The following is a 144,179-nucleotide window of genomic DNA, read 5'->3' on the forward strand; positions in this document are numbered from 1 at the left end:
AATCTAGGCATCGGATAAAAAAGTTTATTTGAAGAAAGTGTATTTTTTTGTTCTTCTTAATGGCGGTACAGGCTCGTTTTTTTAATATTGTATTTAATTACAGAGTAATTTCCACATATTAATATAGTTTTCAAATTGGGCTCTGTACCGCCATTCTTTATTATATTACGAATACGTGTGCCAAATATCTCGAAAAAATATTCAAAATTACAGCCGCAATCTTGGAACGCGTTTTGGCTACCTGTTGATCGCTACTGTATCACCTTAATACTCCACAAAAAAAAAATAGAGAAAGTTGTATGCATGCATTGTACGCATGCATATTGTATACATACATTGGCTGGTTATTATTTTACCTTGGTTAGGTGTATTAAACATATTTTTATTCTTCTTCATGTGCCTTGTCCGTTGTGGACGTTGGTTATCATCATGGCAATTTTAATTTCATTTGAGGCGTTTCTGAATAACTCGATCGATTTTTGTCCAAATCATTGGCGTAAGTTTTTAAGTCATGAGTGTCTTTTCTTCCGGGTCCGCGTTTGCTCTCTATTTTACCTTGCGTTATCAGTTGGAGTATACGATATTTATCATGCCTCATGATATGACCGAAATATTTAAGATTTCGTTTCTTAATTGTAAAAGAGAGAAGTCTTTTTGTTTTCCCATTCGACGCAATACCTGTACGTTGGTGTGGGTCGCCCAGGATATTTTGAGGATACGTGGGTACACCCACATCTCGAATGCCTCTAGCTTTTTCATTAATGTTTCCATTATTGTCCAGGCCTCTGCGCCATATAGCAAGACCGGAAAAATAACATTTTAGCAGCCGCATTTTTAGTGGGAGAGATATTATGTCGCAATGGGTGAAAATATTTCTCATGCATGTTGTTAAATGTTGCTATGTCCTTTTCAACTCTAGATCTTATTTCGGTTGTTTCGTATTTCGAGTTGACAACTGTTCCAAGGTAAAAAATATTTTTGAACTTGGGTATTATACTCAACCAATCTTTTCACTAAATTATTAATGATTTTAATATAATATAAAGTCATACCTACATCCACATGTAGTTATTACAAGGTTTACTTTTACTGTATGTATTATTAGAATCCCGTTTTTAGGAATATCCCAGTTTAAGGAATACAAATTTGAGGTCCCGAAACTTTTTCATTTACTCTTTAAGGGGGTAGGTGCAAAATCTTGGTCCAATGCTATTTAAATTCATTCATTTTTTTCGAATCCTGAGAAAACCAATACGTATTTTTGAAAGGTGTAAATGCAGAAAGAACAATTACATTTTTACCTAGGGCCGAAAGTCTCTGGAAAACTTCTATAATGTTTATTTTATTAAGTTAGTTCTTTAGGTTAGTGATTTTAAGTTCTAGCTGCAACAAACCATTTCTTTTTCTGTTTTAAATTGGCTGGAACGGTAATAAAAATCTTGTCAGAACTGTTTTTTGATGTATTTACACACCCAGGAACAAAACACCACTTATTTGGCTTTATTTTTAATAATTAAATACGTAAAAAACTGCGCACATTCAAATACACTGAGTAAATAAGTATACAAAACTAGTCGTCGATCAAAGACGTTACGACTGCTGACGTCACAGACCGTAGCCTCGCTGCAGGGTACCGTTTTTCTAGCCTCCAAGAAAATCAACATTATGAACTCATTTATCTTAAAAAATATACATTTTCAAACAGTTTTATGATTGTTACGTTTTTATATACCTTGTAATCTATTGAATTTAACTATATTTAAAAATTAGTGAACATCCCTATTATTAGAAGAATTTTTTACTAAGCAACAACATTTTTGTTTTTTGTTTAATTTATTAATATTTTTTGTATTTTGACAACGGCATCCGATTTGGACGTCGAAAGGTTAATAAAACCATTTTTTTTAGTAAAATTGTGGCTTATTTCCCATTAAAAATAGTTAATTATGGAATAATTGTCCTGCATTTAATATCTGAGTTCATTCACGAATCTCTTTTAACCAGGAAACCTGTCTTCTTCCTACACTTCCACGGCCCTCTATTTAGCCTTTAAGGATCAGTTGTATTCTATATCGATTTCACCTCACTATATGCCCCAGATAAGATATTTTCTGGTGTTTAACAGTCTTGAGCAGTTCTCTATCTTTGTTGACCCTCCTGAGTAGTTCCTCATTACTTTTCTTGCTGTCCAAGGTATATTCAGCATCCGTCTATGAATCCACATTTCCAATGCTTCAGTTCTGTTCATGGTCGATACTTTTAGTGCCCACTCTTCTGCACCATACAAAAGTACAGACTAAACATATAGGGGAGTGCATATAGATTTTCACTTCGGAAAAAATCAAACAAGATAGAACTTTTGTAATTTCATTAAGAAATGTTTAATAAACAACATATCAAACAGTTCTACTCGAGAAGTGGGTGCTTCCTTTTTTATTAAACAAATGAACTACGAAATTAGATGTTTTTTTAAATAACTCCGAAAATATAAATTTTAGAAAAAAACTGACTTGACCATTGAAAAATTCAGAAAATTTTACAAAAAAAACCTTACATAAAGAATTTTCTAAAATTAAATCTGTATCTTCTATAATTTTTTAATTATAACGCTAAAGTCACCCTTCTCACAACATTGGCGCATTGTAAACTAACGTACGGCGAAGTGCATGGTTGAGTTATTTTAATGTAATTCTTTAACTAATGAAATTAGTATGAAATAAAATGTATGGGCATAACTACGGCGTGTGCGGAAAGTGAGGCTTACATGAATTTTGTTTAAAAATGATTTAAAAATTTGTAAGTAATACAGTTTTTCTTATAAAACTCTCAGTTTTGCACAACTTACCTTTCAAGACTCTTACTAAATGATGTTTCATTCAAAAAAAGTCTCAAAAATTTAATTCAAATGATATGACGTCTCAAAAAATGTAATTTTTGAAATCTTTGTAGTTTTATAGAATTAACACCACTCCAAGACGGTATTACTCAAGTTTGAACAGATCTATTACAGTTTTATAAGTGCTTTTTTAAAGCGTAGGATGTAATCTCTAAAATGCACTAAATTATTTTACTTTAGAAATGAAATCAACTATTTCTTTTTAAGAAAATTAAGAAAGATAACACAAATGTAATACAAAAACCGAAAATTACCAGTTAAAAAAATGTTTGTACAAAGTGATCAAAACCTTTTTCTGTAAAACTTACCTAAAATACATTTAATAATAAGCTTCAAAAATAATAAATGTTTAGCAAAAAAAATTTTTTTTAGCTCTTATACAGTATGTCTGCGGAACTTGGAACCTATTGATAACTTTTTTATTATCTGTTTTACGAAAAAAAGTTATTCTTTATAAAATACTCTGCATCATATATTATCTAAGATGCAATCATCAAATATCAAATTTAATTAATGTTATACGAGGTATGTCACAAAATATGAATTTCACTCAAGAGTAAAGTACCATTACATTTCACAATATCGAAAATTGTTATTAAGAAAAGTTGTTTGGAATTAAAAAATTTGTTTTAGTGTTCAATCACATCCTTCTAATTAAAATATTGTGAATAATAAAGGCACTTAACTCTTAAGAAAAATTCATATTTTTTACATACCTCGTATAAAATTTAAAAAATTTTATGTCTGATGGTTGTATCTTAGATTTTAGACCAGGGAGAGCATTTTATGAACAATAACTTTTTTTCGTAAAAGTGATAATAAAATAGTTATATTAATTGTAATAAAATGATGAGTATCCGTAATTTGAGAAAAAAAATTTTTTTTTCGATTGGAATGATGTAATTGTATATTTAGACATAGTTTCTAATTTCAAACAACTTTTCATAATAACATTTTTTGATATGCTGGAATATAAAGGTACTTGACTCTTTAACGAAATTCATATTTTTGACATCTCGTATAAAATTGATAATAAAAAAGTTTTCCATGTGGTTCCTAGCCACGCAGACACACTGTATAAGAGCTTCTGTATAAGAATTTTCAAATTGCAATGCCATATTCGGATTCAGCATAATTAAAAACAAAATTTGATCAGAGTAAAATGATGAATTTAACGATATTTTTAAAATTATTTATAAAAAACAATTGTTATTTTTTAAACAATTAATAAACAATTAGTGGCCACATCTGCGAGTAGAACTTTTTACTTTAACATGTATATAAACCAACAAAAAAAGTTTTAGAAAAATATAAGCTTGTTTGAATTTTTCCGAAACAATGCATGTTTTCGTTCTAATTGCACTCCCCTAATAGCACTTAATCATTCTTATGATAACCTACTAGATAAGAATATTACTAAGATGTAATAACACTAGCAGCTTGTGATAAAAGCGAAATAAAAATCTCCTCTTTCGTACATTTATATTATCGAACTCTTTCTACATACAAGGTAAACATTAAAAATAAAAAAGAGTGGAGACAATTTTGAAAATATTTTTATTTCTCCGGGATCGTATTAGTCTTTGGAATTTCAGATACATTGATTATGAAGATTATTCTCAGCACGCGTGCTTTCCAAAAAGTAATACGACCGAAAGAATCCGTTTTGTATACGAAGTATTTAAAGTTATGGTGTCCAGTCACAAAAGGAAGATATTTTAAGTACAAATGATTTGAGCTTTCAAATGAGATGTTCACGTACCAGATTTCCAAAACAAGGAATGCGCATATCAAAATCTGTCTAGCGATTGTGTTTGAACTTCTTGGGAAATGTTAATAAGCTAACATCGAAGTAAAAAACTTCTGTTAAAATTGGTATAAATATTTAATTAAAAATTAAATTTAAAAATCCAAATGGATTACAATTATTATGTAATAGCCTGCAAATACTTTAAAGTTCACTGAAGATGAACTGATAAGTCCGAAAACGTTCATTCTCAAGACTATATTTTTAAATTTAATTTCCAATTAAATTACAACATAAGTTTTTTACAATGTTAATACTTTAAAATTTTCAAACTAGTTGTCAGTGCTGTTTCTTTTTTAAATTATTACTATTATACTATTTTATTTATAGTTGGAAATCTGATACGTAAATATATTTTAGGTGTTAGGATTAATTTAACTCTATAAATTATGAAAATATATAAACATTCAGCCACCCAGTTACGCAGAAAGTGTTTAATTAGATGATTCAAGGTGCTGTCTCTAAACTTTGTTCCAATAATCTGTGCTTACTTTATAAATAAAGAAAGACAAGTTTAAAAAACATAGAACAATTCGAACGATTGATTACCCACTTCTATCTTCTATCGATTCTTCAGTTTTTTTGCCGTGAATATTAGTTAATATCTTTGATAATTCAATAAGTATTTCAATTCAATAAGAATAATCTTAATAATCAAATTAAAAGACCAATTGAGGCTGTCTACGTGAGAAGGGCACATACGACAAAAATGGGTTTTGAGAAAAACCACTTTGAAATTTTAACTTGTTGCTATAGATACTAGTTTGTTGTTTACAAATTGAGAATGCTCATTATAGATTAAAAATATTGTTCTAGAAAGTAATTTTCTAAAATATGAAATCAATAAAAATGAAGCTTATGTTTAAAAATTAGGAAACAGAAAAAGCTGTTATAAGCCCTTTTTACATAGAACAGGGGAATTTTGATTACAATTAATTTGCATGTGAAGAACAAGAAGCATTATAGAATTAAATACTTTTATAATACATTACATAATACAATTTAAACAATTTTTACAATTATTAAACTATCCATTCAACATTTCATTGAAGTTTACATAATCTTCATTTAAGAATCTGAAGAGGCTTGTAACAGCCTTAACTTTCTTCTGGTTCGCCTTTGGTCTGGGGCATTTAGTTGTAGTAATGAAACTATTGTACTCCTTATTTCCAAAATCTGCATAGTTCAAAGTTTTCTGTATAACTTTGGGAACATGAAACGCCACCGCTACGATCGCACTTTATAATGTACTTTTGTGGCAATTTTCGTCTTGCTAAGACGCGTAGAATAATATATTGCTTGTACAATTTCAGCGACTTTAAATAAAACAGTACTTGCGGTTGCAATTCTACAACCGGAAGTCCGAGGTCAAATTTCTCATCTTTAATACCATCCTTGGGTTATAATATGTCATTGGACCCCTCACTTGTCATTCTATCTCTTTTAATAACGAAGGAGTTATATTCCCAGACAATGTCATGAAACCGGAATTATATATGAATTGCTTATTTATGAAAGGATATAAGTCACAATAATGAAGTTTTGAGATAATTAAAAAAACTGTTTATATTTGAAACAAATAAGAAATTTGTCATTTTTTCTGGAATACGTATTTGTTTATTATAACAATATTGTATGTATATTGATTTTTTTTTAATTAATAGACATTTTATTCAATATTTTATTCGTCTGACACATCTTTTCACGAATTAATTAAAAAAAAAATATCTAAACTATTATTTTTTGACCGCATTTGTCGAAATTATCAAAAAGAAAATGTTTATTGGCCAACTTTATTACCAGTTATTAACACACGAAATATTTTAAACTAAAAAAATAAAAATTAAAAGCAGTTTTTTATAAGATACTCATACGTTCAGTACTTTCCACTTCAGTGGTTGGCCAACCAATTATTTCCTCATAAAATTCTTAATAATATTCTGGAAGACACCTAGTAATCTTTTGAATATCAATGATTTTTATGTTAATTGGAATTTTTTCCATAGGATAAGCTCGTTCCTTTGGAAGTTGAACATTTTGGTTGTTATGACTTTTTAGAACAAAAGAACTGGTTAGTGCTCCATCGATAAACTTCAATGCTTCAACAAGTCCTTTTTTGTATTGTGATTGTAGCGGAACTCCATAAAGCTGGAAACGGCGAATGACTCCCCTTGTGAACGTTGAATACATGTAGCGGAAGTTTCTACAAAATGGCACGTTTTTTGTAATATTTGGACCACCAATTTTTAAAATTCAAAATGTCATTAGTTCTGTAAATTCGTACCGTTCTTACCATTCGTACAGTAAATTTCTGCCTCTTTGCAGAACTACAGATTGCTTCAAAAACTTCCATTGGAGTATTCAGCTTATCCATGCGATTGAGTTTGCGTTTGGCAAATTTATGAAACGATATAAGTCAATGACACTTATATCTTTTCATAAATAAATGGAACGTTCTGTTTACTACTTACCTATCAACAGTACCTACTGAAGACTAGACTTATATTCTTTTATGACTAACCGCTAGATATAAGTATTGAAAACAAATTTTTGTCATAATCTCAATTTACCTAAAATAGTGACTTCTATCCTTTCATAAATAAGCGATTCATATGTTCTCGTCTTGCTAAGGAGCGACAAATAATATATCGCTTGTACTATTTCGGCGTCTTTAAAACAGTACTTCCGGTTACAACCCTAAAACCGGAATTCCGAGGTCAAATTTTTTTAGCTCACTTTTAATATCATCCTTGGGTTATAAGCTTTCATTTGACACCTCATTTGTCATTCTACCTGGTATAGTGACGGAGGAGTTGTGTTTACGTACGGACGGACGTGGATAATTAATTGTTTTCATTTTTTTTTTCAAAATGGGTGAAAACAATAAACCTCGCAAGACAATACAGGTACGTTAACCTCACTGCCCTGCACAGCCTGCACACTAATATTCAAACAGTTCTACCAACCTCATTTTTAAAGATAAACACATGGAAGTTATACCATTGTAAAGGGGGAAAACATGACAGACCTAAATACCCATTCTGCTTACAAAGGGCACGTAAGGCTATGTGCCCTTCTCACGTCGACCGCCTCAATTTAAGAGATTCTGAAAGTAACATACACCCGACCGGAGATGGAATAGACGTGAGCATTCCTTCTCTGTCTCCTTTATAGTCAAATTCTTCAACAAATCTCTTACTAATTTTATGTATAGTGGGCATTTATATTATAACTGAAAACAAGTGCCCACTATACATAAAATTCGTAAGAGAATTGTTGAAGAATTTGACTATAAAGGAGACAAAGAAAGTATGCTCACGTCTATTCATATTCCGATCGGGGTGTACTATGTTACATAAAATTAAACAATCAACGGAAATGGTAATATCTATCTTAAAGTTTTCACAAAAATACATATCGTATGCCGATTGCGTACCTTGCACGGTTTATTGGAATTAAGTATACCTATTTGGAAAATCGCTCACTAGATTTCTTCTGTCCAGTCCTAAACATTTCTGTGTTTACAGTCACTTACTGTAGATTATATAATAAACATTTTCCACTTTTCTCTTAAGGGGACTTTTACTTTCCAAATTAAAAAAAAATCTATTTAGGATTTTTTACGTAAATACATTCCTTAGAATTGAAGAAATACTGTCCTAAAATTTTATTAAAAAATTCGAAATAGAAACGAAGTTAAAGCTCTATTTATAACACTATCTAGCTGAGCTAAAACTCGGTTGTAAAAAACTCGCGTGGCGCCTGACCTGCGCAGCTGCAACTTGGCAGTTGGGTTCTAAAACTTATAAAGCTAGCACGTGTTTTATATTATTTAAATTTATCTAAAATTATTGTTTTGAAAAATCCGAAAAAATGCCTGGATCTGGTGGGCATTTAAAAAGGCACTCGAAGTAGGGGGATGCATCGAAAGAAGTACAATATTAACAGACAAGTTAAAGGTAATCAGTTTACCACAGAAAACAATAATTCAGAATTATCCAACTCCTCGGCAAAAAATTAAAATCTAGTGATGCATTGCATGCACATTACGGGAATAAAAATTGGATAAATATTGCTCGTATTGCTCAAGCCAATAGAAAGAGCAGCGAGACATCAAAGAGGGCAAAATTATGAAAAAAAAATAGCTTTGACCGACCATTTATAACTTTTACCGGACAGTAGGGGCACCCAATATGCATCAGGGGTCGCTGATTAAAGGGAAAAAAATAAATATGATTAATTAGTTCGATAAAAATACAGTTAAAATACTTTAAACGCGTTTTTCTCGAAATCACATTTTTCAAAACTGGGAGCCGTTTCTCTCTAAATCTACTACACCAATCTCAGTAAACCAAAACTTTGGTGATACTTAGCACAAGGGTAAATTCACCCCCAAATGTTTTTTTCGAACTTTTAATAAAATCGCGAAGTCTCACGATTGAATACCGCTGGAATTAAAAAAAGTTGTTACAGAAATGCCGAAAAGAGTCTCCCAAATTAAAATGCATTTTTTGAAAACGTCCTCTACAGTAGTGAAAAAGAACTAAAAGTGCCAACAATTTTTTTTTGTTTGCCTCAAAATCTTAACAATTTATACCTATCTATAAAAAACTTATAACCTAAAATATAGTGTTTTCTTTAAAAATATTTAAAAATTGTCTTTTTTTCCATTTAGAAAGCAAGAGTCCCATAAATAGATTTGTCGGAACGCAATGTACCATCCTCTTCATTAATTTTTGTCCGGCGCCTAATTTTTTTGGATTTTTAATAGTTTCACTATAAAATCTCTCGTTCATCCAGGAAATATGTTCTTTATTTTTTTAGGAAATAATTTGGAATATTGTTTATAACTACAAGATTATTTTTCTTCAATAGACATATATAACATACAATATATTCTACTTTGTTTATACATATTAGATCTTGAATGCGACGACATTATTGCACTGTAATAAGTGACCATAGTCTCTAAATACTACGTCGAAAAGAAATTCTGACAGATTTCATAAAAAAAGAAACGGTTAATATATACAGGATGTTTCAGATAACCATATTACGATTTTATTTACAAAGGAAATAAACAAAACACAGTTAGGACCTACATTTAACATTTAAAAATAATCAACAAAACGAAATAGAATTATATGAAACACACTGTAAGATTAAAAATAGATTAACCTAGCAAATAGTGTCATAACACATATCTTACAGACTATAGGAAAAATAAAAAAAATAAAAATGCTTAAATTGAGGATAGAAAATCATAACTTGATTGATTTTAAATAAGCCACCTCAAAATAATCTACTTCGAATGGTTACATATTGGGCAAAGAAAAAATTTAATGTGATAGTGAATGAACAAACATGACCATCAACTGCTCTCCATTTCCGTTTAATCTCTACTGTTCTGAATCATTTAAATAAAATTACCTTTCTTTTCAAATAGCCAATTCAAACCTTATATTGGACATACAACGAGACAATTTAGGAAACGAATTTTAGCGCATCTTAAGAATAGGTATGTTGCGATATATCAGATTTATTCATCAAACCTGGTCTCACTGGAAGCTTTAAAGCTTTAAGCGTGATCTAGTAAAGCTTGCAGCTTGGTTTTACCTCTTTAAATCCCTGCCACTCTGTACCGATTCAGTTATCTTGAATTGGCACCTCTCTACGATGCCACCCCCACTCAATGTTCTCGTTAGGCATTAAGATAGAACGCATTTTCGGAACCAGTAGGAATTGAAAGAAGTGGTACAGCGATACCTCACAAACCTCCATGACATTAGCATACGAAAAATGCATTAAAACTGTAAGATTAGTAGCAACACACAGGAACCTTTTGTTCCTCATTATATTATATTTCACGTATGATAAAGTTTTTGTTTTTTTATAGGTTTTCGCTCATCATTCCTTTTGTAGTTCATCCATTCATCGAATTTTCTCAACATTCCAATGTTACGTCATTATGTCTTCTGCCATTAAATTTGACAGGTGACAATAGATCAGCATACCTCTAAATTAACACCAATAACAACAAATAAAGTTGACAAATTTTGGATAGGTATTTTTGGTAACGCAAAACGAAGGGCAGTTTTTTTAAAATAATGTCATGTTTTGTTAACCACTTTGCCGAATATACAATAGACAATATGAATGAATAACCTTTAATAAATATTACACCAGTCAATGATTAGTTTTTGCTATTAAGAGTAGCCATTTTTGAATGTGACGAGAGTGATAAATATTTTAGTGCAAGTATGATTCTCAATGTTGCAACAATCAAAGCAAATAGCTAGCCAAATAATTAAGGTATTGTCGGTTTTCGTTACACTACGGTCAAGGCATGTAAAATAAATACGTTGTCATTAAGTAATTTTTTAGACGTGAAAAACCCGAAAAGTTGCGTTATAATTTTTGTCGTTGTATTTGTCAATGTATATGTTACTTTATATTCAATATAGACTCGAACAGGAAGCGGGATACCTGCTTCAGTACACATAAAGCTCTAGCGGTAGGCTACCAAATAAATTAGCTCATGGATTAATATACGTACGGGCTTCTGGTATAGGCTAACCAAAATATGTTCCGAGTGTTGGTCGATTAAAGGTTGGTTCAACTCGCTATCTACCCGCAGAATGTTTAATTACAAATATAAACTTTATAGATATATTTATTGGTCAGTCAAGGAAAACATGTATAGGATAAATGTAAATATATATTAAATGCCTTTATTCAGAATATGAAATCATGTTATAATACTTGATTTAGTTATTATACCTTAGATGAACCAATTAAACTGAAGAACAAAGATCTATTATAGTAGACAATGAAAATGTCGGGTTTGAAACGTCTAAACTGTTTCTCGAAACTCCCTGATGAACAATAAGCTTACCAGCCATTGGAAACATTGAGAACAAACTGTTAAATTATTATTATGCCACCTCCTATTAGTAAAGTGAATAGATACCCTATTTCCAGAAACCTAAACACGAAATCGGTGGAATGTGATAGGGCTCTTGGCTTAAAAAAACGGAAATAAATATTTTTTTCAAATGTCATAGAAAATACTTAGTAACTTAGTAAGTTTAGATGCAACTGATGAGTCAAAAAATATCTATAGGATTCAGATCATGATAATTTTAAATGGCATCATCAATGGAAACGTACATCTAGCGGATGATGGTTACAAGAGTGTAAAAGAGCTTAAATTATATGACGCTGGCAGCATCTAATAAGAGCAGAAATACTGTGATCACTTAACAAGAGAATACTTAGCACTATTACTAAATTGTCTTTTAAGTGATGATAGTAACGTCACAGTTTATTCAGAAGGATATTTTTCCGAAACAAGATACCTATTTAATTCCACCAAAATGTCACTATCAAAAATTTCTACAATACCACATAAAATGATAAAATCTTATGCTGCGACTGGTCTATATACAACAAGAATGGTGTCCGAGTCTTGTGTGGACTCCGTTTCAGAGCGCGAATTTGCCCAATATGATGCCTATGAAGCTCAGAAGTACTGCCAAACCGACATACACCATTGGAATGGTCTGTTCCTGTACGGGTGGGGCGTATCTGTTGACTGGGGCGGCTCGTGATTGGCCTAGCTGTTGTTTCAATTGGAGGATTTCTTCTTTTAGTCGTAAATGTTGCTGCCTCAATTGACTTTCTTCTTCTCTAAGCTGCTGTACCTATGGAAAAAAATATAAAAATTTGATGTAAATAAAATCAAACACAACATATCAAATTATATGTCCTGATGGGGTCCGGACAAATAATCCCGGACAAAAAATCCCCACAAATTATCCCTGGACAAAAAATCCCCAGACAAAAAATCCCCGGACAAAAAATCTCCACAAAAAATCCCGGACAAATAATTCCCACAAATTTGTTTGGACAAAATATCCGCATAAAAAATCCCCAAGAAATATGTGCTGCCAAATAGTTCTCCAAAAGCTTTCCCGAAAATTACCAAATTTCAAATTCTAACTCCAGGCTGAAAACTACAAACTTTACATGACAAAAAATGTGTTTTTTCAAAAATCGTGGAAGATATGGGGAATGAGCTAAGGCTGTGGGAATCATGTAATTATTCGCTTAAATCTTTTGCTCACTCTGCTTTGAATAACTATGTTGAAACATGGATTATTATCTGTGTGCATCCTTGCCCTTGCAAAACTTTTGCCCTATTACGAATGGTTAGCTTTTTTATGAAAACGCCGAACACAGGTTTTTGACATAGCTTTTGAAAACTTTTGAAGCAGGTTTCTGAAATGTTGTTTGCATTGAATTGAAACAGATAAATAACTATTTTTCGGTATTACTAAAAATATTACTACCGTAGGCCGAACAAATAGTTGGTGACTACCAGTGTGATTACAGGCCAGGAAGATCGATTGTTGATCAAATATTTACTATTAGACAAATACTTGAAATGATTGGGAGTATAACTAAGACGTGCATCAGACCTTTATAGATTCCAAACAGGCTTATTATTCAATTAATCGTCCAACACTATACGGAATATAATTTTTACGTACGCGCGGGCGTACCTTAGAAACTAACTGCGGTAACGCAAATGTCCGTCAGTAACTCCTTTGCACAAGTTAGAATAGGGGGAAAATATCAAACGCTTTCTGCGTAAATTCTGGACTGAGACAGGGAGATCCGTTGTCATTATTGTTGTTTAACCTGGCCTTAGAATATGTCATGCGAAAAATTTATCCAAAAATCAAACCAGACATAGCTGCTCGGGGAGAGGCCAGATGAGAGAAGGCAGCATTTTTCGAAAAATTACCAAGAGAGAAAACGTGTTTATTTCGATGAGATGCACAAAAAAAAATTGATTCCGAAGCAATTCGGTGAAATTAATTTTTTTGTTTAAGTTATTCGTTAATAACAATTGCCGGCTCACTTGAAAAAATTTGAAAAAAATACATTTCAACTTGAAAGCATATTCCGGACCAGACGTGGGCTCAGATCACAACCCACTTATCGCAACGATTACACTCACACTTAAAAACATTAAAACACATCAAAGAATTCATTCAACAGACTTAAAGAACAAGCTTAAAGAACCCAACATAAAATTCGCTCCAGCAAGACCTAGACATGACTATTCCACCAGAAATTCAACCTTTGACATCTATTTACCGATCCCGTCCAGTGAGTTAGTAAAGAAATCTATATTATATTCAGCAAAACAAGTATACAACCATCTCCCTCTACAACTTAAATCTGCAACATCTTTCCCCAAGTTCCGTAACATGACAAAAGCCTATTTATCTGAAAGACCATATTATTCAATAGCAGAGTTTCTTAACCAATAACTAAGAATTACAGTATTCTTATGTATAAGTAGAATCTTAATATATATTTGAGTGTCATATGCAGCAGTTTAACTTATTAACTTATTAAATTTCTTAAGGTAGATTAGGCAATTTGCAATTTTTTTTTAAATTTTGCAATAGATTGTTACTGCTTCTTATTTCACTTTATTATGTTTTATTTATATTAACGATTTATATACTCATGGACAAAAATATTGCATATTTTATTTTCAATCGTTATTATTTGTTTATTTTTTATCTTTGAAATGTTAAGTATTTTTTTTATTTATCTATTTATCTGTTTATTTTATTTATTTATTTGATGTATTTTAATTTATTAGAGATAAATAAATGGTTAAACATAGTCTTTATAACTGAATATGCAATAATGTAACAAATTAACAAACATTGCATAGTATGGAAAGTGAGCTTTGGCGACGTGACAATTCTTGACTTGTTGAATTGTCAGTTAGAATATGTCAGCTTGAGAATTTTATTTTTCGATTCTGCAGTTTTCTTGCTGATATGCCACATTTAAGGGAGGTAGTGTGTGCTAGAATTGTTACTTTAAGAAATGAGGGTAGATATTGTGTGGATAGCGAATATCCATCAGTCGACTGTTTCTCGTATTCGCGGTGTGCAAGTACTTGGAAGGGATACGCGAAACGATCGTGCGCGAATAGCGGAGAAATATTGCAACTTTCTTAAATAATTCATATTGTCAACTGAAATTGTCAAATTGACGTACATTTCATACCTATTGTCATTTAAGAAGAAAAATTATATACTGCTTCACAATATTGATATGATATGCAATTATTATATAAAGGTAAATTTAATTAATTGTATTTTGCTTGCAGTACTGCATTTTAATAACTAATTTTATTTACTACATACAATTGTTTACGTTTGAATAACACAACCTAAATCTTATTTTTTCTTATTATTTTTTTGGACTATGGCCTTGACAGTTATCCAGTAACCAGGACCATATGATTGGCCAATATAATTAAAAGTGCGAATAAAAGTTCAGAGCGTAGAAATAGGTGTCGCTTTTCCGAACTTGCACGGTCCCAATAGTAAAGCGATACAATGAGACTGGGGAATACAAAAGGCGACCTGGTCAAGGACGAAAAAGATGTACAACGCCAAGAGATGACCAATATTTAAGACTTAAATCTTTGCGAAATCGTACAATTACAGCTTCTTATCTCAAAAACGAGTTCCTGATCACAAGACAAGTTAATGTAAGTGCCAAAGCTGTGACTCGAAGACTTAAAGAGGTTGGTTTGAATCCAACACGGCCTGCCAGACTTCCACTTCTTCTACCACGGCATAAAACTCAAAGGTTGCACTTTGCAAGAGCCCACGTTAACTGGAACGAACACCAATGGAGAAGAGTTCTTTTCACAGATGAAACGAGGATACAATTATGGAAGCCAGATGGACGTGATCGAGTATACATAAGGTCTGGGGAACGTTTCGCAGAATGTAATCTTGTAGGTACAACATTTTAGTTTTGGTGGAGGTTCCATAATGCCATGGGGTGGCATTAGTTGGGAGAGTCGTACGGAGCTTATTGAGGTGAATATTCGAATGAATGCTGACTGGTTCATACGGAACATCCTTGAAGAGCATGTTTTTCCTTATGCCGGCTTCATTGGGTATGATAACTTTGTGCTAATGCATGATAATGCCTGTGCACATACCGCAGGATCAGTCATACAATATCTTGAGGATGTTGTAGTTGAGGCTCTAGACTGGCCACCAATGAGCCCTGAAAAGACGTATACGAGCAAGAAATCCAGCTCCAAACTCAATTGCAAATTAAGAATTGCTGCACAGGAAGAATGGAATCGACTTCCGCAAGAAACCATCCAAGATATTCTGCAGAGCATGCCTAGAAGGATGCAGGTAATCATTAGAGCTAGAGGAGGAAATACTAGGTATTAAATTGTTACAATGTTGCCGAAAGGAATTGTTCTGTTGTCGTTATTGTTTCTTTTTCTAATTAAATGTTATAAGCAAAATCAGACTATTTCATTAATTTCTCTACAAATTAGTGGTGACTCTGCAATATGCAAGTTACTTGACAATAAATATACGTAGGATAGTTCAGCTAAACTTATTTAGCAATAAAAAGTACAAAATTTTTTAAAAGGAAAAAGATATACTTCAAAAATAAAATATGCAATATTTTTGTCTGTGAGTGTATAATTTTAGTAAATTGTGTTTGTTATTGTTCTTATTTATGTTTCTTGTAAGCTTTGTCCATAAAATTGTTAAATTTTTCATGACAATAAAGCATATTACTAATTCTAATTCTAAAAGAATGCCTCCAACACTAACTGCGTAGGAACTATATCAAGCTGGTCGTAGACACTAATAATATTGACGAGCACTGGGATCGACTAAAACGTTGTCTACTGGAACTGTGTAAAGATATACTAAAGACTTCCGCAAGGAAAAAAGGAGAATTAATGAATGACGAGATACTCAATATGATGGAACAACGGAAACGTAAGACCAAAGATAACAATAAATACATGGAGATCAACCACGAGATCAGAACGATAATAAAACAGGCAAAAGAAAAATACTTTGGAGAAATGCAAAGAGATCGAGGATCAAAAAAGATACGATCTATTTAATCTATCTATCTATATGTCTATCTTCGACCCTTAATCTATCCATCTATGAGCACATTCCTCCCCTTCTCTTTTCCACTGGTGGATCCGGCATGCTTTTTAAGGTCGTCGCTCCATCTCATCTGAGTCCTTCCTCTTCCTCTCTTGTGTTCCGTAGGTCGCCAGTAGACCATCTGCTTGTTCCATCTTTCATCTGATTGTCGGGTGTTGTGACCTGCAAATTTCCATTTGAGTTTTCCCACGTGTTTGTTAACGTCTTTCACTTTGGTTACTCCTCTGATCCAAACGTTTCTTTTGCTATCTATTTAATCTACACAAGAAAATAAACGAAATGGCAAGACTAAGACAACAAAATCTCATTGGTGTGGGATAAAGTACAACGCTGGACAGAATAAATAGACGAACTGTTAGATGAGAAAGTGCGGGCCTGAATACATAGAACTTACTTCAGAAAAAAAGGGCTATTGAGAAATTCACACCGAGAATGCAGTACGCCTAAGCTAGGGTTATTCCGATGGGTGAGTTGCCGGAATTTAATTGAAATGAATGTAATAAAAAGAACGATAAATATTTTATTTATAAATGTGTTTCGCTTTGGTCTCGGAAGAAAAGGTGGATGTTAGCGACGACCAGACCCGATGCGTTTGCCTGTTGAGTTGTGACGTTGTTTCGCTTTTGAGAAATAATATTAAAATTAAAATTAGCGAAAGTAGTAATTAAACCGTATCGCTATACACCCCCTTCCGAGAGACTAAGACGATAGATAATACAAAATATATACAAATTATAATGAGAATTGAAAATAGAAAAAAAAATAAAGAACGCAAAGTTTATACGAGGAGGACGAAAAAATCACTTAATACACTGTGAACTAACACTTTCTTGGTAGCTTCCGGTAAATCTTGCTCTTCTGTTGTTTGTTTTGCTGGATACTGTCGTTTCTTGTTTCGTGACAGGTAGAGTCGTGAAGCTCGTACGCTGGTTTCAATCTGTCTATGGAAATTGTTGATTGTTTTCCATTTACCCGGACGACAAAAGTCTTGTCACCTCGCTTAACAACTGGAAAAGGCCCGTGATATGGGTTTTCTAAGCTGCTTTTGATTGTATCACGGCGGATGAAAACATGAGAGGTGGTTTTCATGTCTTTGAAAATGAAGGTACTTTTGGATCCATGATGCGACGGTTGCGTAGGACGGAGGTTTTCGAAATGGTTTCGAAGCGATTTTAAATAAATGTGAGTTTCGAATGACTAAGTTGTTTCGCTTCTGAGAAAAAATATTAAAATTAGCGAAAATAGTAATTAAAGCGTATCGCTATAGGGTAATACCACAGCTACCTAAAGTTTACAAGCCGTGAAATGAGAAAATTGGCAACGTTGAAGCTAGTCCGATGGTAGTCCATATTTACTTTGTTTACATGGGGAGTTTATGCTAATCTTGTTGATTTTTATTGTATTATTGGTGAGTTACTTGATTAAAAAAGAAAAAGTACCTCTAATGTATATTGTAATATTTGTGTGATTACTAAATAATAAGATATAGTACAAACTGTTAAATTCAGAACACTGCTTTAGTAACTACAAACCCCAAGTGGATGCTAATACGTGTTAATTAATTCATTGGTACAGGTAGAATTAATTCACTTTTCGTTTAATTTTTTATTATAAACTTGAAACAAAATTTCTTAAACAATACTACTTATCTAATATTCACTAGAGAGTTACTAGAATTTAGTAAACTGCCAGTTACAGTACAGTATAAAATGGACATGCACAAACACTTTGTAGGCCCATTTATAGAATCTTTTTCATGACATCCTACAAAAAACTATACATAAAACTTAAAAAACAGCTTCGGCCAATAAAAAAATTTAAAAATACTAACAACAACCAGTGCAAGCCACCAAAAAAATTAACAAAACCAAAAAACCTGTGCACGTAGGGCCCAAACCCTTCAGTACCAAGTCTCCGAACTGTGAGTAGTCCGGAACAGCCTTGAGGCCCAAGCAAGCAATTTTAGTTTCGTGGATAAGTCAGTAGAGGATAACAGAAATAAAGCTCACGCCAGCCTGTATTTGATTCGGTTAAAAACCATGTTGGAGTTCTTGTACCCAGGACTCTCTCATGAAGAGCATTTGGCTGACAGTGTGCCCCTATCGCACATCAGAGTGCTATAAAGCGAAAAGGGATAGTCTGGAGCACGTTGAAGTGATTCCTCTTTTTATGCACAAAATAATACACCTCGCTTAATGAATTGTTACACCTGATTGTCATTTTAAGGGGTGAACACATTGCTCAGACTGGGTTAAATCAAATTGCTTGCTTGTTTGCTTAAGGAAAATACAGGACAAAGATCTTTTATTAAAAGATCCCCTATTTTCACGTAACGTGTCAAATATGTGACAAATTTGTCAAATTATGTGAAGAAAGATGTATAACTTCACTTGTATTTATTACATCTTTGGATATTTGATCCAAGTTGTATGTTGTTTTATTTACTCATAAGTCAAAGTTTATTCTCATATAGATTATTAATGTTTTGACCCAAACCAATTTAATGGTTTCGCCGAATAACGTTGTAAGCGCCACATCACTCGTTTTTAAGAAATGAGTTAATAATAAAGTTTCTGAATACAAATTACAAACTGTATTACCCACCCTTAAAATGTATGAACTCACCATTGTCCCAATTTTAAAACTTTTTTGACTTCTCAAAAACGAACAATGTGACGCTTACAACGTTATTCGGCGGACCTATTCCATTAAAAAGAGAACATTTTATTGAAGCTCGAGTTATTACAAAAAGTTTATAAAAAGGAATTTAAATATTATTTGTAAGTAATGAAAAGTTTTTAATCAAAAGTATTACACTTTCGTTTTCATGCCATCAGCATTTGTTTATCCTATTATTATTTTTGTCATTTAAAACACCAATACAATGTGTGTGTTTATAAATTTATTAACACACTGAGGATAATAAAATCAGACACCAATATAATGTATTTTTTATTTATAAATTTATTAACAAACTGCAGTGCAGTAAAATAAAATTATCAACATAACCGCTCATTTCACACACTAAGAATTTGAAACGTGCAAGGGTTAGAATACCCAATGACATTACAGTAGTGGCACAGTATATAGAGGTTCCACAGTAAAACCACCCCTCTGTCGGCGCTTTGATCTCAAGAAGTAATACCGGCAGTACGCAATTAGTAGTTCACCAGTGGTGGATGCGGGGTTTCCTTGTTAAAATCCGTACGTTTCTATGCGACTAGCAATGCGAGAGTGCGGCAAAAGCGACTAAGAACATTGCGCGGTCGCCATGCGCGACTACAGACTTTACTTCCAATTTTTCGGAGAGTGGTTCTACTGTCCCTCTTTATACTGTGGTAGTGGCTCAAGAAATAAATCATGTGGTACCTTTCTCATTGCACGGCGGTTGGAACGTTCGGTGTAATGTGAAAGTTGCCATGGGTTGCTTGAGCCACCATTGGAATGTCATTGTGCGTTCTAACACTCGCAAGTTTCAAATTCTTAGTTTGTGAAAAGAATGTAACCATTTACTCTTGATTTAAATGGCGAATTATATTTTAAAACAAACACACACACACACACAAAATTTTATGGTACTAGATTTGCTCCTGCTTGAAAATGTACTGCTACAGTTTGTTCTATATCAATATCAACAGGATCTTCATTTGCTAGTATTTCAAGGTTTTCTCTATTAACTACTGCAACAAAAGAAGAGGTCCAGATGACCAAGGCATGAAGACTCAGGGATCCACGACAGAAGCAGTTCAAATGAGATGGTGCAACAGCGGAACACCAGTGAAGAAATGAAATATCTTGTGAAGTCGTTATAAAAAATATTATTAGGACAATAAATGTTGTTATTCTTATTTTATTATGTAAATATGAACTAGCTGTTATTATTCTTTGAAAAAAAGGTAACTTGCATCTAATTCCACATGTCAAAATAGGAAATGTTCTTTCACTAACAATTCTTAGAGCAATTTGTGATTAATTATACATCACTTCAACCGATGTCTGAGGATTCTGCCATTGTGTCATTGGGTAGTTGATGACTTAATATCCACTCCCCTAATAATGCATTATGCATAAATTCCCCATTTTATATGCTTATAATATGCAAAAGTATTTAACAACTTCTAAAATAGCTATTTCTAATTGCACTGCCATGTTGTAAGATGAGTGTTATTGATTATGGTATTCTTTAAATTTAACGTGTTACTCCTTTCACTGATCTTATTTTAATTTTTAACAAGGATTTTATTAAATTTATAGGTCACAACAACAACACAACACATAATCTTCTAGGTTATTTTTATAATTAAACATAAATATTTGTCATTTGTCAAAATAAAAGATTCCTTAAAATACGTTTTTTAGATAATTCTCTTTTATTAGACATGTCCTGTATTTTTATTTAAAGGATCTTTTAATTAGGGTTTCGTGATAACTCTCATTATTTTGCTGTGCTGAAATAATGTAAACAATGGGACTATCGGACTACCTTAAACAGCTGTTGCGGTGTTGCCTTTCTTAGTTCACGGCTTGTAAGCTTTAGGTGGCTGTGGTAATACATTTCTAATGGGGAATAAACGCACAGGGCTGTCGGTCTTCACCAGTTGTTGATTACTCTCTCAAGAGCGTCGCACAGGAACTGTGGCAACACTGAATGCGCATTTCTATCTTAGCCGTACTGCAATCCCAGTGTGAATTTCACGTTAGATATCACAAAATGAGAAGTACTACACGCAATTATTATAACGACAATGAAGAGTGGGAAAAGCCCTGGACCTGACATGCTTATCAAAATACAAAAAATCATAGAGGAGAAGCACAGTGATGTTTTAGTAACACTCAAATAATGTCACTCAAATCAAATAAAATGTACATGAATAGATGCGTACTGAAATTTCAATAATTTGATACCATCAACTCTGTATTTTGATTAACAAGAGCGTAAATTGATAAAAATAAATCTAAAATCAAATAGGAATGTAGTACGTGTGTCAAAGAGAGAAAAAAGATCTTGTGATTGGCTTACTCCATAAATCTTTCTAAGGGATTAAAGCAGATGCTTACTCTTATCTTTTCCTATTATTATTGATAATAAAGTAGGTATAATTTGGTTAGTTGTACCGCCTTAATCGGCTACTGTATTCAATAGCCACTAGACTAATATTATTTATGAATGCCAGTTTTATGGACTTCAAAATGCGATTTCGATAAACTTTAATTACAATTAACGCCCTAATTTAGCAAAATTCAGAGTTGGCGCAATGGTATCAAATTATTGAAATTTCAGGGCGCATCTATTTATGTAAATTTTATTTCATTTAAGTGACATTATATTTTCCATAAGATGTGTGCGGTGTACTTTATAGCTCAGGCATATTACCCAAAGACTGGTTAACATTGTTACTTATCTCCCCAAAAAGAAAACCCCAAGATAATGCGGCGATTATCGCACTATTAGCTTGATGTCCAATAAGGTAAAGTTACTACTAAAAGTAATCCATATTCAACATATTGTAAACTGGATATATTCATTAATGGTACACAATTTGAGTTTAGCAATGACATAGCAAAGCGTGAAGATCTTTTCTCACTTAATATACTCATACAAAGGTGCCTGGATGTCAATCAAGATACACAAGCAAAGTAAGACATGAACAATTACATTCATGAATGCCCTGAAATCAGATAATGACCCAGGATCATATCGAATATAATATATTATACGCAGTGAGCAAAAGTATGTGTTAACGAAGAGCTGTCAGAAGTAATTGAAATCAGACGGGGGTGAGACTAACGAAGAGCTGTCAGAAGTAATTGAAATCAGACGGGGGTGACACAGGGATGTGTATTATCGCCAATTCTTTTTAACGCCTACTAATATGTCACTGTCATGTCAGCCGAAAATATTGAAGATGTTCGGAGAATGGTGACCAGAATAGAGGAGTAAGGAAAAGAATACGGTCTAACAATGAACGTCAAGAAGACAAAATTTATGAGAATATCGAAAACTCAAATGAAGAACGAGGATATTCTAATAAACTGAACCAATGTCGAACAAGTAGACAAATATGCATATCTTGGAACAATGATTAACTGCACAAATGATTAATTCCAGGAAATCAAAATCATCATCATTCTCTTTGCCTTATCCCTATGCGGGGTCGGCTTCCCTAATTGCATTTCTCCACACAATTCTATCTTGAATCATATCAATGTTAATCCCCTTTACCAACATGTCCTGCCTTATCGTCTCCCCCCAGGTCTTCTTTGGTCTTACTCTTCTGTCCTACTCCTTCCAGGAATCTGCACTTCAGCTATTCTTCGTATTGGGTGATTAACGTCTCGACGTTGAACATGACCAAAACCATCTTAACCTATGCTCTCTCATTTTGGCATCAATTGGTGCCACACCTAGACTTCCCCCAATATACTTATTTCTAATTTTATCCTTCTTTGTCACTCCACTCATCCATCTAAGCATTCTCATTTCCGCCACATGCATTCGCTGTTCCTGTCTTTTTCACTGCCCAACATTCAGTTCCGTGCATCATAGCCGGTCTTATGGCTGTTTTATAGAATTTTCTCTTCAGCTTCATTGGAATTTTTCTGTCACACAACACACCACTCGCTTCTTTCCACTTCATCCATCCAGCCCTAATTCTACTGCATGAATCTTCATCTATTTCTCCATTACTCTGTAATACCGATCCTAGGTACTTCAAACTATTGCTTTTCACAATCATTTCACCATCCAAAGATACCATTTTATTTGTAGTAACTCCATCTTTAAATGAACATTCCAAATACTCTGTTTTTGTCCTAATAAGTTTTAAACCTTTTTCCTCCAGAGCTTGTCTCCACTGTTCCACTTGTTCTAAGTCTCTTTCACTATTTCCTATTAACACTAAATCATCAGCATACATTAGGCACCATGGAATACTACCCTGTAGTTTCGCTGTTATCTGGTCCAAAACTAATGAGAATAAACGGGGACTAAGCACCGAGCCTTGGTGCAATCCTACTTTCACCTGAAATTTATCAGTCTCTCCCACACCTGTTCTAACACTAGTCGTTACTCCCTCATACATATCTCTCACAATCTTTACATATTCGCCAGGGACTCCTTTCTTATTGAGTGCCCACCACAGAATCTCTCGAGGAACTCTATCATATGCTTTCTCAAGATCAATGAATACCATATGAGCGTTGGTCTCTTTATTCTTGTATTTTTCCATCAGTTGCCTTACAATGAAAATTGCATCTGTTGTTGATCTGCCCTGCATAATAGTCCAGGGTAATAAGGTTTTTCCCATGACACTCGAGCAGCCAGGGTACTGAAGCGTTTTTTCGACAGGGAATACCTATAAGAGCAAACTGTAACTATTTCCTGCGTAGGATCTGGCGGCCATTTTTATTTATAAACAATTAAGTGTCAAAAAAGGCATTTTTCCCTTTTTTTTCAAATCAATGGAAAACAGTGAAACTTATGGTTTTTTTAGTACAAATATGTTTGAGATTATGGAACAAGCTTTAAAATGACGTATTACAAAGTTTGATAGACTCATTTATTGTTAATATAATTGCAAAAAAAGGTCGGAATTGCAAAAAAAAATTAATTTCGCAATATCTATTGTAATAATTAGTGTACAACTTTGAAATTTTTGTCATATAAGGGCTCTTTGGTGCTTAATACGTGATAAACATTTCAAAGCAATTCATTCAATTGTTTAAATTTGATTCAAATTGTTTATGCCAGAGAGCATTTTTACTTTATCGTACTATATACGTAGTATAGTATAATAGATAAAGTTATAGGATCGTGCAAAAAAATTTTTTTCAGATTTCACTTTTTTTCGACGTTTTGAGTCCCCCTGAGTCTAAAAAGCAAATAAAAAAAACATGTCGGAAGTATGTACGTACGTACGTACGTACGTATGTACGTACGTACGTATGTCGCCACCGCCCAGCAAAAACTACTGGACCGATTTTGATGAAATTCGGTATGAGTAAGTTTAAGAGAATTTTGTCGAGAAACTAAGCTTTTAAAAAAAACCTCTCAAAGGGGGGCCGAAATAGGGGGGTTATTTTGGGCCCATTTTTGCAAATTTGACCGAAATGAATGAAATTCAACTCAAAGTAAGCTCATCGATAGGTAAATAAAAATACGGAATTTGACATTTCCAAATTCAAAATGGCGGCCAAAATGGCCGACCGCCCACCCGACACATTTCCCTATCTATCTAAAAACTTGTTGAAGATAAGTTTAATTTGAAAAAGTCGTTATATAGTCTAAAGATGGGGCTATAAGAAGGATGTTATCGTTTTTCAGAAAAAGTTACGGGTTGCCTATATTTAAGGGGTCACATTTTGACATAAATTTGAACTAGATTTTCTCAAAAATGGCTCCAAGGAATTTTTTTATTTTTTGATATATCTTTGATATCCTATCAGTAAATTGAATGACATTAGTCATATATCTTAACTCCCCATAGGAGGGGAGTTATGAATTTTTTATAAAAAAATATTCGAGTGCCCGTAACTTCCTTCTTAATAGAAACTAAAATTTGAAATTTTGCAAACATATATGGTACTTTATTATCTATTATCACAATAAATTTTACCAAAAATATGGCTTCCGGTTGAACCGGAAATGAATAAAAAATCTTAAATTTTTTAGATACGCCCTGTATATTTTAACATATTTTGAAATAATGCAAAATTACCTTTCCAATGACATAAAATTCATTGCTGTAGCTCAAAAACTCGAAAAGTTACGGTAAATAGAAATTTTGCTATAATCTTATGTGTGTCCTCTCTCACGCGTTCATAGCAGAGCATTATTGTAGGGCAGTCAATGAGGGTATTTGGCTCCGAATTCCATCCTACTACATTGATGTACTTGATATTTTCATAGTAAGTAGGGAATAGCTCAAGAAACAAAATCTACCCTATATACTATGGCGCTTTTATCTTGGGGCGGTTCCCACTTCTTCAAGGGGGTGGAAAATTTGTTGGTCAAAATAAGCACGAAAGTGGCTAAAGAACCTATTTCTAAGCAAAAACTGGTCTATACTTTTTTTTTGGAACTCAATACTTTTTGAGTTATGCGTAGTTGAAAATTGGCCATTTTCATTGAAAAATGACACCTTTTCGGACGGATTTTTTGTGAATACCTTAAAAACTATGCATCGAACTAAAAACACTATATAAAACATTTTTTAGATTATAAATAATAAAGAGATTCGTTCCTTCGTAAATGTTCTATTTATAATACAAAAAGAGATATGGTAGGTGAAAATAGTTTGTTTTTTGGTGCATGCTCAAATTGGTGTATTCAACTTGAAATAACAGAGGAACGGTAGGTTTTAGGTGTATAATGCTACCAACACCTTTTGTAGTGTTTGAAAAGGCCTTTAAAACGAGCACCGTTAAATGTCGGTTACTTACAAACTAAGCGAGATATGGTGCAAAAAAATATATGACTAATGTACTTTAAGGAAAAATGAAAAGTATATACATTTAACTCCCCATCTACCATAATTTAAATGCATTGTTTTCCTTCTACAATACCTTTTAATATATATATATATAGTGTTATTTCTACTTTCAAAATGTTGAACGGGTTTAAAATGAATGGTTTTTGTAAAAAATGTGATCAAATTATAGAATGAATTTTTAAATTTTCTTAAAAATCTTCCTTTTTCTCCATGTAACTCGAAAATAAAAATATTTCACCCCTGAGAAGTGGTGGGAACTTCCCCCATGATAAAAGCGCCATAGTATATAGGATAGACTTTGAATTAGGAGATTGGGCTACTCCCAAAATTTCATTAAAATCCATGAAGTAGGATAGAATTTGGAGATAATATCTTGTTCTTAATCTCGCGCATTGACTGGCGTAATCGAAATAGAATGAAATGCAAATATTGTAAACTATTAATTTCTCAGAAAAATGAACTAATTTGAAATGAAAGTATGACTATAATATTCTATTGATTTATGCAATAATCTACACATCTATAGTGTGTCCCCGAAATATGGCATCGAACATTTTCTCAAATGCAGGAATTAATGATGCGTAGAACCATAAAATACTTTTAAGTACAGTAGGTGTTTCTAAAATATCAAAATAACGAGTAACTTTGTTATTTTTATAGAATTCCAGTATCTAGTACCATAACGATAATAGATCGGTACGATAAAGTTCTCGGGCGGCCCTTCCGTCCAGCGTTTTTTTGCAATAACAAGTCAGAAAAACATGACGTTAGAACCATTCCACAGGTTTATAATGAAAGAGCATGAGCTATATTTTCAACTTGGTTTAAAAAAAGCGAATAAAAAATGCATTTATTAGTAATAAATAATTATGCAAAAGTAACGTAAATCTTTCCTTATAAACTTTTCATTTTGTTATATAAGAAATTATATATATTTATTACAATTTTTTATCAATTATGATATAAATAACATTACTTAGTAGTTGTGCACTTAAAACAGGGTAAAAAAGTTAATTTTTTTGGAAAAGGTTATCCAAAAAGTTTATAAGGAAAGATTTACGACACTTTTGCATAATTATTTATTACTAATAAATGCATTTTTTGTTCGCTTTTTTAAACCAAGTTGAAAATATAGCTCATGCTCTTCCATTTGACACCTGTGGAATGGTTCTAATGTCATTTTTTTCTGACTTATGTTATTGCAAAAAAAATGCTCTCTGAGATAAACAATTCGAATAAAATTTAAACAATTGAATGAATCGCTTTGAAATTATATTCACATATTAAGCACGAAAGAACCCTCATTTGACAAAAATTTCAAACCTGTACACTAATTTTTACAACAATTATTGCGAAAATAATTTTTTTTGCCATTCCGACCTTTTTTCGCAATTATATTAACAATAAATGAATATATCAAACTTTGTAATACGTCATTTTAAAGCTTTTTCCATAATCTCAAAGGTATTTGTACTAAAAAAACCATAAGTTTCACTGTTTTCCATTGATTTGAAAAAAAAAGGGAAAATGCCATTTTTTGACAGTTAATTGTTTATAAATAAAAATGGCCGCCAGATCCTACGCAGGAAATAGTTACAATTTGTTCCTATAGGTATCACTTGTCGAAAAAACGCTTCAGTACCCTGGCTGCTGAAGTGTCACGAACAGGGTATATTTTTGCCTTATTACCCTGGCCTATAAAGCCACATTGATTATCGGATATATCGGTTTCTTCACGTATCCGTCTATCAATTACTCTGTCCCATATTTTCATGGTGTGGCTAAGTAGTTTTATAGCCCTGTAGTTTGTGCATTGTTGTATGTCTCCCTTGTTTTTGTAGACAGGTACTAATATACTGCTTCTCCATTCATCTGGCATTTGTCCAACTTCCATAATTCTATTAAATAGACCTGCTAGCCAACTTATTCCTGTCTCTCTCAATGCTCTCCATACTTCCCCAGGAATATCATCTGGTCCGACTGCTTTTCCTTTCTTTATTTTTTGAAGCGCTTGAGCCACTTCCTCGTTTGTTATTCTGGTAACCATTGCTGTTACTGTCTCCGTTAACTCCACAGGCTGTCTGTCAAATTCTTCATTTAATAAACTGTCAAAATACTTTCTCCATCTCTTTTTGACATCCTTTTCGTGAATTAGTATTTTATTATTTTCATCTCCGATATATCTAATCTGATTAAAATCTCTTGCTTTCTTTGCTCTCTGTTTGGCTATTTCATATATCTTTGCTTCGCCTTTCCTGGTATCAAGTTGATCGTATAGGTTTGAATATGCTTCTGCTTTAGCTTTTGCTACTGCTACTTTCGCTTCCTTTTTGGCGACCATATAGTTTTGAAGATCTATGCCCGATCTGGTTTCTTGCCACTTTTTATATAATTTTCTCTTCTCTTTTATTTTTCCTTGTACTTCATTTGACCACCACCAAGTCTCTTTATCCTCAAACTTCTTTCCTGGCGTTTTCCCAAGTATTTCAATAGCCGCCTCTCTAATTATATTGGCCATTTTTCTCCAAATTGTGTTAGGGCATCTTTTCATGTTCCAACATATTTTTTCTACTATTCTTTCCCTGAATAGACCTTCCTTCTCATCTTTTAGCATCCACCACTTGATTTTTTGTGGTCCTCTCCGATATTTTCGTTTAGTTTCGCTTTTTACTTCGATGTCCAGAACAAGCAGCTTATGTTGTTGGCTTACTGTCTCACTAACTATTACCTTGCAGTCCTTGCATTCACGTATGTCTTCTTTCGTTATCATGAAGTAGTCTATTTGGGATTGATGTTGTCCACTTTTGTAGGTAATAAGTTGAGTTTCTCTCTTTTTAAAGAATGTGTTAACAATCGCCATATCCAATGCTGTTGCTAATTCTAGCATATCATCTCCAGCTTCATTTCTAGTTCCAAAGCCTAATCCCCCATGTATTGTTTCATATCCTGTCTTGGCTTAGCCCACATGTGCATTGATATCACCTCCTATTATAACTTTCTCCTCTGCTGGAATATTACTCAGTACGTCTCCTAATTGGTCATAGAAAGCTCTTCTTTCAGTCTCACTTAGACCTGTTTGAGGAGCATACACACACACACACACAACATTCAATACCTCTTTATCAATTACAAATTTCACTGACATCATTCTATCACTCGTTCTTACAACTTCTACTACGTTATCTTTCATTTCACTATCAGCAATTATACCAACTCCATTTCTAGTATTACTACTCCCTACATACCACAATTTATATCCATCGCCTAGTTCTTTCGCCCTTTGTCCTTTCCACCTAGTTTCTTGAATACAAGCAATTTGAACTCTTCTTCGTTTGAGCGCATCCACTAACTCCAGACTCTTACCTGTAAGACTACCAAGATTCCAAGACCCTATCCTGATTTTTATAACCTGCAATGGTGTTCCCCCTGAGATAGTCCTCACCCGGAGATCCGAACGGAGGCTCATTTTACCTCCGGAACATTTTACCTCAGGAGATGCCATCATTTCAGTATAAGTTTTTATTGCGTTTGGAGAAGGTCTTTTCATTATTATGGCCTGAAAAGATTTTTGGATATTTGATGCCTGAATGCCTTTTCTATCAGCACCATACCCTGACCTGCACGTTTAGCCAATACACCACCAATGCAACCAAAGTGCAGTATTACCCCACACCCGCCTGCATTTTTCTGTATAGGCCAGGATCCCTACTGTAAGGACTGCCCTATAAGCCAATGTATTGTTGCCCGTATCCCGCCACTAGGAGACACGTACTTTATTCGGGATACATTCCAGGAAAAAAATTCCAGAAAAAAAATTTCTGTTTTTTTTTATTTTTTTATTTTGATTCCAGGAAATCAAAATAAAAACAGAAAAAGCTAGAGCAAATTTCAACAAAATAAGAAGAACGGATTTAAAGTAAACGGAGCTAAGACTTAGGTTGCTAGGTGCTACGTTTTTTCGAATTTCTTTTATGGGATGGAAGCTTGAACATTGCATGTGACATCAATGAAAAAACTGGAGTCGTTTGAGTTGTGGATGCATAGAAGAATTATGAAAATATCGTGGACAGAACATGTCACAATTTTTAACACAACAAAAAGAAGAAAATTGTAATATCTCAGACATATTACACGTGGAGAGACTTCGCTCTAACTGACTTTGCAGGTAAAGATCCAAGGGAAACAAAGCATACGGAGACGTAGTATGTATATCATAGCTGCGTAACCTAAGAGAATGGCAGTACAGGGTTATTCACTATATTTTGACCCCCCTGTAAACTGTTTTATTTACATAATTAGAAAAAATTGTAGAATACAAAAGTTATTCGATTTTTAAAATATGATTTTTTGACATAATATATAACATACTAGTGACATCATCCATCAGGGCGTGATAACGTAATCGACTATTTTTTTAAATGAGAATAGGGGTCGAGTGCTAGCTCATTTGAAAGGCAATCAGTAATATAAACATTAAGATAATTATTTATACAGTGTGCAAAATTTTTTTTGGGTGCCCAAATGGATGACGTCACTAGTACGATATATATGTCAAAAAATCATAATTAAAAAATCGAATAACTTTTGTATTTTACATTTTTTTCTTATTCTGTAAATAAAGCAGTTTCCAGTGGGGTCAAAATATAGTGAATAACCCTGTACATTAAATAAACTTTTCAGAGCAGCCGTCTACAGAGTCCAATGATTGTTGACCTCCGTCGCAAAAATGGCACTTGAAGAAGAAATACTAAACTGGCTTTCATAGAATGAAGTGTATTCATGAGTTAAAAATAGGTCTCATGACAAATAAGCGGATTTTCCCACATAAGGAATCGGCCGATAGTAAAACAAAATTGAAAAGACTTATATACAATTTTTGTCAGCTTACATTAACTAGAAGACATGACAGAAAATAAGACAGAAAGCTACACCATTTTTAGAACATCTAGAAGTTGTCTTCAAATTAATATACCCGCCTTTAGTTTGGTTACATAAAATACAAATTATATAAAATACAAATACCCTTCAGTACCTCTTGTGCAGCTTTCTTTAGCTCCCACTCTACGTTACTATTGTCTGGCACTGCAGAATTAGCAGCAACTGTCTTGGGACTAAACTTAGTAGCGTCTTCAGTGGTGCCTTCTGTCTGATCAGGCGGTAACTCGAAGACACACTTCAACTTGGAATCCATCAGTTGATCAGGAGTAATTTCCTTCCACAGCTGATCCATGTTGAAGTCCGATTCGGGAGCAAATGCTGTCTGCACCATGAATTTGTGTTTGTTCTTTTCCGCAGTGTCGAACAACAACGGTTGTGGTTGGAAGAAAACTACAAATACAAAAAATTAAATGTTACCTGAGGATTCTCTACTCAAAAAAAACCAAAATATTCTTTATCAAATAGTAAATTTGTTAATCTTTTTACTCCATTCTACATCGTACATTGTAGTCTAAGGAAGATATAGATATTAAAAACTATGAATGTCAGAGAAAGACGTGCAGTACTGAAACTACGGTGCTTTAAAAATCGAATCCAAGGTTGAATAATCATTCATTATACATTCAATAAATTAATAGTAACAGTCATGGTTTGTCATGGAATAAAATTATAACGAAATTCAAACATTTAGCCCAAAAAGTTACCCTGTGGTGGTAAAATATTTAAAATTTCTTTAATACAAGCAGCCTCGCTTTAAATTCATTAATTTTTTCGTATACCACTTCTTCTTCATATACCATGTCCATTCAGAACGTTGGTTGAGACGCAAATCAGCGACATTTTTCGTAAAACGAGGAAACCGAAAAGTCTCAGATACAAAGTTTACTGTAATAAATCAATTTAACAATTGATCAATTGAAATAAAATAATAAACAATATTTTACATTTAAGACTTTTCGTCAAAAGAAACTGTTTTCTGGTTGCATCCTGAATCTCCGGCTTTAACAATTTATAAGCAAGGAGACGACGAATATAGAACAAAGCAGAAAGGACAACGGTCACGTATCTACTCTCTTTTCGTCTAGGAAAAGAGCCGAAAGACAGTTTCGAGTACTCAAAAATCTGAGTAGAACATGAACAAGATGAACAAGGTGGAAAGGCAGTTCTTGTTTTCATTTGATTCAGAGTTGGACCACCATCTCCAGATAGCTATTTCTGCCTCTCAGGCGTCATCGGTGGAGCTATGTAGTCACAACTCTGAATCAAACATCAACAAGCCTGCCTTATTTAAGCGAAATTACCTCGAATGCAATAATTCCACCTTTGAGACGCAAATCAGCGACATCTTTCGTAAATCGAGGAAAACGAAAAGTCTCAGATACAAAGTTTACTGTAATAAAACACTTGAAATAATTGAAATAAAAGAAGCCGGTGAAAGTTAAAGCAGAAGATTCAGGATGCAACCAGAAAACAGTTTCTTTTGACGAAAAGTCTTAGATTTAAAATATTAAGTATTTTCTAAAATATTGTTTATTATTTTATTTCAATTATTTCAATTGTTTTATTACACTAAACTTTGTAGTTAACATGGCGCAATCCAAACATAATCAGAGTATTACTGATCATGGATCTCGGAAACCAAGATCCGGCAGGGAAGGGTGCGCACCAGACTGTAGGGCCTTCCCGGTCGTCACCACACGAAACCCCTACAATTTAAAAAGTACGACAACTTTAAAAATGTCTAGCAGTACAATCAGATTAGGCACATGGAATGTTAAAAGCCTCTATGCAGCAGGCAAGCTCGGTAACTTAGTTCAAGAGGTTAAACGCTTAAAAATTGATATAATGGGCATCAGTGAGCTCCGCTGGCCTGGAGCGGGAACATGTGAACAAGATGAAGGCACATTATACTATTCTGGAAGTGTAGAAGATGACGTATATCATAGGAATGGAGTTGGCATATTTATAACATCTAAATTCAAGAAATATGTTAAAAATTGTGTACCTGTGAACGACAGACTAGCGATACTCCAATTAAATAGTAAACTATTTAATATTAATGTTATCCAGATATATGCCCCTACTTCAGAAAAGAAATATGACAATGATGTTGAATCATTCTATAGTCAATTAAAACATACACTTAACCATCTAAAAAGGAACGAAATCACATATATTATTGGAGATTTTAACGCGAAAATTGGTCAAGGACGAAGATCTGACCTGATAGGTGAATATGGACTAGGGGAGAGCAATGAAAGAGGCGATAGATTATACCAGTTCTGTCAAGAACATGACATGATAATCGCAAATACATGGTTCAAATTACACAAAAGAAGATTATATACATGGAAGGGACCAGGAGATAACTCACTTCATATAATTAGAAATCAGATAGATTATATTCTAGTAAACAAGAGATTTAAGAATGGTGTCAAGAGATCAACGACATATCCTGGTGCAGATATCGGTTCAGACCATAATCCTCTAATAGCTGACATCCAAGTGAAGCTCAAAAAAGTCGAAGAAAGCCCCAAAACACCAAAATTACATATATCAGCATCCAACAAAACGCTAATAGAAAATGACCTGAATAATCAGCTAAAGAATTCAATAAATGAAAACAATACAGAAATATGGAACACGTTTAAAGATCTCACCTGGAAAGTAATGGAAAAATATACAACAACGATGCAGAGGCACAAAAAACAACAATGGATGACTGATGAAATCCTGGAATTGATGGAGCAGAGAAGAAAACTGAAAGATAACAAAACAGAATACAAAGAAAAACAGAAACTAATTAAACAAAAGATAAAGGTAGCTAAAGAAAAATGGATGGAGGATAAATGCAAGGAATTAGAAAAGTTGAATGAAAAACATGATACGTTTAATATGTTTAAAAAAGTTAGAGAAGTAGCTGGTCTTTATCGTAAGAAAACTCCACATACTATAAACGATTCGTCGGGAAAAATGATAATAGACGAACACGAAATTCGAACTACGTGGTATAATTATATAAATGACCTGTATAATGATGATAGACCCGAAGAACTGGAGACTTTAGATGAAGGTGAAGGACCAGAAATACTGAAATCAGAAATACCACATGCTATAAAATTGGCAAAAAACTAGAAAGCTGTTGGTCCCGACAACATACCTACAGAAATGTTAAAGCTCATAACTGAGGAAAACATTGGAATACTAGTCAAACTTTTCAATGATGTTTATTCGACTGGTAATATCCCTGGAGATTGGTTAAAGTCCGAATTCATAACCCTACCAAAAAAACAACGTCCAAAAAACTGTAGCGATTATAGAATGATAAGCCTTATGAGCCACACTTTGAAAATCTTTCTACAGTAGAATCAGAGATAAATGTGAAGAAGACCAGGATGAAACACAATTTGGCTTCAGAAATGGACTGGGAACCCGGGACGCACTCTTTGCACTAAATGTGTTATTGCAGAAATGCCGAGATCAAAGGAAAGATGTCTTTGCTGTATTTATTGACTATGAGAAGGCCTTTGATCGACTACAACATCACAAATTAATTAAAATATTAAAGGATAAAGGAGTTGATAGTCAAGATGTACGAATCATAGAAAAATTATACTGGCGTCAAACAGCGACAGCTTGCATAAATCTAAAATCAACAGAAATATGCAAAATACAAAGAGGTGTCAGACAGGGTTGTATACTGTCCCCACTGTTATTCAATTTATATTCAGATAGAATATTTAAGGAAGCGCTGCATAATTTGGAATGGGGTGTGAAAGTTAATGGAATTCTGATAAATACAATCACATATGCAGACGATACAGTTATTTTAAGTGATGATATAAGTGGATTACAACACCTTTTAAATGACATTGACACAGTGGGAAGAGAGTTTGGCCTAAATATAAACTGTTCAAAAACAAAATACATGGTATTTAGCCGTTTGGCCCATCAAGATTCACGGTTATATGTTGATGGTCATATAATTCAAAGAGTACCCAGTTTTAAATATCTTGGTTGCCATATTACTGAACAACTGTATCCAGATAAAGAGATAAAATGTAGAATCAAGATAGCCCGCACGACATTTTTAAAAATGAGGTCATTCTTCTGTAATGATACCTTGCAACTTCAACTTCGAAAGCGCATGATTAAATGCTACATTTGGTCAGTCCTCTTGTATGGTGTCGAAGCAAGGACATTAAAAATATCCACCATTAACCGTTTGGAGGCCTTTGAAATGTGGCTGCACAGACGTATACTGAAAATACCATGGACGGCTATGCTGACAAATGTGGCAGTCCTTAAGAGAGCAAATGCTATCCGCGAGCTGCTTGATAATATCAAATATAGAAAGATGGCCTATTTTGGACACGTAGTAAGGGGAGACGGGTATAATATTCTTTAACTTATTATGATGGGTAAAATCGAAGGACGCAGAGGAATTGGTAGAAAGCAGGCCTCTTGGTTGAAGAATATCCGGGAGTGGACAGGAATAAAGAAAGCAGAACACCTATTTACAATAGCTCGAGACAGAGACAGTTTCGCCATGTTAATCGCCAACGTCAAGGGGACTTGATAGGGCACGTTAAGAAGAAACTTTGTATCTGAGACTTTTCGGTTTCCTCGTTTTACGAAAGATGTCGCTGATTTGCGTCTCAAAGGTGGAATTATTGCATTCGAGGTAATTTCCTTTAACTCATTAGCGCTCACTGTACTCATTTAAGTACAGCTGCTATTTTGACATACTAGTGCCATATACAATAAAATCGTTGCAATTCTTCGTAATTACAAGAAACTAAATACCCCTAAGATAACAACATTAACAGATTTCGTTGAATGATTTTATTTGTTATTGTATTGTATGATTTCAAATTGTATTTGTTATTGTTTTTATTTATGATTCTTGTAAGCTTTGTCTATAAAATTGTTAAATTTTTCATGACAATAAAGCATATTTCTATTCTATTCTAGTTAGCTGGTTTGTTAGTTTTGATTTATTGTTTATTAAGTCAACACATGCGTTTTTTATTTTCTTGACTTAAATTTACAGTAAGTTTCTCTCATTTACTTATTTTTATCATCAAATGGTTTACGTTAGTTTATAGTAAGTTTAGTAAAGGGCTTAAGTGATTAATTATTTAGAATTTTAATTAAAACGTGATTTATTTGTTGTTAAATTTAGATGTACTCATATGAGTACAATGGGCGCATGAGAGTATTTTTGATATTTTACAAGTTTGTTACAGATATGGCATTTGGAGATGATTTTGAGAGTATTATGCCCGATTTCACCAACGATACCTAAACAGTTGCCTTATTAAGTAATTCTTATCGATAGGAACTTCTTAAGTCAATACTTAGAAACAATCGCATTTCACAACTGAAAGAACTGCTTATCTAGGAAATGCTTTCCTAAGTATTACCTAGGGTACGTTTGAACTATTTTTGATAAATAAAAAGAAGAGTAAGATGACATTTCCTTACCTTTTCGATTATTTGTCATTATTGTTTGTTTGCCAATTTGGTTTTATTCAGTTTTGTACTGTTATAGTTATTTTATTTAGTAGTTAGTTATTTGTGCATTAAGTTTGTATATAATAAATATAGTCTTGTATGTTATTTGTATCATATGTACAGTCAAATGGAAGAAAAGAAGAGTTGTAAATTTCACATACGACGAAAAATTAAAGTTAGTTTATGCCATTCATAAAATAATTTTAAAATAAATAATATGTTGAAAATTGCTTTTTATTATTAATTTTTTAATGACACACTTTTAGTTGTATCATGAATGGGTTTTTAAAACACAACACTAGTTTGTTAGGTAGTAGGTAGACTACGTAACTTTGTCAACAGACCTGTAAAATACTCCAAAGGATTTTGTATATTTTCAAACACATATTATATTAATAATATAAAAGAAAATACAAAATTACAATTAATATACCTAATATTACAGAATAACATAAAAATTAAGGTAAAAAGCAAATTATTGACAAACGTCACAAGTACATTAGTCAAAATTGTAAAAATATAACCTGACTGTCAACGATAAGTAATACCTAAAGTTTAGGGAGATCGAAATCCGTATCCTAGCGTAAGATAATGCTTAAGCGGTTTAGGCAATTCTTATCGTATGGTGAAATCCGTTTTAGAGTTAGGAAGTACCTAAACCCACTTAGGTAATTCTTAAATATTTAGGTATCGTTGGTGAAATCGGGCAATAGTGTTCGAAATTTCCATAATTTCTGTAATACAAAAAATATGAAGGTTTACCTTCAGCATTAGAAGATAGTCGTGCTCGTGCTTCTAATTTTTGGTCCGAGGTGGATATTGTTATTATACCTTCAGACCCTGATATGATAACTAATGAGGAAGAAATTGAGGATGATAACGTAATGAATGCAATTTGACTCTACCTAAAGACGTATGAGAAATTGAGGTTCATTGCTCTTCGTATGAAGACTTAAAAGATGTACCTTTGGCACAGCAGTTAAAAAGATGACCAGAACAAAAGTGTTTGGGCACGTAATGGACAAAAACTTATACAAATTGGTGGAACATCATGGTGGAATGAGCAGTTTGAAATCGTTAAACATGAATTACAAAACTTAAATGAAGTTTATTTAGGTTGTAATGCCAAATTAATTATGAAATGTAAGACCTTCCTGAAATATTTTGCCTACCGCTAGTAAAATATGTAGGACAACACTTTCCGAAAAAAACTTATGAAACAATTAAGGTGTGCTCAGTGTCATCAAAGAGCCAGATGGATTTGTGAAAAGTGTAATATAACTCTTTGTATTGAGAGTGACTGTTTTCAAAACTTTTCATTTAGATTAATTCTTTCTGTTACATTATTTATTAAGGTGTTGTAGTGCCCCGTGTACTCATTTGGGTACATATCTATATCTAAGTAATTCAATTTTCTTTTCAAATACATTTGAATTTTTGGTACAAATAATATTACTAATAACTATCCAATGCAAAATATATTAATTCTTAAAATCATATCTCGTGGGCGCTAATGGGTTAAAGAAGGCAGGCTTGTTGATGTTTGATTCAGAGTTGTAACTGCATAGCTCCACCGATGACGCCTGAGAGGCAGAAATAGCTATCTGGAGATAGTGGTCCAACTCTGAATCAAATGAAAACAAAAACTGCCTCTCCCCCTTATATTATATTAATTCTTATCTTATTCTCGTCTTAAGCTTAAGATCTGTTGGTGCAACCAGGCATGAAAGACCCAAAATAAAGCTGAAATGTCAACGTAATTTCTGATAACTTACGCCTACAATCTTAAAACTACACCTTACTTCCAGATTATAAGCTCTCTCATATTAGAAATATTTCAAACTTTTGGCAACATAGTTTCATTTAGTAAACTGCCAAACATATTTTTTATTTACCTCGCGTTTTATCCCAATCTCTTTTAACATATGTTAGATGTCAGGAATATAGGGGATTTATGTTCTCTAACGTGAGTTTATCTCAAAGGATAAACACTGGTGCATGCAAGCAGTAAGATTTCAAACTTTATTCAAGCATTAAGAATAATATTTTTTATAATTGACTATTCAGATGGGAAATAAGCCACAATTAAATTGAAAAAAATAATTTTATTAACGTTTCGACGCCCAAATCGGGTGTCGTTGTCAAAATACAAAATACTACTAAATTAAACAAAAATGTTGTTGCTTAGTAAAAAATTCATCTAATAATTTTATCTGACTCATTTATATATTAGTCAATTATAAAAATGCCACAATGAAATAGCTTCAGAACAATATTTTTTAAACTCCTTTTCAATTTATAAAGATTTTTTCTAATTACGATTGATAAGATCAGTTTGATTATGAGTTTGTGAGCTTTTACCAGATATTGATTTAATAGGTTTAAATTTATCACTGTTTTACAGTTCTATTTAGTAACAAACATCTGGTCCTCTGATAACATTGTAGCGATTATCTATAACAAAATTATTTTTTTACATGAAAAGTCATATAAATAATTACATTTTTAATTATGCGGTTAATTTTCTTTCTTTTATGAAATAAGTTCAAGCGTTAATACCTTATCATTGTAAAAAACATTTGTGTTTTGGCATGTGATCACTAATGTACTACTACCATTTAAAATGATGATAAATATATGTGATGATTGGTATGCATTGCATTGACAAATTGAACAAATGTTTCGCCAAATGTAGTTATTTTAGAGCCTTACTGTTCTGCATAATATACAGGGTGTTTCATTAATAATTGTCCATATAGTAACTGGAGAAACCTTAGTACAAAATACGAAGATTTAACCTAAAAACTTAAATAAAATGTGGTTCCTTACTGAGTTACATGGTGTTTTATCTAAAAATTTAAAAACTATTTTTGCTCGGCATTTTAAAACTATCCGACGTATCCTTTTCATACTTGGCTGGAAGTATAGGTACTGTACAAGTTACTAAATTATGTTGAACAAACGTTTCTGTCTATGTGAATGGTTGACCCTTTCCAAATTCTACGGCACTGGCGGAATTGCTATTTTAGTTCAATTTTTGGATTCTACAATACTTTCGATGAAAATAATATACCCTTCATTCGTAACGATAAAGTCATTAGTTTTCGAGATCTTTGAAGTTAAAAATGAAACGACACGGTTATTTTGATTAATGTATTGTGTCCCTTCGTTTTTAATTTCAAATCGAAAACTAATAATTTTATCGTTACGAATAAAGAGTATATTATTTGCATAAAAAGTATTGAACAATCAAAAAATTACACTAAAATAGCAATTTTGTCAGGCGTAGAATTTGGGAAGGGTCAACCAGCCACTATCCCTTGTCGTACGCCTCTGGTAGTAGCTAGAAACGTCTGTTTATCATAATTCAGTAGGGTGTATAGTAGTCGTACTTTCTGCCAAGTATGAAAAGGATACGTCGAATAGTTTTAAAATCCTGAGCAAAAATAGTTTTTAAATTTTTAGATAAAACACCCTGTAACTCAGTAAGGAACCACATTTTAATTAAGTGTTTTAGGTTAAATCTTCGTATTTTGTGTTAAGGTTTCTCCAGTTAGTATATGGACAATTATTAATGAAATACCCTGTATGTAAGCTTAATCTTTATGAACAGAGTCGAACAGAAATGATTATGTTAACAGCGTTATTATTAAAGATTGTTGTTGGTGACATTCATTGTAAAATCGGTGTGTTATTCTTTTCTTATTTATTTCAAATGATATTTCATATTGTGTATTGATTCAGTTACTCATGTAGCACGTGATCCAACATTATCATTAGTAACAAATGGAATACCAGGAAACATTTGAGAGAATAATAAGTGTATTGAAAACTTCCATGTACAATTACAGTTACAGTTATAACAATAATTTAATTATGGAGTCAAGAAAAGGCAAATATCACTAGTTTCAATAATGTGTGTTGCAACTACGGTTCTAGATGACACTCATCATTCGATTTAGCATAGAACTGATCACGTTTTAGATGTCCCGTTGGGGAAAAGTGGTCTATTCCTCAACAAGAGCCCTTCGAAGCTCTTCACATGTTGTTGTAGCAGGTACATATCGTCTTAGATCCCTTTTGAGAAGGCTACATATGCTCAATAGGATTAAGGTCTGGACTTTGACAGTGCAGTGCATTTTTACTGTGTTATAATCCTTGTTGTGTGCCGTGTCGCATTATCTTGCATTAGCAGAACGCCATTGCCAATAAACCCAGCATATCGCATCACATGATGTTGTAGGATCTCCGTTATAGACGGAGAGACAGCGCTGAAAAATCTATTTGAATTTACTAAAGCTAGATTTTTCACAGTTGATTACTGTGAGTGTGTAGAGAAACATACTGCGGTCGGTCAAGCAAAACGTAGAACAGGGGTTACTGAGAGGGTATCAAAGTTGCTTTCCTACGAAGGTAATTATTTCCATTTACTAAGGCTGAAAATCAGTACACACATTCTAAATTAAATATAAATAAAAGTTATTATAGTCGGTCAGCTGTATGACGGGACAGAGCCGGTCGGTCGACCCCAATAGTCGATTGAGGAAATGAAGCATTTTGGCTCGCAATTTTTTCGTCCAGCATGGATTTACTTGAAATTTTCACAGAAGCTAGGGAATAGTCCAAGGATCATTTTATATACCATGCCGCTATCATACGATAAAACCTTGGGGGTGGTTGTCACCCCATCTCGGGGGTGGGAATTTTTTATTACATTTTAACCATGTAATACGATGGAAAAAGTGATTCTAAGAAAAAAATGTTTTTTACATTTTCTTCGTAAAACTAATATTTTTCGAGTTATTCGCGCTTGAAAATAAGAGAATTTCGACGAAAAAATCGACTTTTTTAGAGGGTTTTTTGAGAATACCTCGAAAAATATGCATTTAATCAAAAAAACTGTAGATATCAAAATTGTATCTTTTAGTAACACAAACAAATTCTTTTCCAATAATATCTTTAAGACCAATACAAACCGAGATACGGCATGTTAAAGGTTAGCTTTTTTCGTCAAATGCATAATTTAAAAAAGTCTAAAAAAGTCGATTTTTTCGTCGAAAAACTGTTATTTTCAAGCGCGAATAACTCGAAAAATATTAGTTTTACGAAGAAAATGTAAAAAACATTTTTTTCTTAGAATCACATTTTCCATCGAATTACATGGTTAAAATGTAATAAAAAATTCCCACCCCCGAGATGTGAAAACCACCCCAAGGTTTTATCGTATGATAGCGGCATGATATATAAAATGATCCTTGGACTATTCCCTACCTTCTGTGAAAATTTCAAGTAAATCCATGCTGAACGAAAAAATTGCGAGTAAAAATGCTTCATTTCCTCAATCGACTATTGGGGCCGACCGACCGGCTCTGTCCCGTCATACAGCTGACCGACTATAATAACTTTTATTTATATTTAATTTAGAATGTGTGTACTGATTTTCAGCCTTAGTAAATGGAAATAAATACCTTCGTAGGAAAGCAACTTTGATACCCTCTCAGTAACCCCTCTTCTACGTTTCGCTTGACCGACCGCAGTATGTTTCTCTACACACTCACAGTAATCAACTGTGAAAAATCTAGCTTTAGTAAATTCAAATAGATTTTTCAGCGCTGCCTCTTAGTCTATTATATATCTATGCGCTGTTAATGCGCCCCTTGCAATCAGGACAAGATTCGTATGTGCCTCAATAAACCCGTGTGCTCGAAACATTACTAAGCAGCAGTGTTCCCAGACCTACTGAAAAATCAGTAGACCTACTGATCTCGATCCTCGTCTACTGATCTACTGATGACATCCTTAAACCTACTGAAATACTAAAAATTACTAAAATACTCAAAATCATCGTATTTTAACAGAGGGATTCGGTAAATTTAACGAAAAATCGGTTAAATCCTCCGATTTTTTGAGGCATCTGGTTGCCTTCCCCCTAATTCTACTGAATTCTACTGATTTTTCGGGGCGACATCTAGTTGTCTATGTATAAACTAAATTACTCCACCAGCTGAATATACCGAATCCTACCGATTTTTGGGGCGACTTGATACTACTGAAATCTACTTATCTTTCGAAGCGACACCTACTGATCATCAAAAAAGTCATCTGGGAACAGTGCTAAGCAGCCACCACCAAATGTCACCCGGTGTGACCGAGTGAATAGCCCATTTTCTCTGACGCGCTGTTTATATACACTTATTACACATACACTTGCAAGCAAAAAAATCGACTCACTCGATGAATTGTAGTTTATGGTTAGTAATTTCATGTTGCGTTCTTTAAATTAAAACAACTAATGCAACAAATATTGTCTATTATAGAGCTTCCAAAAAATAATTGTTTTGTGCAAATTGACAACGTGTTGTAAAACTGCCTACTTCTGTAGGGCATAGAGTTTAGAGAATACAGCAAACATTGTAACGGGCATGTTCTACGCAATGTAGACAGCTATGAACTTGCCGGTGGTCGTCTCAGTCACTTCGAAGTGAATAAGTGAATATTTTACAAATGGATACTTCACCAGTGACGGCAGCCCAGGTAATTGCATAATTACGAGGGTTATAGTCAGATTACTGTCACCCGTCGCCTCCTTATGACGCAGTCTGCAGTCTGAAGAGCTTATACCAGGAGACCAGTAGCCAGTAGCTACAGTGGACGACCAGGTCAACGACGTGTAATAAGAGAGATAGATGATAGATGATCGATTCATTGTCCTGAATGTCTTGCTGAACCGGCACGTGACAGGAGTTGAGCTTCAACGACCCTTGAGTAGTGATGTAAGAAGAGAATATTCTCAAAAGAATATTCTCGACAACGAGAATATTCTCGGCCAGAAAATTCTCGGTGAGAATTTTCTATATTTACAAAAACCGAAATAAAAATAAAAACTAGATATGAGTCAAATTATTGTAATTTAAAAAATATGTATACATATTGAAGTAGCTGCGGCTAGGGAATCCCATGAACTACTAGCTGGGGTGTTTACAGTGTTAGTATTTATTGTTATGGTGCTATATTAACGTGTAAATATTTAGAATGGTGTTCCATTTAAGCAGAGAAAAATAAGTTGAGGGAACTGAATTTATAGATAATTTAGCGACTTTAAAATATAGTGATGACTCGGCTGAAATAATGGCAGATTTAGCACTTTATCCGTCTAAGGAGGGATTTTTTGAAAAACCATACGTTGCAAAATCAGTCGAAAAACTAGACCCAATCATAAAATATGGTGGAAAGGTACATGTTTCGGAACAAAATTAACTAAAACAGCAGTTGATATATTAACCATGCCTTCATCCAGTGTAGCGACTGAAGTTTCAGTACTTATGGTTTTATCCAATCGGCCACTCCTCTAAAAGAAACCGGCTTCCTGCCGAACAGGCTGGTAAGGTAACTTTTATTGTTTAACAATTTAAAATTGTCCATGACTGAGCTGGCAACTCGTGAAAAACCAAATCACACAACTCCTCATCACTACATTGAAATGTAGAATGTAGATAACCAGGATGAGCTAATGATAGAAATAGATTCTGAATCTGAGGCCTCGTCTTTTTCAGATTAGATCACCACATCCATTATTGCCTGTTAAGAAGAAAAATTTTTTATCAAATAAATTTTGTGTTTTCTCTCGTTTTTGTATTTCTTTATAGATAAAGAACACTGTTGTTTCGTCTCATAATTTTGTACATAATTTCATGATTTTTAATACCCTATTTCATCTTTAACAATATCCCTAAGCGCGTCATAGGGTCCATTCTCAGAAAATTCTCCATATCGAGAATATTCTCGAGAATATTCCCGAGAATATTCTCCGATTTTTTATTCTCGAGAATTTTCCAACACTATCCTTGAGGAATGTTGTTGGTGTCACCGTAGCTCAGCGGATAGTTAGCAGAAGACTTAATGCTGCCACAATTTGACTCCCAGACCTTAGACCAGTCACAATTTTGACTTAACTTTATTAATAAAAATAGTGACAATAGGGATCCTACAACATTCACAAGAAATAATACGAGGAAAATAACAATACCATATATAAAAGGACTATCCGAGAAACTTAAAACGATAGGAAATAAATTCAACATTTCAACAACATTCAAAACAACAAACACATTGAGATCTATTCTATCTAAAACTAAACCTAACAATGAACAAGAAAGAACAAAGAATTGCATTTATAGAATACCTTGTGAATGCGAACAATTTTATTTAGGTGAAACATCAAGACCATTAAACGTTAGAATAAGTGAACATCAGTCTTATATTAAAAACAGAGAATTTGATAGATCTCAGATATGTCAACACGCATGGGATAATGAACATAGAGTTCAGTGGAGAGATTCAAGTATAGTCCTGAAAGAATCAGATAGTAAAAAGAGAAAAATCAAAGAAGCGGCTCTAATTATGCTAAATGAAACAAATTGTGTCGCAAATTCCTCGGTAGAATGCAGTAGGATGTGGTTACCCATACTGAAAGAGGAAGTCAATAGAAAGAAAATACCACGATTAGTAAGTCAATAATATATCGAGTTAGTACAAATTTTATATTTTAGTATTACTTATTGTATATCTATGTAATATTAATATTATTTATAATTTAAACATATTAAAGTCAGAATTTGATATTAGTTTTTGAAGGTAGATTAAATGTAAGACCAAATACTTACGATGTCGGGATAGTATCACGAGGTTTTTTCCTGGTTTTCCCTCGTGATTTACTATGGAATCTCTAACGCGAGAATTTTACTGTCATCGTTGCATTTGGTTGTCTTTTTAAAGACAGATCACATGCTATGATTTTTTTTGCGACGGATATTCTTGAGTTGGGATTGATTTCATGTAATCGAATGAACTATCTTTTAGTAAAGTCGTCCCAGGAACGCAACTCATAAATATTGGCGATATCATTTTAAAGTCTTCTACTTTAAAATGTATAATATACGTCTGAATTGCCAATATAAATGAGTCAGATTAAATAAATTATTAGAAGAATTTTTTTACTTAGCAACAACATGTTTGTTTTATTTTAATAGTATTTTGTATTTTGACAACGAAACCCGATTTGGGCTTCGAAACGTTAATAAATTCATTTTTTAGTAAAATTGTGGCTTATTTCCCATAAAAAATACGTAATTATAAAAATTGACCTGTTTCGGGATTTTTTTCCAAAATCGTCCATTCTCGAGAAAATGAATTTATTCCAACCTTTACGTGCTCACTGTATAAATAAAAGTATAAGAAAATAAAGTATTGTAGGAAAATTTTATCTTCACAGGATGGTTTCCTTACTAACAAAGCATGTGCTTAACACAGTACATAAAATTATTATTCAGATAATCACATTGCAAGGTTCATGCGGACAATTACAAATAATTAAAAAACTTTAAAATATTCATTTGAAAAGCGGATTAGGCAATAAAAAATCGACAAAATGAATCAACAAAAATGTATAGAACATTTAACAAATCTGGCTTTATTAAACATGGAAAACTTAACTAGTAAATATTGGAGAATAAAAAATTCACCACCACTGACAGATGCATTCATTGAAACCAGGAATTATACAGATTTACACAAGAGTAAATTATTACCAATTTATAAATTTCCGTATAAAACTTTGATAAAAAAACCCAGAATCATAATTCCTAAATATACAGAATCAAATCATTTAAATAATATTTTAGTAAAATCTATACTGAGCGACTTTGTGGATTACACAGTAATTTATACAGACGATTCTAAAAATCAAACAGGAGTAGGATGTGCTATGTATGTGCAAAATACCCATCAACATAATAATTACAAATTATCTAGTATTAGTAGTATTTTTACAGCTGAGATTATAGCCATCGAAAAAGCTCTAGAATGGATCAAAGAGAATAATATTGAAAAAGCTGTGATAATAACAGACTCCAGATCTGCAATATATGCAATTGAAAATACTGATTTTAGTTCATACAAATCAAAAATTTTATGTAATATAAAAAATAATTTGTCTAGAGTGGAAGTAGTATTTATATGGGCAAAAGGGCATGCCGGTATACTGGGTAATGAGAAAGTGGATGAGTTGGCCAAAGATGCAATAAAAAAAGGTGAGATACTAACTCACATCTTATCGACAGATGCAATAAATGACGTCAAAGTTAGAATAAATAAAATATGGAAAAAAGAATGGAAAAATATTACAAGCATGTCAAAAAATTTATATTTTTCTTTACATCAAGAACTTCCTCCGCCACCTGAATACATATTTAAATATAACCTGCCAAAGCAAGATATTTCTACTATCGTCAGATTAAAAACTCCACACGGGAAATATGAGGCACATCTGCACAAATTAGGAATAATTAATTCATCAGTATGTTTTTGTGATAATGTTTCGATTAGAGATTTAAACCATATTTTCTTGGAATGCAAAATTAACGAGAGATATATAAATCAATTATATTACAATTTACGACAAACACAAGTTCATTTTCCAATTAGTATAGAATATCTACTAAGTTGTCATAAAATGGAAATATTTAAATTACTCATAAACTACTTGAAAGAAACAAATATAATCATTTAAGTGAAATACGTATAAATATAACAAAACTAATAAATTGAGGTAAAAATAAAACAAAAATCTGTGGCTAACGGACTCGCATCCAAGCCATTTTTTCTCACACTCACACACACAATCTCTAATATCTATCACTTGTAGGAAGCTTTAGCATACTTACAACCCTTATTATTTTCATATTTGTGAAGCCAACATAGGCCTTTTTTACACTCAGTTTACATTGATTTGTAATTAACAATTCTTAACAACGTAACATTTGTTATTTGTTTAACAATGAAACATAATTTCTGTGTTAAAAATATTGTTGAATTGGCGACATTAATTTAATGAAGTGCGTAATGACAGTTCTACAGCGTGTCTACTTAAGTTGGAAACATATGGGAAACTTTTTTATTAATAATTTTACGAAAAAAAGTTATTCTCTATAAAAAGTTCTGCATGCCCCAAAACCTAATATTCAATCATTAGATATCAAATTTTCTCAATATTATACATGGTATGTCAAAAAATATGAATTTCGGTCAAGGATAAAGTACCTTTATTTCTCTCAATATCGAAAATTCTTATGATAAAAAGTTGTTTGGAATTAAAAACTAAGATCAAATATGCAATTACATGCTTCTAATTGGAAAAAAAAATTTCTCAAAGTTATGGATATCCAACATCGTTTTTAATTATTACAAATATGATAACTCGTTTATTATTCATTTTATGACAAAAAGTTATTCTTCATAAAAAGCTTTGCATGGTCCAAAATCTAAGACACAACCATGATATATCAACTTTTATTAATTTTATACGAGGTGTGTCAAAAAATATGAAATTCGCTCAAGATTATAGTACCTTTATATTTCACAATATTTCAATTAGAAGGATGTTATTGCATATCGAAACAGTTTTTAATTCTAAACAACTTTTTTAATAGCCGTTTTCAATATTGTGAAAAATAAAGGTACTTTACTCTTGAATGAAATTCATATTTTTTGACATACCTCGTATAAAATTAATAACATGTGATATCTGATGGTTGCATCTTCGGCCTTAGGACATACAGAGCTTTTTATAAAGAATACCTTTTTTTCGTAAAAGTAATAATAAAAGAGTTATCGTATGTGTAATAAATAAAAACGAAGTTAGTATCAATAAATTTGAGAAAAATTTGGAAAATATTTTTTTCCAATTACAACCATGTAATTGCATATTTGATCTTAGTTTATATTTCCAAACAACTTTTCATAATAAGAATTTTCGATATTGAGAGAAATAAAGGTACTTTACTCTTGAACGAAGTTCATATTTTTTGACATACCTCGTATAATATTGAGAAAATTTGATATCGGATGATTGAATCTTAGGTTTTAGAGCATGCAGAACTTTTAATAAAGAATAACTTTTTTTCGTAAAATGCATAACAAAAAAGTTTCCCATATGTTTCCAACTTAAGTAGACACGCTGTATACACAAGGCGAAAACGGCGGGTTCGTTGAAAAAAATATTCCCATGAGATTTTTTTGCATAATCACATTCGTGAGACACTCCAGAATAAGGTTCAAGAAGTCGCCCACGCGAAAAGTGGTCCAATTTTTTTTTAACAACTTTTTAATCAAATTGCAAAAATCAATATTTTCGACCCGGACAATTTTTTTTTTAGATTTTTCGGACCATTCCGGACAAAAAAGGTCTGTTGTAATTTTTCTCTAAAGTTGATCGTGTTTGAGTTATAAGCAATTTAAAATTTGGAAAACACAAAAATGACCATTTTTAAGACTTAATAACTCGGTTAAAAATTATTATTTAGAAAGTCAGAAAGTGACTAAATCAAATTTAAAGCCTCCCCTACATGATCCTGAAGAAATGTGTGTCATTAATTTATTACTAAGCTGTTATTTTTAATTATTAATAATGAGCGATAAGATCGTATTGACGCGGCTGTAAATGTGAGTGCGAGTGAGATGCGCCATTGGACTGCTTGAATGGCATCTCTTTCGCACTCATCATGGACGGCCGCCTAATACGTGCATGGAGCTCATTATTATAATTTAAAAATAACAACTTAGTAATCAAATAATGACAAACATTTCTTCAGGATCTTGTAGGAGGGGATGCGATCAACAGGTAGCAACAAACGCGTTCCAAGATTGCGGCTCTAATTTTGAATATTTTGTCGAGGTATTTGGCACACATATTCGTAATATAATAAAGAATGGCAGTACAGAGCCCAATTTCAGAAATATGTTAGTACGTGGAAATTACTCTATAACTAAATAAAATATTGAAGAAATGAGCCTGTACCGCCATTAAGAAGAAAAAAAACTTTCTTCAAATAAACTTTTTTATTCCATGCCTAGATTTTGTGTAATCTTGGAACTACTAAAATTTTTATTTCTAACAAAAAATCGAACATATTAAAACTAAATAACTAATTAGGCAACATAGAGAAATTATCACTGTCATTTTGACAAACCTGCGTCAGATTTTCTCCAATTTGTTCTGTCATCTTTATCGATATCTGTTCAGTGCAGTAGTGTGTTAATTTAAGAATTCGTTATTGTTGTTTCATAGGAAAGTAGTGTTTATTGATAGTTAATTTATTATATATTTGTTGTTGTATAAGTTGTTGGTCTCTTTGAAAGAATAGATTGTTATTAATTGTGAGTTTTTTTATATGTAGGTAGGTAAGTATATTTTACGTAAAAATATTTCGAATTCTAATGCGAGTATATAAAGTTTTAGGAGGATTTTTTATTCTAAAAATATTATCAATAGTTTAACAAAATGGAAAAAGTAAATCAAACGAAAAATAAAGTGAAACCTTTCAAGAAAAAATCCATTAAAAACCGTGCCAAAATTATGCGAAAATCGAAATTTGTTTCGCTTCACAACAAAAAATGATTATTTATTATTGTTTTATTATTAGATATTTCATGCAAATACCTTTCTAAACACCTAACTTAACATAAAATTTTCACCTATTTCGGTTTATTTTTATAAATATCTATTTATTAATAATAAAATCGTTTTTTATTACTTCCATTTAGCGGGACTATGATATTGTCAAAATATTAATCATAGATGTCAAAGATTACCACTGTTGCCAAAGTTTATGATACTATCTCCCGAAGTTATATTTTGTTGCTACCTGTTAATCGCTACTGTTTACTCTTAAGCCTTGAAAATCGTAATTTTTTGTTTTTTTCAATTTTAAAATGCTTTTACCTCGAAAACGATCAACTTTAGAGAAAAATTATAAGAGACCTTTTTTTATCCAGAATGGTCCAAAAAACCTAACAAAAAAATTGTCCGGGCCGAAAATACTGATTTTTGCAATTTGATTAAAAAAAAATTGGACCACTTTTCGCGTGGGCGACTTCTTGAATCTTATCTGGAATGTCTCACGAATGTGATTATGCAAAAAAATCTCATGGGAATATTTTCTCCAAAGAACCCGCCGTTTTCGCCTTGTCTACTAAAGATTATGGAAGTTATGAGTTGTACCATTGGCTTCGCTGCTTATAACTACGTGCGGGGGGAAGAACAAAGAGCAACGAGAGAAGGCAACGGGAGAAGGCCGTTTGGATAAAAGAAAAACAGAAACAAGTCGAAGAAGATGAATTATTTGACAGTGGACAAGAGTCATGAGTTTAATTTTTTACCAAATTTTGGACAAATAAAAGTTTAAACGCGTTTTTTTCGAAATGTTATTTTTTTCAACTGGCGGACAGTAGTTAATCTCCAGATTTGCTGGACCGATTTAAATACATCTTGGTGCGTTTTATTTGTTATTACATTCTGTGTGACAATTTACCACAATTTGGCAAAAAAATATATTTTTTAATCATGAAAAACAGAACAAAAAGGCGATTTTCACACAATTTTTTTCAAATTTTCCGCCATTTTTTGTTTTTGGGGAATTTTTTACTAACGGCGGTAAATTGTCACGTGAGAAACCGTCCTTTTTCAAACACAGTAAGATTTTTTGTTTCAAAGATCTCAAATCTGAGATTAACTGTCCGCCATTGGAACAACTTTTTTGGAGTCCTCGACGTTGGCCTCTACAATATGGGTGTAAATGTCTGATGAAAAAAAATGTTGTACTGTCTAAGGTAAAAAGCTTTATGTTCATATTTAATAAAGGAGCTGAGAAAGAAATTCTTGAAAAAATGCTTCATTTTAGCCTTCTAAAGTGTACTAGTACCTTAATATCGTTCAACACATTTCAAAATTCAAGGACAAAACGCCAAGATGCGAGTCATTATTAAAATACTACTACCATTGTTTATATAGTAATAGTTGGTCAGCCCAATAGGTAAATTTGTTTGATTCTAATTGAGACAAGTCACCAGATGTCACCACCATTTCTGTCAGGGTCGCAACGTCACGCGTAACTAAGATACATCCAAAGTGCATACACACCAAGTTGGATACGATCCTATTTACAACACCCCAACTCGCATACATATTAAGAAAAATAAATATATGGAAGAATATATTTAGAAATTGAATTAATTCAATTTCTAAATATATTCTTCCATATATTTATTTTTCTTAATATGTATGCGAGTTGGGGTGTTATGAATAGGATCGTATCCTATTTACAACACCCCAACTCGCATACATATTAAGAAAAATAAATATATGGAAGAATATATTTAGAAATTGAATTAATTCAATTTCTAAATATATTCTTCCATATATTTATTTTTCTTAATATGTATGCGAGTTGGGGTGTTATGAATAGGATCGTATCCAACTTGGTGTCTACACATTTTGGATGTATCTTAGTTACGCGTGACGTTGCGACCCTGACAAGATTGGTGGTGACATCTGACGACTGTCTCAATTAGAATCAAACAAATTTATCTATTGGGTTGACCAACTATTACTATATAAACAATGCTACTACCTAATATTTTGATAAATATTATACTTACTAGAAATCTCAGTGTGAGAGTTAGGTTCTAAAATGCCAGAATTGGGACGCACACAATATTTTTTTGGAGCTGTAGTCTTAATTTTATATACTACTCTTTTATCAGTAGGGTTGGTAAGCTTCATATATGTCCCAGAAGGTTCATTGAAAGGACCTGAAATTTTAAGATATAAGTAAAAATTTGTAAGTCAATCAATACATAATTAAATATTGAAAATAGCACTTATACCCTCTCTATTTTAAGCCCATCAATTGTACTAAAATAAGAAATTATAGCTGAACATACTAGGTGGACCGTAACCTTTAAAATAAAAAAACATGTTTTAACAAAACTGTTTTTATTTTATTCTATATAGTTCCTTTTATCTCAATACAGTGATTACAGCGATTTTACGGTTCCTACACCGTCCGAATATACAATTCTTGAAGCATTTCACCCAAAGTAATCGGGCGCGTCGAATAATATATCACTTGTACTATTCCGATGACTTTAAAACAGTACTTCTGGTTGCTTTTCTCAAACCGGAAGTCCTAGGTCAAATTTCTCACCTTTAGCAGCCTTTAGTACCATCCTTGGATTATAAGCTTTCATTCGACACCTCATTTGTCATTCTACCTGGTATAGCGACGGAGGAGTTATATTCGCGCTCGGACGTACAGACAGCCTAGGTCAAATTTCTCACCTTTAGTACCATCCTTGGATTATACGCTATCATTTGACACCTCATTTGTCATTCTACCTGGTATAATGACGGAGGAGATATATTTAGTACCATCCTTGGATTATAAGCTATCATTTGACACCTCATTTGTCATTCTACCTGGTATAATGACGGAGGAGATATATTCGCGGTCGAACGGACAAACAGCCTAGGTCATATTCTCACCTTTAGTACCATCTTAGATTATAAGCTTTCATTTGACACCTCATTTGTCATTCTACCTGGTATAGTAACGGAGGAGTTATATTCGCGGTCGGACGGACAGACAGCCTAGGTCAAATTTCTCACCTTTAGTACCATCCTTCGATTATTAGCTTTCATTTGACACCTCACTTGTCATTCTACCTGGTATAATGACGGAGAAGTTGTGTTCACAGACGGACAGACAGACGGACGTGCATAATTCAAAGTTTTCACATTTTTTCAAAATTGGGTGAAAACAAAAGGCATTTGTTTCATCAATTGGCACTTCGTTAGATATGATTTCTTTATTTAGTCTAGCTATCTATTGTACCTAGTGTTGGAAAATTCCCGAGAATATTCTCGAGAACATTCTCGATATGGAGAATTTTCTGAGAATGAACCCTATGACGCAAGAATATTGTTGAAGATGAAAAATAGGGTTTTAAAAATCATGATCTTATATACAAAATTACGAGACGAAACAACAGTGTTCTTTGCATATAAAAAATACAAAAACAATAGGAAACCATTCTTTGATAAAAAAATTAAATTTTCTTCTTAACAGCAAATAATCGATGTGGTATGATAAAAGATGAGACCTCAGATTCAGAATCTATTCTATCATTAGCTCATCTACAATCTGCATTTCAATGTACTGATGAGTTGTGGGATTTTGTTTTTCACGAGTGGCCAGCTCAGTCATGGATTGGTCTACGTCTAACAATTTTAAATTGTGAGCAATAAAAGTTACCTTACGAGCCCGTTCAGCAGTGAGCCGGTTTCTTTTAGAGGAGTGGATAAAAAACCATAAGTACTGAAACTTCTTTTAGTCACTGCACTGGATGAAGGCATGCTTAATATATCAACTACTATTTTAGTTAATTTTGTTCCGCAACATGTATCTTTTCACCATATGATTAAGTCTAGTTTTTCAATTGATTTTACAACATATTCTTCTTCTTCTTATGGTGCCTATCCGTTACGGATGTTGGACACTAACATGGCTATTCTGACTTTGTTGACTGCTGCCCTGAAAAGTCCGGTAGTGGTTAAGTTAAACCATTTTCGCAGGTTATGCAGCCAGGATATTCTTCTTCGTCCTGGACCTCTTTTCCCATGCACTTTACCTTGAAGTATGGTCCGAAGTAGGTCATATCGTTGTTCATTGCGCATTACATGGCCCAGGTATTCCAGTTTGCGACGTTTTATGGTTACGACTAGTTCGCGCTCTTTACCCATTCTATGTAGAACTTCTTCGTTGGTAACTCTGTCTATCCAGGAAATCCTCAAAATGCGTCTATAGCACCACATCTCAAATGCTTCGAGTCTCTTCAGTGATGCTTCAGTTAAGGTCCATGACTCCACGCCATATAAAAGAACGGAGAATACGTAGCACTTTAGTAAACGAATTTTTATTTCCAATTTTATATCGTGACTGTTAAAGATTTTTTTCATTTTGACGAAGGCTGATCTTGCTTTCTCGATCCTTATCTTAATTTCCGTCGATTGGTCCCACTGTTCATTTAAGTTTGCACCCAAATAACAAAAGTTGGTGATTTGTGTTATAGGTTGTTGGTTAACTAGTAATTGACCAGGTGGTATCCTATTTTTGCTTATAACCATGTATTTGGTTCTTTTGATGTTAAAATCAAGCCCAAACCTGCTACTTACTTCTGCCACCCTGGAGACAAGTGTCTGCAGACCTTCAAGACTGTCTGCAAAAATGACAGTATCATCAGCGTATCTTATGTTGTTCAATCGTTCTTCGTTTATAAGTATTCCCTCGTCTATGTCCGTTAGCGCTAGGTTCATAATGTGTTCTGAATATGTATTGAACAATAATGGGGACAATATACATCCCTGTCGCACACCTCTTTTTATCTTTAAGTCGTCTGTTAACTGATCCCCTACTCTAACAGCTGCAGTTTGTTCGTAATAGATATTGTTTATTATACGGCGATCTCTGCTGTCTAGACCAATTGAATTTAATATTTTCATCAGTTCGTCATGTTTTATTCTATCGAACGCTTTCTGGTAATCAACAAAACACACATATATATCACAATTCACGTCTCTACATCTTTGAAAGAGAACTTGTATTGCAAAAAGTGCCTCTCGAGTACCCAATGCATCCCTAAAGCCGAATTGTGTGTTTGTCATGTGTTCTTCACACTTTTTATATATTCTTTTATGTATAATTTTTAAAAAAGTTTTCAGGAGATGGCTCATAAGGCTTATTATTCGATAATCTTCACATTTTTTGGCATTGGGTTTTTTTTGGTTTTGGGTACAACATATGGTTTTAAAAAAATCCCTCCTTAGACCGATAAAGTGCCAAATCTGCCATTATTTCAGCCGACTCATCACCATATTTTAAAGTTGCTAAATTATCTACTCAGTTTCCTCAACGTGTTCTTCTCTGCTTAAATGAACAGCATTCTAAATATTTACACGTTAATATTGCCCCAAAACAATAAATATTGACACTGTAAACACCCTTGCTAGTGGTTCATGGGATTGGCAAAAACAATATACCTACATATTTTTTAAATTATAAAAATTTGACCCGTATCTAGTTTTTATTTTTGTTTCGGTTTTTGAAAATATAGAAAATTTCTGCTGAGAATATTCTCGAGAGAATTTTCTGGCCGAGAATATTCTCGTTCTCGAGAATATTCTTTTGAGAATATTCTCTTTTAACATCACTAATTGTACCGGCTACTGCCGGTATTGAACCGGCTCTTATAAGCCAGTGTAGTCTTGGGGAATGACTACACTTTATTCTTCTGCATATAGGATTCTCATTGAGTTCCTACTTCAATTTTTCCAATCATGCACAAAAATATGGCTCTTGATAGTTTTACATTTTTCAATACAAATTGTCAAACATGATAAAAAGGAGGGAGGGGGGCAATACACAAACTGCATAACACCTCCTTTAACCTCTATTTCCTCTGAAAACTCATTTTCTTCTTTATATACAGCTTTCTGAAGGCTTTGTTATAATCCAAGATACAAGTGTATATTGGATGATGTACGTCCATGCATCTTTGTATATTATTTATTATTATTAAAATGTATTTATGGAAAAGAAGGCTTAATAATAATATCCTGTTAAATTGATTGATGCATTATTCGATATAAATATGACTTTCAGAAATATTTTGAGTTAGCGTATGACTCAGTAAATTGATTGTTTTATGACTTTGACATTCTTCTATGCACATGTATTATAGTGTATAAATTTGTTCAAATATAAAAACTATTGTAGTGAAAAAAACACTACTTCAAAATGTAAAAACAAACACTATTAATTAAATACTATCTAATTAATAATGTGTTATTAATACTATCTAATTAATACAAACTAAATCATATAAAAAGTACAATAACTGTAATTAAAGGAAAAATGTTAAAATATGTTTTGCATGTGAAACCACAGGAAGAACAATATGGGAATAAAATAAATCAAATCAATGAAACAACTAGGACAGGGGAATATTTAATTAATTCTATTTGGAACAACTACCAATCAATTGAAATAAATACAAGAGGTCTAGAATTAGTCGTATATATAGCCACGGCTGAAATCGGGACAAATACTAAGAGAACATAGACGAAAACATATTATGCAGAATAAGAAATCGAAATTTTTAAAGAATACGAGCCACTTCGCCGTCGGCCGTTTCGCCGTCGCCATCCCGGCATTGGTTAAGTTTACAAGAACTTGATAACATACTAACTTTTTTTATACTAAATGTAGCAAGAACGTGATACCATACCAACTTTTTTTTATACTAAATGTCAACTGGTGTTGCTAGTAAAACCAAGTTATATTTTCGTATTTAACTATACATTGTTTTCGTCTGAAAAATAAAATATTTACAGTATTAAAAATATTTAAAAAGTTACATTTCATAATTATGGGCAAGTCCTCTCAAGATATTGTTGTATAAACAAGAGTACAATTAGAATACATCATTAAGTAGATAATAATCTGTTAACGGTACCTGATGTACCTGCCAACCTTTAATAGTCACCTAGTGTTTGTAATTTTAAGTTTAACCTATTATTTTTAGGAAATTAAGGACAATAAACAAGAGTATAAATAGAATACATCATTAAATAGATAAATATGACTATTATCAGATTCCCGGAAATAAACAATATTGAGAAAAGAGATTTCAATTTCAATTGTTTTTACTATCTCAAAAATAAAAAACTTCATTATGCAAAAGTGATAGTATATATTCGTTCGAAAACCATTCAAAACTTATATACAAATAATGATCATCCCGAAATTATAAGTACGAATGCTAAAAACGAAATGGCGACGGCGAAATGGCTCGACGGCGAAACGGCGACGGCGAAATGGCGACGGCGAAATGTCCTAGACCCTATTTTTTATTGGTATTTCTAACTTGCATAATATAATCAGTTAATTATTACAGTGACAATAAACCAATTGTTACAAGTATCATATTGGATAATTTTATAATAGTTTATGATTATATCTCTAGTAATAATGAAATAGAGTTAAATAGAATATTTTCCAATAAACTTAGAAATATTGCAATATCGGTCTCATCTCTTGCTCTTATCAGCAAAATATTGGGTAAACTAAATTCCCTCAGCCAAGATTCATTTTGACACATTCATAGTAGGAAACCTACCACAAAAAATTCCTACCTTACACTATTAAACTGCTCAAATCAACTTGATCTTTCATTAAAAAAAGAAGAATTATTGGAAACAGTGGGAGTGTATACTAAACTCATAAAATTTTGTGGAATTTATTTCTTTAAAATATTTTTATTTTGTACAATATAGTATATTGTACAACAAGAGAGAAAAAAGACATATTTCTCACGAGCGCAGAAGTTTGTTGGCACCAGCCGAGGAACGAGGCAAGTGCCGCACATCAAGCGAGAGAGAAATATGTCATTTTCTCTCGTGTTGTACACTGTACTTTTTCCATGGATGCGTTTTTGTCAAGAGTTCAAACTTCAAAATTAAATAATTAAGGTGCTTTTAGGTATATTATATGCCTAAATTGAAATAAAATACATATATACACATAGGTATTTAATATTCTTATTATTTATATACTTTATTTATTTAAAATTATAATTCACAGTTGAACAGTCTTAAAAGGTAATTTTTGATAAGTTTTGACAAGTTTAAACACATTTTGTTTGACAAAAATAATTGTGTTTGTATTGTGCATATTACCATGGAAATGGCGATCATATGTATGCAAACCGGCGGTGAACCCGTGAGAAAAAATATTTCTCACTGCAATGGCCGACTTTTCTCACTGCCTGAGAAATTGTTCATTTTGAATGTATGTAAGTAGTGCGAGAAGTTGCACATTGTATAGCATCCATAGAAAAAATAATTTTCTCATTTGTTATCAATTCATTATAACGGTGTAAATAAATAATAATTATTGATTGGCGTAAGGTTTATGTTATGTATGTCTGTTTACTTAGTGCTGTAAAATTTCCGGGAAGATTCGAACGCCGGAAAGTTTCCGGAAACTTTCCGGGAATATTGGAAACTTGTGGAAATATTGAATTTTTATTAAAATTATTATAATAAATTACACAAATCAGTAGTTAGCTTTACTTATTGTTGTGGTATTACGACTACAGAAAAAATCTGTTAAAAATTAAATGTCCAAAAATACTTTTAAAATTTATTTAACGTAATTTAAAAAAATACTCTGAATATTCGTTATTAGTCATTATAATTAAAATTAACAAAGTTATTTTATTTAAAAAAATATTAAAATAAAAAAGATAACATAAAATAAACAAACCCAAATTGATTATATAGGAACTTACTTCAGGTAATCTGTATTCCTACATAGTGTTAAAGCAGGAACTTTTTTCTTGACTAATAATAACAAAAGACACTACAAAAATTCTTAGGAATTATAATTATAAAATATATAAATAAGTAAAAGTCTACTCTTGTGAGTCAGAGAAATTTTCTTCACACAAGCTGGACTCTGTATGAAGATAACATAAAAGATTACGAAGAATATCTCTCCGTCTCGCTTAATCTTTCATTTTCTGATATGGATTTAGAGTCTTGCCCTGGTTCCAACAGATGAGTTATCGAAAGACTCTCATCACAATACCATTTTTCTTTGTTTATGATCTTTTAAGAATTTTTTTATTATTTCTATTTCTATTATACATTATACATTAAATTTCTATTATACATTAACTTCCCTGCTCTATCTATAGTCAGGCTATTTCTCCTTTTATTATGTAAATAGTATGTGCTATAACTACGCTCTGTTTAAGCGTAGGAATCTGGTAACCCCAGTATTGTAATTGCCAAATCTTTTAAAGAAGTTTTAGTGCACATTCCTTGTCACCAGCTTATATAATCTACTGATCGTGCTGAAAGCCAAATAAAATCCATTGACCGAAGGTCTGCTTTTGCAGAACTTTGTTAGTTATGTAATTTTTTTTTTATTTTTTGTCAATAAACTTGGGATGATATCCTGTCTATACACTGCATACAGTCGGAAAAATGAAAGAATACCCATGAGCGAAAATATAAAACACGCTGTATTTTCCTGTCACCGTGTCACAAAGAGAATTGTCCAGCGCAAGTAGATGTAACAATAATTATTACATGTACTTGCGCTGGCCAATTTTTTGTGTGACACGGTGACAGGAAAATACAGAGTGTTTTATATGTTCCTTCATGGGAATTCTTTCATTTTTCCTACTGTAGCTACAGCGTGAGGCTTTGTCCTGTTGAAGAAGAATCATTTTTTTCTTTTTTCTAATTTAGATAAGCATTCATTTTCCTCAGACTTACTGATTGGAAGTAATGGAATATTCTCGGTAAAAACATATTCTGTATCCTTACATGCTTCCATATTTTAAAAATATTGCCTTCCAATAAAGTACCTAATCTATTTCACCATAATTGGTGTTAGCACAACTGCTACTTTTTGTAACGTTATTCAAAATATTTCATCATCCAGACAGTTCTGTTTAAAATTCCGTGAACATTTTAAATTTTCTCCCTCTATGACCACAAGCATCGGTAAAGCACTTTTAAGGCAAGCGTCCACAGACCCGCATCGTACGCATCGTACGCAACGGATTTTAGTTTGCCTTGTACAGAAACTTATGTAACCGCGTCCACTGATCCGCATCGTACGGATCGCATTATCGATTGTCAAACTAAAATCCGTTGCGTACGATGCGTACGATGCGGGTCTGTGGACGCTTGACTTTAGACGCAATAATGTTATTTATACAATTAAGGATTGAACCCATCTAGTTTTTACAGTAAGTTTTAATGATATAACTTTATTGTAGTTTTGAATTTTTTCTCTTTTGCAATATTCCCATGCATTATACCTATGCTACAATCACAATAAAGATGCACTAGAAATAAACAAACGAAGACACATTGAATGTTCGAGGAGGATGTTTGCACTTGTGTCCAAAAGGCTCTTGGAAATATTCTCAAAAGTTCTCGGAAATGTCATGAAAAGTTCTCGGAAACATTCTTGAAAGTTCTCGGAAATATTCTCAAGAATTTTCCATTGAAAGTTTCCGGGAATATTCGCGGTCAGGAGAATATTTCCTTTTTTTATAGGCGAATATTCTCGGAAACTTTCCAATGTTCGCGAATATTCGCTTGGAAATATTCTCGGCTCACATCACTACACTATTAATAATATTGGCTATGAGCAAGTATGTTTAGTTGTGTTGTAATTTCCAGTCACGTCTAGCAACCTAACTTCCAAAAAATATTACTAAAATCTCTAGACAGTTGTGTCTCAGATTAGCGAATTTAGAATAACATGATTTTGTTGCTAAGGCAGTATAGTTATTGTCCAATTCACTTTTTCTGCTGATTTGATATTGAAAACCACTGAAGTATGATGAAACTGTCAATCAAATTACCAATGGTAGAGATAAATATATTTACAAATTAAAATTAAACAATCGCAATTGAATTAGAAATATCTATAAATTATAGATATTTGTATGCCAAAAATACAACGCAAAAATATAGTCCGACAAAAGCACTACTAATCTTGAACGGATAAACAGATCTAACAACAATCTGAAATCATTTAAAAACGGGCTGTACGTACATGAAGGCTATGAGGAATGTAAATTAAGGGAAGACTTATTTATTGAATATTTTCTATTTACCTGTGAAAGTAGATGCAGTTGTATATGTGCTGTATTAAAACACATATGTTCTCATTTAAGATTTAAAATTAAAATTCAAAAATAGAGAATATCCAGGAGAGGACAGAATATCGAACAAACTCCTAAGTTATGGAGAACAAGATCTGACTAAACAACTATTAAAACTACAGTAAAACCTGCCATATCCGGATCAATGTGGCGACAGACCGATCCGGATATGGAAAAATCCGGATATAAAGACCACTTCATTTATAGTCTCTGAAACGTTTTCTCCTTCATACATTCCAGTAATCAACGCCGTCAATAACTTTCGTCGATAGACACGTTTTATAGATTCTATAATACATTATTTCGCCATCTTTTAGTTCTTTTGGGTCGGGATGAGAGGGTGCGTTGTCCAACAGCAGGACTGCCTTTCTCGGTAGATCCGGACGGCGCAGAACCGTCCGGATATGGGGAGGTCCGGATATGACATGTCCGGATATGGCAGGTTGTACTGTAATACAAAAAATAATAGAACAAAACAGAATACCACAAGAATGGAGATTAAGCATCCTAATACCCCTCTTCAAAAAAGGAGACAAATCCGACCTGGATAATTACACAGGAATTAACTTATTAAACACATTAAAATTAACAACCAAAGTGGAACCTCGATTATCCGTCTCTCCATTAACCGTCACCTCTGTCAACCGTCAGGGTCCATGCATAAGTTGTATTGACTACATAAGCAAAAATTGAGTCATCAATTCATTTTGTTTAAGTATTGCTATAAGCCAAACGAAATTAGCTGATCGCTGACAGATGATGAAATCGTTGAAATGGCAACAGAAGTGAATGAAACAGATTCAGTTCACAAGCTAACACAGGCTTAGAATTTGACGGTGGCGATGTCGATGATGCTATTGCAACTGACAGAGATTTGTGTAAAGAAACTAGAGAAGCTGCATTGCACATGCAACAATTCATCGAGTGATATTATTGACAAGAAGAAGCTAATAAAGTAGATTACATGTCCTTGTCGATCTAGACGGTCCAGTTAGCCGAGGCGCAGTCGATCGACTAGTTTAGTGGATTTGCGATTTGCGATCGCTGGTTCGAGCCTCGGCTAGGTCATGAAATTAATAAAACGCCAACACCGAAGTATAAAACTCAATAGAGTCTACGGCTTGGTCTGGAATAAACTGGCGTCTGATCGGCCTATGGAGGAGCGGTACGGCAAGAAATAAGGGCTTGCGTCTTGGTGATACTCCTCCATAGATCCCTACCGAAGGGCGTTGACGCCTAAGAACGGTGTATATAATACATGTCTTTAGGCGGATTAAGAAATTCAGAGGTTGCAAAATGTGAGGCAACAGTAAAACAAAAAAAGATTACAGAATATTTTAAACCAAATTGATTCGATTGTATGAACACAAATCCCTCTTATATTGTCGAACAAAGCATGCAAATAAAATTTGAAAATTGCACCATGAATTTTTAATCTTTTTTTAATGTTCTGTTAACCGTCTTTCGATTATCCGTCATACCCTTGGTCCGGTGAACTGACGGATAATCGAGGTTTTACTGTAATAACAAACAAACTGAATGAAATTATAACATTAACAGAAGATAACAAACAAATTGAATGAAATTATACCATTAGCAGAAGAACAAGGTTTTAGGCCAGGAAGGTCATGCACTGACGCTATATTTATAATGAGACAAGTTCAAGAGAAATCGTTGAAATACAACAAACCGGCATATTTATATTTCGTGAACTTTACGAAAGCATTTAAAAGGGTCAAATTAAAGGATGTTATCTATTTGTTCTACTCAAGAGAGATACCTCTAGGAATAATGAAAACGATCGAAAACATCTACTAGAACAACACAATAAAAGTAAAAGTAGAAGATGAATTCACAAACTGCATGACCTTCACTGGCCCAATTGAAGCTAGCAATGGGGTAAGACAGGAGAATTCCTTGAGTCTTTTATTGTTCAACCTGATCATGGATGAAATAATAAAAAAGTAAGAACTAAAAAGATACCAAATAGAAGAAAAACGACTAATAATATGCTATGCAGACGATGCAATACTAATCTCTCAAAGTGCATAATCTCACGGAGCTGCAAGGTGGAGAACATTAATAAAGAAACAGAAGAATATAATGGAATGACCATATAGGTAAGCCGAATGACAACAAATAGAGTAGTAAGAACAGCGAGAGACGGTTCCCCATTAGGCAAGGCGCCCACTGAGGTGGAATGGCCGTGGCCCGTGGCGTGGTATTGAGTAGAGGTGGCCGACTCGCTATTTTGATACAGCAGTTGCTTTTTCAGCATTATTCAACGTATTCATGTTGATATAAGAAAAGCAAAATAATATTTGTTGTTTTAAAAAAGCAGTTTTGTTGGCATTTAATGAGAACATATAAATAATATAAATAATTATAATTATTGTTAAAATAATACATCTAAGTACGGATATTTTTTGAACTGACAAAAACAATATAACAAAATACATGGTGGTTGTAACATTTATATGGTCGTACTGTTTATTTAAATTTACTTTTATTTTCACCCAATTTTGAAAAAACGTGAAAACTTTGAATTACCCACGTCCGTCCGTCTGTCTGTCTGTCCGTCTGTAATCACAACTACTCCGTCAATATACCAGCTAGAATGACAAATGAGGTGTCAAATGAAAGCTTATAATTCAAGGATGATACTAAAGGTGAGATATTTGACGTATCCTGTCTGTCCGTCGGTCCGTCCGACCGCGAATATAACTCCTCCGTCATTATACCAGGTAGAATTATAAATGATATATCAAATGAAAGCTTATAATCCAAGGATGGTACTAAAGGTGAGGTATTTGACGTAGGCTGTCTGTCCGTCGGTCCGTCCGACCGCGAATATAACTCCTCCGTCATTATACCAGGTAGAATTACAAATGAGGTCTAAAATGAAAGCTTATAATCCAAGGATGGTACTAAAGGTGAGATATTTGACCGAGGCGGTCTCCGTCGGTCCGTCCGACCGCAAATATTACTCCTCCGCCATTATACCAGGTAGAATGACAAATGAGATGTCACATGAAAGTTTATAATACAAGGATGGTACTAAAGGTGAGAAATTTGACCTAGGCTGTCTATCCGTCTTTCCGTCCGACTGCGAATATAACTCATCCGTCACTATACCAGATAGAATAACAATTGAGGTGTCGAATGAAAGCTTATAATCCAAGGATGGTAATAAATGTGCGAAATTTTACCTAGGACTTCCGGTTTTAGAAATGGGACCAGAAGTACTGTTTTAAAGTCACCGGAATAGTACACGTGATATATTATTCGACGTTACTTTGCAAGAAGAGAATAAATATATACTTTCGGTTCCATCACTGTCTGTTCATCTGTCTTTCCGTCCGCGAATACAACTCCTCCATTATTAATACAGATAGAATGACAAATGAAGTGCCGAATGAAGGCATATAACCAAAGGATGGTATTAAAGATGAGACATTTGACATCGGACTTCAGGTTTTAGAGTTGCAAACGTATGAACTGTTCTAAAGTCACCGAAATAGTATAAGCGATATATCATTCGACGTGCCTTAGCAAAATAAGAAAAAATTTTGGTTTTGGTTTTTATATCATTTCCGCTTAAAAAGTTCTAACCAGAATTGCCGCTATAGTCGCAGAAATAGTATATGTAACACAACAATCGAAGCGTATTGAAAAGTTGACTTTTAATCTTTAGTTCCTCTTTTGAAGTCATTTCTGTTTAAATAATGATGACGCAAAGTTTAGTCAAAATGACTCAAAATTAGTAAAATCGTATATCGATCGACGCAAAGTTACACGAAGCGTTCAAATATCGACTTTCAGTTCTACTTTCGATTAGTTTGGGTGAAAACCTAGGACTTACGAAGTCCAATTACTTTTTTTAACTGAGAATAGGCTACAATATTATTAGAAATTGAATTGGAAAGATTTGAATTTGGAGGTAAAATTAAACTTCCACTTCGGAAATTGCTCCAAATGAAATATATGGCAATGCCGTGCACATTACTAATTAATAACATCAAGTAAAATAGTATTAAAAAGTACGTGAGTAGTGTAGAACATACAGTTTTCCAAAGTTTGTTTTCTCTTTAGGTGACAGCCACATCTTTGATTTTTTTTAATAGGAAAGTACATAATGTGACACCTCATTTAAAAGCCTTTGAAATACTGATTACAAAAATATATAATACTTTAATCCTTTTTGAGAGCGTAGGCGCAAAATTTCGTTTGAATTATTTTTAAATGCATTCATTTTTTTCGAATCCTGAAAAAACTAATAAGTGTTTTTGAAACATTTAAACGCAGAATACAAGACTACAGTATTACCGAGGATCCAAAAGTCTCTGAGGAATTCTATAATGTTTATTTTAATAAAAAGTTACAGGGGAGAAAAAAAAAAAGAGAAAATTGAGTGTGATATTTAATTTTAAATATATCACTCTAAAGAAACTTTTTGTTTATTCTAAGGGACTTTTGTCCCTCGGTAATAATGTAATATTTCATTATGTGTTTAAACTTTTCGAAAGTACTTGTTAGTTTTCTCAGGATTCGAAAATATGATTGCATTTAAAAATAATTCAACCGAAATTTTCTGCCTACGCTCTCAAAAAGGATTAAAGTATTATACATTATTGTAATCAGTGTTTTAAAAGCTTCTAAATGAGGTGTCACATAATGTACTCTCCCATTTAAAAAAATCAAAGTTATGGCTGTCACCTGAAGAGTTATCGCGCAATAATTCGTAAAGTCATTTTAAATTAAGTATATCACATATTTTTGCGGAAGTGGATTATACAACAAAACAAATTTATATTCAATGTAAATAAATAAAAAATTTAGAAATAGAAAACAAGAATTAAGTTATAATCTTATTATATACTTATAATTAAGTAAATAATATAAACAGTAAATATAATAAAACAAATATACTTATAATAAAGAATAAAAACAAATATGAAGTATCATCACCGCAACTGTCAAATAAATGTTACCAATTTATGCTAAAATGTCACATTCGTTCGATTACAGTTATAGTGTGTTCCGAACAATTGTGCTTCATAAAAACGCTTTATAGTCCATTTAGGTATACAAATGAAATGAAACATATCATTGTGTATTTCTTTAAGTTAACATTAATAGAAATCTTCAAATATTATTTCTACGCGTATATAATAAAATACGATACATTTTTGGCAAAGTAACGTAAGTGACATTTAAGAAAATCATGTTTTTCCATTAAACTAACGCTATTATTGTTCAGAAGGCACTGCCAAAGTGTAGTAAGCCTATACATATATTATGTTTAAAGTAATTCTAGGCTTACTATACTTTGGCAGTACCTTCTAAACAATAATAGTGTTAGTTTAATGGAAAAACATGATTTTCGCCAAAAATGTCACTTACGTTACTTTGCCAAAAATGCATCGAATATATCTAGTGGCTGTAATTCCCGTGTACTCGGAAAAATGATTCTAAAAAAGAACACACCTACCGCCAAAATATTTCGTGTTGGTATCATGTGACGTCACGGGCTATGACGCGGATCACGTGCAACGGTAAGTAGATTAGACGAAGTATAAGTAGGTGGGCACTGTATAGAAATTTGTAGAAAAGTAAAATAATTTTACCACCAGTAAAGTCGGCGAGTTTGTATTCATAACAGTTGTTATAAAGTATTTATTACCTGAGAAACCCTAATAATATAAAACAGCTATACAGGCTTTTGAGGCATTTGCAATAAAGCATAATACCCGATATAATTTAAATTTTTAGCATATTGTAGGTAAAAATTTATTCGTTTAGTTAAAAGTATTATAAACAGCGGTATTATTTTATTAAAAGATATTTCAACAAACGGATAAATTTATTAAGGGGGTAGGCGCAAAATCTTGGTCCAATGCTTTTAAATGCATTTTTTTTCGAATTCTGAGAAAACTAATAAGTATTTTGAAAAATTTAAACTCATAACGAAAGATTACATTATTACCGAGGGCCGAAAGTCCCTGAAAGCTTTTATAATGTTTATAATTATAATATACAGGCGTGAAAAAAAGAGAAAATTTATTGTGATTTTTAATTTCAAGTATTTAATTCAAACTAAACTTTTTGTATATTTTAAGACACTTTCGGAACTCGGTAATAATGTAGTCTTTCATTCTGCGTTTAAATTTTTCAAAAATATTTATTGGTTTTTTCAGGATTCGAAAAAATGAAAAAAAAATGAATTTAAATAGCATTGGACCAAGATTTTGCGCCTACCCCCTTAAAAAGTAAATGGAAACGTTTCGGGACCTCTAATTTATATTCCATAAACAGGGATATTCCTATAACTGGTAATACTTACTGTATAAATATCTTGGGTGGACTGTATTATTTTTGTGGTTCTAATAAAAGGAATTTATCTTCAATTTATTAAATTTATTCTTCGTCTAAAATACATTCGTTGGTGTACGTAATGAAATTGAATTATTGGATCTTGTCATTCTGACAATCGGCAACTTACTAAATATCAGCAAATATGTCATTGCCACCTTATTTAGGATTAAACAAATTATGTATTAAGTTTTAACATAGCCCCCACCTTGAAGGAAACCTTCAAATAATAATAATATTAATGTAATATAAAACACAACAAAATTAACTACATTACACATGTGAGTCCTGTAATGGTAGTAAAGAGAGGTCTCTAATAGATCGTTTTAAAACACCATTGGACGTCCGAACTTCCGCTACCCTAGAGATATTGTCTTTTCAAAAAAAAAAAAAATTTTAACACTCGTCCAATGTTCCATCGGAAAGACGGTAACTGGCTATTCTTGATGAGGACAAAACTGTCCACTATTATTGGAGATGCAGGTTCGTTCCATTTATACTGCTTGTGTAGTTGAGTGACATAGTCTTTTGAAAACCGATTACAGATTGTTGCTTCAGTTGTTGCACAAATTGAAGTCTAGATAGTCGGTTAGATGGAACTTCTTGAAAATCAGCATCAGGAGGGTCTGTGATGATCCGTCCAATAAGAAAATGTGAAGGAGTTAGAGGATTTAGGTCAGGAGGATCATTGGATAATGCAAATAACGGCCTGCAATTTAATATTCCTTCAATTTGAATTAATAGTGTATTAAACTCTTCATATGTCAATATTGCATCTTTCAAAATTCTTTTAAAATGAAATTTTGTACTTTTGACAGCAGCCTCCCATAGGCCACCAAAATTGGGAGAGTATGGAGGTATAAAATGCCAGATGAAACCCTGATTTGCTGCAAAATCTAAAACAACACCTTGATGCTGTTGTAAAAATTGACCCAACTCTTTAAGTTCATTGTAGGCACCTATAAAAGTAGTACCATTATCTGAGTATATATTTGAAGGCATACCTCGTCTTGAAATAAATCTACGTACATGCCACAAAATTTTCACTCGTTAAATTTGAAACTAATTCAAGATGTATTGACTTGGTTGAAAAACATACAAAAACACATATATAGCATTTGGTAATTAGTTTACCTCTTCCCTTTCTATCTGCAATTGAAAATGGACCAGCATAATTTATACCACTATGCTGAAAGGGAAATGATTGCAAAACACGTTTGTCAGGTAAGTCAGACATGAGTGCTGTACAGAGAGTAGGCTTTTCCTTAAAGCATATCATATAGTCTTTTATAAACCTTTTAGCTAGTAGATTTTTTGCTCCTCTTATCCAATATTTTTGTCTAATAGAAGACAAAAGTGATTGAGTTCCTGCATGTAAGAGTGTATTTTGTTTGTGTTTAATTATGAGGTGTGATAATGGATGCTTTGAACATAATAATTTTGGATGTTTTATGTCAAAGTTAAGCAAAGTAAAACGTTGCAATGAACGTATTTTATAATGCTTTGGTAATTGTTTATTGGTATTTAGAATGTGAATAATATCATAAAATGACTCAATTTGGGCTGATTTATTAAGTTTCATTGTAACACTATTGAGTTTACTTGCATTAAGAGTTCCTTTATTTATAGAAATCTTTTGTAGTTTGTTAAGGTTTTTTAATTGAACATAAAATTCATGCCAAGTTTTCCACAAGTTTTTAGGAATATGTTCATCCCATAGTAATTCTTTAGACCATAACTCTTGAATAATAATTCTTGCTATTATAATACATGAGCTAAGCAATCCTAATCGATCATAAATTTTGGAAATATAAGATAGAATAATTGTTCTTTTTGTAACATGGTCTGCAGGTGTAATAAACAAATCTGGTTGACTAAGCCACTGAATGCCTAAAGTTTTAGATGATTCATTTTCTCCTAACATGAGAATTGAGTTGAAAACATTGTTGTCTGCAAGTTCATTTAACAAAGACTGTGAATTAGAAATCCACTTTCAAAGTTGAAAATGGCCCGAATTTAAAACAGAACAAATTTGTTGACACAGAAGTTTAAGTGTTTGAAGCTCCTTGGCACCAGTTAATAGATCGTTTACATAGAAGTCCTTTAAAACAGTTTTGGAAGAAAGTGGGTATTTATTTGAATGATCAATACCTAACTGATTTAAACATCGTATGGCTAGATATGGAGCAGCTGAAGTGCCATATGTGACTGTACTTAACTGCAAAACCTGAAGTTCTCTCTCTGGATCATCTCTCCAGATAATTCTTTGTAGTGATTCATGTTCAGGGATCATTTGAATTTGTCCATATATTTTGCTGACATCTGCTGAAACTGCGTAAATGTATTGTTTGAATTTGATTAAAATAGGAAATATATTACTTTGGATCTTAGGACCCACATATTGTATATCCTTAAGAGACAAACCACTAGTAGTTTTATAGCTTCCATCGAAAACTACTTTTAGTTTAGTAGTGAGACTTGATTCTTTGTATACACTATGATGAAGAAAATAATAGGTTTGAAATTGTGTATCAATAGTCCTTGTAACATTGAATAATTGACCAAATTCTTGATATCCATCAATAAATTGCTTGTATAAGTATTTTAACTTTGGATTGGTTGTGAGTATTTTTTCGAGAAAATAGAAGCGTTTTACCGCAGTATCAAAGAAATTGCCTAATATTTCTGGAGGATATTTAAATGGCAATTTAACAATGAATTGTCCATTGGGAGCTTTAGATGTAGTATTTAAGAATAATTGTTTACTTTCAATATAATCTTGTGATAAAAAGTTACTTTCAGGAATTTTTTCTAATTCCCAAAACCTTTTTAATTGCTCATCTAAACTTTCAATAACAGAAAAATTGAAAATGTGTTGACTTGAAATGGGTTTTGATATTGGTGCTAAGCCTGCTACTGTCCAACATAGCATTGTATTTTGTAAAATTGGTAAGTTTTTCCCTAATTTTATTTGGCCTTTTGATAGCAAAAACCAAAATTCACTAACTCCAATTAGTATGTCTATGCATACTGGCTCATAATGAGACGGATCTGACAATTTAATATTTTCAGGAATGCGCCACAGAGAATTGTTTAAGACATATGATGGAGTAGCAGTGCTAATACTTGGTACTACTGGACAGTTCAAAATTGTAGAAAACTGTTTATTGCTTGAAATTATATTGATGCTGCTTTTTTTATGAGTAATGCTTTCAGATTGGTTAATACCGATAATTGGAATATGTCTATTGATCAATGGAATATTAATTTTTTGACAAAAAGGCTCAGTGAATAAATTTGATTGTGCACCACTGTCTAAAATTGCTCTAGCTTTATGAAAATTGTTGTATTTATCCTTACCTTGAAATGTTACAGTAGGCAGCAAAACTTGTGTAACTGGAATCTTATTTTCAACTAATAAATTTGTTTGACTAGTAGATGGCTCTAAAATTATTGTTGATTTAATTTGAGAATCAATGTGCAGCAATGTACTATGCTTTTTTGAACATTTTTTACAATTATCTAGTCTACACTGATCTTTGGTATGGCTTATATTTGATTTTATTTTTGGTAAAAAGTTATTTTTTATATAGTCAAAAGATTGATTTGAATTGGGGAAAGTTGTACCATTAGTAACATTAATTGCATTTTTATTCACATAGTTCATTAATATTGCCATAGCATCAAAAAATGATGTTTTAAATTGCTTTCGTGTTTCATAATGAGTCTCTAGATCTGTTTCATCACATTTCTCCTCTATAGTTCTCTGGAGTTGATTAAACTCTTGTAATAAATCATTGTAACCAGTTAACCTGTATTCTACATCTGAAATAGTAGGCAAATTGGTATCTATACTTGTAGCAAATTCATTTAACATTGCTAGTTCTTGAGTCAATGAATTTCTGTTTCTTATTAATTGTTTAATAGACATATTAATAATCAAAATGGAAATATAGGCTAAATAGAAATTGTAATCTAGCAATGGTTTGACAAAGGTATAAATAGACCTTTGACAATAATTGTATTTGTATTGTAACAGAGGTAATATCGTATCTACCTCGTAATCCTCGTATAATCGTACCTCGTAATATAGAAATGGTAAATTGGCAATTGATTGAAAACAGGTATAAATAGACCTGTTAAAATTGTAATCTAGCAATGGTTTGACAAAGGTATAAATAGACCTATGACAATAATTGTATTTTTCGTATTTGTATTTGTATTATTATTCGTATAGAATTAAAATCGTACCTCGTAATCCTCGTATAATTATACCTCGACCTCGTTATATAGAAATGGTAAATTGGCAATTGATCGAAAACAGGTATAAATAGACCTGTTAAAATTGTAATCTAGCAATGGTTTGACAAAGGTATAAATAGACCTTTGACAATAATTGTATTTGTATTGTTATAGAGGTAATATCGTATCTACCTCGTAATCCTCGTATAATCGTACCTCGTAATATAGAAATGGTAAATTGGCAATTGATTGAAAACAGGTATAAGTAGACCTGTTAAAATTGAACTTATATTGAACTTGAAACTTGAACTTGAACTTATGGAAATAGTATCCCAAGTGTAATTATTGTGCAATGGTAAATGGACACATTATTTCATCAAAAATAATTGTATTTTACTTGAAAATTGTATCAATTTTGAAATAATAGGAAAAAATGCAATATTGACCTAGAAATGTACACCAACGTTAAATGAAATCAGTTCCAAGTTCTAAGTAACTGGAACTGTTATCGAAATGTCAATTTGACAAATATTCAAAAATAGATATTCTAAATGACTTCAAAATAATCGTTTTAAAGTTGAAAAAAGGGGGTAATCAAAATAATGTAAAACTGCAAACCCTTAATTGCAGTAATATGATCAGAAAATAGTTTAAAAGGATATCTTCGTGTTATAATTTTAATAGCGTTCTTGAACTGTAATTTATAGTTGACCAATTCGTTTGTAGACTGAATGTCACCTCTTTGTGTAATAATTTCTCTAAATAGTTCACTACTTGACTGGGCCACTGACTGCTACTATAGACTTCGCTTGTGGCTTCTTCTTCAATAGATTGTTGCAATTGATTTTATTGAATATCACCTCTTTGTGTAATAATTTCTTTAAAATTGTTCACTACTTGACTGGGCCACTGACTGCTACTATAGACTTCGCTTGTGGCTTCTTCTTCAATAGATCGTTGCAATTGACTTTCAAAATATGGGGCTCGAATTGGACCAAAAAATATGTATAAATATCTTGGGTGGACTGTATTATTTTTGTGGTTCTAATAAAAGGAATTTATCTTCAATTTATTAAATTTATTCTTCGTCTAAAATACATTCGTTGGTGTACGTAATGAAATTGAATTATTGGATCTTGTCATTCTGACAATCGGCAACTTACTAAATATCAGCAAATATGTCATTGCCACCTTATTTAGGATTAAACAAATTATGTATTAAGTTTTAACACTTACATTTTTACTTGTTGGATTTTTGAGATGCTAGATTTAATTCTTGATTTGACTCTCTGCCATAATGTGTCAATAGTCAAATAACAAAGCTAGCAATATATAATAATTATTAATTAAAGTGCTTATTAAAAATGGCAAATAGCCGAAAAGAATTTTACCGAAAACTCCAGGAATTAAAAAGTTTCTATATAAATAAATATTTAATATATTTATGTTAAATTGTTGATCGTCTTGTATGCTTTTAAAATTTTTAAATACGTCCTCGTATATTGCAACACAAACTCAACGTGGTCACCATTCGAGTAGCACTCGAAAATTAAACCTGCTGTCGATTAGTGGCAAGGCGACTGGCGCTACGGCCGGCACTTCCAAAATACCACCCCTTCAAGTTCAAATCCTTTTTATAAACGTTAAAAATTGCAAATTTTTATTTTTTTTGCCAGATAGGGTGCACCCAATAATGATCTTTTCTCTTCTTTGGATTTTTAGCATTGAGGTTGGCAAACTAAAGAAATAAAAGTTAATCGGTGCTACTATACATATAGTACTTAGTCTACCGCGCTGTATTATAATATTACAATGCTGACAAAAAAAATCTTTATAAAGTGAATAAAACGCATAAATCATAAGAATTATTATTCTAATTTCACAAATTATGTATTAATTAATTACAAATAATTGAACTTTCTAAGTCCTAGGTTTTCACCCATGGGGATCGAAAGTAGAACCGGAAGTCGATATTTGAACTCTTCGTGTAACTTTGCGTTGATGGATAAAATATTTCGCTAATTTTTAGTCATTTTTACTAAACTTTCGGTCATAATTGTTTAAACGGAAATAATTTCAAAACCGGAACCAAAGATTTAAACTCGACTTTTCAATACACTTCAATTAATGTCACATGTACCATTTCTGCGAATCTGATATGGTACTTCGGTTAAGAACTTTTTAACGGGAAATGATATGAACCCAAAAAGCATCCGGTTCTTCTTCTTCTTCTTGAAGTACCGTCTCCTATCGGAGGTTGGCTATCATCACAGCAATCTTAACTTTGTTGGCTGCAGCTCTGAACTATTGTATTTGTATAAATCCTCCTACGTCCCACATTTCTCTTTCCCGAGATATTTCCTTGGATTATGAGCCTTAGCGGGGAGTACTTTTCCCGTCATATTATGTGGCCTAACTTCCGGTTAGAACTTTTTAACCGGAAATGATATAAAAACCAAATTTATTCATTTGTTCTCATCTTGCTAAGGCACGTCGAATAATATATCTTATACTTTTTCCATTTGCCACCATTTCGGTGACTTTCCAACGGTATTTTCCTATTGCAGCTCTAAAGCCGCAACTCTGAGGTCAAATTTCAAATATATCACATGTATTATTTCTGTGTCTATAATATGGCACTTCCGGTTAGAACTTTTTAACCGGAAATGATTTAAAAACCAAAAGTATACATTTGTTCTCGTCTTGCTAAGGCACGTCGAATAATACATCGCTTATACTACGCTGGCGACTTTAAAACAGTACTTCCGGTTTATTCTAAAACCGGAAGTCCTAGGTCAAATTTCTCACCTTTAGTACCCATAGTAACCATATAAATAATAAATATATAAATATTACAACCAAATATTTTTTCTCATCTTACTAACGCACGTCGAATAATATATCTTATACTATTTCAGTGACTTTCCAACGGTACTTCCTATTGCAACTCTACAACCGCAACTCCGAGGTCAAATTTCAAATATATCACATGTACTATTTTTGTGTCCATAATATGGCACTTCCGGTTAAAACTTTTTAACCGGAAATGATATAAAAATCAAAAGTATACATTTGTTCCCATCTTACTAAAGCACGTCGAATAATATATCGCGTATACTACTCCGGCTACTTTAAAAAAGCACTTCCGGTTTCATTTCTAAAACCGGAAATTCTAGGTCAGATTTTTCACCTTTAGTACCATCCTTGGATTATAAGCTTTCATTTGACACCACATTTGTCATTCTACCTGGTATAATGACGGAGGAGTTATATTCTCGGTCGGACGGACCGACGTACAGCAGCCTAGGTCAAATATCTCACCTTTAGTACCATCCTTGGATTATAAGCTTTCATTTGACACCTTATTTGTCATTCTACCTGGTATAATGACGGAGAAGTTATATTCGCGGACGGACAGACCGACGGACAGACAGCCTAGATCAAATTTATCACCTTTAGTACCATCCTTGGATTATAAGCTTTCATTTGACACCTCATTTGTCATTCTACTCATTTGTCATTCTACCTGGTATAATGACAGAGAAGTTATATTCGCGGTCGGACAGACTGACGGACAAACAGCCTAGATCAAATTTATCACCTTTAGTACTGTCCTTGGATTATAAGCTTTCATTTGACACCTCATTTGTCATTCTACCTGGTATAATGACGGAGGAGTTATATTCGCGGTCGGACGGACCGATAACCAGCCAGCCTAGGTCAAATATCCTACTTTTAGTACCATCCTTGGATTATAAGCTTTCATTTGACACCTCATTTGTCATTCTACTCATTTGTCATTCTACCTGGTATAATGACAGAGAAGTTATATTCGCGGTCGGACAGACCGACGGACAAACAGCCTAGAGCAAATTTATCACCTTTAGTACTGTCCTTGGATTATAAGCTTTCATTTGACACCTCATTTGTCATTCTACCTGGTATAATGACGGAGAAGTTATATTCGCGGTCGGACAGACCGACGGACAAGCAGCCTAGATCAAATTTATCATCTTTAGTACTATCCTTGGATTAGAAGCTTTCATTTGACAACTCATTTGTCATTCTACCTGGTATAATGACGGAGGAGTTATATTCGCGGTCGGACGGACCGATAACCAGCCAGCCTAGGTCAAATATCCTACTTTTAGTACTATCCTTGGATCATAAGCTTTCATTTGACACCTAATTTGTCATTCTACCTGGTATAATGACGGAGAAGTTATATTCGCGGTCGGACAGACCGACGGACAAACAGCCTAGATCAAATTTATCACCTTTAGTACTATCCTTGGATTATAAGCTTTCATTTGACACCACATTTGTCATTCTAGCTGGTATATTGACGGAGGAGTTGTGATTACAGAGAGACAGACAGACAGACAGACAGACGGACAGACGGACGTGGATAATTCAAAGTTTTCACATTTTTCCAAAATTGGGTGAAAACAACAGTAAATTTAAATAAATACTACGACCATATAAATATTACAACCACCATGTATTTTGTTAAATTTTTTTGTCATTTCAAAAAATGTTCGTACTTAGATGTATTATTTTAGTAACAATTATTATTTATATGTTCACATTAAATACCAACAACAATGCTTTTTCAAACAAAACAAACAAATATGATTTTGCTTTTCTCATATCATCTTGAAAATGTTGAATAATGAAAATAAAAAAGCAACTGCTATATCAAAATAGCTGGCCGAACCATCTCTAATAGCCAATACCACGCCACGGGCCACGGCCATTCCACCTTAATGGGCGCCTCGCCTTAGGAAGACGATTAGTGGGAAGACACCAAATGTCATGTCTATACAAAAAGAAGAAGCAGAAGCATTTAATATTCTAACCTGTCTATATCTGATAGAGATGTAACTCTGTGTGTTTGTGTCTCGAGCATGATTTCACTCATCAGACACAATCCATGAAATAAACAATATCAAACAACTTCATACCAGAATCTACAGCAGAAGCGACAAGGAAAATGAAAATAATATATAAAATTATAGCTGAAGGTAATGCAATAGACAGAGATGTGAGAAGTAACTAGATCAAATGCAAGTTTCTAAAAATCCATAATATATCTAATCCGTATAAACTGTAGTTGTTATAAGGCTTAAACTTTCCATATAATCCTGTTTGAAGAGGAAGATTTATTACAATTAAGCAAGATTATTCGAATTGAATACCATAAAAGACATGATAGATTTAACACACACAAAAAATTAAAGAATTACCGTACAACAATAAAAAAAGAATACTGGAATACTAAAAGATACAAATGGGAAACTAGTGTTAACGAAAAATTGAAATAAAGAGATCACATCTCAATATTTGTGCTATAATTAGTATAAATGCTATATGAACGTCTCTACAACTGTCAAAATATAGTCAGGCAATGTAAAATTACCAGAATTTATTGTGTTTGGCCTTACAGTATCAATCTAACAATACCTTTTCAATAATCATATTAGAAGACTGGTCTAATAAAAAGAAGATATGGACCTAAGAGTTGTTACTTAATAGTAACTAAGTCTTAATTTTACTTACTTTTATAATCTCAGATTTTTGTTGAATTTAGCATATTATGTTACAAATGAGCACAAAGCAAGGACTCATTTTTTTTTCTTTTGCAACAAAAAATTGTGTGAGAGATACAGGCCATCAATGATGGCACCTCAGACCCTATTTTCAAGTATCATTTTCAGCAAAATATGCACTTGCGGTGTTATTTTAAAATATTTCACTGAAATAAAAATTAAAATTTGCTCATTACTTCAGAAATACTCTTCTACTTCTTGCAGTAGAATCACAGACTAGTTTCCAGCAAAATCACAGTGAAGTACCAAATAGCTTGTTTAGTACTTCCGCATGTATACATCCCCTTACTTCTGCAATGTGTTGTAGAAATTTCATCAGATATTCATGTGTTAATGTTTTCAATACCCATTTCCAAACCTCGTCAATGGCAGAATCTTTTGTAATGTATTTATTTTTCTCCTAGTTGTACCACATGCATTTTCGAACAATTATCCACTATATTTTCCAAATCAAGTGTTTGTAAGGTGAGTCCTCCCTTTCCAGGTAATTCACCACTTTCAGGAAGACTTGTTTCTCTCTTGCTTTATATAGCTTACTTACTAGTAATAACTCTTTATTATATATTCTCGTTCTTGAGAATATTCTCTTGAGAGTCCTTAATCGTGCTAAGATGATACATAAAAAAGAAAAATGAAAAACGGAAAATGTGGATACGACTTTTCTAAGTAAACGTGAAACAATGAGGAATTGAACTATCGAAATAATGCTAGACAATTATTTGTTTAAGAATTTTACAACAATGTCAAAAAGTGATTTCTAACTATTAAAAAATATGATAGGGCCAAGAATAGAGAAGAAAGATCAAACATGAGAAACGCAATACCAATCTCAAGATCTTCAGTTTTTGGCGACTGGTGACTCCTATACTAAAAGTTTTAGTTTAGTGTATTTATTCAGGGTGCATCACTCTTCCATTTGTCTCATAGTTCCAGAAGTATGTCAAGTTCCACAACTCTGGACGTAAATCTACTGCATTAATAAACCTTATTGTGATTTCATTTGACCACGTATTCATCTTTTCTTTGTATGTTTTGACAAAACCAAATTAAATTTCAACACAGTACAGGAAATAAAGAGGAAATATAGAGCAACATGCAAAATTTTCGACAACAGTTCGACTTTATTGGCAACGCATCAGCAATTAATTAGATAGCTATAATGTTGCCAGCAACATACCAAATATATATTTTCAGCAACATATTGCTTCAGAAACTAGCCCGTCTAAATGCCACTTTAGATGTAGACCAATCCATGATTGAGCTGGTGACTCATGAAAAACAAAATCCCACAATTTCTCATCAGTACAATGAAATACAGAATGTAGATGACCAGGATCAGCTAATGATAGAAATAGATTCTAAATCAGAGGCCTCATCTTTTTCTGATTAGATAACCGCATCCATTACTTGCATTATTTGCTGTTAGAAGAAACTTTCATTTTATTGCTTCAGAAACTAGCCAGTCTAAATGCCACTTTAGATGTAGACCAATCCATGACTAAGCTGGTGACTCATGAAAAACAAAATTCCACAACTTCTCATCAGTACAATGAAATGCAGAATGTAGATGACCAGGATCAGCTAATGAGAGAAATAGATTCTGAATATGAGGCATCATTTTTTTCTGATTAGATCACCGCATCCATTACTTGAATTATTTGCTGTTAAGAAGAAACTTTCATTCTTTTTATCAAATAAATTTTGTGTTCTCTGCTGTTTTTGTATTTTGTTTATATACAGGGTGTCCCAAAAGTAGTGGAACGGTCGAATATTTCGCGAACTAAACATCGGATCGAAAAACTGAAAAATACGTGTTCAATCATTTTAAAAAATCTAAAAAAGGTTTTTAATACTTTTCGAAAACCTATCGAATAACACTAAACATGACCCTCCAACCCACCCCCTGGAGGTGGGGTGGGGGGTAACTTTAAAATCTTAAATAGCAACCCCCACTTTTTATTACAGATTCGGATTCGTCATGAAAAATTAAGCAGCATTTATTCGAAACATTTTTTAGAATTGTTGATAGATGGCGCTTTAATTGGAAAAGTATGATTTATTAGTGCCATCTATCAGCAATTTTAAAAAATGTTTCTAATAAATGTTGCTTAATTTTTCATGACGAATTCGAATCTGCAATAAAAAGTGGGGGCTATTGCTATTTAAGATTTTAAATTTACCCCCCACCCCGTCTCCAGGGGGTGGGTTGAAAGGTCATGTTTGGTGTTTATCGATAGGTTTTCGAAAAATATTAAAAACCTGTTTTTTGGATTCTCATTTGGAAGTGTATTTCTCGAGATTTTAGACCGTTTGTATAATTTACCTATGGTACAATCGTTTTTCCCAATTATAGCGCAATCTATCCACAGTTCAAAAAAATGTCTTGAATAAAAGTTGCTTACTTTTACGTAACGAATCCAAATCTGCAAGAAAAACTAGGGGTTTCCATTTGAGATTTTAAAGTTACCTCCCACCCCACCTCCAGGGGGTGTAGTGGGGGTTGATGTTTGGTGTCATTGGATAGATTTTTGAAAATGATTGAAAACGTATTTTTCAGTTTTTCGATCCGATGTTTAGTTCGCGAAATATTCGACCGTTTCACTACTTTTGGGACACCCTATATAAAGAACACTGTTGTTTAGTCTCATAATTTTGTAAATAATTTCATGATTTTAATACCCTATTTCATCTTTAACAATATCCCTAAGCGCGTCATAGGGTACATTCTCAGAAAATTCTCCATATCGTGAATATTCTTAAGAATATTCTCCGATTTTTCATTCTCGAGAATTTTCCAACACTATCAATGGCATACTACAAAGAAAAGTGACATAACTCAAAATTTGATAATTTTTCTTTGTTTAATCAGATACCTATCATAGATTTTTTGGTTTAACTTCTTACACAATTAGAAACATTCATATATCCATATTATTTATTTTTAATTTAAAATTTTTAGCAGTTACTGTTTAAAACTGACAGTTAAAGTAAGATCTAAAAATCTATTTTTGTCTCTCCTGAAAAATGTTGTGTTTTGAGTTGACACTTTTTTCCAGATGAGAGAATTGTTTTTTGTATATTTTGAGTTGTGTTTAATTCTTCTTTGGTTTATAATAAAATGCTTTTTCAGTTTCACGTTCATTTTAATCTTTTTAAAGTGACTATCCCTTTCTTTTGTCAACCTGATATATGTTCACTTCCTACTTTATCCTGATGTTTTTGAATTTATTCAATGACATATCAAAACTTATTTAACACGTCGACGGACAGTGCGTCAAATGTATAAGCAAGTGTTGTGACTGTATACTTGCAAGGAAATTAGTGAATTTCTTTTAGCGCTTATAGTTTATCGAAACAATGAGTTTTTTAAAATGTATTGTAAAAATGTGTACTACGACCCTGGACGTCATGTCAGATTTCATATGAATCTGTAGATCTATCAAATTTTTGTCACAACTCATTATTTTAAAAATGTCGTCTATAGACGTTGTGTAACATTACATAAATGGAAATTAGACATCTATAGACGTTCTGTCAGTCAACATGCTAATCTCTTTTTATATATCCAGTCTTGTTTTAAACAAGCTTTTGATAGTGTGAAAAGGAAAAAAAATGCTTGAAGGTATACCTATAACAAATATATCAGACTCATAAAAATGATATTGCAGGCTCAAAAGCCACAGTTAGAATACATGGGAATTGACTCCCCTATTTGACATCAATGTGGGAGTGAGACAGGGAGATGCACTATCACTATCAACCATGCTATTCAACCTGGTTCTTGAGGCAGTCATCAGAAAAATATAACGGCCATATAAATACCAACTCAGTACAAATTACTACATATCGTCGTACTACAATACCTCCTATAGTCAGTTAGCTAAACTCAGACACAACTGGCTAGTGATTTTAGTCGGTAATTTTTTTGTTTTTGTAAAAATTGGCAAAATTACTAATTATTTAGTCATTATTAACTATTTAGTAATTATTTTCTTGCCAATTTTACGAAATTGGCAAAATTACTTACTACAATCACTAGCCAGTTGTGTCTGAGTTTAGCGAACCGACTATATCTGCTTTTTCATGAGTTTTGTAGGAGACGAAAAACTTTTTTAGGGTCACCCACTGTTTTCATGACATTTTTTTTGACTGGTTTTGTAGTAAATTCAACTACTTATTTACTAAAAAACAAGTCAAAACTTACTATGAAAACAGGAGGTGACTCTAAAAAAAGTTTTTCGTCTCTCCTACAAAACTCATGAAAAAGCAGATAAGAGGTATTGTCAGATCACCGACGATATGCAGATGATGTAGCGTAGCTATCATTAGAAGGACCATGCATTAGCTAATAGAAATGTTCAAGGAAACTGATCCTGAGGCACAAAATAAAAAAATAAATCAATCAAAATAAGCAAAACAAAAACCAAGTACATGACCATCAAAAAACACCTGGCAATGAAAATAATATCGCAATAGACAACTATACCATCGAATGTTTGGAAGCCTTCACATGTCTGGACAGAGAAATCGATCAAAAGAATTCAGTAAGTAGTGGCAATCATGCACATATTTCCAGTGGGAATCATATATACCTACTATGCTAATAAAAGATTGATGATATAGAAATTTTTAGACAAAATAAATGACTATCTACAGACCCTTAATTAGATCCATTGTAACCCATGGTTATGGGACCTTGGTAATGACAAAATAAGATAAAGCACAACTCAGAACATTAGAGAGAAAGATACTGAGAAAAGTATATGACACAGTGTAAAAGGAAGACTGCATATGGAGTCAGGAGAGATGACAATATTAATGAAATGAATGAAGGGCATGATATTGTAAGATTTGTTAAAAGTCAGAGACTAACATGGCTGGGACATGTCCAGAGAAAACAAGATTCAAAATCTACAAAGAAAATAATACAATGGAAGCCGACAGGAAAACGAATAAAGGAAGACCTAGAACTTGATGGTTGGATGAAATAGAAGATGACCTGAAAACTATGAACATAGTACAATGGAGGAGAAGGGCAAGAGAGAGGTCTAAATGGAAGGAAATAGTCATACAGGTAAAGACCCATTCAGGGTAATGATGCCAAAAGAAGTCTTGTTTTATAATTGAAATATTTTTTATACCACAAGATGGTACCTATGTTATTTTATTAGGTATCTTTTATTTCTATTATTCACAAATCATTAATAAATGGAAGATATACAATAAGCCAATTGACTACAGTATGAATTGCTTGCATTCAAGAAACTAGGTAGAAAGGACAAAGGGCAAAAGAACTAGGCGAAGGATACAAATTGTGGTATGCAGGGAGTAGTAACACTAGAAATGGAGTTGGTATAATTGCTGATAGTGTAAGAACGAGTGATAGAATGATGTCAGTGAAATTTGTAATTGATAAAGAGGTATTGAATGTTGTGTGTGTGTGTGTGTGTGTGTGTGTGTGTATGCTCCTCAAACAGGTCTGCGTGAGAATGAAAGAAGAGCTTTCTATGACCAATTAGAAGACGTCCGGAGTGATATTTCGTCAGAGGAGAAAGTTATAATAGGAGGTGATTTCAACTCACATGTGGGCCAAGCCAAGGCAGGATACGAAGCAATACATGGGGGATTAGGCTTTGGAACTAAAAATGAAGCTGGATATGATATGCTTGAATTAGCAACAGCACTAGATATGGCGATTGTTAACACATTCTTTAAAAAGAGAGAAACTCAACTTATTACGTACAAAAGTGAACAACATCAATCCCAAATAGACTATTTCATAATAAGGAAAGAAGACATACGTGAACGCAAGGTCTGCAAGGTAATAGTTAGTGAGACAGTAAGCCAACAACATAAGCTGCTTGTTCTGGACATCGAAGTAAAAAGTGAAACTAGGTAAACCAAAATAATGGAGAGGGCCACAAAAAATCAAGTGGTGGATGCTAAAAGATGAGAAAGAAGGTCTATTCAGGGAAAGAATAGTAGAGAAAATATGTTGGAACATGAAAGGAAGCCCTACTACAATTTGGAGAAAAATGGCCAGCAGTATTAGAGAGACTGCTATTGAAATACTGGGGAAAATGTCAGGAAAAAAGTTTGAGGATAAAGAGACTTGGTGGTGGTCAAACAAAGTATAAGGAAACATAAAAGAGAAGGGAAAATTATATAAAAAGTGGCAAGAAACCAGATCCAACACAGATCTTCAAAACTATATGGTAGCGAAAAAGGAAGCAAAAGTAGCAGTAGCAAAAGCTAAAGCAGAAGCATATTCAAACCTATACGATCAACTTGATACCAGGGAAGGCGAAACGACGATATATAAAATAGCCAAACAGAGAAATAGCCAAAGAAAGCAAAAGATTTTAATCAGATTAGATGTATCCGAGATGAAAATAATAAAATACTAGTTCACGAAAAGGATGTCAAAAAGAGATGGAGAAAGTACTTTGACAGCTTATTAAATGAAGAATTTGACAGACAGCCTGTGGAGTCAATGGAGACAGTAGCAGCAATTGTCACCAAAATAACAAACGAGGAAGTGGCTCAAGCGCTTCAAAAAATAAAGAAAGGAAAAGCGGTAGGACCAGATGATATTCCTGGGGAAGTATGGAAAGCATTGGGAGAGACAGGAACAAGGTGGCTAGCAGGTTTATTTAATAGAATTATGGAAGTTGGACAAATGCCAGACGAATGGAGAAGCAGTATACTAGTACCTACCTACAAAAACAAGGGAGACATACAGCAGTGTACAAACTACAAGGCTATAAAACTGCTTAGCCACACCATGAAAATATTGGATAGAGTAATTGATAGACAGATACGTGAAGAGACCGACATATCCAAGAATCAATTTGGCTTTAGCAGGGCAGATCAACAACAGACGCAATTTTCATTATAAGGCAGTTGATGGAAAAATACAGGAGTAAACGCTCATATGGTATTCATTGATCTTGAGAAAGCATATGATAGAGTTTCTCGAGAGATTCTATGGTGGGCACTCAATAAGAAAGGAGTCCCTGGTGCATATGTAAAGATTGTGAGGGATATGTATGAGGGAGTAACAACTAGTGTTAGGACAGGTGTGGGAGAGACTGCTAAATTTCATGTGAAAGTAGGATTGCACCACGGCTCGGTGCTTAGTCCGTATTTATTCTCATTAGTTTTGGACCAGATAACAGGCAAACTACATGGTAACATTCCATGGTGCATGTCGAGTTAGTAGCAAATAGTGAAAGAGACTTAGAACAAAAACAGTGGACACAAGCTCTGGAGGAAAAAGGTTTAAAACTTAGTAGGACAAAGACAGAGTATTTGGAATGTTCATTTAAAGATGGAGTTACTACAAATAAAATGGTATCTTTGGATGGTGAACTGATTGTAAAAAACAATAGTTTTAAGTACCTGGGATCAGTATTACAGAGTAATGGAGAAATAGATGGAGATGCATGCAGTAGAATTAGGGCTGGATGGATGAAGTGGAAGGAAGTGAGTGGTGTGTTGTGTGACAGAAGAGTTCCAATGAAGCTGAAAGGAAAATTCTATAAAACAGCCATAAGACCGGCTATGATGTACGAAACTGAATGTTGGGCAGTGAAAAAGAAAGAGGAACAACGAATGCATGTGGCGGAGATGAGAATGCTTAGATGAATGAGTGGAGTGACAAGAAATGATAAAATTAAAAATGAGTATATTAGGGGAAGTCTAGGTGTGGCGCCAATTGATGCCAAAATGAGAGAGAATATATTGAGATGGTTTGGTGATGTTCAACGTCGAGACGTTAATCATCCAATACGAAGAGTAGCTGAAGTGCAGATTCCTGGAAGGAGTAGGAGAGGAAGACCAAAGAAGACGTGGGGGGAGACGATTAGGCAGGACATGTTGGTAAAGGGGATTAATATTGATATGACCCAGGATAGAATTGTTTGTAGAAATGCAATTAGGGAAGCCGACCCCGCATAGGGATAAGGCAAAGAGAATGATGACGAATTGACTACAGTGTGACCTGTGTAAACAGCTTAAAGGAAAAAAAGTAAAAATGAAACTCTAGTATCAAACTTTGTTCCTAATGCTACAATAGCTTATGATATTTACCTATTTTAAAACCTTAAGCGTTTTGTGTATAAAATATGTACATAGTAGTTGGGTTCAGGGTGCTGTGTGTATAGACATTATTCATGGGGCATAGCTGCATTATAGGCCATAAATTATTTGCGGAGCCACGGACACAATCGCAAACTATAGTGCAGAGAATAACATGTTAAAATACCTGAAGTTCATTGTTAATTTATTCAAGTGTTTTCAAATCAATCGATTTTTGAAAATAATGTGTTTTAGTTCAGTATTGAATCAAAAAGTCTATTCAAGTCAGCAAAACATGTTTCTTTTAATGTTACTTATCATTTTTCAAAATAATGAATATTTTAAATCTTATATTTTATAAAAAAACAATTGAAATAAATGACCCAAATTGTGTATTAGTAGATATAAATTATGAATTATAACCTTTATCATGAATTTTCCATATAGGTGATTAATGAATGGTAGGTAGAAATGTTTAATTTATAATAATATACAAAAGCATTCTTTAAAGGTTACCTGATGACTACATTTAGTGCTTTAATCATCAAAAAACCATTATCATTACAACATTTTTACAATAATAAACAAAGGCTACAATCAAATAAACTACATGTTGGACACTGGAATTTGAACTGGAATAATAAAAATATAAATAAAAGTGCCTGTAAGTATAGGTATTCCTTCAAGGTAAAGACTCCACTGATTTACTGATTGGTGGTTACTGAAATGAGGCAAATTTAGGTCACTGGAGTTTTATATTTTACATAATACAAGAAGACTTATTAATATATACTTTGTTGTAATGAGAATGATAAATGAATTTCTATATGTAAATGTATTCTAGTGTTATCATAAACTCATGACATAAGCATCTATACTATTACAAAATGTGGAGAGGAATCTTTTCAATCGGTGCCACTTAAAAACTTGCGATTTGTACAATCTTAGCAGTGGCCGAATCGCCTAAATCGGTTTCTTAAAATATAACGAGCTTACTGCTGAAAATGTTTCATTTTTATTATTGGTGGATAGGATGTGGAATACGTCAATACGTTAAAGTCTCACCTTTGAATTTAAGCTCATGTTGGGGCTCTATTTGCAAAACTTGCTCTGGCTTGGACATTATTTAACTTAACACTTGAAAACTAAAACACAAAATATACTCAAATTACTAGGATTTCTATACTTTTATAACCCAGTGACAGATCCCGGTTATACTGCACTTTTTGTAACGTTCAATGCGCACAATCCAAGAATATGACATTTGACAGAGTGACACTATTGACATAATTGTCGTTAGTAGATTCAAATTCATAATTTCATTAATTTCTTCCTCTTAAACTAATTCTAGTTTATTGTTCAAGCAAATATTTTCATTCAATATTTTAAATGTATATTCAAATTCAATGTATCATCGAGTTTTTAAAGAATAAATAAATAATTGGTGATGTCTGATGTCATTAATACCTTACAGCTGTAAGGAAAAACATTATTGAAATTATTAAAATAGAGACTATTACTATTATAATAGAACATTATTATGATCCACTAATTTTAAATATAAATGATATTTTTTTCAGTCAAAATTAAAAAGTGTGCGCTCTAGCGCCATCTCTTGAATAGTATTCCAATTTATGCTTGAGTTACTGGTTACTTCAGTTTTCAACTTATCCGTGGAGCTTACCACAGTGTCCTTTACTGTGGAGCTTACCCTTTTTTAAGTTTGTGATGTATTAAATTTGATTTTTTGGCGGGTTGGTCCCGTTTTTGAAACTAACTCGGAATAAAATTTATTGCAAAATCTCAGTTTTATAAATATACTCGACTACAAAATAAACAACTCCATCGCTTTACCTATATTTTTTATGATTTAAAATATTTTTCCACCTACCTCCACCGAAAGTATACATTTCCTGACCTGATTGTAGGGAGCAAAGTCGTACTTTTCCTCCATAGGGAGACAAAAGTAGGTAATTTTACTCCCTAGGGAGTAAAAGTAAAAGTGACGTCCCGGTATGTCATTGATGAAATAACTTATTGATGCCCTATACAATATTCTATTTTGTATTACGTAATTATATATACATTTTAAAGTTTATTTAGAATACACTGATTTTGCAGAATGGTAAAAAACCGTAAAATTTTATTTTGCTTTAACAATGTTTACATTAATAATTTGACTTATATTTGACCGTTAACAGTTATACTGTAATTATTGTTAGTTTTAGTTCTCTAATAAATTTTGTTAGTTAGTTACATAAATAAATTATTTAAAAATGAAAAAATGACTTGTTATTTGAGGAAGGTGGAAACTTGTTTTTTAATTTCACGACAAATCCTTTTCCTTTCACAAAAACCATGTAGGTGGCGCCGAACAAACATTGGACTCCATTTTTTATTGAAAAGTATGCAATTTAGCGCCACCTTTTTTGCAGAATTCTAATTTAAACGTTACTTCAGTTTTCAACCTGTCGGTGGCGCTAATAGGTAAATTAGTATTAAATTTTATTTTTTGGCGGGTTGGTCGTGTTTTTGAAAGTAACTCGGAATGAAATTTATTGCAAAATCTCAGTTTTATAAATATACCCGACTAAACAACTCTATATCGCTTTATATATTTTTTTATGATTTAGTGACATGTGCTTTTGTGTTGATGACAAATAGTGGTTGTGATTGTGAAAACAATTTGTGTGCAATATTTTTAAGGTCAGTGCCTAGATTACGTTACAGTCTATAAGGTAGGACAATATTATTTATTTTTCACTTGCATATTATTTGCTTATTATACCTCGGATACGGTTACCATAAAAATACTTGTTATGTTATATTCTAGGCCTAGGCCGTGTTCTAGGCATAGACATAATAAAGGCTAGACCAGGCAAGGTATGGCCCGCTCTGTGTATCGAGGTGTAACGCCTATATCAATGGACAATATTCACTTTGAGTGGTCTAGCCATCTTCGTATGTCACATGTGCGGGATCGCTTTGTAAAAAGAGATAGACAGACCACCGATCGACTACCCGCGCATAACGATATTTTGCGCAGTATACCTTGTCTATCCTTATTATGTCTACGGTCCTAGACCATCCTAGGGCACGGTTCTTGAACTTGTCTTCTTCTTCTTCTTTTGGCATCATAACCTTGGACGGGTCTTTGCCTGTCTGGCTATGTCCTTCCATTCATATCTCTCTTGGGCCCTTCACCTCCATTGTCTTATATTCATGGTTTTCAGGTGGTCTTCCACGTCATCCAACCATCTCGTTCTGGGCCTTTTTCCGCCTTCCTACCGGCTTCCACTTCCACTGTAACATCTTCTTTGTTGTTTTTGTGTCTTCTTGTCGCTGAACATGTCCCAGCCGTGCCAGTCTTTGAATTTTCTCCAATCTTACAATGTCATACCCTTCATTCAGTTCATTAACCTCGTGTCGTTTCTCCTGATTCTCCATGTGCCGTGTTCCTCTTGCACCGGGCCATAAACTTTTCTCGTTGGAACTTTACCGCGCTGAGCAGATGGGACGTGAATTGTAAATTGTAGAATTCCCTCATCTTCCTTAGTCTCAGTATCCGTATGGCTTGCAAATTGTAGAAGCCTCGGAGGTGTAACCAGAGAAGGTTCCCATTGTTTTCATTCTGGTGGGATGTAGAATAGCATTATGTTGTTTTATATGCCATTAGAGTGAAAACTTAGTCTTTTTTTCTCAGTATCTTTCTCTCGAATGTTCTGAGTGGGCTTCATCTTTTTTTGTCATTACCCAGGTTTCACAACCATAGGTTACTACGGGTCTAATCAAGGTTCTGTAGATAGTCATTTTGGTTCTTTTGTCTAAGAATCTCGATGTCATCAATCTTTTATTAGCATAGTATGTACGATTTCCACTGGAAATACGTGCATTAATTTCGCTACTTACTTCTACTTTCGCTACTTAATTCTTCTGATTGATTTCTGTGCCCAGATATGTGAAGGCATCCACACGTTCAATAGTATAGTTGTCTATTGCTATATTATTTTCATTCTCAGCTGTTATTTTGATGGTCATGTACTTAGTTTTTGTTTCGTTTATTTTAAGCCCTCTTTTTTGTTACTTCAGGATCAATTTCCTTGAACGTTTCCATTAGTCGTGTCTTGCTTCTACTAATAATGGTGATGTCGTCTGCATATGCAGTAATTTGTACTGTTTTGATGTTTATATGGCCGGTTACATTGGCTTTTCTGATGCCTGCTTCAAGAACTAGGTTAAACAGCATGGTTGAAAGTGCGTCTCCCTGTCTCACACCCATGTTGATGTCAAACAGGGGAGACAGTTCTCCAGATACTCTAACTGCGGCCATTGAACCCTGCAACGTCATTTTATGAGGCTGATATATTTTTTTGGTATACCTAGATTTCGGAGGTCTTCCAGCATTTTGTCTCTTTTCACACTATCAAAATCTTGTTTAAAATCTATATACATATTATCCATTAACCAACTTGGTTTATTTTACCCAATATCTTTCTGAAGTTATTGACGATAATGGCCAAGTTGATGTTATATATACCGATTTTTCGAAGGCTTTTGACAGAATTGATAACGAAGTATTACTTAGCAAGCTTTCAACATTTGGTTTTACTGACAGTGCTCTTTTATTGTTAAAATCGTATCTTCAGGTAAGGATGCAGTTTGTAGCATATAATGGTTATGTCTCAGAAAAATATCTTGCTGCGTCTGGTGTGCCTCAAGGTTCCAATCTCGGTCCATTGCTCTTTCTACTATTTATTAATGACTTTCTTGAAAATATTTCATGCGAAAGACTGGGCTTTGCTGACGATTTGAAAATATTTTCTACTATTAGGGAGCTGGATGATTGTAAACAACTTCAGCAGAATATAGAAATATTGGAAAATTGGTGCAACAGCAACAAATTACAACTTAACACAAAAAAATGTAAAATAGTCACTTTTTCTAGGAAATCAAGTTTATTTGTATTTAACTATAGTTGTCACGATAGAATATTAGAAAGACAGAACACGGTTAAGGATTTGGGTGTAATTTTTGACACAAAACTCACTTTTGTGGAACATATGTGTGTTAAAGTTTCTGAAGCGTTGAAGGCTTATGGGTTTTTAATTCGCAATTGTAAGTCATTTAATAATATAAAGTCATTAACATTGCTCTATTATACTTATGTCCGCTCTAAACTTGAATATGCCAGTATTGTATGGAGTCCTTTCTATGATTGTCATAACATTGCAATTGAAAGCGTTCAGAGAAAATTTCTAAAATTTTTAATGTTTAAAGTAAATGGTCTTTATCCGGCTAGAGGTGTAGATAATAATTACTTGTGTGATCGTTTTAGTATAATGTGTAGTTTAGAATTAAGAAGAAAAGTTGCATCTTTAATTTTTTTGTACAAACTTGTTAATAATGCAATTGATTGTATTTCAATATTAGAAAACATTAATTTTAATATTCCAAGGTCAAATTTAAGAACAAATGTATTATTTAGGTGTACAAGAGCTCGTACAAATATTCTATGTAAGGCTCCTATTAATGTAATGTGTAGAAATTTTAATGTTATTGGTAAGCATTGTGACATTTTTTCATGTTCTCAAAGGAACTTTATAAAAGTAGCTATTGAGTGTCTGAAATAAGCACTAATTTTTTATTTTATTTTTTTTTATTAATTTATTTTCTTTTTCTGTTTGAATTTATATTAATTTTAGTCTAACTTGTATTATTAATGTTATTTTTTGGTACTACTGCTTAAATCTTTATCTTACCTATAAAAGGTGTTATAAATTATGTAATATTTTTATTATTGTCCTGTAAATGGGAAACTGTTGGGCAATAAAGCTATTATTATTATTATATAGTTCTACGTCGTATTCATAAATAAGCTTTCTCTTATTGTATTGTTCTAAGTATGAATATGTTGTCTGTAGTGGCTCTATTTGGTCTGAATCTATTTTGATAATCACCAATTATATTTTCGGAGTATTCTGAAAATCTAGTGTAGATAATGCCAGAAAGGATTTTGTATATTACATTTAGCAATGTATTTGTTCAATTCTGGCATTCCATCTTATCTCCTTTTTTATATACTGGCTGTATAAGACCAACCACCCATTCCTCCGGCATTTGCTCCTTGGTCCATACCAACTATATCAGGTAATGGATTCTTCCCCAGAATTCGGGTCCTCCATATTTCAACAATTCTGCCGAATTCTTGTACTTGTACTATAGGCCCTGAGCTTCGCTGGTGGCGCTCCTGGCGGATTACTAATTCAACTTTCACTGGTAATTTTTAAATTTATTATTTAATTGTTATCGCTTAATATTTACAACGCAAAAAATGAATTAAATTGTACTTGATTTTTTTAAGATTTTGCTAATCATTTTGACGTTCTATTGATAAAATATGAATTTCTTACTGCTGATACTTTCACAATTATCGTGTAGATGGCGCTAAGATTACCGTTTATTTCAATCAACGATATTACGGAACCTTAAAAAAACTTAAATTCAATATTTAAAACGTAAGTATATTTAAGGTAAAAATATATACCACAGTTTTGATCAACTAATATTTTTTAAAATTGATGTTTTTACTTTTAATTTTAAATTAATCACTTTGACATTTATGTCAAATTTCCAGTAAACGTTTACAGACTTGCCACTACTGGCGCTCGCAAATTTGTAAATATCCCCTCTACGTACGAGCTCACAGCGTATAGGGCATAATAAGCGGGCGTTATGGTCTGTCATATGTAACTGTCATAGACTACTTCAAACACTTTATGAACTTTGACATCTTTTGAAGAATATGTGTTGATCAGTTCACTTTCCAGATACCGTGATTTTCACTTCTGCTCCATTCAACCAAAGTGAATTCAATTCGGTTGAACCGTGTAATTTCGCCTTTTAGTTCAGAGAAATAAGGAAAAAAATAGCCTGTTGGTGACACAACCCCCTCCAGGCCGAAACTAAATTTTTTGAGTAATATGGACATCTATAATAATAACCTATATATTTTCTGCAGCCGATTTTGATGATATACATAGTTATAAACAAATGAAGATCAAAAAACGGTAAATTTTCGCTTTTTTCGTCTATTACTAAGAAAATAGGCATTTTAAACAAATTTGAGAGTAAGAAGCTCATAAACGGTATAAAAAACTTCAATATGGCGTTTGCTTAATATGTCTATCCTTATTGGTTGCTTAGAAAATTGCAAAATAAATAATAAATTTTGAGTTTTTATAAATATTTATAACTTATGTAAAAATTAACTTAGAACCTTCTTATTACACGGAATGCTGAGATTAATGGTGCTTAATTCATAACCTAAATCAAATAGTTTAAAAGTTATTTAATTTGTTTATCCCAAATTTATTTTTTTTGCAACACTGTAAGTCAGAAAATGATGAAGCTACAGTAATACTTTGGATAGTTTATGGAAGAAGAAAATTTGCAGTATTAATTTAATTAAAAAAAAATTACAAAAAATAATTATAAATATTGCAAAATTATTTTGCAAAAACATGTGAATTAAATAAATGGGGGGGGGGGGGGGCTAACTTTGTCCCTAATTGTCCTAGGACAGTTGTTTTTCTTTCTAAATGTGTATAAAAATTCAGTCTTTCTAAATATGAAAAAATAATTTTTCTACAGGTAACAGTTAAAAAGTTATTCTAACTGTTTATAAGTAAGCAAAAAATCGACATGTTTTTTCAAAATAATTTTACACTATTTAAAATTATTTTTTGTCATTTATTTTTAATAATGGTAATAGTATAAATGTTCTTCTTTCATAAACTGTCCGAAGTATGATTGTAGCCTCATAATTTTCTGACTTGTAGTGTTCCAAAAAAAAAAAATTAATTTGGGATAAACAAATTAAATAACTTTTAAACTATTTGACCAATTGCTTTGAAATTTAAAATATAATTTAAGTACAAGAAGTATCAGCATTCCGTGTAATAAGAAGGTACTAAGTTAATTTTTAAATAAGTTATGAATATTTTTAAAAATTCAAAATTTATTATTTATTTTGCAATTTTCTAAGCAACCAATAATGATGGACATATTCAGCGAACGCCATATTTCAGTTTTTTATACGATTTATGAGTTTATTACACTCAAATTTGTTTAAAGTGCTTAACTTTATGGCAATAGACGAAAAAAGCGAACATTTAGCGTTTTTTGATCTTCATTTGTTTATAACTATGTATATCATCAAAATCGGCTGCAGGAAACATATAGGTTAATAATATAGATGTCCATACTACTCAAAAAATTTGGTTTCGGCCTGGAGGGGGATGTGTCACGAGAAAAATCTTATTTCTCTGGACTATTTACTCTTCGGGTGTAATCATCTTAAGGTGATACAGTAGCGATCAACAGGTGGCCAAAACGCGTTCCAAGATTGCGGCTGTAATTTTGAATATTTTTTTGAGATATTTGGCACACGTATTCGTAATATAATAAAGAATGGCGGTACAGAGCCCAATTTGAAAAATATATTAATATGTGGAAATTACTCTGTAATTAAATACAATATTAAAAAAACGAGCCTGTACCGCCATTAAGAAGAACAAAAAAATACACTTTCTTCAAATAAACTTTTTTAGCCGATGCCTAGATTTTGTGTCATTTTGGAACTACTAATGAAATAAAAAATTTTAGTAGTTCCAAAATGACACAAAATTTAGGCATCGGGTAAAAATATTTATTTGAAGAAAGTGTATTTTTTTGTTCTTCTTAATGGCGGTACAAGCTCGTTTTTAAAATATTGTATTTAATTACAGAGCAATTTCCACATATTAATATATTTTTCAAATTGGGCTCTGTACCGCCATTCTTTATTATATTACGAATACGTGTGCCAAATATCTCGAAAAAATATTCAAAATTACAGCCGCAATCTTGGAACGCGTTTTCGCTACCTGTTGATCGCTACTGTTTCCTCTTAATAACACTATTGGTGCATAAATAATAATTATTTTTCACTTGCATTATACCTATTTGGTTATTTTACCTTGGATACAATTACGTCGGTTACCATTAACACATTTGTTATATCGTAGGGCATAATAAGCGGGCGATATGGCCTATAACGCCCTATGTTTTGTAAGAAAAAAGCAAATGTTATTCGCTTCGTGCGTGACCATGGTGGGGATACACGAGACTACACCACGTCCGTAGCGGCGAAATATTACAATTTTGGCGAATTTTTGTAATGTCAGCGTTATTGTTTGTATAACAAATTTGATCAAAAATGGTAAATAAATATTACATATTAACGTCAAATATGTCATATGTGTATTATATGCCTAACGTCAAATTGTGGTCAGCAAAAATGTAGCTAATGAAAAATAGAAAAAAATATAAGCAAGTTACGCTCAAAATAAAGTTGACCCCTTTTTTTTTGTCAAAAATTACACCGTAATTAGCGGAAAATCAGTCCGTAATTAGCATCTTAAATCAAATTAATCGTTACCGCTTCACAACTTAATTTACTTTACTTTACTTACACACACTCCCTCTAAGGGGAAAATTGATTCATCTCAGGTAACCTACGGTATCAAAAGGATTGAGCTCTGGTGGGGCTCTTTCCGTGTTATCGAGTCCTAGGTGACTTGGTATGCTGGAGTCTCTCCCAGAAATTTTCGTACACATCTGACCGTCGCGAGTAGTACAGCTATCTGCATGGTCTTATAAAGGTGTTCATTTAAATCCAGCTTTTTTATGTTTTCGAGGAGGTTTTTGGAATGACTCCAGTAGTAGATATAATAATAGGTATCGTCTGGGTACTTTGGATTCTTCATTGTCTTATTATTTGAATTTTCAGATCTCTGTACTTGGCGATCTTTTCAGTAAATTTACTACGTAGATTATTGTTGTTAGGTATCGCCACATCAATTAATGTTGTTTGTCTTGTTAATTTATTAACTAGTACGAGATCTGATATTATGTGCCACTGTTTAGTCTGTGAGCATAGTACGGTCTCAGTATAGCTTGTAGTTGTCATCCTCAAGCATACTCTCAGGGACGTATTGATAATATGGGAGATGGTCCGTTTGGAGAAGTCCCAGCTTGATAGCTATCTCTTGATGAAGGATTTTTTCCACTGCGTCATGCCGTTCCTTGTATTCAGTTGCAGCAAATGCCTGGCAGCCCCCTGTAAGATGTTGGATGCTTTTTCGGGTTCAGCATCCATATCGGCATTTGTCGTTCTGGATCTGAGAGTCTTTGACGATATATTTCAAGTAATTTTTGGTTGGTATAACCTGATCCTGAATGGCCAATAATGAACCTTCTGTTTCAGGGAACATCTTTCCTGATGTCAACCAATAGTTCGACGCCGTATTGTCGACATAGTCTTGGCTGACCTCATTCGGATGTCACCCGTGTAGAGGTTTGCCCATCCAGGTGCGCATTTTTTCATCCTTAGTAAGGTGGTCTATGCGCATTTCTGGTTCTCTCAGTTTGAACGGTATTGTGTCATCTACTGCGCAACTAGCGCGGTGTAGAGTAGATGTCTCAGCCTGCATCTCAACATAAGCCCTTAAATTAACAATCTGTTTATCGAATTGCTCACCTATATCCATAAGTCCTCTTCCTCCTAAATAGTTCGGCCTAGTTTGGCCTAGACCGAACTAGTTTGTCCTGAAATCGGGTTTGGCCGGTAACATATTGTTGTGATCTTATTTTTGAAATCTGATGCTGTTCTCAGATGTAATTTATTTTAATTAATTAATTAATGATTATCTCAGTAATCAAACAGATCAAATACCAATATAGTGTCAATCTCAGGGCTAAATTATAATATCAATTACTTACTTTCGTGGCTTCAAAATATTTCTCAGTGGATTCCTAATCGGGATAGATAAAAGAGAGTAAAATAATACACACATATGAATTTCAATTAGAAATTATAAAATCGTTTATTTTATCTAAATGGCATTCAATGCTTAATATTTCTTATATCTTATCTTTCTATCTTTATTTAATATAACATTTACAAACACGGGAATCTTATTTCTTTTTGTCTCCAAAGTTATTTTATTTAAAATGAACTATTATGATTTATCAGTGATAAATTGATTTAGGTTTGATGAAAAGTTTTTAATAATGATTGTGTGCCTCAATTTTCAATGTGGTATTTAATACACAAACCATACATTCATGTCATAACAAAATAGACTGACCTTTCCTGATGATTTGACAATGTCTTCACACAAAACACGTGTCCTCCTATCTTGGGTTGCGATCAAACGACTCGTACCAGCTTCCCAGTAAAGCCTCTGCTCCTTTCTGAAAACTACGCCTCGTACAGCTCTCGTTCCTGCCTTCTCCTGATGCCGTGTTCTACCTTTTTCAAACACTTCAACAAAACCGGGATACTCTAGACTCAAGGAGTTATATACTATCTCGACTCGGCTTAACACTCGTTCCACGATATCTTACTTTTTAATTTTCACAAAAAACAAACTAACTATACCGGCGTTTTACTTTTTTGTACACTCTTCTCGAACACTGGACTTCACCTTTCGATCGCCAAAAACCTTCTGCCACACATCTCTCATCCATTCTCCTACTTCAAAATTACCCTTTCCAGCATTCAAAAATCAACCAATCCCAAGCAACTTTCAATTCGTATTTATCAACACAACTTTCCTTTTTCTAAATATTTTAATGGATTTCAAGAAAAAATAATATTCCCCATTTCAATTTTACTTTCTACATTAATACAACATTTACAAATTTAATGACCTATTATCTTGTTCACTAAAGTATTAGTTAGCGGTGGTTAATGACAAATCCTTCCGCGAACACTTTCTTTGTACACATCACTCTAATTGTTTATTTGAGTCGTATTGTTCCCGCGGTTCGTAAACACTTCTCCGAATCACTCTATTAAAAGCTACCTATACATAATTTGTTTTATACAGGGTGTTCCAAATTTACATGCCCGTGGTCGAGAAAAATGAAAACCTTTATTTTAATTTGACTTTAATTTATAATTATAAACTTTTATTTCTTATATCAATTAGGAATATAACAATATATACCTTATAGTATAACTTATTTGCGCAGAGTTGTTAGGTACTACATACATCTTCGATTGATTAAATCGCGCATTTCGCGTTTTAGTAGCCTACAAATCCTTTTTAAACAATAGTTTCAATTTTGTCATGTGCCACTAATAATTTAACCATCCACTTAACCGTCGCATTAAATTTTATTCATAAACGTGTACATTTTAGAAATCCGGCAACGTGGCTAAAGTAAATCGATATCAACGCCACTACTTGTTCTGCGGTGGCTACAGGGTAAATAGGGTGGCACACATTAAAGAAAGAAGGGTTTAATCTAGAAGGAAGATAAATTTAGGAGGTTGTCCTTCCACAACACCGAATTTTATGTTCACTACCGGCAAAAATCAATTATGATCTCCAGAAAAGGAGCGGTTGGTATTTTGTATTGATAAACGGTTTCTGGAGGAAGTGTAAAAATGTATCAAATATTTGTTTATGGAATTGAGTTATGTATATATACAGGGGCATAAAAAGATTCGACTAAAATCTCATTTTATTTATTTTTTGATAAGTGGAGAGATGGGTACCTAGTTCTTGATATAGCTCTAATCTTGTTCTCGTATGTTCGACCCAGTGAATCTTTGCAAATGTCTTACCATCAAGCTAAAAAGAAAAATATATGCCAAACGTAGGTATCTCGTTGATGCAAGAATTATTCATCATCATCATCCAGCCTTCTGCATCCAAATTTGAACATATCGCTAATATGTAGGCCTCCCCTAATTTCTTTCAGTCCTGTGGGTCAGTGGCGTAGCTGAAGATTGGGGGCCCCCCGCGACAATTTTTGTGGGCCCCCGTATTATAAACATAACAACAACTAATAACAGTATAATTACTAAAATATGTGTGAATGACAATATTTGGCATTTCTTTAATAAGTACTTAATCATCAGTTAGTGTTAATAGATTTTTTGGGAATAGACATGAAAACCTATTATACTTATGTCTCTTAATCCGACAAGCCTATTAGCAAGTTGTTGCAATATTATATCTAAATTTATATTGAAAACATTAATTTCAAAACTTTTTTTGCTACAAGTTATTTTTCGTCGCAGCTGAGCTCATCGAAAAAATTTTTAATAACGTTTTATCCGTTTACTTTTAAATTCCGGTATAATACCCCACAATTCTTCTATACCTACTCCTTCTGCTAAGGTTTCGAAAAACAAATTTCTCATTTCTCGAAGATTATCACGATTTTTTTCAAAAAGTTGAGGGAGAAAAAGGGTGACCGTTAACTCTGCCATTTCACATTGCAAAAGTTTTGATGATAGATTAAGTATTTTAGATTGAATAGTAATGTTAACGACAAATTCAAAATTATTCATATGCTCTAATAATGCAGGAGCTTCTAATTTTTCATCGTTTTTTTAAAGTAGCAATGAAATTTTCGTTAAAGATTTCATTACTTGTCGGAAAACCTGAAGCAAAGCCATAACAGTGTCATGTCTGGATGGTGGATGACCACCGGTTTTCACATAACCTTTTAAGTGGTGGCAAGTAACGCGATGAATCCAAAGTCATAATAGTACATAGTACATCCCATCTTTTAATACCTACTTGCACTAAAAATGAACACATATTCTTTTAATTATATCCTAAAAAACCAACTCCTGTACACCAGCAACGGCATCATTCAACACTGGGTTCAGATTATGGGATGCACAATGAACATAGGAAGCTGTTTTTTTAACGCCAGTTATGCGCCTTTGTACGCCTGAATATACACCAGTCATAACGCTTGCCCCATCATACCCCTTTCCTCTGCAGTTGTGTACGGAACGGTGCTTTGATTGTACTATCCGTTGCAAGATAATTCGGATGGAATTCCCCAGATTAAGAGACTGGACCGATATCAAGCACAAAATGACTGTACTCCCTTAATGCTGTAACGAATAGTCACCCTTAGTCTTTCGTTACACTAGGTTAAATTTTATTAAATTAAATTAAATTAAAATTAAAATTAAATTCAAATTAAGATTAAATCCGAAATATCTTGCAACGAATAGTATACATTTTAAAATTTCATTTACAAGACCTTCTGCACTTTGGTCTAATATGCGAATAAATCCCAAAAAACTTTTAACACATTCTGCTTTGGAAGGTAAATTATTTTCATCACAAGTTATTTTTACATACCGGAAAAGAAAACTAAGCTGATCGTGTTTTGAAATATCTTGAGTGGTATCAAGAATTATTGAATAAAAACAACTTTTTTAATTTAATTAATCAATTTGTTTCAGTCTCGTGAGCCAGCAAATTTATAACTTCGTTTTGTATTTGGGGGCTCAAGTAGTTTGTTTTTAAATTTTTGTTATTGTTTTTATCGATTAATTTAGCTAAAACAGGATACTGTGACAGGATCATATTTAGCTAATAAAAGCAGCACCGACAAAAATTACCTTTAAGGGATTCACTTTCATCTAAGCTACCAACATGTCCACGAAACGCTAAATTGCACCCGGAAAGAGTGAGTTTACGTCAATTAACTGCTTCATTACGTCCTTCCAAATTCCCTATTTTGATGCTTATTAGGAAAATATGTTTTGGTCTCCAATTTAAAGAAAGTAGAAGTATTAAGCTTGAAGGCTTTAAGGGGCCCCTCCTAACGTCGGGGCCCCCACGTCTTGCGGGCCTGTCAGCTACGCCACTGCTGTGGGTCTTAGACTTCCTGCACCGAGAGAACAATTTCTTTTCTCCTAAAACACCGATTTCTTTGAGCAATATTTCTTAAAAGTTAACATATCCTATTAACTTAAACATACCGGTTCACAAAGAAAGAAACGAGTTTTTTAAACACAACTCAATAATTTCTTACAGATAATTTCTTCAATACTAAGAAATGCATTAATGGTTATATTTAATTTTCTTATCCTAAAGTTTTTATTTCTTAAATTGAAAACTACAAATATTTTGCAGTATAAGAAATATAATGTTAAGATAATCCATATTTATATTTGTGAACAAGAAATTTTCTTGCAATCAAATAAATATTTTAAACCACAAGAAATAATTCTTCAGAAATACCCTCTGTAGTAACTGTGGTTATAAAATAAAAACTTTGTCATTAATGCCGAAATGTTACTTGCAAAGAGATTTTCTTCCACAAAAGAATTGCGCAGATTAACTATTTATGATTTAGTCGTCAGTGTTTGTCAAGATGGCGTGATATGTTCATGTTCATATAGATGTATTTTAGATTTATTGGTGTTCTTTAAAAATTAACGGATATTTTGAAGGTAGGTACGTACATATATAGGTATTAAATAAAAGTAAATTCAGTAATTTAAGATGTAATAATAATATTGTTGCGTATCCGAATGGTTAAAAAAGAAACATAATAGTATCTTTATATGCTTTTTAGGTATAATGATGGACGACTCTGAAATAAAGGAGCTTATTATTCTAACTAGGAAATATGCCACAATTTAAAGCTGGGACAGAATGATATAATATATAGCTTCAAAACAATATTAAGAAAGGAGTTATTAACCAACTGCGGGGCCTTCCAGAAATGGTAGAACTTCATACATGTAAGTACCTTTTTAAAAATGTGTATATTTATGTATCAACTATAATAGGTTTCTTGAATGTATCGTCTTCTATAAAAACATACAATACAACGCTATATCAAACATGGCGGGTGCAACGCTGAAGATGTTTTCTGTTAATTTATTTGAGATAAAGAAATCAGTTAGTCTAAAAAAAATATAGGTTTATGGTTAAGAGATGTTATTGCCGAAAACCGTGAATTAGATAATATGTATTAAATGACTTAGATGTAAACTAATAATACTTTCCCGTAATAAAATTTCTTAATGATTAGGTATGCTGTCTCTTTTAGATTATAAAAATTAAGAAAATTACAATATTATTATGTCTGCTTCAATGTTTTACATTGGTTGTATTTCCCTCTTGTTTTAGCTAAACAGTGTTTATTGTGTGACTTAATATTATACAGATAAATAATTAATATTATTATTAGTATTAATAGTTCTTATGTGGGGCCGTGTGTTTGTTTTTTTTGTATTTCCTAAATTTGTCAAAATAAATATCTATATCTTTATAAAAAAAATTTATTAAAGTAAGTTTACTCTTTCTACTTAACGATTTTGTTTTAGTGAATTGCTGATATACAAAGTGCTATTAACAAAAGAAAGAAAATTTGAGGAAGTTGGATTTGCCTCTCCATCCTTTTATTGTTGTGTAGAAGCCAGTGGTTTAAGAGTGGAGAAAATATTTGTATGTAATAATAACGTTTTATATCTTGCTTTATTAATAAATAATGATTTTACCTTAACACAATGATTTATTTCGCCGTATGTAATATCACTTTATTTTCAAGAAATATTAACTTCACTCTAATTATACGTTTATCTCTGCGAAATATATTTCTTAACATTAAATACATTAATTATTAATAGTAGAATAATAATATTCCTTACTAAGAAATATTATTGCTCAGAAAGAATAGTTTTGTAATGTGTAGAAAATATATTTTTATGACTAATAAAATTAATTAACATCAAATGTAATTTCTTTCTGATAAATGGGTTTGAAGTTTGCCAGAAAGTGATAGTTCAATCATGTTTAAGATATATTTCTTTGGCTATAGTAGAATTTATTTGAAATATTTTAGAAAATTATATCTTACATACAAAGATATATTTCTTAGGCAATATGCCAAGTCGATCTTTCTTAAATATTAATAAAGTTTCTTTATGTCAAAAATTTTTTTCTCTCGGTGTGTAATCAATTCTCAGCAACCCTTTTGGCGTCGTCTGTACATCTTATAGGTGGTCTACCTCTACTTCTTCTGTCTGCTCGTTGTCTCCACACTCTAATTTTTTGGGTCCACGTCCCGTCCTTCATTCTGCCTACATCATATGGCATCTATGACGCCTGTCCTTATAATTTCCTTGTTTCTAACCCTGTCTCTGAGAGTCAGTCCAAGTAGTGACCTTTCCATTCTTGTTTGGGAAATTCTAAGGTTGGTTGCGGTGGCCTGGGTTAACGATAGTGTTTCGGCGCCGTAAGTCATGACTGGAAGCACACATTGGTCGAACGGCTTATCTTTTTCAGATAGTTTGGCATGCTGCTCTTGAAGATGTCTATTAGAGCTCCATATGCGGCCCATGCTAAGGTGATCCATATGCGGTCCCTGGCAATTTGGATTTCATGCCCTAAGTATTTTAGTATAGTAAAGTAAAACCTCGATATAACGGAATGATTGGTGGGACGGGATGTCCGTTAAAGCCGAAAGTCCGTTGTATAAAAATAGGTTTAAAATCAATCAAATTTTTTTTTAATATGTAGGTACTGTATTTAGATACAGTGTACAAATCTGTAAGTTAAAGAAGGAATACAGTTTTGTTCGCTACTTTTTTACTTTTCTACTTCATCTAAAAACTTTCTGCAACTTGTTGACAAAATGATTCACTGATTCATGGGTTGAATAAGCGATGTATTTTTTGGCAAAACATACAATTAAAGTTGCCATTTTGTGAATTTAGGATACTTTCAGGGGGATCAGCAGGAGCTTTTTCTAAAATCAATAAACATTTCACATCTTTAGGCGGTATTACCAGTTTCTTCTCTTGAAATTTTCTCACTGCAGGTACAAATCCTTTAAAAACCAATTTTTGAAAATATAGAGATATAATATGAAACCAGCAGATGATGCCTTTTGACGATTATATCTTTGACAACACTAGGTTTACGAGATTTACCAACAATTACAGTAATCAATCCATGCGATCCATCGGCGTTAGCACAAAGCAGTGCCGAGATCCCATTCTTGTTGTTTTTCCTTCTAGAATTCGATTTTTCATATTTTTTTGCATTCAAATTTTTTTTACATATGATCTGATTTTTTGTCCGTTATATCCGAAGTCCGTTAAATGGAGGTCCGTTATATCGAGGTTTTACTGTATAGTTGATCCAAAAGATGGCATAACCCAGACATCCAAAGTGAAAGTTATCCTTCAACACCAAATTGTTCTATATGGTCCAAACAATGTCCAGAAAAAAGTCACACCATTTTGAGCGTCGGGTTTGGGGGGGAGAGGGGGGAGAAATCGGTAAATTCGTAGTTTTTTAAGTTTTTCGTCAATATTTCTAAAACTATGCGGTTTAGCATGAACAAACCTCTATACAAAATTGTTCTACATTAAATTTGAAATAAAAAAGGCCCTATGCATAATCTTTCTAAAATGAATGGTTCCAAAGTTACGGAGGTAGTATAATATACAGTAGGAAAAATGAAAGAATACCCATGAACGAACATGTAAAACACGCTGTATTTTCCTGTCACCGTGTCACACAAAAAATTGGCCAGCGCAAGTACTTGTAATAATTATTGTTACATGTACTTGCATTGGACAATTTTCTTTGTGACAGGGTGACAGGAAAATACAGCGTGTTTTATATGTTAGTTCATGGGTATTCTTTCATTTTTCCAACTGTAACTGGTCCAAAAAAAGGCCTAACCCAAATATCCAAAGTAAAAGTTTTTCTCTAACACCAAATTGTTCTGTATGGTCCACATATTGTTCAGTAAAATGTTACACCATTTTGAGCGTCCGGTTTGGGGGGGAGATGGGGGAGAAGTCGGTAAATTAGTAGTTTTTTTTTACGTTTTTCGTCAATATTTCTAAAACTATGCTTTAGCTTAAACAATGTTATATACAAAAATTTTCTACAAGAAATTTAAAACAAAAAATGTTCTATACACAATTGTTTTAAAATCAACGGTTCCAGAGTTACGGAAGGTGAAAAGTCAAGGTTTTCGATACTTTTTATATTTTTTGGGCAATGTATGGTATAACTACACCAAAAACCCAGACATCCAAAGTGAAAGTTATCCTCCAACACCAAATTGTTCTATATGGTCCACATAATGTTCAGAAAAAAGTCACACCATTTTGAGCCTCGGGTTTGGGGGAGGGGAGAGGGGGGGGGGGGAGAAATCGGTAAATATAAAAAGTATCGAAAACCTCCCCTTTTCATCCTCTGTAACTCTGGAATCGTTGAGTTTATGACAATTATGTATAGAACCTTTTTTGCTTTAAATTTTATGTAGAACATTTTTCTATAGAACATTATTTACGCTAATGCATAGTTTTAGAAATATTGGGGAAAAACTTAAAAAACTACTAATTTACCGATTTCTCCCCCATCTCCCCCCCAAACCGGACGCTCAAAATTGTGTAACTTTTTACTGAACAATATGTGCACCATATAGAACAATTTGGTGTTAAAGGAAAACTTTTACTTTGGATGTCTGTGTTAGGCCTTTTTTAGACCAAATATACTATACTACCTCCGTAACTTTGGAACCGTTCATTTTAGAAGGGTTATGCATACAGTCTTTTAAATGTAGAACAATTTTGTATAGAAGGTTGTTCATGCAAAACCGCATAGTTTTAGAAATATTGACGAAAAACGTAAAAAACTACGAATTTACCGATTTCTCCCCCCTCTCCCCCCAAACCCAACGCTCAAAATGGTGTGACTTTTTTCTGAACATTATGTGGACCAAATATAACAATTTGGTGTTGGAGGATAACTTTCACTTTGGATGTCTGGGTTTGGGTCTAACTATACCATACTATTTATATAATTTATGGACCAATGCTATTTCGTTAAAGTCGACTTTTGGATTTTCGCTTGGTACCAGGTTTGTCATGTATTGTGTCTTTCCAAAATTTATGTATAAACCAACTTTCTTACTGGCGGCAAATTTAGTAAGGATAGTTCTAATCTCTTTTAAGTTGTCTGTTATAAGAACTACCATGATACTATAAATAACAAGATAGTCTCTTCCCGTAGCGCAAATACGTCCGAGTTCGCGCATCGCATGACGTAACTGGAGACCGGAACTTGAATTCTTATCGTTAGCTTATAGTCCAGCTGTATCGTCGCCCCCGTTAGGTAACATATTCCGATTCGATTTTGTTGCACAAACTCACTTAAAAATAGTTCCATATAACAAATACTCAGAGTGCCGGGAGGTGCCGCGGTCGGAAAATTGTTTAAACAATTTTTTTAAACAAATTCAAAAAATAAATTTTTTACTTCGTATAATTTTTTTAGATTCTTTGGGTCATTATGAGCCAAAAAGGTCTCTTATAATTTTTTTCTAAAATTGACTGTTGTTGAGTTATTCTTGATTTAAAATTTAAAATACGCGAAAATGGCCATTTTCAATGCTTAATAACTCGGTTAAATTTATTATTATGAAAGTCAAAAAGTGACTGAATAAAATTTGAAAGCCCCCCTACAGGATTCTGAAGAAATTTTGTCATTTTTTATTACTGAGCTGTTATTTTTAATTATTAACCATGAGCGCTAAGTGAGGAGGCCGTTAATGTGAGTGAAAGTGAAATTCACCATTAGACGGCCGGAATGGTGCATCTCTTTCGCACTCACTATTGACGCCCGCCTATATGCAGCTGGCGCTCATTGTTAATAATTAAAAATAACAGCTTAGTAATAAAATATTGACAAAAATTTCTTCAGGATCTTGTAGGGTGGACTTTAAACTTTGATTTGGTCCCTTTCTAACTTTTATAGTAATCTCAGTTATTAAGCCTTGAAAATAGCGATTTTCCCGTTTTTTAAATATTAAATCGCGTATAACTCGACAAAAATAAATTTTAGAGAAAAATCACAAGAGACCTTTTTTGCTTATCCCAAAATTAGATGAGAGAAAAATTTTTTGCTTAGACCAAAAATCTAAGAAAATTGAACAAATTGAAAAAATTCATTTTTTGAATTAAAAAATTGTTTAAACAATTTTCTGACCGCGGCACCTCCCGTCACCCTGTGGATTTGTTATACGGAACTCTTTTTTAGTAAGTTTGTGCAAAATAATCGAATCGGAATAATTTACCTCCAACGGGGGCGACCATACAGCCTGGACTATACAACAGCGAGCAATTCAAACTATTCGGAAATAATTCGGACATTACGAACCATTACGAACTTGGGTCTCCAGTTACGTCACGACTCCGTTTTCTTCGAGATGCGCAATATATTATCTTGTTATTTATAGTATCATGAGAACTACGTCGTCTGCGAATAGTAGATGGGAGAACCTTTCGCCGTCTACATTAATTCCTTTTGTGCCCCACTTCAATTGTTTGAAAGCATGCTCATGCTCAAGTACTGCCGTAACAAGTTTTGGGAGATAACGTGTCTCCCTGTCTAATTAATTCCTCTTTTCATAAGTGTCATGGTTGCATTATTGTATACGCTCGCTAACAGTTCAAGGCGCATTTAAATCAAAGCGAACACGAACGAACGAACGAAGGAACGAATTCGTAGGTGTTCGCTTGGTCATTCGTTCGCTATAAAGACGGACCATTTACATTGAAGCGAACGTTCGCATTCGTTGACGATCGGGAGTGCATATTGACCGCAGATGTATTTAAGATGGGCCAGTCACATATTGTGTTTAAGTTTATTGTCGTGTTTCTTGTTGGGTAAACTTTAATACAATCATAGCTTATAAAATGCAATGTGTGTTCTGTAAAAAAAATATGTCATATTCATAAATATAATATAATTTTGATATGACTTCAATAATAATTTCAATTTGTCCTGTCGCTATTCTATAATTATTTAATTAAAAAATTTGATTTTAATAATTAAAATAAAATAAAATTTTTTTCCAGACTCAAAAATAATTTATCCAGTTATTTTTTATTATTTTGTTAAACATTTTGATGATAACTTTTATTTATTAACATTTCTTTTATTATTTTTTGTTATTTAGCTAATGCCTCGACAACTAATGGCCATTTTCATGGTAGGTACGGTAAATTTTTACAGTTAGGTACCTAGTGTCATGTGTAGTGTGTGTGTGTGTGTTGAGTAAGTGTCTTGTTACTTTGCAAAATCGACGTCATTGTCTTTGCAAAGAGACGCTAATTGTATCCGAACGTCTGCGGTCCCTCCGGTGAATACCGATCCCACAAGGACAGAAACTATTTTCATTTATTAATTTATAATAAACGAAAAATCTCTGACCAGGGTGAGATTCGAACTCACGACCTTTCGGATTTTTCGATCCAAAGGTAGGCGCTCTTACCATTGAGCCACGGAGGGAGTAATATTTTATTTAAATCTGGCATTATCAACTAAAGTTTGAGATAAATAAAACGTACAAAAATGTCTAGCAATTATAAATTCATATTTCTTCTTCTTCTTAATATGCCGTGCATTTCTGCGTAGGCGCCCACAGTACATTGTATTTTTTTTATAAAATATTACTGTTTTTAGCAGCATTGCAAGGCATTTCATAGCCGTGGATGCTTGTCCACTGGCGGTGGCGATTACGCAGCCATGACATCTTTTTCCCAGACCTCTCTTACCTTCTGTCTTTCCGTCAAGTATCAGTTGCTGAAAAGTGTATCGTTCCCCTCGTAATATGTGCCCCAAGTATGCAGTCTTCTTACAAAGTTCCCTATCCTGTAAACCCGCTCTTGTTAGTACTTTTAATCATTTCAGACTCTGTCCGTCCATGATATTCTAAGCATTCGACGTAGGCACCACATTTCAAACACTTTAAATTTGCTAATAGAACTGGCCTTTAACGTCCATGCTTCCATTCCACACAAGAGCACAGGTCAAACTTAACACTTTTTAGCATATAATTTACTGACAAAATATTTGTATTCATATTTCTAATAATGACAAAATAATGACAAAAAAAATTATCTTCTTAAAATAATTTTGAATTCAATATATTTAGGTAGGTACCTGTAATGTGCTTCGAACTAATGAACGCAATCTGTATCACCAGTCAGGTAGCAGGTATTATACGCTGTTTGAGGGAGCACAGAGAATAATATATTAAAGAACCAGCTTTCTTAAAATTCTTCCTCGAAAAAGTTGCTTGCTCTTGGTATTATGACTATAAAATATTATGTTCAAATAATAAATTGTAAAATTGATGTATCAAAATAAATTTGCTTTTAATTAATTTTTGCAATTAATTTGATTTGATTATCTCATTAGTCTTTCTGGGTTGAAATTTATCCAATAAAAACATTAGACTTTTAAAAGCAAACCACTTCGAACCCTCTTTGTGTCTTTCTTATCTAAATGTTGCCAGAAGCTAATTCATTTTTTAGTTCAGAGACATCACAACCCATTCCTATATAAATGTTAAAACAAGCATCAGTTTTTCTGTTTATTATTTTATATAGCTTCGATTTCGGGTTTCATAGGGCATTCTTCATTTCTATATAACTCAACTAATTGAAGTATCTTTTCATTGGTCCATTCCATATTGAAAAATTCTGTTTTTACGACTACACAATAAACAACCGTCTCAAACTAATGTTTGTAAATAAATTAAATCAGTACTTCTAAACGAATTCGTTCGCTACCATCTATCCACTGTCCACATTGAACAACGATATCCTTTGATGATTCGCTAACTTACCGACATCGGTTGGAACATGTGCGAATGCGAACGAATTCGTTCGGTCGTGCTCGATTCGCTGTACAAATACAATAAAGTTAACGAACGAATTCGTTCGTTCGTTAGTGTTCGCTTTGATTTAAATGCGTCTTTTAAAGCATTTATGCTCGGTTGCACCAACAGATCTTAAGCTTAAGTCGAGAATATCATAAGAATTAATATAATATAATTATGATGTATTACAATAACAATACCATAATATAATAATAGATATACAGTCGGAAAAATGAAAGAATACCCATGAACGAACATATAAAACACGCTGTATTTTCCTGTCACCGTGTCACAAAGAAAATTGCCCAGCGCAAGTACATGTAATAATAATTATTACATGTACTTGCGCTGGCCAATTTTTTGTATGACACGGTGACAGGAAAATACAGCGTGTTTTATATGTTCGTTCATGGGTATTCTTTCATTTTTCCTACTGTACCTAATTGATAATAAGGTAAGAATTGAAAATTATGGTGCAACGTAAGTGATACTCAATGAGGCCCTATCTATAAGTAGAGCTTAGCTAAGTGGAGCTTAAGATCTGTTGGTGCAACCAGGCATATGAGGCGCATTTTAGGAGTACCGATAAGCTATACGACTTTTCTCCAACGCTTTCGTTATGCTCTTAATCGCTATCGTATCACATGCTTTGCGAAAGTCTACGAAAGCCAGGACCAATTGTAGGTTGTAGTCGATGGATTTTTCTATAATCCTTTTATGAAGTGGAGGTGGTCGTTTTTGCCATAGTTTTTCCTAAAACCTGCCTGTTCTCTAGGTTGGCAAAAATCTAATTTTGTTTCCGGTCTATTTGTTATTATTCTTGTGAATAATATGTCGAGGTCGTTTAATTGGCTTATGGGTCGATAATTCTTGAGGTCTTTTGGATTTAGATCAAGAATTAAATGCAATGAAATGGCTACTATCTTCGCCGAACCGAATTAGAGACACGACACAGATCATCCTTAAAATCGTATGGTTGTGTGTCTTTCCATTGGTCTCTGTCTGTGCGATAACTCTTTACAGAAAAATATTTATATTTATATTTCCTTAAAAATATAACGTAGTATTTGAATTGGCAGAGAACGTGCACAATATTTTTTGTTTATTTTTATTGACTTTTTTAGTTGGTGAACTTGTTGAATTGATTGTAATTTGTTATTAATTTTAAGAATAAATTAAAGGTTTTCCTTGGGATAAATAGTCCTGTTGAACTGACAGTGAATGTACACAATTTTCTTTATATTTTTATTGAATTTTTTGTTGTTAAGCATTGTATTGATTAATTTTCTTTTGTTTTGTTTGTTTGATTGCTTGTTGTAAAAAATGTATTAAAGTTAGACATTTTTTTGTATATTAGGTTCTCTCTCTTCAATCCTGATGAGTGGTCGACGTGATGTCGTGTATTGTCCGTCTCCAAAGATCTCTGTCTCTGGTCATTTCTTTTAACTCATGCATAGGTCTTTTGCATATTCCCGTAATTTGATCGATATATCTTTTTGGGGATCTTCCTCGTGATCTTCGGCCTTCCACCTTTCCTTGTATAATGCGTCTTTCCATGTTTTCTGTCTTTACTCTCATAACATGTCCAAAGTATTTTAATTGGTGGACTTTACTGGTGTGGTATTATAATATCACCCTGTACAAAAGATGTGTTATTCAAAGAAAAACATATCATTCATCGTTCGCCCTTGACCAAGGCCGAGCGTGAGGTTGCGAGAGTTCATCATGTATATAAGTGAACGCCCGATGATACGGATCATCGTTATCGTTATAATTATTTATAGTAGTTATAGTGATTGAGCAATGTGACGGTAGGTCGTTACTGTGATATGTAAACCCATTGTTATGGTTAATCGTAGACGGAGTTAAAAGTAAATAATATAATGTATTTGAACTAAGAAGAGAGTTTTAATTAATTACGACCTAGAAGGCAGTAACATCACACTATTTATTACATGGCGCTCCTGTAAATTAATTGGGAGAATCTTCTGAAAATGGGCGACAAAAATTGGAAACACCGACGGCGGAAAATGGACCAGACCAGGACAGGAAGAATGCAGAGAACCCAGTGAAAAGACAAAGTGGAAATAAAATGTAAGTAAGAATGTCTATCTTTATTAAAAATGCTTCCCTCGTTTTTATATTATTATTGAAAATTAAATATTTATCTTTTCTGATTTTTGAATAATTTATGAAGTATCGATTTTTTTTAAGAATATCTATGAATTTTGAAACATGAAGTGATTTTTGAATTGAATATTTTTATCAAAGTTTATTATATATGCTATTCTTGAATTTTTATTGAATTTTGAATCTTTATTGAATTTATTTGAAAAATCTCTATCCGATTTCAATTTTTAGTACGGTTATGTTTGAATATTTTGTGAAATATCGAATTTTTTTCAAAAATTTCTATCGAATTTTGAGATATGAACTGATTTTGAATATTTTTATCTAACTTTTGCATATGCTATTTTTTTTATTGACGAATATGTATACTATTATTGAATTTTTATTAGCCAGTTGTTTTTATTATTGATATTTATTGATTCTATAGATACATTTTCATCGATTTTGTGTTAAATTTTATATGAGATGAACCTGAATTAATAATTTTTGTGCGATAAATGATATATAAAGGATATATAAATGATTTTTTAATGAATAATGATTAGTGATGACATACGTTAATATAAGAGCTTAAGACAAACATTGCTATAAGCAAGAGATTTATTTTTAACGAACCGACCTGATGCGTCGAGATAAGGAATTGGGAGAAGAACTATATAGATAAGAAGAAGAACTAACAATAGTATAAGCTAAATATTATGAGACAACTTGAGACAATAAGAAACCCACTGCTCTTGTCAAATTGGGAAGGTACTAAGTGATTTATAGAAGCTTGAAAGCTTATTAGAGACCCACTCTGTGTTTTGAGAGTACCTATTTTATTCATGATTATTCGTGAATAAACAACGGCCTCAAAGCAAGGGATTGAGGTTGTGATATTTTTAGAAGAATTTGAACCGCATAAAATACCTATTTCGTGTTTTGAGTTAACTATACCACCTTAATGGTGCGTACAGATCAGGGCGAAAATTCGGGTTAATATTGGCGGAGAACTAAGACATCCGAGTGAAACCTCTTTTATTAAGGTAAAACGAAGGTATCGGAGCTAGTATATGAAGTGATGATTATGATGTTATATGAAATGATACATGAGATAAATGATATATGATTGTTATATGAAATATGTATAGGAAGATGAATTATGTGCACTGTAGAAGTGTTATATGTGGAGAAAAATGAAAAAATATATAGTGTAGTACCAGACAAGAAGAAGAAGAGAAAAAAAGAGAATTTTTAATAAAATATGTGGGAAAAATGAAAGAAGAAACATAAAAAAATGCCAAAATAAACAAGCAAAATTAAGAAGATACTAAGCAAATAAGTAGCTAATCATTGAATTTTTGTCTAAGAATTAAAGTTGTAATTTTTTTTCTAAAGTAACGTAAATTATAAATAACTTATTTTTAAATGCATATAATGAATTCAGGTTAAATTTTCGTGGAAAATGGAAGTGTTTGAATTAAGGATAGACAATATCTTACAATAGTGTTAGTAGATAGTAAGCAAAGGGACACAAAAAGTGAAGTTTTTAGAGAGATTAAATATTTATTATAGGTACAAGAGAGTTATTAGAAGTTTTTTTTAGAGACACATATTAAAAGTTTTAGAGAGATTACATTTTTATTATAGGTACAATATTTTAAAGTTAGTAAGGCGTATATAAATAAATCAAAATAAGACTGAAATAATAAGATGAAATAGTAAAGTAACGTTAAATTCTTTTTTTATATACCATTTAATAGCAGTTTAGGTAATATTTAGCTTAGCTTAGGAAGTATTAAAGTCGAGATTTTATTACAATTAGATTAGTTACGGCTTATAGGCACTAAAAGACTATTTAAAAGTTAGGATCAATTTCATTCACTGTGGACACTGTTTTGATGAAGTGAATTAGTGAACGAAAAAAAAGAGGACGAAAAGACACGACGTGAACGTACGTGAACTAGTAATAGGTTATAAAATACCAGTTTTAGTATAGGGAAAATATGAACTTTTGTGTAAAATAGGAAAAAGAATATACATGTTTAGGGAAAAATTGATTGATCTGAAATGTACCATGTTACAGTTAGTTAGCATAGTTAGGAAATTTAATTTTTCAAAATAGTATTAGGTAACCATAAACATTTTTGTAAAAGGGAAAGAGGAGCATCACATTTTAAAAATATGTAATTTTAACAAAACGGGGAGGTGTGGTATTATAATATCACCCTGTACAAAAGATGTGTTATTCAAAGAAAAACATATATCATTCATGGTTCGCCCTTGACCAAGGCCGAGCGTGAGGTTGCGAGAGTTCATCATGTATATAAGTGAACGCCCGATGATACGGATCATCGTTATCGTTATAATTATTTATAGTAGTTATAGTGATTGAGCAATGTGACGGTAGGTCGTTACTGTGATATGTAAACCCATTGTTATGGTTAATCGTAGACGGAGTTAAAAGTAAATAATATAATGTATTTGAACTAAGAAGAGAGTTTTAATTAATTACGACCTAGAAGGCAGTAACATCACACTATTTATTACACTGGAGAGTCGTTGGCTAACTTTTAGCTCTCTTAAAATTGAATTATTTGTGCTATGGTCGGTCCAAGGAATTCGTAGCATTCGTCTCCAACCGCACATTTCAGTGGCGTCTATCTTACTTCTTTCCGAATTTCTCAGGGTCCAAGATTGACATCCCTAGGTCAGTATTGGGAATATTAAGCAGTTGATCAACCTCATCTTTAACGCTCTTGAAATTTGACAGTCATTCCATATTGTGGCGACTTTTGCTAGATAACATCTACGTTTTATTTCCTCCTGTAGTGACCCTGTGTTTGTGATTAATGATCGCAGATATAAGTTTGAGCTCACAACCTCAAACCGATCAATTGTGGTTATGTGTGGATGATTCTTATGTAGTCTATCCACTATTATGATCTTTGTCTTTGATATGTTTAATTGCAGACCAAATATTTGACTTTCGTTTTCAACCAGTCGTATAAGTTCAATCAGCTCTGCTTGACTATTTTCAAGAAGGGATGTGTCATCTTCGAAACGTAGGTTGTTTATTTTACGACTATTTATTCAGATGCCCTTTTCCCATCCTGTAAGTGCTCTTCCCATAATATGCTCTCCACATATATTGAATAATTGTGGAGATAGTATATATCCCTGTCTGACACCCCGGTCTAGATGAAATTCGTTTGAAAGTGTGTCAAGCACTTTAACTGATCCAGTAGTGTGTTCGTATAGTTCAGTTATAAGCGAAATGAGATGTTGGGGTTGCCTACTTCTTTTAGTATTCGCTATAAGTGTCTCTACTTGACCCTGTCGAATGCCTTACGATAATCTATAAATCATATGTACAGTGGAACATTGAATTCCCTAGATTTTTCGATTATCTGTCTTATATTCAACAGGTGTTCTCGAGAACTTCTACCTTTGTTAAATCCAGTTTGCTCTTGTGGAATTTTCTTTGAAGGAATGTTTTTAGTCTCTCATTGATTATATGTAGCATTATTTTACTGGCATGTGATATAAGAGAAATAGTTCTATAATTGTCGCATTTATGGAAGCTGTCTTTTTTATGAATTGTGTTTATTGTAGATTTTGTCCAGCCTTCAGGCCATTGTTTAGAATGCCATATTTGGTTACAAAGTAGATGAAGTAATTTTACGCCAGTTTCTTCTGTGGCTTTGAGCATTTCCGCCGTTATCATATCTGGACCTGGTGTTTTATTATATTTGAGCTTATTGATCGCAAGTCGTACTTCATTTTCGAGCATATCAGGTTCTTCTTCTACCTCGTCAGAGATTTGGTTAACAGGTTCTTGGCGTTGATCATCTTTACATAGGTCCCTGTAATACGATCTTCATCTCCATGTCTCTGCTATATCTTCTCTGTTTGTTCTCAGAGTTCCATTGTTGTCTTCAATGACCCAAGTTCTGGCTTTGAAGTCTCTTGTTAAGTAGCGTATTTCTCTAAATAGATCTCTCGGCTGATTATTCTGATCATGTCTCTCAATTTCTTTGCATATACTTTGATAGTACACTTTTTTATCTGCCTTGCATCTTCGTTTTATTTCTTTATTGAGGTTACTTAAACTAGCTTTTTCCCTTTCACTATGCACACCACTTTGACAAATATTTCTTCTATTCTCAATGATTTGAAAGGTTTCATCTGTTATCCAGTGTTTCCGTTTCACAGGATTATTTATCTTTGGATGATCAATCGGTGTTGTTACACAATGTTTAACCTCTATACTCTGGGTGTAGAGATTTTGAAGAAAAGAACTGACGAAATAGTGGGAAAATAAATGAGAAGAAATTTAAGACAAAAAGAAGAGGGGCTTAGCTCAGAAGGACAAATTAAATGGGCAGAGAGACACTAAATCTCAAGTGGGTATTCGGGCTAGCTTCTATACACCGAATATTGGCTTTATTAGAGATACAAAAAGGAAAGGTTTGATAATGAAATTATAGCAACTAGGAAGAAAATGAGACCTGCAAACACAAAAATGGAAGAAAAATAGATAAGAATGCTAGAGATAAAATAATATCGAGATACAACAAAGAAAGAAGAAGAACAAAGGGCGCCAACTCGAACGAACAACTCGGCTCTCAGAACCAAGAAGTTGGACAGGTTCGAGATTTTTGAATTAACGAACAACAGGAACTCTATGACACTGGTTACAACCACCTGAAATACAAAATACTAATCTTGTCTCGCTATACTATACACTGGTAATACAGACTGAAATAAAACATCAACCTTTCTAATAACAAATATATTAACAATAATACCTATATTATACATATATTGACAATGTAATATATAAATCAAAACACAATAACAGTGGTAGTGGGTGGTTTAACGGTCAAACAGGACCAAAAAGCCACTAACTTACAATTAACCACTACACACTGCGCTAAGTAAATGTATTAGTAGAAAATCCAAAGCAAAAGTCCGTGTGAATAGCACTAAGTCCTTACAACTAAAAAGTTAGTAATTATTTCCTAAATTGAACTCGTCTAGTGAGATACGTACACGACAAGAACGCTACGGTTACCAAAAATTAAGTATCTCATCTAGCAAAAATACTAATTATTATATAATTGATTTATATAAATGAGCTGGTCAGACTCTTAATATACAATGTAAAAACCCACTAGATATATTCCCTATTTTAAAAAAAAACCTCGACAAAATTTTACCCCCGATTCCCTATCAAATTTTAAGCTACAATTATTTATGATTATTATTAAACAAGACTTATTTAATTGGAAAAAACTACTATTTATAATATGGAACAAAACAAAGACCTGAAAACCCTATCTATCACGAAAATATGTACCTAGTTCCACTCGATTGTATGCATACAAACGGTTTACATTGGAGAAAATATAGATTACCCAAAATATATAAATAATAAAAGTAAACAAACTTATCTTTCACCACAGTTCCTATTTAAGAATGCAAGTTGAAGTCCATAGGAGAGTCCTTTTGGCACGATAAACTGGTTGGATGCTGTGGTGGGTAAGTCCTACTGAAAAATCCTAAATGTGGTGAAATCAGGTACTGGTTTTCTCCAACAAAACAGCGAGCTCTATGGGTAAACCATGGCAAAGTTGCTAACAGTTACTGGTACATACTTCAAGTGACATAAATTATGCAAAGGAATGCAAAGTGACTAAGTTACTAAATTGCTATGTGACGACGTAACTAAGTGACTAAGTGGCGGAATCTACAATAAAGTTTAGTAAATTTAGTTATTATGTATTTCAATAACAGTAGCAGTACATATTGAACAGGCCCAAACAAAAACATCAAATATTAGGTAGGTTAGGTATCCATATGTCATGTCAAAATTTCTGAAGTTTACTTCAATTCAGACATGACAGGGACGTGCGCATTAGATGGACGTGACAGAAGGCAGTATAGATACTCGTTAAAACTTTTTATAAATCACAGATAAAAAAAACTTAAGTAAAAAGCGTAACGATAAGGTATAAAAGATATTATTAGAATTTAGGTTTGGACACTAGAAAAAAAAAATTGACCTTCTGTTCTTTTCAAATATTTAAAGGATAATATGAGCTACAATTTGGAATTTAAATTTAACACTAAAACCCTGTGGCCTTGATTGATTGTTCCTTTGTAAATGGAAATGAATATCATTATTATAATATGGATTATATATGAACTTAACTACAATGATGCATTACCACGAAAAATAATGAGAAATATGTCAACAGTTTACTTACTTGGAAAGACGAAACACGCTGGCCTTAAACTTCTTTTATGTGAAAAGAAACCGAAGATACATTGAGTTTTGATATCATCGCTATTCCAAAAAAAAAATGGTCTTAATGTTCCTTGATTTTAGTTATAAATCTGTTCCATTTTTATTCCAAATCTCGTCCAAATCCGCCACTTAAGAAAAAAAAACAAAGCGTGTTCGCCCTGAGTCTGACCAAAACTGAAGTTCCGATTCGGATCCGGATCGACAAAATCGACCGCCGAGGTTTTCGCGCGTGAGCAGAGAGATATCGTTCTTAAGTCGACCGACGGCGTCGCACACGGGATTTATTTAGGGGTATTTGATGAAATTTTATTGGGATTTATTTAGTTAATAGCGTAACTGCTACAAAGTCTCCCATATTTCTTGTGATATTACGTTACGAATAGAGGGCATTATTTTATGTACTTCCTGGAGAAGGTCATTCTGCTTTCTTAGTTCTATCCTATTGGTCTCTTTTCGTTTGTTGGGCGCTTTAAGTTTAAGCTGACTTTAGCTACGAGGAGAGTATGATCGGATCGGTATATCGCCCCTGGATATGATCTGACTGTTTGAATTGACGATCTCCAGCGAATATTGGTAAGGATGTAATCTATTTGATCTCTAGACCTATCCCCAGGACTTTTCCAAGTATAAAGTCGACGTACATGGTGTTTAAATCGACTATTCATGATAGAATAATTGTTTGTTACAAAAAACTCGATTAAGCGGTCTCCTCTTTCGTTTCTCTGGCCTATGCCGAACTTCTCCAGTACATTTTTTATGTCGCCATCATGTGTAGTGTTGCCAACTTTTGCATTGAAGTCGCCACATATTAAAGTAAGCTCTTTATTTGGTATGTTGGCGGTTGTCGTTTCCAGTTTTTCGTAGAACTCCTCGATCTTTATGTCATCTGATGTGCTGGTTGGCGCATAAACTTGTATGATATTAAGTTTATGTGGTTTGCCTTCCAGTTTAAGGATAACTACCTTATCGCTCACAGCTTTAAATTCGACGACAGACTTTTGTAATCTTGGTGAAACCAGAATGGCAACACCTCTATAGTTTTGGTTCTCAGCGCCAGAGAAGTAAATTTAATTGCCATTATGTGTTCTTAAATGGCTCTCTCCTAACCACTGAGTTTCAGCTAGTCCAAAGGTTTCTATATTGTATCTTGCTATTTCGTTTTCAATAATTGCTAGCTTACCTGTGATCGTCTTTAGCCCTTGTACGCTCCATGTACCGACCTTCAATATCTGTCTGAGTTTCAGTTTTTCTTTTTGTAGACCAGTAGCTGAATTTCCACACAATGCCTGGTCATTAACATTTGCGTGGCCGGTGGTAAATTTTGCACTACCCGGACTCAAGGTAGCGCCTGTCGTCAACCGGGCTGCGTGACAACATCTGAAGCATTTCATTTGACGACATCACGCATAACTTTCATAAGAATGATATGAAATGGTTTCCTCTGCCCTATTGCATCGCAGTATCACAACCTTTCTGCTGGTACAGCTCCGCTTGTGAAAATCCAATGATAAGCCGGTTCAGGATAATTTCTTATACGCCTTAACTTGGTACTGGCGGTCCAAAAACTGGTATTGGCGGACCCCTCCAAAATGGACCCCATCCACTCAAACATGCTCAAAAGGACTCATCCAACACTCGGGGTGTAGTTGAGATAGGTTTTAGGTAAATAGGTAGGTAAAGGACGAGATGGAATCTTAAGTAGGAACAACGGTCAGTTGCTTCTGCAGTCGCTTTTTACGACAAGGAGCAGATCCTGTGGGTGTATTTAAAAGAAGCTTGGGAAAGTGTTCCAGGTCTCTACTTTGTATAATAACGTTAAAAATACATACAGTGTGGACGTTTACGTTGGATTAAATTCATTTTCTCGAGAATGGGCGATTTATTAGATAAATCCAGAAACAGGTCGATTTTTATTTTTAAGTTATAATTTTTTGGCATATTTATCATACTAGTGACGTCGTATATATATGGGCATGATGACCTAATCGATGATTTTTTTAAATGAGAATAGGGGTCGTACGATAGCTCATTTGAAAGACTACACTTATTTTAGGGATTTTTAATCCCGATGATGGATTCTTTAATCCGAAAGCGTTCTGTTATGTGATGTAACCCCTGATTTAGGGACTTTTAAATATACCTATTACTATTACAAAGGATCTAGTACTTTTTTTTTTATATTTTTCATGCTTTAATTATGTTTTTCCTTATTCTGTAAAATGCTTCGATATTGACTATTAGTGTGAGTGTAAAGGACTTTCGGTAGTATTGCGGGCTACATATATTAAACTTATCGGTTTGTACCTAATTGTCGTTTGAGTCCAACTTGTGACCTATTTTGTAAATACGAGTGATATTAGAAGTTATCGGAATATTAAGCAGTGAAGTAGATGAATTGGTTGACTGAATATAGAGATGGTTAATAAGTTCTTAATTAAAGACACTGATTAATAATGATAATAAGAAATACTAATAATTATTAAACAGTTATTATTATTATTATTATAATTGTTTACATTATTTCCCGATTTCTTTGGATGTGGATTTAAATTTTTGAAACAACTAGGTTCGGGCTTCGTTGTATTGGTTCTCATTTTAATTGACTTATTAGCTTCTTTAATTGACTCTACAGATTCGGTGCTAAAACGAGACATTTTTATGGAAAAATGTTAAATAAACAAACCTGTTGTTGTCAAATTCAACAATTAAAAACATTACAGTGCAATTTTCAATTTCTAGTAGGTATGCAATTATCGCTGTAATCAAGTGATAATGGTCGAGTAGACAAATGGGTGAGTGTAATTTTCGGGTATAATATCACAAGAGAGTAAGAATAAATTGAAAATAATGCGACAGTTTTTCGAAAATTTGTTGTCTGGCAATAGACACGAGAATCCGCAGGGCTCGAGTGGCTACTGCCCAATGACAACAAATTTGAGTCAAAATGAAGCAATATTTTATTTATTCTTACTGTCGTGTGATATTCGTAAGATTATTTTTTAAGAGGATCGGTACGTATTTTCGGCTGCAATGCTATTCAAATGGGGATTCATTTTTTTCGAATCCTGAGAAAACTAATAAGTATTTTTGAAAAATTTAAACGCAGAATGAAAGATTACGTTATTAGTGAGGGCAGAAAGTCCCTGAGAACTTCTATAATGTTTATTTTAATTAGTTACAGGGGAGAAAGCTAAGAGAAAATGTAGTGTGATTTTTAATTTCAAATATCTCATTCTAAAGAAACTTCTTATATATTCTAAGGGACTTTCGGCCCTCGATAATAATTATGTCTTTCATTTTGTGTTTAAATTTTTAAAAATATTTATTAGTTTTTTCAGGATTTGAAAAAAATGGAACATGGAACGTGGAAATCGAACATTCGCTATCTTTGTCATACAACGCACTCAGTCAAATATAATGTTATGACAAGACTCAAGACAGTGACAAGTAGAGATGTGTCCGACCCGCTATTTTGATATAGCAGTTCATTCTGCTACTGTTTTTAACGCTTTTACGATGATAATAAAATCAATCAAAGAGTTGTTTATTAAATAGTATTGATAGTGTATTTGAAAAATAATAATTGATTTAAGGCGTACAATTAATAAAAAGTTATTTATTGTTTATATATTATTTATGGATAATCCAAGTCTTTCAAGTCATTAAGTTAAAATAAAGGTATCATTTTTTAAGAGTTTGTTCCGATAACCGTAAATAGGTACGAGTTTAGCTATAAAGTAAAGTGCCCATCGTGGCATAAAATGTAGTAAATGCTAATGCTTCAAGTACGTACTACATTTTTGAAGATTTCATTACACTTAAAAAGCATTTGCTTTTCTCCGTAGTGTTTGCTTCTAGTTACCAGCCTACATAGAAGAATGTACTACGCTTTTGAAGTATGTGCTTGTTTAGTAGTATTTTGCCGCATTCTAAGTGAAGTTGGTGGGTGGACGTCTTCGGCGTAGGTATTTATTTGTTACAATATGGCAGCATTTATGAATGTGTGTCATAGAAAAATTTACAAACTAAGAAGAAGATTCTTAATTTTTGGGGTCATTATTTTATCAAATAAAATTTAATAATTGTGAAGAAGATTAACAAATAACAATTGTTCATTTTTATCCTCGCGTAACTCGTTTGTCGCTTCGGAATCTGAGTCACTCGTTTTTACTCATGTAAAATTCTAATAATTAAATAATCCAACAAATAGTTTATTCTTTTAAACGAGAATAAAATTTAATGCGAAAATTCTTGGTTTACCGATAGATTTTATAGATCATATTTTCACTATAAATTAGTAATACTACATTTATACAACGCAGTTCTTCACATGTTTAAACCTTATCTGAGCTTTCCATGGTAACACTACATTATTAAAATAACTTCACAACTTTTTTTCTTTTTCGACTATTTGTATAGTATATAAATAATGGTAACCACTGATAATTAGTGAAAAAATAATCCTATCATTTATACAAGTAAAGGTTATCCAAGAACCAAGAACATTAAAAAACTGAACGAAACCGAAATAGCCATCTCTACCTTTCTAATGACAATGTCACTGTCAACCTAATGTTTACATCTGCAGTTTTCATACCAGTGAGAATTTTACTACACGTAATTTGCCGTGTAAAGACAGAAAAAGTAGGGATAGCCGTAAAATATTTGCGAATTATGTACCCATAGCCTTAATACGTATATTATGGATACTTTCTTAAATGTGACAGTTGTCAAAACTAGGAAAATGAAACTGAAACTGAAACTGAAACTGGTTGCCATTAAACAGAAACAATCTACTTAAAAAAAATTCTATCGGTAATTTTCTACAGTAGATAATTCTCAGTATAATTTTCATCTGATTGGACAGAATTAAACACGTGATCAAATATCTTACTATACAATTGGAAGTTAAAATCATCAGAAAATAATCGGGTATACGCTCTGAGCTTCGCTGGTGGCGCTCCTAGCGGATTACTAATTCAACTTTCACCGGTAATTTTTAAATTTATTATTTAATTGTTATCGCTTAATATTTACAACGCAAAAAAGTAATTAAATTGTAATCTATATTTTTAAGATTTTGCTAATCATTTTGACGTTCTAGTGATAAAATATGAATTTCTTACTTCGGATACTTCCACAATTATCATGTAGATGGCGCTAAGATTATTAGAATAATTTATAATTACGTATTACGAAACAGTAAAAAAACTTAAATTCAGTATTTAAAACGTAAGTATATTTAAGGCAAAAATATATACCACAGCTTTGACCAACTAATATTTTTTATAATTAATGTTTTTAATTTTAGTTTTAAATTAATCACTTTGACATTTATGTCAAATTTCCGGTAAACGTTTACAGACTTGCCACTACTGGCTCTCGCGAAGTTGTAAATATCCCCTCTACGTACGAGCTCACAGCGTATAATATCACAAGAGAGTGAGAATAAATTGAAAATAATGCGACAGTTTTTTGAAAAATTGTTGTCTGACTCGAGCCCTGCGAGCTCTCGTGTCTATTGCTCAATAGCAACAACTTTGAGTAAAAATGAAGCATTATTTTCTTATTTATTCTTACTGTCGTGTGATATTCGTAAGATTATTTTTTAATACGTATATTATGGATATTTTCTTAAATGTGACAGTTGTCAAAACTAGGAAACTGGTTGCCATTAAACAGAAACAATCTACTTAAAAAAATTCTGTGGGTAATTTTCTACAGTAGATAATTCTCAGTATAATTTTAATCTGATTGGACAGAATTAAACACGTGATCAAATATCTAACTATACGATTGGAAGTTAAAATCATTAAAAAATAATTTCTATAATTTTTATTTTTATTTTCTATTGGTCAGAATCTCTATAAATGATATAATAACGAACAATTTAAAAATATTTTATTTGCATGTAGATATATTTTTTTCTTTTGCCCACTTGATCAAAAAATATACGTGACGTGATATACCTAACAATTACTGAAACATTTTTATTGTTTGTCTCCCGGAAGTACAGTTTTACAATCCAGCAAATTTATTTCCCGCGGGAAATGATCTGTTTCAGCATAAAACGCCCTTCCATGGTACTCGTAGATACGAATATTTATCATCACATTTTAAATTGTTACGAATTTACAGCTTTCCTAAAAATTGTAAATATTTTCAGAAAATATTTGGAATAATAACTTAAGGGGATTATCGCAAAATTTCAGCTCCAATGCTATTTAAAAGAATTCATTTTTTAAGAATCCTAAGAAAATCCTAATAAGTATTTTTGGAAAATTCAAACGCATAATGAACGATTACGTTGTTACCTAGGGCCCACAATCCCTGAAAACTTTTGTAATATTTATTTTAATAAGTTACAGAGGTGAAAAAGAAAGAAAAAATTTATTGTAATTTTTAATTTTAAATATCTCATTCACAAGAAACTTTTTATTTATTTTAAGGGACTTTTGGCCCTCGGTAATAATGTGGTCTTTCGTTCTGCGTTTAAATAAAAAAAAATTATTAGTTTTTCCAGGATTCGAAAAAACTTAACACCATGTCCGTAGTGATAGTTTCCAAATCGAAGATGCGCTATCTTTGTCATACAACGCGCTCAGTCGAACAGAATGTGGTGACAAGACAGTGACAAACAAGGCTACTAAATATTTGACACGGCTACAAGAATATTTTGAGTTGTTTATTAAATAATATTGATGGTGTATTTGATAAATAAATGATTTAAGATGTGAAACTAATAAAAAGTTATTATTTATTGTTTATCATTTATGGAGAATCCAAGCAGAGAATACACCAGAATATATTCTGTGATCCAAGTGTTTTGTTGTTAAAGATGTTCAAAATTTATCTAAGAGTTCCATAGTAACAATATATTTTTAAAAAATGACTTTTTCCCTTTTCTCGATTATTACTTTTTATTCACTGAGTTAATCACTGAATACATAGTTAGTGAAAAAATAATTATATTAATTAACTGAATTAATAATTTAAGCGATTAAACATGTAACGGTTATCCAAGAACATTCAAAAGCCATCTCTAAGTTAATGATAATAATGTCATGGTCAACTAATGTTTACATCTCCATACCAGTGAGAATTTAACTACAGGTAATTTGCCGTGTAAAGAAAGAAAAAGTAAGGATAGCCTATTTGCGCTTACGCTCTTAACCGCAATAGTTTGTCACCACCAAAAATTATGCTCATTTTCATAGTTGATTTTCTCATGAACGGATTAACGGATTCCCCTATTATTTTTATTATTTTAGATTTTTTCTTTGGTATTTACACTGCTAGGCGCAGGCTGTCTCAAACTTCTCTTATATACAGTATGTCCCTGTAAGTTGTATCCATATGGAAAACTTTTTTATTATTAATTTTTAGAAAAAAGTTATTCTTCATAAAAAGCTCTGCATGGTCCAAAACCTAAGATTTAACCATCAAATATAAAATTTTTTAAATATTATACGAGGTATGTCAAAAAGTTTGAATTTCACTTAAGAGTAAAGTAGCTTTATTTTTCACAATATTGAAAATTGCTATTATGAAAAGTTGTTTGGTAAAAACTATATTCTAATATGCAATTACTAATATGCAATCACTAATACAATATTACTAATTCTAATATGCAATCCTTATAAGTGAAAAAATTTTTTTTTGAAAAATTATGGATAACTTCCATTATTTTCAGTTATTTCAATTCTGATAACTCTTTTATTATTAATTTTACGAAAAAAGTGATTCTTAATAAAAAGTTCTGGATGGCCTAAAACCTAAAATACAACCATCTTATATAAAATTTTATCAATTTTATACGAGGTATGTCAAAAAAGATAAATTTAGATCAAAAGTGAAGTACCTTTATAGTTCAGAATATTTCAATTAGAAGGATGTAATTACATACTGAAACATAGTTTTTAATTCTAAATAACTTTTCATAATAGGAATTTTCGATATTGTGAAAAATAACGTATGTTACTATTGAGCGAAATTCATATTTTTTTACATATCTCGTATAAAATTGATAAAATTTGATATAAGATGGTTGTATTTTAGGTTTTAGACCATGCAAAACTTTTTATTAAGAATCACTTTTTTCGTAAAATTAATAATAAAAGAGTTATCTAAATTGAAATAACTGAAAATAATGTTAGTTATCCATAATTTATCAAAAACAATTTTTTTCAATTAGAAGGATGTAATTGCATATTAGAATATAGTTTTTAATTCCAAACAACTTTTCATAAGAGCAATTTTCAATATTGTGAAAAATAAAGCTACTTTACTCTTGAGTGAAATTCAAACATTTTGACATACCTCGTATAATATTCAAAAAATTTGATATTTGATGGTTAAATCTTAGGTTTTGGACCATGCAGAGCTTTTTATGAAGAATAACTTTTTTTCGTAAAACTAATAATAAAAAAGTTTTCCATATGGATACAACTTACAGGGACATACTGTATATATACCGGATGGAGGAATAGAAATGAATTTTTTGTGTTAATTTTGAGAGACTCTACAAATTAACAATAAAAAATAACAACGGAGGAGGGAGACACAGCCAAAAAAGGAGAAGACGTCCAAAGAAGAAATGGTTGGAAGCAGTAAAGCAGGACTTGTCAGAAATAATCGTAAGACATTTTAGAGAAAAAGCAGGAGACCAGCAAAAATATGTAATATCCAAATTTTTGGAACAACGATTCAAAAACAACGAAATTAGAGGGGTATACGAATACCTAAAAAAGATAAGAAGTGGGTATAAACCTTAAACAAGTCTATGTAAAGATGAAAGTGGGCAAAAAATCAGTGACCAACAGAAAGTCACAAAAACCTGGAAGCATTATTTTCAGACCCTACTTGGAACACAAGTAGACATGGAAGATGAAATGGGTATGAACTACGTAGAAGAGAATGAGGTAGATAATGGAGTAGAAGCTCCAACTATAAAGGAAGTTCTCGAAGCTATTAAGGCCCAGAAAAACGATAAAGCTCAGGGAGTTGACGAAATACTAGCAGAACTGTATAAGGTAGGTGGCGACCACCTAGCAAGTCACATCCACGCGCTCATCAAAGACATATGACAAGAAGAGAAAATACCCGACGACTGAAAGAAAAGTATAGTATGCCCGATCTATAAAAAAGGAGACAAACTCCAGTGCAAAAGCTACCGTGGAATCTCTCTACTATGTACAGCATATAAAGTCCTCACGTATATTATAAACCAGCGGCTCCAACCACTAGCAGAAAATATTATTGGAGAGTATCAGACGAGCTTCCGACAGGGAAGATCGACACTGGATCAAATATTTACAGTAAAACAGATCTTGAGCAAATCAAGGGAACAAGATATTGATGTTCACAACGTGTTTGTAGACTTTAAACAGGCATACGACTCGGTCAAAAGGAACAAACTATACTATATATTGGCTGAATTAGCAATACCACACAAGCTAATAAGACTCATTAAAGCCACAATGGATGAAACTCAGGCATGTGTACGAATACAAAACCACCGGACAGACTTTTTCAAAATTTCGCAGGGACTAAAGCAGGGAGATGGGCTGGCCCCAACATTGTTTAACCTGGCACTGGAGTATGCGGTTAGGCAAATGCAGACTGGACGAGGAAACCTACTGACCAACCCAACGGTTCAACTGGCCGCTTATGCCGATGATATTATTATTATGAGTAGAACATCAACAGGAGCACAGGATACATACGCAGAGTTAAAAACACAAACAAAAATGCTAGGTCTGAAAATTAACACAGAAAAAACAAAAATAATGACTCAGACGAGAAGAAATAGAGTCCCACAAAAGATTATACATGATGATGACTTTGAAACGGTTGGAAATTTTACACACCTGGGAGTAGAAACATATGCAGACGGATCAGAAGATGGAGAAATACGGAAGAGAATACCGCAGGCAAACAGAGCTTGTTTTGCCCTCTCCCATATATTTAGGTCTAAAAATGTCCACCGAAATACAAAGATGAGAATCTATAAAACTTTAATTCGACCAATAACATGCTATGGCAGTGAAGCCTGGTTCCTGAAAGCAACATCCAAAAACAAACTCGACACATTCGAAAGGAAAGTACTGAGGAGAATACTAGGACCTGTGAGGGAAAACGGAATCTTCAGAAGTCGATACAACAACGAACTTTATCAACTTTATAAGGAAGCACCCCTGTCAGACTTCATCAGAAGACAAAGATTTCAATGGGCCGGACATGTGATAAGGATGGGAGAAGATAGGCTACCAAAAAGAACACTGAATGCTATAATGCAGGGAAAGAGACAGATTTGAAAGCCAAGAAAGCGCTGGGAAGACACAGTAAACAGCGACGCACAAGCCGTTTTAGGAGTCCGTGTATGAAGAAGATCAGCCAGAGACAAGCAAGGGTGGGGGCAAAAAATAAAGTAGGCCAAGGCTCAATTTGGGCTGTAGTGCCGTAGAAGATGAAGAATTTTTTTGGAAGCCAGGGGCCTTCTGGCCAGGGTATAGTATTCTCATGTACGGTATGCAGTGTGTCATTAGGTACAAATCATGATTCTGAGCAGCATTGGATAAAAATCATGTACCTAACCATTTACATGAAGTGTTGGAACTCTTCTACTATTGGAGCGATTACAAAGAGTCAGTTTAGATGGGAAAACATCAAACTACTAAATAATTTATACTGGAACCAAAACGCCAGAATTAATCTCGAAGGCTCTACGTCCGCCGAAGTTAAATTAGCAGCGGAGTTAGACTAGGATGTGTTTTGTCCCTTCTGCTATTTGATCTTTATTCCGAATTTCCATTTAAAGAGGCACTTGAGGATTTTAAGGATGGAGTCAGGGTAAATGGCGTAAACATCAACAGCATCAGATACGACGATGATATGGTATTGATTGCGCATTCCGACTTAAGTCTGCAACGACTCATTAACAGGATCAACTCGGTCGGTAAGAAATTCGACATGAACATAAATATTAAGAAAACCAAAGTGACGTCAATGCGAAACAACCAGAATGTACCTCAACTTTGCACAATAAACGGGTACATTTTATAAGAGATCCATAAATTTAAGTACTTGGGGGGCTGGATCGATAGCAACCTATATCCTGATCTAGAAATAACATCGAGAATAGAGCAGCTAGAAAATCTTTCGAAAAAATCAAAAGAGTGCTTGTGATTTTCGAATAAAACTCGAAATTTTACTACGTTTATCAAAATGCTACGTCTGGTCGACTCTTCTCTATGCAGTTGAAACGTGGACTCTTAAAACAGCAACCGTAAATAAATTGGAGGTTTTTGAAATGTGCATCAACCGGAGAATTCTCAAAATTTCATGGACGTCACATACCTCAAACGAAGAAGAGTTACATAGAATAGGCAAAGAACGAGAACTTTGAAACAATCATTACCAATATGCTCAGCTAATAGTGAAAGGAAAGATCGAGGGAAAAAAGGACTAAGAAGGAAAAGAGTATCGTGGCTAAGAAACATCCGATAATGGACAGGGCTAAATTTTGAACAACTAATAAGAACAGCTGAAGACAGACAATAGTTTCCAATTGTAGCAACCAATCTCCATTGAGGAGAGGGCACTTTAAGAAGAAAAAAAAAGTTATATTATGCCACATTCTAGGACATACTAGTTGTAGAAGAGAAGAAGATCCCTTTCTAGCTTCCGCGATTTTTTTTGATAGTTCAGTAGATATCTCTATATGTGTTATATATATTTTTTCTTCTATCACATTAGGCATTTTTTATTTGTTTTTCTCTTTTGATATTTTATTATCTCCTATAGGGGAGTGCATATAGATTTTCACTTCGGAAAAAATCAAACAAGATAGAACTTTTTGTAATTTCATTAAGAAATGTTTAATAAACAACATATCAAAAAGTTCTACTCAAGAAGTGGGTACTTCATTTTTTATTAAACAAATGAACTACGAAATTAGATGTTTTTTTAAATAACTCCGAAAATATAAATTTTACAAAAAACTAACTTGACCATTGAAAAATTCAGAAAATTTTACAAAAAAAACTTTATATTAAGAATTTTCTAAAATTAAATCTGTATCTTCTATAATTTTTTATTTATAACTCTAAAGTCACCCTTCTCACAAACATTGGCGCACTGTGTAAACTAGCGTACGGCGAAGTGCATGGTTGAGTTATTTTAATGTAATTCTTTAACTAATGGGTTAAATAAAATTTTACAAATTGAACATGAAATAAGAATAATTAAGCTATCTTATGGTTATAATAGAAAAAAAAAATTAAATGTATGTTCATAAGTACGGTGTGGGCGGAAATTGAGCCTATATGAATTTTGTTTAAAAATGATTTAAAAATGTGTAACTAATACAATTTTTCTTATAAAACTCTCAGTTTTACACAACTTACCTTTCAAGCATCTTGATAAATGATGTTTTATTCAAACAAAATCTCAAAAATTTAATTCAAATGATATGACGTCTCAAAAAATGTAATTTTTGAAATCTTCGTAGTTTTATAGAATTACCACCAATTTAAGACGGTATTACTCAAGTTTCAACAGATCTATTACAGTTTTATAAGTACTTTTTTAAAACTAGGATGCAATCTTTGAAATCCACTAAATTATTTTACTTTAGAAATAAAATAAATTATTTCTTTTTGAGAAAATAAAGAAAGATAACAAAAATGTAATACAAAAACCAAAAATTACCAGCTAAAAAAATTTTTATACAAAGAGATTAAAATTTTTTTCTGTATCACTTACCTAAAATACATTTAATACTAAGTTTACACATTTAATACAATAATAAAGGTTCAGTAAAAAAATTTTGTTGACTCTTATACAGTATGTCGGCGTAACTTGAAACCTATTGATAACTTTTTTATTATCAGTTTTACGAAAAAAGTTAGTCTTTATAAAATACTCTGCATCGTATATAATCTAAGATGCAATCATCAAATATCAAATTTGAATTTTAATTTTTCCGAAACAATGCATGTTTTCGTTCTAATTGCACTCCCCTACTAGGCTTGTTTCAGTAGCATAGTTTTCAGATATTCGTATAAACCGGTATATATGAAAGCAATAAAATGATTACTTTTCATTTACAAACTCAATCTTGTTCCAACCATTTCTGTTTCCCAAACATAAAGCAGGCCCGTCATTCCTAAGGGTGAAAAATTATTCAGGAATTATGAAAAATTCATTAGACAAGGGAAGATAACAGGGAGCTTTTACGGTCACCGGAGGCCCGGAATATCTTAAAGTGCAATTGTGTACTCGGGAGACGTTTCTTCGTGAAATAGTTCGAGATATACGGTATCGCACACACAGCTCCGGTATATTCCGGATGAAATATGTAAGGGTCACGCCGGATAAAAGTAGTTTTGATTTTAATATTAATGCTCGGCATTACGAGTTCGGAATCGCACTTTATGCTTTTATTTTTTGACTTTATCACTCATAGAGATAAAAAAGAGGTAAATAATCATAGAGTACATACATGTACTCAAACTACGAATACAGAGCGTTATCGAAAGAAATCAGAAAACAGTGCCGCAAAGAAAAAGCTGTTTACATCTCTCAAATATGCAGAGAGATGTGGGAACATGGCTGTCGAGATGAACCGAGGGATTTATTCCAGAGAATCAAACTCATTACCAGAGAATTTAAACCTTAAACGTGGTCAGTAATAGATAAGGAAGGTAATCTAAAGACTGATAACGACGAAATATTGGGAACATGGCGAAACTACCGTGGCGAGCTATATAAAAATAAAGCAGTATCAGCAGAAAATCAGTGGCCCTCTGACTACCCTAGAGAATCTAATGTCTTACTCGCTGAAGTCAAAGGTGCAATTAAATCACTAAAGAGAAATAAATCCCCAGGCATTGATTCAATACCATGTGAAATACTAGAGTTACTAGGTGACAAAGGATTACATAATATAATCAATTCTATCTGTGTCGCTGTTTGGAATTCAGGAAAATGGCCATCTGATTGGTGTACCTCAGTTTATATCCCTCTACACAAAAAAGGAACTACTACCAGATGTGAAAACTACCGCACACTGTCACTAATAACACATGCTAGTAAAATCTTATTACACATCATCAAAAACACACTAAAAACCTATCTATATTACCAAATGCCTCAGGAACAAGCGGGGTTTGTAAAGGCTAAAGGTACAAGGGAACAAATCCTGAACCTGAGACAACTCATTGGAAGGTCTAGAGAATTCCAAGTACTTATGATTAACTGCTTCGTTGACTACCAAAAGGCATTTGATTATGTAAGCTAGCTAAATCTGTAATCAATTTTAATAGAAATAGGCGCACCAATGTACCTGTTGACACTTATTAAAAATCTGTACCAGTCCCATATAGCGACAGTACGACTAGATCATAAGTTCTCAAACCAATTCAAGACCGAGAGAGGTGTTAGACAAGGATGCGTGTTGTCACCTGACTTATTTAACATTTATGGTAAACATGTCATGAGGATGGTTTTAGAAGGATGGGCCGGTGGAGTAACAGTAGCTGGTAGGAAAATCTCCAATTTAAGATTTTCTGATGACACTACACTTATAGCAGCAAATGAGCAATAAATGTTTGATCTCCTGCGAAGAGTTGAGTACCAAAGCAATAAAGTTGGTCTGAAAATCAATAAAGCTAAGACAAAAATAATGGTGGTCGACAGATTCGACACTATTAAACTGACTAACATGTTACAGGAATAACAGATAGTAAACACCTTTGTCTATGTCGGGTCTAGTATACTGCCGTCCTAAGCAAGAAGGCAGTATCTCTAAGTTTTACAATTTTCGAGTTTGCACTTTTATATGGGTTATTATACAATTATTAATATACCTAACAAAGTTAGAAAGCAGTAAGCCTTTATTCCTGGGTCTGGTAGACTATTAAGCTTGCAGTAACTCAACTTGTCGTTAGGCCTTACTTAGTTAAAGGCAGTAAGTATCTTATACAAGCCTAAAAAGCAGTATCTCCTACAGAAAAATGGACATACTGCTTTTTAATCTAGCAACTGCTTGACTACTTTTACTACTTTTAAGCAATTGTGTAATAACATATCTTGTTTAAAAGCAGTAACCGCCATTTTCATGTTTTCATTAAAATTTATAAAAATTTCTTATAAAAAATAAACTTATTCAATGGTATGAAAAAGAACTACAAAGCAGTTAAACAATTCTGAAATCCATAAATATTTTCATGGTGGCTCAGCCCCGTTTATTAAAATCTGCATTATCTCGAAACTTACATTTCTGGAGATACTGCCTTCTTTCTTAGGACGGCAGTATAACTAACGATGGTAACTGTAAAGCAGAAGTTCGTAGACGTATTATTGCTATGACAAAAAAATGCGATTTTCCTAACTAAAGTTTGGAAAGACAGATCTATCTCTCAAAATATCAAGATGAGACTGATGAATGCCCTTGTATTCTCAATATTTCTATACGGAGCAGAGACTTGGACTCTTCGCGCATGCGAGCCCAAAAAATTAATGCCATTGAGATGTGGTTCTGGAGAAGAATGCTGCGCATACCTTGGACAGCTCATAGAACAAACGTTTCCATTCTAAGCCAACTCAAGATTAAAAAATGGCTGTCCACAATATCTCTCCAACGAATACTGCAATTCTTTGGTAACGTGGTTCGTAGAGGTGACGACAGTTTGGAGGGATTAATTGTTTCTGGAAACGTTACGGAGAGAAGATCAAGGAGACGATCACCAACAAGATGGTCCGACCAAATAAATAATTCAGCTGGAAACTCATTCTGCGAAGAACTTAGAGCAGCTGAAGATAGAGATCCATGGAGAAACATTAAAAGGAATATTGGAAGAAAACACGATCTTCAGTAATGGGAAAACGACAAGAGAGAGAGAGAGAGAGATACATGTGTAAAAGTTTAATAATAATAGCCAAGATTATTTTGACAATACAGCGTCGAACTATTGATTGACATAAGAAAAGATGTTCTCTGACAGAGAAGGTTCATTACTGGCCATTCTGGATCTTGTTATAGCAACCAAAATTACCTGAAATATATCGTCAAAGACCCTCAAGTTCAAAACGACAAATTCCGATACGGATGTCAAGTCTAAGAAACACCATCCAATATTATTACAGGGGGCTGCCAGGCATTTTCTGCAACTACATACAAGGAATGTCATGACGCACTAGGAAAGATCCTTCATCAAGAGATAGCTAGCAAGCTGGAACTTCTCCAAACGGATCATCTCCCATATTATTAATACGTCCCTGAGAGTATGCTTGAGCATGAAAACTACAAATATATTGGGACCGCACTGTACTCACAAATCAAACAGTTGCACATAATAGACCAGATCTCCTACTATCTTTTCGTGTTGTAGCATCTCTTCACCTGCCTCAAATAATGTTTTTCTCGAGATCAGTTTTCATCAACATTATCAATAATTTATTCCTTTAATTCTATTATTTTTTTTATAATTTTTGGTCTTAGTTTTTAATGTTAAATATGTATAAGGTTTATATGTGTTTAAGCCACAATTGATTGTAATGAAAATTTTATTTAATAATATAGCATAGACATAGATATACGAGTAGAACCCTTGGACCAAAATGGATGGTTTACATATGGATTGACGGGTCTTTTCCTAAACTTGAAGATGGGATTTTGCCCATTTTTCAGTAGGGCTTTTCATTCACAGTCATTTGTTTCGAGCTTCTGTCATGTGTCGTATAATATTAAGATATCTACGTCATACGTCTTTGGTTTGTATCATTGGTATACCAATAACGTATGACGTAGATACATGAATATTAGACGACACATGAGAAGCTCGAAACAAATGACAATCGATGAAAAGCCCTATTCAGTCAGGTTGACAGAACGAAAAGTTACCGTATAGTGCCATAAGTAGAGGTGTGCGCCACTAGCAATAACTAACCGTTCTGTGCGGTATATCATCAAGGGAAAAGACAAAGGAGATGTCTTTATCCCGCGTATGCCGATGATTCCAACACACTTACCATTTGATTTTAAGCGTCTAAAATTTCCCGTGTTATTGGATTTTGTCATGACGATAAACAAATCGCAAAGCCAATCGTTGGAAGGTTGCGAAATAAACTTGAGTTTCCATGTTTCGGGTATGGAAAATTATTTGCGTGTCGAAAAACCGTCACTGTTATACACTCCTCCAAGAAATTAACGCACGACCACCTTAAAAATGGATAATTTTTGATGTCACGAATTTCCCAAACCTGTTGTCCGATTTAAGTGATTTTTTTAATATGTTATAGCCTTATTCTTTAACAATATCGGTGTAATAATATTGCTGCTCAACAAGTAAATTTTCATTGTATAGCGGGTGTAACAACTACCAATAAAACTGTGTCCTTTTCTCATAGTTCGTATCACACTGTGAATATTCTAGCATTTATAAAATACCGAAATTACAATCCAATTATAGCCTCATGTTTTCTTAATATTCTGTTTTTTAACTCAATCGCTTATGGTGGATAATAAAAAAGTTAAGTACTTTAACAACTAGCCATGTTTTTTATCGTTACAGGGTGTTTTTAAATGAGTATAAAAAACTTTTAGGGGTAATTCTGCATGAAAAAATAATGACAGTCTCTTTCATAAATGTATGTCCGCAAATGCTTCGTTTCTGAAATAGGGGGTGTTGAAATTTTTCTTATAAACTGACGATGTATTTATTGCTCTAAATTTGGTAAAATGAAATTTGGTAAGTTTTAAGAGGTAGTTATGTGGCATTTTTTGATTTAAAATTAAGAATTTAATATTCCCATTGGCGCGCATACGGTACTATGAAGGGTATGCGCGCCAATGTCGAATATAAAATTCTTAATTGTATGTCAAAAAATGAGCAATAACTACCTCTTAAATCTAAATTTTATTTGCATATATCAACCTGTTTTATAGCGGTAAATAAATCGTCAGTTTGTAAGAAAAAATTTAACACTCCCTATCTCGGAAATGAAGCATTTGCGCACATATATATTTATAGAGCGAACTGTCATTATTTTTTCATGCAAAATTACACCTTAAAGTTTTCCACACTTATTTAAAAACACCCTGTATTAATGAAAAACATGGCTATTTGTTAAAGTACCTAACTTTTGTATTATCCAACATAAGCATATGAATTAAGAAGAATTAAGAACACATGGGGCTATAGTTGGGTTTTAATTTTACTATTATATAAATGCTATAGAATATTCCACAGTGTAATGAGAAATTTGAGAAAATAACACAGTTTTATTGGTAGTTGGTACAGCCGGTATACAATGACAGAGTACATGTGTAGCAACAATATAATTACGGCAATATTGTTAAAGAATAAGGCTGTAACATATTAAGAAAATGACTAAAATCGGACAACAGGTTTAGGAAATTCCAGACATCAAAAATTACCCATTTTTAAGGTGGTGGTGCGTTTTGGAGAAGTGCATATTTACACCGCAAAATATTGTTTATCAGAAAGAATTAAATTGATTCAATTTTTCTATTACTCATCTTTTGAGTATTTTTTTTTTGGTTTTCTGATAATTTTCAGTTATTAAATTTTGACAAATTATTTAATTATAAGGAGGTATGAAGTTCACTGGATCACTTAGTTTGCTATAAAATGTGATCTGAAATAAGCAAAATAAAAGAAAATTGTTTTCTGTGTGTCTAAAATATGCTAGTTCTAATGCAAATTTTACTTGTAGACCATCAGCGGTAAGAAACTGTAAAACCATGGAATTTTGAGCATCAACACCGATTTTAATGAAAATTTGCATTTAAGTTCGGTTGACCGTTTTCTTCAAAATCTATTATACCCCGAAGTGCGTTTTTGCCCTTGCGGTGAAAACAACCCCATCTAGGGGATGAAAATTTTTTGAATCAAAATAATTGTGGTAGTCGATAGATTGACCGATTTTGAGTAAATTTTGTTCTATAATTTTTTTTGCAAAGGACCCCGCAGAAACCTTACGGGAAATGGCTCTCTGTCAAATGGTCTGAAACTTTGGGTTCTAGTAGTCCTTGATGTGTAGAACAAAAGACTCAACGGGCGCGTAGCGCCAAAAAATCATGGTTTTAAGATATAAGCCTCTGAAGTTATAGGTACAGTGAGGACGTTTGAGTTAAAATACATTCATTTTCTCGAGAATGGGCGACTCTGGAGATAAATTACGAATCAGGTCGATTTTTATTTTTAAATTATAATTTTTTGGCATATATATCATACCAGTGACGACATTCTTCTGGGCGTGATGACGCAATCGACGATTTTTTAAATAAGAATAGGGGTCGTGTGATAGCTCATTTGAAAGTTATTCAATTCTCTATTCACTAATATAAACACTAACATAATTATTTATACAGGGTGCCCAAGAATGTTTTTTGAATTAAATTAATTGAGACAAAAAGAAGAATGTATATAATTTATTTAATTCGAAATATATTTTACTGATGTCCGAAAACAGGAAAAAATGTTTATTTGATAAACAAATATTGTTTTTCGCTTAAATTCAATACTAAATTTGCCACCCACCTGCCTCTTAGCAGTTTGAACATTTAATTTAAGCAAAGAGCAATGTTTAATTTTTTAAATTAACATTTTTTCTGTTTTCCGACAGCAGTAAAAAGTATTTTTAAATAAATAAATTATATACATTCTTCTTTTTGTCTCGATTAATTTAATTCAAATAATTTTTTGGGCACCCTGTATAAATATTTATGTTAGTAATTATATTATTGAATAGAGAATTACATAACACTTCAAATGAGCTATCACACGACCCCTATTTTTATTTAAAAAATCATCGATTGCGTCATAACACCCAGATAGATGACGTCAGTAGTATGATATATGCAAAAAAATATAATTAAAAAATAAAAATCAACCTCATTCGTAATTTATCTCGAGTCGCCCATTCTCGAGAAAATGAATTTATTCCAACTCAAACTCCCTAACTGTACTTTCAGAGGCTTATATTTTAGTCCAGGGCGGATCTGTTTTGAGATGGACGTTGAGAGGTGACTCAAATTTTTTTGCAGAAATTGCTTGAAAATAAATCAAATAATAATATTTGAGTTATCCTCCCTCTCAGAAAGGTCCGGAACATTGTTTCAATAATCAAAATGTCAAGAATTGAAGGAAAAATTCGATTTTTTTCTTCGTTTTTTGATTATAACTTTAACAGTATTCATTTCCGAGAAAAGTTGAACTGACATAAAAGTTGCGTAATTCAATTTACTACAATATAAAATTGGTTAAAAATTTAAAAAATAGTCACCCTAGTTGCAAAATAGCAATAATTGCGAAAAAACCATACAAAAACAAGTATTCGCATTTTACGTTTTTCAACCATTTATGCTACACTTAGGACCTTCATATTTCACCCAGAAAAACTTTATGATACAGTAAAACAATACTGTAAATTTCATTAAGATCGGTTCAATAGATTTTGCAAAATAAATTTTGCAATACAGCTTTCGCAAAAAAAATTCATTTATTCAAAATGTTACAGGACTGAAAATAAAGCAGATAGCAAGTTGAATTTTTTTTGCTTATAGAAGTGTACTGTACCTTTCATTTGCAATTATCAAAATTAAAATCGATTAATTACCAAGGCGTCAGAAAATTTTTGAAATAAACAATAATTTTTGGTGCTACGCGCAGGACAGCGGTGTTCGATTCACACAGGTTGATTTCCACCAAAATTTCTTCTAATCTTTATCTAATATATTATTTTCTTACTCTATATTTTGTTGTATTTTAATTTTTTAATTCCACAAAAATCAATCTAATTTTATTATTGTTTGTGAAATATTGTTTAAACAATTGCATATGTTTAAAAATAATAAACTTTTATTATTTAAATTAAAATATATGAACAAAGAAAGTTTTTGCTAATAAAAGTGTTTTTTCAAAGGATAGAGTATGTGTTTTTATTTTGCAATAAACAAATTTATTTATTTATATCGAAATGTCATAAAAATTAAAATTTATCAATCATTTTCAAAGGTCATTGGAATGCCCAATCAGAGCAACATATCCGCTGTCCTGCGCGTAGCACCAATAATTAATGTTTATTTAAAAAAATTCCTGACACCGTGGTGTTAAGCGATTTTAATTTTGCGAAATTGCAAATGACAGGTACAGTACACTTCTATATGCAAAAAAATTTTCAACTTGCTATCTGCTTTATTTTCAGTCCTGTAACATTTTGAAAAAATTAGTTTTTTTTACGAAAGCTGGATTGCAAAATTTATTTTGCAAAATCTATCGAACCGATCTTAATGAAATTTACAATATTGTTTTACTGTATCATAAAATTTTTCAGGGTGAAATATGAAGGTCCTAAATGTAGCATAAATGGTTGAAAAACGTAAAATGCGAATACTTGTTTTTGTATGTTTTTTTCACAATTTTTGCTATTTTTCAACAAGGGTGACTATTTTTTAAATTTTTAACCAATTCTATATTGTAGGAAATTTAATTGCGCAACTTTTATCTCAGTACAACTTTTCTCGGAAATGAACAATTTTAAAGTTATAATCAAAAAACCAAGAAAAAAATCGAATTTTTCCTTAATTTTTTGACATTTTGATTATTTAAACAATGTTCCGGACCTTTTTGAGAGGGAGGATAACTCAAATATTATTATTTGATTTATTTTCAAGCAATTTCTGCAAAAAAATTTGAGTCACCTCTCAACGTCCAAATGTACTAATATTTTTACAGATGCGCCCTGGTCTATCTTAAAACCATGATATTTTTGGTGCTACTTGCCCATTAAGTCTCTTGTTCTACACATTAAGGACTACCAGAACCCAAAGTTTCACAGCATTTGACAGAGAGTTATTTACCATAAGGTTTCTGCGGGGTCCTTTGACACTTTCCAAGTATAACTAGACCCAAACCCAGACATCCAAAGTGAAAGTTATCCTTCAACACCAAATTGTTCTATATGGTCCACATAAGGTTCAGAAAAAAGTCACACCATTTTGAGCGTCGGGTTTGGGGGGAGAAATCGGTAAATTCGTAGTTTTTACGTTTTTCGTCAATATTTCTAGAACTATGCGGTTTACCATGAATAACCGTCTGTACAAAAATGTTCTACATTAAGTTTGAAATAAAAAAGGTCCTACGGATAATCCTTCTAAAATGAATGGTTCAAAAGTTACGGAGGTAGTATAGTATAATTGGTCCAAAAAAAGGCCTAACCCAGAAATCCAAAGTAAAAGTTTTCCTTCAACACCAAATTGTTTTATATGGTCCACATCTTGTTCAGTAAAAAGTTACACCATTTTGAGCGTCCGGTATGGGGAGGGGGGGAGATGGGGGAAATGTCGGTAAATTAGTAGTTTTTTTGTTTTTCGTCAATATTCCTAAAACTATGCTTTAGAAAAAACAATGTTCTATACAAAAATGTTCTACGTAAAATTTAAAACAAGAAAGGTCCTATACATAATTGTTATAAAATCAACGGTTCCAGAGTTACGGAGCCTAAAAAGTGGAGGTTTTCGATACTTTTTATATTCTTTGGGCAATTTATAGAAATTTTCTTTAACAGCATTGTGATTTGTAAATAAAATTTGCTATTTCAGTGGCCGATGATATGTTAGTGATAAGCCCTTGAAAAAACGTCAACCTTACCACCAAAAATCATCATCAATTGCCCAGATAATATAAAAAGTATCGAAAACCTCCACTTTCACCCTTCGTAACTCTGGAACCGTTGATTTTATAACAATTATGTATAGGACCTTTGTTGTTTAAATTTTATGTAGAACATTTTTTTATAGACCATTGTTTACGCTAAAGCATAGTTTTAGAAACATTGACGAAAAACGTAAAAAACCTACTAATTTACCGACTTCACCCCCATCTCCCCCCAAACCGGACGCTCGAAATGGTGTAACTTTTTACTGAACAATATGTGGACCATATAGAACAATTTGGTGTTGGAGGAAAACTTTTACTTTAGATGTCTGGGTTAGGCCTTTTTTGGACCAATTATACTATACTACCTCCGTAACTTTGGAACCGTTCATTGTAGAAGGATTAGGCATAGGAGCTTTTTTATTGCAAATTTAATGTAGAACATTTTTGTATAGAAGGTTGTTCATGTTAAACCGCATAGTTTTAGAAATATTGACGAAAAACCTAAGAAACTATGAATTTAGAGATTTCTCCCCCCTCACCCCCAAACCCGACGCCTCAAAATGGTGTGACTTTTTCTAAACATTATGTGGACCATATAGAACAATTTGGTGTTGGAGGATAACTTTCGCTTTGGATGTGGGTTATGCCATTATTTGGATCAATTATATCATACTAAACTTATTAAGAGGAAAGAGTAGCGATCAACAGGTAGCAAAAACGCGTTCCAAGGTTGCGGCTGTAATTTTGAATATTTTTTCGAGATATTTGGCACACGTATTCGTATTAAAATATTGCAAACAGGTGTTATCATAGTCTATCAAAGTACTTAGCTAACAAACGTCTGTCTCAAAAAACTCGTATAATAAGGCTGTATAGAACATTGATAGTCCCCGTTCTCACATATGGATCAGAGGCATGGACGCAAACTAAAACAGATGAATTCTCTTTGTCGATTTTTGAAAGAAAGGTGCTACGTAAGATATTCGGAGCGGTCTGTGAGAACGGAATATGGAGGCGTAGATATAACTTTGAACTGCAGAGTATCTACAAGCATACATTTGGTGGAAAATATATTATCACTATAATTAAGCGAAGCCGCCTGCAGTGGGCAGGACGTGTAACCCGGGCCCCTGAATCGAACATGATAAAAAAGATTCTAACAGCGCAACCCGCGGGAATGAGAAGACGGGGTAGACCAAAGCTGAGGTGGATGGACGGGGTAACACAGGATGCCGAGAAGATCGGAGTCGGCAACTGGAAAATGCAAGCAAGGGACAGAACAGAATGGCGTAGAAAGCTTGAGAAGGTCGAGGCCCTCTAAGGGCTGTAGCACCAAGATGATGATGATGATTCGTATTATAATAAAGAATGGCGGTACAGAGCCCGATTTGGAAAATATATTAATATGTAGAAATTACTCTGTAATTAAATACAATATTAAAAACACGAGCTTGTACCGCCATTAAGAAGAACAAAAAAATACACTTTCTTCAAATAAACTTTTTTATCCGATGCCTAGATTTTGTGTCATTTTGGAACAACTAAGGAAATAAAAAGTTTCATCAAACATCGGATGAAAAAAGTTTATTTGAAGAAAGTGTATTTTTTGTTCTTCTTAATGGCGGTACAGGCTCGTTTTTTAATATTGTATTTAATTACAGAGTAATTTCCACATATTAATATATTTTTCAAATTGTGCTCTGTACCGCCATTCTTTATTATATTACAAAAACGTGTGCCAAATATCTCGAAAAAATATTCAAAATTACAGCCGCAATCTTGGAACGCGTTTTCGCTACCTGTTGATCGCTACCGTTTTCTCTTAAAGATTGAACCTGTGGCAGATTGACAGTTAACCTACGACCACATATGTGTTGACCGACTGGGGAAAGAAGAGGAGATTGATTAACCGACGTCTGTCAGAACACATTCAGAAACTCCGAAAAGAACTGTCATAGTTTTTCTTACTTGTTTTAGTATGTAGTTTGTTGTAAATAAACAAATAAAATAGTTTAAATTGTGCCCCGACTACTTTGCATCCAGCAAACCGGCCACATTGGTGACCCCGAGAAAAAAGACTGTAAGTACAACGATTTAAAGACGACATTATAACAGATAACGACTAAACAATGCCAAATGATAATGCTACACCATACGAAGGCAATAATCACCCAATAATTGCACGGGTAGTCATAAAAGCTCCAGAGCTTTGGCGCAATGAACCAGAACTATGGTTTCTTCAGCTGGAGGCGCAGTTCCGACAAGCCAAAATATCATCTGACAACTGCAAATTCGATCATACTGTTGCTAGTTTAAACAGTGACATACTAATAGAAGTGGCGGATATTGTAAAGAATCCAACTGCTGGCAATGCCTATACACAACTGAAAGCTCGCCTTCTCGAAAGGTATGGCATTAGCTCAGATGAAAGGATCCACAGATTAATGGAGCTCACTCTGGGTGACTTAAAACCCACTCAACTACACAGAATGCAAGCTCTGGCCACGGATAGCATTAGTACACAAGTTCTAAAAAATTTTTGGTTGGACCGCCTACCACCTTCGGTTTGAAGTGTTATATCTGTTCTTGATGGAGATCTAGAAGAGCTTGCTAAGAAAGCCGATAAGTACCTCCGATGTTCCAGTTTTCCAGTCATGGCTGTTACCGAAAGTCCTACCTTAGACAAAGCAGTGGCTGCATTGAATGACCAAGTGAGCGCTTTATCCAACAGATTAGCTGTAGCTGAAGAACGGTCATCATCTGACGAGCACTGTTACTACCATCGAAGGTTTGGTGCACAAGCAAAGAAATGTAGACCACCCTGCAGTTTTACAAAAAACGACGAAAGGGCGCAGTAATGGCGGCAACTGCAGCCCCTCACATACCACGCCGCCTCTTCATTACCGATGGTGTTCTCCAACTTCAGTTCCTTATTGATAAAGGGGCAGACCTGAGTGTGCTTCCACGTAAAATCTGCACTGCGACTCGGCCCAGCACTGTATGCCTATATTCTGCCACCGCATCGTGCATCCAAACGTATGGGCAGAGACAACTTTCACTAAACCTTGGTCTAGACCAACCTGTAACATGGACTTTTGTAGTCGCAGATGTCACCACACCCATACTAGGAGCCGATTTTCTGACACATTATGGCATTAGTGTTGACATGAGAAACAAACGACTAGTAAGCTCAAATATGTCAAGCAGTATTACCTGTGTGTCTCGTCGTGTTAAAGTACCAGAAGTAGGCCTATCCACTGCCCATCCTGATGATCGTCCGGCAGCCACTAAACCAGAGGATACTGAAAGGGTCCAGCACTATATTGAGACTCGAGGTACACCAGTATTTTCTAAACCACGAAGACTTCCACCAGATCGTTTTCAAGCTGCACGAGCAGAATTCAACGAGCTGATGCAGGCAGGCATTATCCGACCATCAAAGTCATCTTGGGCTAGTCCGCTTCACTTGGTTAAGAAGTCCAATGGACGATGGCGAGCTTGTGGAGATTTTCGCCGTCTAAATGCCATGACCAAACCAGATCGCTACCCAATATCGCACATCCAGGATTTTGCTAACCAGCAAATTGCTATTTTGCAACAAGGGTGACTATTTTTTAAATTTTTAACCAATTCTATATTGTAGGAAATTTAATTACGCAACTTTTATCTTTGTACTACTTTCCTTGAAAATGAATACTTTTAAAGTTATAATCAAAAAACGAAGAAAAAATCGAATTTTTCCTTAATTTTTTGACATTTTGATTATTTAAACAATGTTCCGGACCTTTTTGAGAGGAAGGATAACTTAAATATTATTATTTGAGTTATTTTCAAGCAATTTCTGCAAAAAATTTTGAGTCACCTCTCAAC

At 33.0% G+C, this 144,179-nt stretch overlaps 2 protein-coding genes across 2 annotated transcripts; one reads left to right on the forward strand and one right to left on the reverse strand.

Moving 5' to 3' along the window:
• Window positions 1-4,364: 4,364 nt before the first annotated feature.
• On the reverse strand, window positions 4,365-86,886 carry LOC114333105 (vesicle-associated membrane protein-associated protein B/C). Its single transcript, XM_028282937.2, has 4 exons — window positions 86,700-86,886; window positions 52,183-52,335; window positions 31,268-31,563; window positions 4,365-12,406 (listed from the first exon to the last, which is right to left on the reverse strand). Exons 1-4 carry the CDS (start codon window positions 86,755-86,757, stop codon window positions 12,188-12,190), a joined length of 726 nt encoding a protein of 241 aa, XP_028138738.1. The 5' UTR covers window positions 86,758-86,886; the 3' UTR covers window positions 4,365-12,187.
• Window positions 86,887-142,438: 55,552 nt separating this feature from the next.
• LOC114333310 (uncharacterized) lies at window positions 142,439-142,879 on the forward strand. The gene has a single exon (XM_028283173.2). It carries the CDS (start codon window positions 142,439-142,441, stop codon window positions 142,877-142,879), a length of 441 nt encoding a protein of 146 aa, XP_028138974.2.
• Window positions 142,880-144,179: the final 1,300 nt, after the last annotated feature.

Source organism: Diabrotica virgifera, chromosome 1 (assembly GCF_917563875.1).
Source record: "Diabrotica virgifera virgifera chromosome 1, PGI_DIABVI_V3a".
Classification (NCBI taxonomy): Eukaryota; Metazoa; Arthropoda; class Insecta; order Coleoptera; family Chrysomelidae; genus Diabrotica; species Diabrotica virgifera.

Bases quoted from the DNA above. Each gene is read 5' to 3' on its own strand.
- LOC114333310 (XM_028283173.2), top strand. From the start codon at position 142,439: ATGCCAAATGATAATGCTACACCATACGAAGGCAATAATCACCCAATA.
- LOC114333105 (XM_028282937.2), bottom strand. From the start codon at position 86,757: ATGTCCAAGCCAGAGCAAGTTTTGCAAATAGAGCCCCAACATGAGCTT. The intron at 52,336-86,699 runs GTGAGACTTTAA...TTAAAATTTCAG, and splicing joins ACATGAGCTTAAATTCAAAG to GTCCTTTCAATGAACCTTCT. The intron at 31,564-52,182 runs GTAAGTATAATA...TTGTATTTGTAG, and splicing joins CTCTCACACTGAGATTTCTA to TTTTCTTCCAACCACAACCG.